The 144,179-nt window shown below is 34.9% G+C and overlaps 1 pseudogene; it reads right to left on the bottom strand.

Annotated features, from left to right (window-relative positions):
- Nucleotides 1-8,723: 8,723 nt before the first annotated feature.
- Nucleotides 8,724-71,212, bottom strand: LOC100403040 (heat shock protein HSP 90-alpha-like; annotated as a pseudogene).
- Nucleotides 71,213-144,179: the final 72,967 nt, after the last annotated feature.

Raw genomic sequence — 144,179 nt, forward strand, 5'->3', positions numbered from 1 at the left:
TCACTTGAGCCCAAGAGTTCCATACTATGGTGAGCTATGATCACACCACTACACTGCAGCCTGGGAGACAGAGGGAGACCCTGTCTCTTGAATGCTTTTTTTAAGAAAGGCTCAAGTAAAAAGCAAAAATGACTCCATGAAACCTTTGTTAATATTTTCATTCATGCATTATTTTTCTTTTCGTTGATTCTCTATTACAATTTGCATATCTGTTAACATGCTAAAGGCATGATGAACCCATGATATACATGATTCATGATTCACTTGATTCACTCGTGCGAGACCCTGTGAGGCACCACCTGGAGTCCCAGAAAAGATTAAAGTAGTCTTCATCTGTCCTTCATATTTTAGCCCTGCTTCATCAGAAAGCAAAGCCTTGCCTAAGGCATGCCCATTCCCTGTGTCAGTGGCTGATCAGAATGGGGATATGTACATCCAACCTCCTTACTCCAAATGCAGACAACTTTGAAGTGTCATCTGAGCACAAGAGCTCCTTGAGGAAAACTTCTGAGTACTTCATTGGAACTGTATCACATTTCAACTCTTCCCCACCACGTAATCTTGCCTCCCATTTTCTTCTGCAGGCGTGAATCCTAAACATTTCTCCAATAGGTGCTCTTCGTGTTACCTTTACCTCACAATGTGCTTCTTGGGAAATCCAAACTGTATTGCCATGCCTTTATTCAAATATAAAAGGAACTATTTGTAAGGCAAATCATTACCGTTTTGTGCACAAGATGTAGTTCTAAGTGTGGTTGAATAAACAAAGAAGAAACAAAAATCATCCTGCTCACAGGGACCTAGGATGAGAGATTAGTTAAATATGTACATAAAAGGCACCAAGTGATTTACACATATACAGATGAATGACACTGGAGGCTCTGATGCAGATATCTCTTTTATATGTTTCCTATCTCCAAGATAGAAAGCTCTGTTAAGGCATGAGTATGTGCTACATCCAGTGACCTGACAAAAACTGACACTCGATATGTAATTGTCAAATTGATCTCATGCTGGTTTGCTAAAAGAAAAAAAAAAAGAGGCTCCCTCTCACTATGACTGAGAATAACTACAAATTAATTTCAATGCCATTTTATCTGTGGGTTTATTTATAAAATAAATTATCTAGATTTATTCAAACAAGAATTATAGCTAAATAACTGTGAGGCAGAAATGTCAGTGCTAAAACCTGAAAAAGTGCTGAGGTTCACACCGAAAGGAACAACATTCATAATTTCAAAGACTCTCAGATTGATTGGTTCAGCTTCCAAGACAGACATGCACTGCCCTCCATTTATAATCATGCAGCAGCTATTATATTCTTTATTTTTTCAATTCTAACTTGCTTCAACTCTAACATAACCTCTCTGCAAGGCTAATGCACAAGACTATTATTTATCTATTTTTTACAGCAAGTTGTTTAAGAAATTTTGAGATGGTTACATGGGTCACTTAGCACTTAGTCTAAAGGAAAGAGAGTTATGTGTCAACGTCCTACAATATCATTTTATTTAAAGAAAAACATGCCTGTTTTTAGGAGAAGCAAATCGTAGTTTGGTTCAATAATCTATATACAAAAATAAAGAATTAAATTGTTAAATGTATTGCTAAACAACTATTATTTAAGTTTTGCCAGACAAATATAAGATAGCCAAAGTAATTCTACTAACACTAATTTATAAAGAACTCTATCTCACTGAATACTGGGATTTATTAAATACATTATTCTTCCTTTTAACACCATTCATCAATTTGACAAAGAGGTTGTAGAGATGTTTGTTTCAAGGAAGTAAAGGTACGCACTGAAAACTACAGAAAGAGTAATGGTGATTACTATTGATTTTCAGGAAACTGGATTCAGTGCTAGGATCAAAAGTGAGCAATTAAATGATTAAGATACGTTTTGAATCTCCCAACATGAAAGCATGATAATCATAAGTTCACATCTAGAGCTAACATGTCATAAATAAACATTTGAATTTTATTCCTACACTTACCACCCACTGCAAATGACCGAGGAAAGAATGTGAGGTTTTATTTCTATTCTCTGCTGTTTGTTCAATTCCTTTTTGAATTTCTTAATTAAAGACGGTTGATGAATGACTCATGAGCAATTCATATATCAAAAATGTCAAAGCGCATTATTACAAAGAGATGTTTTTATAAGCTTAGATATGGACACCTACATTTCTTTTTCATTCTGATAGATTTGGCATCTACTCCATTAAAATTGTTTCTCTTTCCTTATAAAATGCAAAAACTATCTGAAATGAAGACATCATTCCAAAGGCTCAGTGTTTCAAAATAATAATCACATGCACATTACATTAAGTACCTACTTATCCTTTTGTTCTTTTTTTTTTTTTTTTTTAGAAGGAGTTTCGCTCTTTTTACCCAGGCTGGAGTGCAACAGCAGAATCTCGGCTCACTGCAACCTCCGCCTCCTAGGTTTCAGCAATTCTCATGCCTCAGCCTCCCGAGTAGCTGGGACTACAGGCGCGTGCCACCATGCCCAGCTAATTTTTGTATTTTTAGTAGAGTTGGGGTTTCACCATGTTGACCAGGATAGTCTTGATCTCTTGACCTCGTGATCCACCCGCCTCAGCCTCCCAAAGCTCACCATTTTGTTCTAAGTGAATCTTGGTTCTGCTGAAAATGCTTCACTTTCAATCCCCTCAAATGCTAATTTTTTTATCCTATGTTCTTAATACTGTAGGACTCAGAGAGGAAGAAAAAAGTCACTGGTCTTTATTGTACATTCAGACCTTGCTCTTTTCCTCATGTTTTGAATCTCAGGTCACCTGACTATTCCAGCCAAAGTCTTTCCTTTTGCAGTCATCTTCCCAATACCTAATAATCCCCTTTTCCCGACTCAAAAACATATTCTAAGCCTTGAAGATTTTTGTACCTGAGTCACTACCGGCTACTCAATAACACTGCTGTTACAATTTCTGTCTTATATGTCCATAACAATAATCCTTCAGCTCAAATGGACTCTTGCTATCTTGATTTTCTTTTCTCCAGTGATCTTGATCTAAATTTTAGATCAGTCTTTCAGTCTATTCCCATTTCTTTTCTTTTTCTTTTCAAGACAGAGTCTTGCTCTGTCATGAGGCTGGAGTACAGTGACGCGATCTCGACTCAATGCAACCTCCAACTCCCAAGCTATTCTCCTGTCTCAGCCTCTGGAGTAGCTGGTATTACAGTCACACGCCACCATATCCAGCTAGTTTTTGTATTTTCAGTAGAGACGGGGTTTCACCATGTTGGCCAGGATGTTCTCAATTTCTTGACCTCGTGATCCACCTGCCTCAGCCTTCCAAAGTGCTGGGAGTACAGGCATGAGACACCGCGCACAGCCCTGTTCCCATTTCTTATACGGACTTAAGCCTTGCTGTCAGCAATAATGGCAACTCTTTCCCTACCTCAGGATCATTTATACGTTAACTCTCTAAGCAGCACCCTCTATCTTTCCAGAACATTTCCTAAAATACCCAGATTCTCCATAAAATCGAATGTTCAATTATCCTGGTACATTTTCATTGCGTTTGTTTCCTATGCTCTTCTCATAAAAGTCAAACCCCATGGTTCATCCTTAAACACCATAGCTGAATCATTTATACCTTTCTTTGAATCCCTTCTTTTATTTTGCTTCATGCACAGAAATATGACACTTTATTTCTATATAGTTGAATGTGGCTGGAGAAAAACCCTAAACAAGGCAGTCTGGCATCCCGTTACTTTCATGCCATTTACCTAAAGTGGACTACAGTGGCTCCCAGCCACAGTCCAGCATTTCCCTGGTCCAGTCGTTCTCCCAGTCTACCAGACGGCCACTTCATTTCCTTGTCCATTCTCTTCAAACCTCCAACCCTACTTGAAATTCTCACACCTGATGATTTTGCTTCCCTTTATACTAAGGGAAAAAATACAAAGAAGATTCAAAAATACAAAGCTTTCACCACTACTTGTACCCAGTCAACTGGATCAGTGTGTTATATTGTTTTACTGTCTTGTCTCCCTAGATAAAATATCGTAGCTCCTACAAAGTTAACACTTATTGAACTGATTCCATTTTCATCTTCTCAATGACATCATCCTGAAACTCTATACATCTCTCTCATTTTCATGATCACCGAAGTATGCCCAGTGAGACACACAAAATACTTTCAATATCTGCAACCTGGATCAGTCGAATCAGCCATAATAGAAATACCTTCACTCACAGGAAGAAAGTAACCACTTGATGCCCATTATTTCCATTGGTCTAATCAGTTCTCTGACTGTATTAGTTGAACAAGATAAGCTTAATATTACACTAGCGAGCAATTTACAGTATTTTGACATCTCCCTTTTAGGGGCTTTGGACATTTTAAATTGCTCGTATAGTGCATGACATGCTGAATGAAAGCAAAATTAGAGTAGATTTGAATATTAAGCAAAGAGACTGAAGCAGAGGCCCATATGTCACCACTAGCTGCATCAAAGGGATAAGACTGTACTTTGTCTCTTCCACAGGAGAGTGCCAGCTTTTGTGGCTGTAGGTAGATGCCTTTCTACTCTCTCCAAATAGCAATCCTTTCTGCTGTTACAAAATGAGACTGTTTCCTTTGGGAACTTTCAAGTCCTTTATAGTCAGTGTGTGTGTTGAGATTGCATTGACCACACAGGTGATCATAGGAAGGCCTACGACTTAGGACAGACCAAACAAATTCGGTCTTATGATTTTATCTGGCGTAATCAGAAGAGAGGAACACTTTTTTCACTGGAGATGGCAAGACAGTGGAGTACATGTATGGTGTTTCCAGTGACTATTTTTACTAAGTGACAAGACTTCTGTTTATGAAATCAGTAGATCTAAAACATAATGAAAGACATCGCTGAGGATATTATTTGCTTTCTAAGCCATTCTTCCCTGAATTTTCAGTTAGTTGTGATGAGAGTTCAAATTTGAGTTAGGTTTCCATCATTTAATCAAGAAAGAACCTTGATTAATACAGATATAAAGATAAAATAGAAGAGAAATGAATAGCACCCAAACAGGCTAAAGTGATGGAATAGTGGCGTCATGGCATCGTTTCTGTAAGTCACAGCTAACCACCAACAATTGTTATGGTTTTATATTATTTGTGATTATATACCAGATAGTTGAAGTTTGACATTTGGAAAAATTCTTCCCTTTTGCAATTTGAAAAAAGAAAGTATATATGTAAATACCAAATAGTAGATCTCATTAAACCATATAACCATGTCACTCATTAACTTCTTTAGACCTTATTAAACCATAAAACCATCTCACTCATTAACTTCTTTTCCTGACCCTTTAGATAATGTCGCCCTCCCTAATTTTCAGACGGCCCACCTTACTTAAATTGCTGTTGCATGAACTGATAATTGTGGAGGTTATTGATTACTGATTTAGGGAGAATAAACCTGAGCCAATTATTTTTTCCTTCTGGAAAGTACATCCCTCTGGTCATCCTATTGGCTCCCATCTGAGGTTGAAGATCCTTTCAAAGGAATTTAAAACTTAGAATTAGTGAGATAAAATTATTTGGAGGGTATAGTTGCACTGAAATATCTACATCTTTTGTATTTTTGCTGCCTTGTTCTGATGTGTAAAGAAGTAGGTTGAAAGGGATGGAACAAATTGCAGAGACACGCCAAAGGAAGACTAGAATGACCTCCTCGTTTCCCCAGGAGACCTAGGTTTCCAGTTGTATTCCTGAGGTCCTGAATGACATTTCCTAAAGCATTCCACTGCCCTTTTAATATATTTATTTTTCTGCTTTGGTTTTAGTGAAGTTTCTGTTATTTCAACCAAAAATAGTCCTAATCATAGGACAATTTATCATGTGCCAATAAAGCATAAGATGCAGTAAACTGACAGATATAAATAGTGGCATAAAAACTGTGTCTCAACAAAAGCTAGTACTCCCATTCTTATTTATTGCTTTTGTTTTCCCGTTGTTATCAATTTTGCTTATTTGTTTGGTTAATTTCTATTTTCTTATCACGAAATCACTTTCAGACTTTCTCATGGAAATCTAAAATGGCTAGCCTTTTTTATACTGTACATAATTTAGTGTACAAAATTTATATAGTACATACATCTATAAGGTACCATTGGCTCCGTTTTGTCTTCATTCCTTCATGGTTGTTTTTTCTTGAAGTTTCTTATCATTATGTTCCAGACTGAACTGGCTGTTCTCTAGGCTGGCCATACTGCTGTTCTTCTGGGACTTCTCTTTCCCATTTATTTTGAAGTTCTTTTGCGTTTCTTCTCTGTTGGATAACCATTTATTGACTATTACATATTTGTCTTTCTTCATTTTCTCTCTTATTTTGGTGAATCATAACCTTCAGAATTTTTCTGAGAAAGGGTGCTTAAGAAGTAAAGATTCTCCTGACTTATAATGCCTAAAAATGTCTGCACTTTGCCCTTTCCCTTGATGGAATTTTTGGATGTGTAAGCTGTTACAGATTGAAAATCATGTAAAACATTATTTCATTGCCAGCTTCTAGTATTGTTAAAAATAATCATTCTGATTACATATTCTTGCTTTTTCCCTTATAGAAGTCTTAGTTTTATTTTTTCTATTGATTCTGTGGTTAATTTGATAATTTTTTTCCATTAAAAATTTCCCTTGCTGTCTATCTTTTCTTAATGTATTCCATTTTCTTTCCTTCAGTATATGTATAGATATATCTATAGATTTCTCTTCTGTTTATTTTTTAGTTTTCTCCTCAATTTTCAATTTCTATTTTTGGTGAGAGATATTGTTTTATTTTCTTGAGCTCTGCCCCAGGTGAAAACATCACCCTGTAATTGTAAACATTTCCTTTCTCTCCATTCCTCAAACTTATTGCTTTTTGTTGCTTCTTTTCTAATTTCATGAAATCAGGGGCTTTGTCTTCTTTGTACGATGTCGGTTATATAATAAAATGTCAAGAGCCTTTTTAAAGTAACATTATGTCTTCAATGTATTAGTAAATTTTCTTGATTAAAAATTCCATTATTACATTTTTAATTTCTATTTGCACTTTTCCAGGCTTTCAATCAATAATATTTTTTTCAGCCTTATCAGCACGCATATCTGCAGAAATACCAGTTCTTTTAGTGCCTGAATTTCTTCTGGGTACAGAGGTGAGTCACTTGGCTTTTCAGATTTGCCTGCTCTGGTAAGTCAGTATTTTCTCATCTACCCAGTTTCCAGCTTCAGATTATTGTTGATGTCGCTGTTTCTTTATTATTATCATCCTATTTCCAAATTGCTCAAACTTCTTTAATGGCTTACTGGAGCTTTTGGGGGGTCAGTTCAAATGAAATCATGTGTTCTTTTTGACATTTGTTAAATTGGCAGTCTAAACATAGAATATGAAAATAGCGTTTAAGAAAAAACAGCTAAAATGGTTCAAAGTAGCTGTTTCTATAGATAGAGACTGTGGTTATAATATTATTCTTGATTTTATAGAAGTCTTTTAGTAAAGTGTGACATATATTTTCAAATAATATAAGCATAATATTTTGATAGAAAAATAAATCATTTAATTTAAGAAACTGGTACAAATTTTATTTTTGAACTTTACTTGTTATCTTTTCATTGCAATTTTCAGACATGGTTGGACCAAAAAGACCTTTTAAAAACAATTTACTGGTTACATAAAAATCATTCCCTAACATCAATTTTTGAGTAGGTAAAAAATGAAGTAGTTGCAAGGTGTTTCTAACAGAAGAAGAGATTTAAGCTTGTCCATTATTTTCGTCAGAATTATAAATAGAATGCAACAAAGAAAAATTTAATAGAATCAAGTGTTTTTATTATTGTGAAGTTTACACCCAGAAAACGTAGATAATAGGAGCTCAAATCAAGCCTTCCTTGAAGTGTTTACAATATATTGACACTGAATGCACATAGTCTAATTTGAGTGTTCCAAATAGTGAAGTAACTAACTAGACTCAGGTTTCTGCATTTGAAAATTAACAATTCACTGTAGGTTCAATATGTTTTGACAGATTGGCTTTTGTATTTTTCCCAAACATTAAAACATAGCTTGTAAAAATGTTGAGTGATTGATTCTACTTTTGAAAGCTCAGTTGGTATGAAATACCTCAGATGACTGAATGTTTAAAGACATGCAAATATAATAAGATAGTGTGTTTTGGCTGGGCGCTGTGGTTCACACCTGTAATCCCAACACTTTAGGAGGCAGGTAGATCACTTGAGGCCAAGAGTTCAAGATCAGCCTGGACAACATGGTGAAACTCTGTGTCAACTAAAAATACAAAAATTATCCGGGCATGGTGGCATGCCCCCATAATCGCAGCTACTCGGGAGGTGGAGGTGGCAGTTGCAGTGAGCCGAGATTGCGCCACCGCACTCTAGCCTGGGCAAAAGAAGGAGACTTCATCGCAAAAACAACAACAAAAAAAAAAAAAAAAAAAAAAAGAAAAAAGAATAAAAGATAATATGTTCCCAAAGGCATTTTCATCAGCAAACTAATAAACTAGACAACTAACCAACCAACCAAACAGACACTCAAAGGACATATGTGTGTTCTTTTTTATTTGTAGTTTTATTCCTATCTCAGGAAACTGCTCTCACAGTGGCCACATCTTGTTCAGTGCAATGTTATGTGACTTAGTCAATATTGCCTGGTTATTAGTGAGGTTTGTATTTTCTTTTCTTCATACTCATCCTACCCTTCCTTCCTTCCTCTTTCTATTCTACTTCCTGCTCTTTCCGAACATTGATTCCTTCACTGCTCATCTCTAATATCTAATGGCACAGCAGAAACAGTAGGGCTTTTATTTATATTCTTTTCAGTGAGGAGAGAAAAACAATTCCTGATTGAAAACTTAGTCAAAGAGGAGGCCATATAATCAGTCAAGTCTTCAACAAATCAGAGAGAACTTAACTAATAATCTGGACTCTCCCCTTGTCGGGACCACGCAATTTGAAAAATGGTGGCTTATTCATTCCCTCAGCAAGGGTGAATACTACACATATATATGGTGGTGATTATTTTATCATGCATGGAAAAGGAATATTTTAATTCCCAAAAAACGCATGACATCTAATTTCACATGAGTGAAATATAGGGAAGACTACTTTTTCTGAATGATACATGATTGACTTTTTATATTTAAAAGAGTGTGGAGAAGGAATTTTCTGAACATTTTGTAACATGGTTACTTTTTTAAATGATAAATTTATGGTAATTTTCAAAATTTTGGAGAAGTCTGGGAAAAAGGAGCTTTGGAATATAAAAAGATGCTCTACTAAAACTCTGCGAAGCATATCACATTGATTTAAAATTTAAAATGAATTATTTAAAGTATTTTTTCAGACTCACCGACCCTATCCTCTTGCTTAATTTTATTTTAGAATTTCCTGACTTAATTAGAAAAAAAGCTTTATTTTGGACTCTGTTTAAAGGTTAGGTTTTGAAGACTTGTGGGTCTTTAGATTGAATGTGATTATATATAATATCTATCATTATTAAACAGCACATTACATTTTAGAATTTGACTTCTTTTTAAAAATCTACACTATATGTGGATAGAGTTATATTGGTAAACAAAGAACCTAATTACACTCGCTTTTTCTCTCAAGTCTATGTTTTCTATATTTGTTTCATGTGAAAATGCATTTTTTAAGATTCATTCTTATGTTCACAGATGTATTTAAAACTATCTTGCTTGAAAATAGTGGGAGTGTCTCAAGGCATAAATACACTTTTAATCATCATATTTGGTCTCCAATTTAAAGACAGCACTGCATTGTATTTACTAAGAAAGCACTCTAAATGTTCAGATTTTATAAGAGACAATTTTAGTTACTCAAAGTAAATGTTCTTTAAGAAGGAAGAGCAAGGTAGGTAGATATTTTTAAAATCAATCTTTAAAAATTCTAAAATAAATTTATGATGTGCTTAGCATTAGTTTAAAAATTTCTAATTTTCTCAACGTATACACAAACTGAAAATTGTATTTATTAAGGAAAAATTTGTTTTAATTACTTAGAGCCACCAGAGAATACTAATAAACCATTTACAACCTTAGAACAATATATTTAGCATAATTGAGTCTTTTGTTTGTTTGTTGATTTGGTAGCTGTAACTTTAAGGTGCAGATGGCGAAATAGACTCTAGCAGTGGTTTATTGCTCACACTGTCTCTAGAGTTTTATGTTCCAATTGCACCTATAAAAAGGGGTAATTAGTCCTTTCTGTTTTATTGCTGTTAAGGAAAAAAAGCTGTTTCCGTTAACTGCCAACTGAATACTATTCTAGATTAAAATCCTGGTATCAGTATCTTCTCCTTTTCAAATTCTAAGTCAAGAGTTCAAAACATGTGAGAAATGTCACCTTCTTAAATATTATGGCCTATTAATTATGTCCTTGTAGTGAAGTTTATTGGTGCAATTAGTCGACAGATAGGAATGTCAGTCTTTATAAAATTATATGTGGTGGAGACAAGGTTAATACTAATTTCATATGCATTAAGGATTTATTTGATGCATTTAGAGATAAGAGAACCATGATATTAGTAAAAGGACATCATTTGATTTGTTTAAAAGTTTGAAAATAAGAACATACTCAAAGAATGTTTTTCTTCACAAATCCAGTAGTGTTGGTAGGTTGAAAAAGTGTAATTGTAATTATTTTCCATTTAGAGGTATTATTTTGATAGCAGTTTCTCAATAATATCAAATATAATTAACTAACTCTAGAAAGTAATTTCATTTCTCCCTACCCACACATGTGGCTATAATATAAAAACAATGATAACCATTTTATTGCAATCAAAAGCACAAAGTAGGTATTCTAGCTTCCAAAATAATTTTCAAGCATGAGAAAAAATTCATGTCAAGTATTAGCTTAATAATTTTTAACTTTAGTGTTTAGTAGCTTATAGGTAATGTGGCTTAATTCACAGAGGCTTTGAGAAATTTCTGCATAACTTTTACTATTTTGAGATGTGAAAACAAATAATCCCAAGGAAGATATATAAATTGAAAAGATCAACATGTCACATAACCAGTGATGGCATTAGTAGTTGTTTGTGAATTAATTACATTAATGGTTATAATTAGGATAATTTGAGCTTTTGCATTAGTATAATGAAAGTTTGCTTATAATGTTTTAGTCTATGTTTTAATTCTGCCAACTGTGAAATGGAAGAAAATGTCAATACAAAGAACAAAGCAGAATTTGCATAGGAATGGAAACAATTACATCATGACAAATAGATCTTGAATTAGCTCATGAGCTGAATAATGTCATGAGTTTTTGTACTTGTAAATTTATTTTTAAAAACCACATATAACATGAAAGATTGATTAAGACAGCTGCATTTTTAATTCAAATAAGATCAGCTGTTTGGCAGAGGAGGCAGAGGAAAGAAAAATTGCTACACGATTTAAGTGAAGTGAGAAAATCAAAGACAGAGTAAAGCACAATGAAATCATCATGTAAAATACACATTAAATATAACTTCATTCATTTTAGAAAAAAATGTTTGTCTAGTTTTCTTTTCAAAGTGTCTAGCAGAGGTTTGATGTATTAAAAAGTTTTCTTAGCTATCCTTCAATGTGAACATAAGAATATTAATTTGTTTAATTTCTTATTTAAGGAATCTTAGTCCTGTCATTGCGTTGGTCGGTATTATGCTATCAGCACAATATATTTTAGGCTATGTGCTATTTTGCCTTTTTTAAGAGCTAGAGTTTCACTCTGTCACCCAGGCCAGAGTGCAGTGGTGTGATTATAGCTTACATGCAGCCTGAAACTTCCAGGCTCAAGTCATGCTCTCACCTCTGCCTTCTTTCTGAGTAGCTAAGACTACAGGTGCATCAGGTGCATGTCATCACACCTGGCTATATTTTTTTTAGAGACTGAATTTTGCCATGTGGCCCAGGCAAGTCTCAATCATCTGGCCTCAAGTTTTTGTCCCACCTCATCCTTCCAAAATGCCGGGATTACAAACATGAGCCACCATGTCCAGAGTATTTTATCTTTTTTTTTTTTTTTTTTTTTGAGATGGAGTTTCGCTCTTGTTACCCAGGCTGGAGTGCAATGGCGCGATCTTGGCTCACCGCAACCTCCATCTCCTGGGTTCAGGCAATTCTCCTGCTTCAGCCTCCCGAGTAGCTGGGATGACAGGCACACAACACCATGCCCAGCTAATTTTTTATATTTTTAGAGAGACGGGGTTTCACCGTGTTGACCAGGATCGTCTCGATCTCTTGACCTCGTGAACCACCCGCCTCAGCCTCCCAAAGTGCTGGGATTACAGGCGTGAGCCACCACACCCGGCCGAGTATTTTATCTTTTATAACAAAAATCTCCAATTCCCCGTTGTGAGTGCTATACCTAACCTAGCAACCACAGCTCAAATGATTAGATATCTACACTAATTATTAATAGGTGCCATCTACTTACAAGTTGCTTGGATTTTACCTACTATCTATTGACAGATGCCTACAGCACCAGCTCATTCACTCACCAGTGTTTCTATTGGATTTTTTTTCCACTTAATCTGCTTGTTCTTGTCTTGTCTGAAAGGTCCACTACAGCTAAAATCTGCCTGTCAAACTGTTCCTTGTAGCTATTGCTGTTAGGCTCATAAATTGCCTTCTCTGTCATCTTGGGGTTTCCTACTCTATTGTTAAAAGCATACCCCACTCAGTTGCTTAATAGAATTCAATTTTATCAATAGTATTAATTGATTCAAAAATAGTTATTGATCTCTTTTCTAAGCAGTTATAGGTGCGAATTATATAATGATGAACAAACAGATGTAGTACCTGCTGCCTGAACCTTCTATTTTGGTGACCTATTGGCATATATACACATAACAGAAAAATACATATGTAATTAAGGTTTTAATGTCATAAAAAGATAGCGACCAGGGTGTTGTAATAAAGACTATGAGAAATAACCTAATTCAAGAGGACATTCTGTGTAATTTAGACTTTTTGAAGAATTAGCTATTATTGTAAACTACTAACAAAATTAGTAACAATCAATTATTATATTATTATTGTTATTATAATAGTTGTGGACATTTAATTGAGGTAAAACTCTAATAAGTAACCTTTATTTGGAGCTTAAAATATGACACATACTCTTCTGAATGTGTTATAAACATTAAGTCATTTAGTACGCACACAAATCTATGAGAAAGGTAATATTACCTCAGTATTTACAGGTGAAGAAAATGAGGTCACCTGCCTAAGGCCACGCTGCTAGTGAAAGGTTAAAAGAAATTAGAGTGAAGATTGTCCAGTGCCAGTGCCTGTACTTTTACCAGAATGTTCTACGCCTGTCAAGAGGCTGAGATTCAAGCCTCACGTGAGTTAAAATTTGCAAAATAATAAGAGTTCTGCCAGTGTACTGTAAGTAGAAGGAGAAGCACATGCAATAACAATCACATAGATTATATCTGGAACATAGTGACTATGGGCGTGGACAGAGTAGTTCAAAGTGAGCACTAAGACATGTTCACAGGTAGGTCTTGCAGGACTCAAAAAGCAAAGTGAAGTCAACAAAGTACTATTTGCAGGCCATTTACTTGATCCAGTTCATATTTTCTTGCTGGATTTGCTTGGCTTTATTTAGCTTTGCTTTATCATTCCGAATGTTTTGCTGAGAATTAATTGGAATGAAGCAATGAGAAAGAATGTCAGGTCAGGAACAATTGCCGTACTTTAAGGAAAAGACAGTGATGATCTCTCCACTAGGGTTGTAGCAGCAGAAATGCAGAAAGTTAGACAGAATAAAATTACATTTGAAAGAACAATACGTATGTGGGACTATGTGGGAGGCTCTTATTCTAATAGGTACAGATACATTAAAACTAAAATATAAATCCTTTAGGAACATTAAATATTCTGGATTTTAAGCAAATGAATCAATACTTTTGCTAACTGGATAAGTGTAATAGCTAACTAATACAATTATTAATAGAGGAAACTTCTGAACCTGCTGAGAAAGAAGTAATCAATAAAATAACAGAAGAGTAAAGAATTATAAACACAGGGATTATGGAAAACAATAGCATAAAACATATTTTTGTAAATTTCCCTGCATACTTATATTATAAAATAAATGTTATCAATATTAAGAACTTACAGGCATAATTAATAGCATGAGGTTTAAATAATCAATCATTCCAGATTCACTCGACAGATTTAAATATTATCACAGATTTAGTGGAGGAAAGAAATGGAGCAGCTGTCACATATTTGAACATTGAGAAAGCATTTTATACTACCTTTAAAGTTTTGCTTGCACAATTAATGCGATAGGCTGCATTGTGTCCCCCTGAACCCTCCATATTCATATGTTGAGCCCGATCTCCCAGTCTGATGGTATTTGGAGATGGGGACTTTGGGAGAATATTAGATTTAGATGAGGTCATGAAAATGGGGCCCTCACAGTAAGAGAAAAAAATAAGACAAAAAACCAATATGTCTGGCTGTCTTTGTGCCATTTGAGTACACAGTGAGAAGGATGTCATCTCCAAGCCAGAAAGAGAGCTCTAACCAAAACCCAACCGTGATGGCTTCCTGATATCAGACTTCCAGCTTTCAGAACTGTGAAAAAATAGATCTCTGCTGTTTAAACCACCCGGTCTACAGTATTTTGTTATGACAGCCCAAGCTGATTCAAACAATCAATTTTTTTAAAAAGATAAAAATACAGTCAATAAATTGTATAGAGTGGAATGGCCAAGTACCAATCCAATGAAGATTATTTTTGGTAGTCTTAGATGTAAGATTATTTGAATCTAAATTAAACTAATAATTGAAAAAATAAGTCAATTGAACTTGGAATACTCTAGGCTTTACACTTAAGGACTTCAAGAGTGACCCATACCAATGTATTTGGGGTGTGAAACATTTTGCTTGTATGATTAGGCTAGGTGTCTCTAAGGGAAGGTAAAGGTTGAAATTAATTTGAGAAAACTGCTCATTTCCAGAGAACAGAAACAATACTTTCAACATAAACATTAATGAGTAGCATAAGTATGGGAAAACAACCCTGCTGAGCATGAGAATTGATTGAGACTCTTTCTAAATAGTAAAACAATTAGAAGTAGTAGTCACTATTCATACTGTATACACACAGATGTCTGGTTTCCAAGGTATTAGATTGAAATTAACAAGATATCCATTCTTAATAACAGTTTACTCATTTGAAACATGGCATTTTAAGGAGTGTCATCCTATACTTGGAAGATGCAAATTTTTTAGCATCTTGGCAATGCTTGATATTCTTGAGGAAATTTTAAATTATATTATTTCCCAGTGTTGGCAATTAAAGGAAGATCCATGTGCTTTGGTAATTAATTTAGGAGAGGTTAGGACTTGCAATTTCTAATGAAATGTTAAATCTTCAATTAGGATAGAACCAAATAAAATGTGGTAACACAGAAATGTGTCTTAAAATGATCCACAGAGTAGGTCAAAATTTTTCTCAGAAAAAAATGTTCCATTGGACAGAAATGTGGTATGAAAACTTTAAAATGTCATGTTATTCCTTAGAGCAGAGCTTGTTATATTAGTCAAATTGGTTATAAGGGGGCTGCAATCAATTACAAACCATAGTAATTTTATTTTGAGGTCATTTCAATCCTGTTAGAGATGTGTATTTTCAGAGTATTTTTTATCTATACAGGGAGCTGGAATGAGAACTACTGAACCTCATTTATCTAGAAACATCAAGTCACACATATTAAAGACGGCAAAATAAATTCTTGATTTGTCTGACTTAAGATTTTTATAGATTCTGTCAACACAGTGCTTATTACTTTCTTATTTCTTGTATTTTATAACCATCAATCTTTTATTTATTTATTTGTTTGTTTGTTTGTTTGTTTTTGAGACGGAGTCTCACTCTGTCACCAGGCTGGAGTGCAGTGGCGAGATCTCGCCTCACTGCAACCTCCACCTCCCTGATTCAAGCGATTCTCCTGCCTCAACCTTTCCAGTAGCTGGGATTACAGGTGCCCGACACCATGCCCAGCTAATATTTGTGTTTTTAGTATAGACTGGATTTCACCATGTTGGCCAGGATAGTCTTGATCTCCTGACCTCGTGATCCACCTGCCTCAGCCTTCCAAAGTGCTGGGCTTACAGGTGTGAGCCACTGCTCCCAGCCAATCTTTTATTTATTTTTTTTAAATGTTAAGGTAAACTTACCCCTTTGCCCATAATAGAGGGTATCCATCTTACCATCCTAAATTAATGTATATTAATAGTTTATGTTATTTCTAACTCCTCTAAAGTTACTATACTTAAAATGAAATTAATTTTTTTAAGAAAATGCACTTAAGCTAGGCTGAAAATTGTTTTATGTACTGCATACAAATGGAACTGAAAGATCAGTTTTTTGAAGGGAGAGAGATAAAGAACTTCGAATAAATTTAAACTACTTTCAGCATTTTCCACTTTCATATTTAATCACAAGTAGGTTAATCACTTCCTTGGACTGTGAATGACTCACCCTCTACGTTCTCAGGTTCTTAAAATGTGAAATATTATGGTATTTGTTTCTTCCATGGTAGACAAGCATATATACGTAATGGTTTGTTTTGTTTATTTTAGATGTAACATTTAAAAGTTTATAATTGATATTAAAGAAAGTAAATTCTCCAGATTCATCCATGTCCCTACAAACGACACGAACTCATCATTTCTGATTGCTGCATAATATTCCATGGTGTATATGTGCCACATTTTTCCAATCCAGTCTATTATCAATGGGCATTTGGGTTGATTCCAGGTCTTTGCTATTGTAAACAGTGCTGCAATGAACATTCGTGTACATGTGTCCTTATAGTAGAACGATTTATAGTCTTTTGGATATATACCCAGTAATGGGATTGCTGGGTCAAATGGAATTTCTATTTCTAAGGCCTTGAGGAATCGCCACACTGTCTTCCACAATGGTTGAACTAATTTACACTCCCACCAACAGTGTAAAAGTGTTCCTTTTTCTCCACATCCTCTCCAGCATCTGTTATCTCCAGATTTTTTAATGATCGCCATTCTAACTGGCGTGAGATGGTATCTCAATGTGGTTTTGATTTGCATCTCTCTGATGACCAGTGACGATGAGCATTTTTTCATATGATTGTTGGCCTCATATATGTCTTCTGGAGAACATCATCCTCAGCAAACTGACACAAGAACAGAAAATGAAACACCGCATATTCTCACTCATAGGTGGCTGATGAAAAATGAGAACACATGGACACAGAAAGGGGAGTACTAAACACTGGGGTCTATTGGGGGGAAAAGGGGAGGGCCAGTGGGAGGGGTTGGTGGGGAGGGATAGCCTGGGGAGAAATGCCAAATGTGGGTGAAGGGGAGAAGCAAAGCAAAGCACACTGCCATGTGTGTACCTACGCAACTGTCTTGCATGATCTGCTCATGTACCCCAAAACCTATAATCCAATAAAAAATTAAAAAAAAAAAAAAAGAAATAAAAAGAACATCTTGAAAATAAAAAAAAAAGAAAGTAAATTCTACTTTTACTGAAAGTGTATTTCTCATTCTAATATTTTACCTATGTATATAATACATTGAAATTTAGTTTAAAATATCCCTATGAAGTACAGGCATTAAACTATAAATAGACACCTAATTAAATACCCTTATAAACTCAATGAATACCGTATTATCTGGAAAAGACATCGTGAAATGTTGCATTAATAACGAAGTATAGCAAAAGTGAAATCCATTTATTCTCATTATGGGTGGCCTTCGGTTTACTTAAATAAGCATATGCATCAAATACAATATCAATATACTTAGCCTTTGGCGACAATGGCAGGTTCAAAGTCTTTGAGGGCAATTCTTCCTTCTATTGTATTATTGGTCATGACGGTGCAGACATGTATCTGAGAAATAGTAAGGATTGATAGAGTAGCCAGGGAACTTACAACAAATGAAGAACTGAATACAGTTAACTGTGAAAATATGCTAACAGAATAAGCATCAATTAGTGTAGAAAAGTAAAACCTTGAGGGAGACGAATTATATTTTATGAACACTGATAATGGATTCTGAGTAAACTTGTTTACATTTCATTGGGGAAGGTTATTGTAAATTGAAAAGATGCAGCAGAAATGCAGTTATATAAGAAGCAGAGGGAAAAATCATTTACTCTGATGAGTATTTTTATGAGAAATTTTGACTCATAAAATAATTATTCAGTATAAGTGGTGAAATAGTATAATAGATATTTGGAATAAAATTTGAAAACTGGTAACGTGTATAAGGATAAAATTGAAAATTATAACACGTGACCTTTTCACATCTAAAATTTCAGTACCAATTGATTTAGTTTTGTTATTTAGTGCGTTAGAGAAGAAAATTATTTCCTAAGGTCTATTAACATATATACAAAACATTCTTCTTTTCATTGATATAAACAAATATGTATGCATAACCTGTCAAATTAAATTTAATTCCTGCTTTATGGTGGGCATTATAAAATGAGTTGTTAACTGGTTAGCAATTTCCTTTCTTTTAGAGCTGTCAGCAAGCATAAACCTGATACTACAATTGGCAAACTCACTAAATCCCACTCTTCCTTTTTCCTTAGAAGAGCAACGTCAGAGCAGGTGTTACATTATGATCATCAGAAAGCCATTCTGTTTAACATGAATAATGCCATTCATAGGCTTAGCCATCTGTTTGCTGAGTGTTTTTCAGACCTACACCCACAGCAGCACAAAAGCAATGCATGTGGGTGCCATAATCATGGATTTTCCAAAAAGCTTTTGTCTCTTGTAAAAACGAAGCAGATTATTTTAAGAACTAAGTTATATTAGAAATGCAGGCACTTAAATACTGTCTTTTTTGTTGCTTTGTGGATTCCAGATATGTAAATCAAATACTGTTTGGGTTTTTGCGTGTAATTTATGAGCTTAAAAGGGAGATCTGAGCAAATTAATTATAGTTCAAAAACGTGCATCACTGAAATATATGCAGTCTGTTGTGCTTATATTTCTTGGACTTTATATCCCATTTTAAAGTGTAATTTTTTTCCCGAATATTTATGTTGTATTTTTACTTTGTATTCCATGTAAGAAAACTAAGTAAAGAATTTCCTTTCCAAATACAGTAAACAAATGTTATTCATTGACTATTTTCCCAGAAAATAAAGCATAAGGGAAATTGAACAAATAGTTAAGTGAAATCAAGATTTTCTTTGATGTTTCTCACTATTGCTATTCAAATGATAATCATAGAATCATCTTTAATTCGAGTCCACTATTTTGTCACTAGAACACAGTGATGGCCCCTCCAGGATTAATTCAAGAAACTCCTGGAAGAATAATAAAAATAAAATAATATTTGAAAAAAATATACCTGTATAACTTCAGTAAGCACACCATTAAAAACCTTAAATGTCTGTGTCTGTGTTGTATATATATATACACATATGTGCATAATTTTTTATGTTACTCACTATTGCCACAACCATTATATATTCCTGAAAAAAGAAACCCACTCTTCCTCAAACATATGCTTGCTGTTGTATTTAGGAAATAAGTGATAATAATGTTCAATGTATTTTGATGAAATCCAAACATATCTGGCATTGAAATGTATGACAATTAATTTTGAATATATTTGAAAGTACAGAAAGTGTTTTGAGCAATTTGAATCTATCCATTGTATTTTTCTTTTATATTTTAAAGCAGTATGATACAATATCAATGAAATTTCCTTATAAATTAATAAAATATATGGATCAAATTCAGTAACTCTGGGACAGATAAGCACAGAAACTATAGAGAATCTCCTGATACTGACATCTACTAGACCCTCATTTTAATGCATAAATTTCAAAACCTATTTAAAATCATTTTATATCTACCTGCCTGGATCTAATAAGAGAGTAACTTCAGGAAGTTCAAGTGCTTGCTTAGGACATTTGGCTTAATGATGACAGAAAATCAGCATCTGTTAAGTGATGATGTACAAGGAAATTTTAAGTCCCAAGAAGGATATTGATGGGCTTTTATTCTATGCCATGAACTGAGCGAAAAGAAGAAAAAAAGGTAGATCAGAACTAGATATTTGAAGGTCATCATGAAGGCTTATATATATATTTAAAGACATGCATGAAAAAAATCAAAACAATATTTGTGTTTTCTGCTTTTGGAAAACGATTAGTTCAGATGGTGGGAGCTTAGGAGGTTACCACTTTTAGTTACCCAAGCCTGAGATGTTCTTTCTGAATGCAATGATCTGTTCACTTAGGGGACTAGTACAACGCTGATAAAGGGAGTCATTAACATTCTTTTAAAATTATGGAATATATGTAAAATAACAATTTAGGAAATTATGTCTCAAATTTTGAATAACAGCTTTCTTGATTACTCCATATAAAGTTATTCCTTCAACATTCTTCTATAGAACTTTATTATTTATAATAGTAACCATGGTGATTCACATTTATTTATATTTTACATTTCTGATTTCTCTTGCTTATTATGTTATTGGTTCTCTGAAATCAGAACATATTTTATTTCTTCTTCACATTCCCAGCACCAAGCACACAATCTGCTATATAATATACACAATGATATTTCTTAAACAGATGGCAACAATAAAACTATTATAAATTACATATATTGATACTGCATATTGATATTAATTTAAAAGTCATCTAAAAGTTATTTCCCTTACTGTGGAAAACAAACATTATTTCAAATAAAATAGTGTTGAATTGATTTTGAGAAGAACGTTCAGGACTAAATAAATAGATCTGGTAATTGCTTTCTTAAAACATATATTCTGTCAAAAAAATCAAAGTCAAGTGAATGAGAAACGTAAAGTTTACAATGTATGTGTGACTTATAAACAACTCAATAATTCAAATAACCCATTAGGGGATTGCTACGTTTGAACTGGTGGCACAAGGCTGTTATTCTCTTAATGATTCTATGCAGTTTCAGTAGAAAAATTAAATTTCCTAAATTATTTTTATGCTCTTTATCTTATATGTTAATTTTTTTTATTACTAATAGCAAACATTCCTTTCAATTTTTGCCAGTAAAATTTTAACCTGAATCAACTATGCCCCACTAGATTTCTGATTCTGAAGATAGAGAATGAGCTAGGTTGTATTACAGGGACTCAAAAGGAAATAATTTTATAACAGAATAATTATAGAAAAGAGAAAATGTGATGTACAGTTGGAGATATTGGTCGTAAGGATGAATTATCACAGTTGCCTATTTTCTAGAAATTTTAACATACATTACCACTTTATATAGACAATGTTTGTGTCACCCTAAAATTCATATGTTGAAATCCTAACCCCAAATCTGATTGTTTTATAAGATAGGACCTTTTGTAGGTGATTAGGTCATGGATGCAGAGCCCTCGTGAATGGAATTAGTACCCTTGTAAAAGGGATAATAAATTACCTAATTGGTGCAATGAACATTATTCAGGTGATGGTTATACTAAAATCCCAGGGTTCACCACTATGCAATATATCCATATAGCAAAACTGCACATGTATCCCTTAAATTTATACAAATAAAAAATAAAGATAAAACAGTAAAAGAGACAGTAAGGTAAGTAAAAAGGGACCCCAGAGATTGAGCCTAAGCACTTTTTCTAAGTTCTTTATATATGTTAAGTCATCCACTTCTTACAGCTACCCTAAGAGTACAGTTTACAATTTTATCTCCATTTTATGCATTAGAGATAGATGCAAAGATACACACCAAGTAACTGGTAAGAATGAAATTAGGATATATAATTTCTGGTTGTAAAATATTCCCTTTTATCATTCTTTTAAATTTTCCCTCAATAGCAAGGGCAAGCATCAAAGTTAGCATGTAAAATAAAATAAGAGGAACAAGTAGAGTCAGCTGAAAATCTACAGGTCTGTAGAGACAGAAACAAGGAGATTAGATTGCCAGACAAGTGCAATAGTTCAAAATCTTATAAACAGTGGGATTTCTTGAACAAAAAAAGCAGACACTGGCTTATGTAGTGCCCCATTCGTAGCCCTCAGCAGCAATGAGGTGTCTTCTGGAAGATGGACATTAGTTTGGACCTATGTCTTAGTCCATTTTGTGCTGCCATAACAGAATAGCACAGACTGGGTAATCCACAAAGAACAGGTTTATTTCTTATAGTTCTGGAGCCTGGGCAGTCCAAGATCAAATGGCTGGCATCTTGTGAAGGCCTTCATGTTGCATCATCCTATAATGGAAGGTGAAAGGGAAAATGTCCATGTAAGAGACAGCAAGATGGTCAAATTCACTTTCACAGCAAACCCACTCTCGTGATAAGAAACCTACTACCCTGTTAATGGGATTAATTCTTGAATGAGAGCAATTAAAACCGCTGAGACTTGGATTTGAGTCTGGTGCCACAACTTACTTGCACTTTGGGCTGTCTTTTCTGGAGAATGTGTGAGTATACTTGCATAGAAAATGGAGTGCATCAAGTATTTCTGACAAGCAGAGTTGGCTGCATAAGACTGTATTATCATTTGAAAATACCTGCCCCCTGTCCAGAAGAAGTATTATATTTTCTTTACTCTGCTTACATGGGACTTGGCCTGTAGCTTGCTTTGGCCAGTGAGTAGAGATCAAGAATATTACATGTCACCTCTGCACAAAAGCTTTATATGCAAGTAGATTGTTCGACATTAATTATTTTCTTCCACTGTAGTGAGCAGCAAGGTCCAAGTAAAGGCTGCTCCATCCAGCTGAGTTTAGGATAAATCACTATATGGGATGAAGCTACCCTAGAGTCATTATAAACATATAATTTTTGTAAGAAATATACACTGGTTTATTTAAGTCTCTGAGGTTTGGGAGAGGTTGTCACAGAATAGCATAGTCCATCCTATTGCAGTAACTTTATACTGTGTCAGCTTAGCTATGCTGGAAATACACACACACACACACACACACACACACACACACGACACACGTAGAGAGAGAAAGAGAGTCTCACTCTGTTACCTAGGCTGGAATGCAGTGGTGTGATCTCAGCTCAATGCAGTCTCCATCCCACCGTCTCAAGCGGTCCTCCCACCTCAACCTCCTGAGTAGCTGGAACTACAGGCATGTGGCACCATAGCTGGCTAGTATTCGTATTATTTATAGAGATGAGTTTTTCACCACGTTGTCCAGTCTGGTCTTAAAATCTCAAACTCAAGTGACCTGTTCATCTAGGCCTCCCACAGTGCTGGGATTATAGGGTTGCCCCACTGCACCCTGCTGAACTACATTTATTGGTACATTTTTCCATACATGGTTCTGGGTTAGAATTGGACACAAGTGAAACAGTTGCATGAGTTGCAGAGACAGAAAGAAAGCAGCAGCTGGTATTATATAATGGCAAGAGTGAGGCACTAGGCACTGTTGCTACCTGCATTAGAGAGCTTCAGTGTAAAGATAGAGTAGTTAAAAGTCTACCTTGACCTTGTGAATTCTAGTTTGTGCTCATGTGTTTCAGTTTTTCTTTTCTGTCTCTCACTAGACACCTAGTGTTCCAAACCTTAGGTTCATCACTGGAATTTCAAAGACTTTTTCAGTAGTTATCACAGTTGTTGAGTCTAAGCCATTATTCTATACTATTCTATGCAGGTGTATTTTGTCTTTCTGATTGAACCCTAATTTATAAACCTGTTAGAACCTCTTTAGTTGTAACTGCCATGTGTTATTTATAAAAGCCTTTGCATTCATTATTTATAATCCTTACAATAATTCTTCAGGAGAGGCATTACTATTTGTAAATTGGAGATAAAAAATCTGAAAAAGAAGCATTGCTTTCCAAAGGTAAAGAGCTAGGGAACTGTAGACCTTGCTTCTGAACCCATGTTTTGATAATGTTTTTTACCTGTGTCGCATTTCTCATTACAGTAACTTTATTCATTATATCTGTGATACTTTGCTGATGTACAGTATTTCCATTTGGGAGAAGTCATTTTGCACATTTTTACTGCCAACTTAAAACCATTTTTTGAAGTATGGAATGTAGAAATGAGCTTGCAGAGCAAAACTGTGCACCCATTTTAGAGGCCAAATAATGACAGGAGAGAATATGACCCACAGAATATTACTTTGCATGCTGCAGTGCACTTACACACGGTAATGAAGGCTTTAATATCAGCAGGAGAGAGGAAAGTGACAATGAACGTTAAAGCTGAACTCTTGAATTCTCTCTCAATGGAGCATGAAATAAGGCATGTCATCATGTCAGCATATGCTAGGAAGGATTTGCTTAGACCCCCGTCCTTTTAGTACAGTGAGTCGGCTTCATGGTGAGTCAGATTCCCCAACATTGTGACTCTTTTAGACCTTCTCATTTCTTCCCCTATTCAATCCTCTGCCTTTGCAGATTTACTGTGATACTAAATTGCTACCTTGTCAGAAATATGTACAAGCCGTTTAAGTTTCTCATATAGTGGTGAAGTTTCATGAAAGGCAGATTATTATAGTACTGCAAAAATATCATTTTGTAAGAGAGAAAGGATATTAAACCATATTAAAAATGCATCTTCATCTGCACTGCTCTTCTGATCTAACCATGCCACATAAATAATATTATTCTGTTAACATTCATCCTAAACTTGACCTCATGTTGTGGTAACAACACTAACTCAAAACTGCTAAAATAATCATTTCAAAAGTACCTGATGCATGTTTTATCTGTAGTAAAATTGTTACCAAGTCAGATTAAGATACTTGACCTTTCTAGGCCTCACTAGAAAGTGAGATTAACTAGATTATCTAGATCTGGATAATTTCAGATCTACATTCCAAGATTTACATTTTATGACCCTATTTTTTCAGGATTTCTCTTTGTCCTTGTATAATTATTTAGGTTCTAAAAGGTTTTATGTTACATTAATAATAGAGAAAGTATCATTTTATTTTCACTCTAAGATTTCACAAATGCTGTATCTGAACAGATTAGCATAAATTCTAAGAAAGCTTATTGCAGATGAAGGTCTATTAAAATGCAATCATTATCATAGAAATACAGTGTTTGAAGTTCAAATATTAAAGGATTCCAAGGCATTCTTTTATATTCATCTGGCTAAATTGTTATTTCCATTCCACAGGTCTTTAAAAAACATTTTAATGCACATTTTAATATTACGGCTTTATGACAATTTTGGCCAACTTGGAATATAGTTCAAATATAGGCAGAATAAGAAAAGACAGAAGAAGAATATAAATAGGGTCTTAGAGTCTGAAATGTATATGGTATGTCCAAGAGACAATGAAGAGATAGTTTCTCATATAGAGTAGATGTCAGAATCTAAAATTCTTCTTCACTAACATTGAAATCACATGATGTTAATAAGGTCTTGATGGGAAGAAAAATATTCTTATTTGCCCATCTCACAGGTTTATAACAAACTTCAATAAAAGTTCTGAGAGTGTCTGCTTTAAATAAACTTGCCTAGTTTGTTTAATTACTATAATTTACGTTTGGAAGCAGATTATATTGTTGACCATATAATGTCATTTTATGCCAAAACAATTAAATATACTTGGTGTCAATGGATTCATCACTAGGTACAAAGCTAACTGTGTAATAAGCCAAATAAGTAAAGAATTATTTGAACTGTGTTTATTTAACATTCTCATGTTAAGAAATGCATTTTGTTTCTTTGAAAGTTTTGTCCTTGAACTGCACTTTATTTTCTTATCTAATCTATATGTAATTTAGTTAAATAACCTAAATGGTTCTTCCATGTAAGCATTGCTGTTTGACAGATTTTCTCAAAAAAATCAAATATATATTACGTTTGAGGTATATAACCCCACAAGTGGTGGAAATACAAAGCCTTTACTAAAATTAAATACCAATGACAATTATTTTTAAACTTCCCTAAGGGCCAGCATAACAAAATCTAACAAAAAAATCTACAAATATTTAATTTTGAGCCTGAATTCAAGATATACAATGGCAGCAGTGAGATGAACATTGATTTAGGGTTTGCTATAGAGATGGTGCTTATATTACTGCTTACCAATTATAACAAATTCATTCTTCTCTTCTGATTTCTGAAAAAGTACATTGCTAGATATTGATTGCCTATTTATTTTTCCCTTTCAACCATACTGCAAAATAAAGTATCAAAGAACCAGAAAAGCCCATTTCTCTTGGTACAGCTTTTTAAAATTTTTATTTATTTATTTTAATATATATTTTATTGCACTTTATGTTCTGGGGTACATGTGCAAAACATGCAGGATTGTTGCATAGGTACATACATGGCAATGTGGGTTGCTGCCTCCATACCCCCATCACCTATATCTGGCAATTTTCTTCTGAGAATTTGGTGAGTACCTTTAATAAATAGAACATATCAGGAAAGCAATAAATAAGACTTTGTTGAGATTACATTTATAGTAGACTCAAGCATCCTGAAATAGAGCTATTCAAACAATCATGAATTTATGATTAGTGAGTACAAACAAATAATTGAAGCACAATATGTAATAAAGGATATATGGCATCTTTCCATACTTCTTTCCCACAGGTGAGTATCCAATGCTTAAGAAACACATATTTTCTGAAAGTGGCCTGAATGTTTCTGTTTAGACTTGATCATTCCTTGTTTTACTTTGACTTGTTTTTTGGAGTTCAAACATGCACTATTCTATATTTACATTAAGTAAGTCTTTCCTTTTGAATGAAATGGAAAATAATTCCCCTCCATATTATTAGTGGTATTTAGATATGGCCCAAACTCTTTGACATTTAAAAAAAATTACTTTTAAAATAAAAGAAAGAGACTTAAAAACGGTGTTTCAAGGTATCCAAACTTTGGATAGCAGCTTACTAAATTTTGTTTCACCATAAGAGTTATAATTGAATAGGTAATGTGTTTATTAGCAGATTGCAGATATACAGTATTGGAGTGATAAGGGCCAGATGCTATCTAAACAGCAGGTCTTGAATGAGAAAAATTAGCTCAGCTTCTGTGGTCTTCGTTTTTCAGTCAGAACACATTCTCATCACAGCTGGGATTCGTACTGGTCTGCTCATTTCTAGTAGTCTTCCTGTCCTTTCTACTTTAAAGAGAGAAACATATTGACCAGAAACCAACATGCTTACAGGAGTTTGATCTTTTAAAGAGAATGAATTCTTGTAAGTACTAGATAAGAGAGTTATATGATCCATTTTCTTTATTTCAAGTAAACAGCTGGGTTTAGAGAAATGTGTTTCTATATGCCAAGCAGCTCTTAGGACTCATTTTGGACTTTAGAAGTAAATCATAATGTTTCAATATGTTGAAGAACTTTGGACAATTATGTAAAACTTAAATCACTGCTTCTTCTATTAGGAAAAATACTTATCAGTCTTTGGGTTAGAGATAGATTTTTAAGACAATCTTTCTCCTCTAATTATCAATTTAAGAATATAAAAATTTGATTGCAATAATAAAGATAGGGAAATGTGAATACACATTATACCTCCAAATATGAAAACTCAGTGATATCAGTGAACAAAATAGTTTGGTCTATGGTTTTATTTCACACAGAATTATGAGTTCAGCAATGATGTTCAATGTTCTAACTTAAAGAAGAAATGTATTTTATTAATTTTAAAGATTCAGTAGTATAAAATAGATTTTTTTTTTCAAAAAAGTGAGAATTACTTATCTAGTTAGTGAAGCTGTTCTACATGATCATTGGATATATTTGCTATATAGACTCAAATTAAATTTATTTGGAAATATTTGAATATAGTCTCCCCATATAAGAACATAAAAATCCTAAATTCATTTTAATGACTGTGCATTATTATTTAAAGGGATTATTGTAAATCCTTTTTTTCACTTACAGTAAATGTATGGAAATATCTATCTTCTCTTCTGTTTTAGTGCCTTTTATTATCTCCAAATACCAGTAACTTTCACTGAATGACATCTATCCCCTCCAAATCTCATGGTGAAGCATGTGTCTCAATGTTGGGTGAAGTTCTTGGGATTTTAACACAAAACTGTATTTTAAACCCATACCAAATATTTAGTTATCATGTAAGTGGAATCTACTTTTGCCTCTGTCCTGTTGTGCTACAATTGGTTACTTCCAATTCTTTCCTCCAGAAGAGCTAGAATGACATTTTAATGAAGGTGATTTTGATCATATCACATTTTTGTTATCTTCTACTGATTTTTTTAAATATCCAAAATCTGTGAGTATACCATATCCTGAAGAAAACTATCTTTGCACACCACTTTCCTTTGCTCCCAGAATTACAGCCATACCAGAATGTCATTTTTTCTCTGAAAATTTTTCATAGTTCCATTTGCTTATGGCGTCCTCACATGTTATTTTTCCTCCCTGAAACTCTGTTAAAACAGCATTTAATTTGCTCAAGGGCCACTTGATTTTCCTCAGTTTAAATGCTGTTTCCTCTAAAAAAGAATCTTTGATTCACATTTCAGTGACTGTATGAGAGCATGAATATTTCTTCCAAAGCATTTCAGTTCATTTGCATTTGGAGCACATGATGAGATAATAGTGTACTCTCTGAAAGAGTATAGGCATCATCATGAAGCTTACTGAGATCTCAGACTTTTACTTCTCACATGGAATTATTATTTAATTTTATTAAGTTTCACAAGCAAAAAGAGTTAATCGCCACTAGATTCACCTCAATAATAAGTTTTACTATAATATAATGGCACAATAATTTTTACTCTGGCACAATAATTTTTACTTATTGGGTAATTGCTTCTGATATTTGTAGAATGCTGATGTCCAAAATCATCATAATATGTTTTGCAGAGTCCAATAAAATATGGTAGATTGGGTGTAAGAAGACACAAAATTCTACAGATTCTGAAAGTTAGATATTTCTCTAAAGAAATGGAACTACCCCCAGATAGAATCTAGCTTCCCAGTATACCAGCCTCTCTACCAACAACCAGTCAAGGTATAAAGATGGTAAGAGGCTTAAATTTGAATTACTCATCAGCATTAGAAAACCAATGATTGCCTATAATAATACATTAACCTTTAAAAGCATATCTAAAGAAAGTATAGTTAGTGAAGAGAGTAAGAGAAATAAATACCTATGTCTACTGAGATAGCTAATTATTATACTTAGGGGAGAAAGCAGTTGGCCTAGAATCTATTTCTTTCCTGACTATAGGGATTGGGGTTCACTCTGACAGAAAGAAAGAAGTTAAGTGACCCGGTCTAATTTCCTTACAAGCATGTAGATGACTAGACCTTGTGGTAGAAAGACCAGTGGTATTTCTTGGGAGGAGAATTATTGCCCATACTACTAGCAAAATGTCCCTCACTTATAAATTAAATCTCACTTATAAATGTTACCTATTATTCAGAGCCAAAAAAAAAGTGTCTGATGCCAAACAGAAAAACCTAAAAAGCAAGATTTTTTGTGTTGTCGATGCCTCTTGATAGCTGGCATCCTTGAAATTACTGGTAAAGGCATCTGTTTTGTGTGAGTTTGATTTAGTGATCTGATTCGTTGTGTCAGCTGAGTTCTTATGAAGGAATAGAAGGCTTGGAAAATGAGAAAATCATTTTAATACCAATTTAAAACATAGATTAAAATAATAAAAAATTTGGAGGATAAAATTTGTAAAATCTCTAATAAAACAGAAAAATGTAAAAATAAGAAATATCAAGTAAAATTAGAGGATTAATACAAAAAATATAAAACCTTCCTGTAGGTACTTTATGTACCTCTGTATCCAGTAGAAATAGATAAAGAGAAACAACAGATAGAAGAGATTATCAAAGAAATGCTTTATTAAAATTTCAGAACACATGTATTATCAAATTAAAGAGAGCCTTAATTTATTTTTACTTTTCATTGATTTTTTTATTGTTAGCACAAAATTTTATTTATTATTAGCACACATGTTTTAGGTCTGTATGCTATTTTTTTTTTTTTAAGTTTCTCGTTACAGAGAAAGACAGTATGCTACTGCTGAGATACACCAATAGTGACCCGAAACCGTCTCTCCAGGCACATAAAGTAAAAAATTAAAGGCACTTCTCTTTTTTTTTTTTTTTAATTTTTTATTGGATTTTAGGTTTTGGGGTACATGAGCAGAGCATGTAAGACAGTTGAGTAGGAACACACATGGCAGTGTGCTTTTCTTTCCTTCTCCCCTTCACCCACATTTGGCATTTCTCCCCAGGCTATCCCTCCCCACCTCCCCCTCCCACTGGCCCTCCCCTTTTCCCCCCAATAGACCCCAGTGTTTAGTACTCCCCTTTCTGTGTCCATGTGTTCTCATTTTTCATCACCCACCTATGAGTGAGAATATGCGGTGTTTCATTTTCTGTTCTTGTGTCAGTTTGCTGAGGATGACGTTCTCCAGATTCATCCATGTCCCTACAAACGACACAAACTCATCATTTCTGATTGCTGCATAATATTCCATGGTGTATATGTGCCACATTTTTCCAATCCAGTCTATTATCAATGGGCATTTTGGTTGAGTCCAGGTCTTTGCTATTGTAAACAGTGCTGCAATGAACATTCATGTACATGTGTCCTTATAGTAGAACGATTTATAGTCTTTTGGATATATACCCAGTAATGGGATTGCTGGGTCAAATGGAATTTCTATTTCTAAGGTAAAGGCACTTTTCAAACTTCTACTGTCTTGAAGCATCATGGATTTTTGTCTGTTGCTGCATATTCAATTTTGATTAGATAGGTATTAGCATATAACATGAATAGCATCAAAAATTCATAAAAATGAGTTGAAATATTAGCCATACAACTATCTAAATGTTAGAATTATAGCGTCTACCATGTCTTGGAATGTCAGCATGAATATTTTACTTAAAAATTACTCCAGAAAACTCTCACAATGTTAACATCAACATTTAATGCAAAATATTTCTGTGTGCAGCAATGCATTGGAGTCACCCTGTCAAAGGGGCTTTCTTTCAACCTTTTTGAAGGTGACAAAGTGAATGAGGCTCATTTTTGGCTCAGCTGGTGCTGTGCTCAGTTCTCTGTTATTTTGCTCTGTGGTCAAAGGGGAGAATCATGAGCCATGCCCAAGCCAGTGACCTGAAATGAAGTATGAACTGCTAAAACTTCTCTCTTCAGTTCTGTCTATTCACCCACCACTTGGACGTCTAGGCTACCAGAGACTTTTCCAGGGCTGCCTGTTTTGTTTTGTTTTAAACGTTTTGTAGTTCCTGATAGATATGGTAGTTTCTGTTAAGCACACTTGCTTTGTTGAGTCCTGGAGAGGAGACAAGTAGTCTCGTTTGTCCCGATACATTATTTTTAGTGATTCAGACACGTTTAGAGATGTCTCAGGTAGTTGTCAGAGTTCTGCTTTATGCAGCAGTATAATCCTAAAGACAGAGAGCCATCGATCGAACAGGTGGCAAGGCTATCTGAAGTTTTAGATTTCAGTTTGTCTTCAAAATGATTTAGAAAATTAGTTCTTGGCTCATTCTACTACTCTGCATCCTGACCTTCGGCTAGATTAGAAATGATAAACTTGTTGGAAATTATTAAAAAGAAAAAATTGACAAAATAATTTGCCTCTTCAGTAGGAAGCATGAAACCTTCATATATTTCATATCCTTTTAATTTTTCCCAAATTACCTCAGCCATTGTGATATTTATATCTAATAGAAAATCCCAATACCAATGCCAATATGAGATAATACGTAGAATTATAATGTCCTATCAGACTTATGCAAATCAGAGATCTGTTCCAGTGTGAATTAAGCTTCACTAAATAATATCAAAGAAGTAGGCAATTAAGAAGTTAAGGGAAAGCAACAAGATGTCTGGATATTGGAAAAAAAAAATTCTACATCTTGCTTCTCATGTTGGACATATCCCTCTGGTGCAAAATAGTTAAGGTCTCCAATGAAGTCTGCAGAATTCCATGCACAGCAAGGTATGTTTAAACTATAAAACCTTTCTATGTGTCAGCCAAGAGAATTGTATAGTTTAGGAGGCATTTTCCAGGGGGCCACAGATCATAAATCCTTGGTTCAATTTATTACATGTGTTCTAAACCAGGACCATCCTTCCAAGGGGTTTTGTGGAAAAGTCATGAATGCAAACAGAGCTCCAAACACAGAAGGAACTAAGAAACCAAAAGCAAAGCAGAAAAATCTTCTTTGTTGGTAAAAAGAAACTTATTGGGCCGGGCGCGGTGGCTCACGCCTGTAAACCCAGCACTTTGGGAGGCCGAGGCGGGTTGATCATGAAGTCAAGAGATCGAGACCATCCTGGTCAACATGATGAAACCCCGTCTCTACAAAAAATAGAAAAAATTAGCTGGGCTCGGTGGTGCGTGCCTGTAATCCCAGCTACTCATGAGGCTGAGGCAGGAGAATTGCCTGAACCCAGGAGTGGGAGGTTGTGGTGAGCCGAGATCGCCCCATTGTACTCCAGCCTGGGTAACAAGAAAGAAACTCTGTCTCAAAAAAAAAAAAAAAAGCAACTTATTTGGGAAACTATGGGCAGAAGTGTGATCCTAGATGGCAAGGCCAGTAGATATCTGCACCATTAATTCTCAGACCCAGAGCTTGTTTTCCATAGGAAAAGGGTATATGTGCTCTGTAGAGACAATTGAAGGCAACTTCCTAAACATGCAAGAATGCTATGTACATCATGGTCTATAATTTGTGCAAGAACTTCAAGATTGTTCTGATCTGAGGATAGGATTTTGTTAATATATGTTTAGACTAAGGACAGTAAACAAAGTTGGAAGCAGAGGGCATTCCCAGGAGTGATGTTTTTCAGAAGTCAACATGGTGGATTAGCATCTAAGATGGAGTCACTTTCGCCTCCACGTAAGGTCTTTGCAGATATAAGTTTAAAATATTTTCTGAAGTGATACTGTTTTCCCATACTACTAGCAAGAATTTTCTGTACCCATATGGTAATAATTCCAAAATACGTGGACTAAATGTAAGTACAAAGAGAATTACTAATGAAATATTGAAAGAAATATACTGGCTGGTTTTGGTCTAGGGAGCAATCTATATAAATATATATTTTCACTTGCCCTCTAAGTCCATATACTTCTGAAAAATATGGTATAATACAAAAAAGTTGCAATCCTTCCTTTGAAATGTCTCAACTTTATTCAATCAAACTATGCTAAATGCAGATAAATTTGTGATGAACATCAGGTATTCACTTGTTTGCCTCTTAGATTCTTCTTCACTATCTTGTTTTTATGTTCTATGTCTTACATAAGAAAAAGAGGAATGATAAGTCATACTAGGAAGCAATGGCTTCCTAGTGTTCATACAAATTACTCAAGATTCTGATTTCAGATGCTCTATCAATTTCACAATGTGGAGCCTGATAAGATGGTTATGTCAATGAGAGCGGCTTTCGGCCTCTTCTAATGCGATTCATTCCATCTCCCAGGGAAAATTGATATGAATATTTTCAAATGCTTATATTTCCTTTTGCAGAATTGCCTACAGGAGCTGGTACTTATAGCTACAAAAATTTTTTTTAAGTGATTTAATTTTTCATTGGAAGTTATCTGTTCCCATTACCAGTAAGAGACAGAACCATCCCTTATGTCTCTGAGAAAACAGCAAAATAAAGCAGTAATTTAAAAAAACAAGTCATACAACTCTTCTTATAACTCTCAAGATATGAAGGCAATGTTTAAAGGAATTTAAAGCAGATAAGAAAATCACAACATATAAATTTCTCTGAATCCTTATTTTTCACCTTAATGGCTACAAGAACCACAGGGAAATAAAACAGAAGACATAGAGCATGTTTACATATTTAATGAAACAAATTACTTGCTTCTGCATCATGGCCTTAAGCAACATAAAGTTAGAGGAAATAAAAATAAATAATCTAACCAGTATTGTCCTCGAGTTATATTCTCTCTGTTATTGAAAAATCAAATTGGCCTTCTTTAGACAGTTCTTATAAGGCAATCCCCAAATCTACCTCATGTCTGGATTCTGGAAAGCAACACCAGAGCAGCAAATTCCTTCACCAGCAACAATCAAGAAAATAAAACTCTTCTTTAATCGTCAAAAAGATGTAATATCTCAGCCACCGAAGAGTGCATGCAAAACCCTTACATAATACCACAAGTTGAGGATTCACAAAAAATGAGCATCTTTACATAAAAACTACCTCTGTCTTGGCTTGTGTTCTACACAAACAGTCTCTAAGACAAGAATTTAAGAGCAATTAAATTATTTGGGAGGTAATCTCAGGAAACATTGCTACAGAAAGACCAATTGAGAAAGGAAAGAAAGGAAGACAATAAATAATACATTATCAAGGAAGTTACCCACTGTGGGCAACTGAAGATTAATTTCACTCGGAAAACTTGAGAGATATTATAGAACACAGGAGTCAGAGTTTTTTGTTTTTGTTTTTTGCCTTGGAAACACATTTGCTATTTATTTATCACCTTCATGGGCCTTCCTCGAGGGCCGCTGTTGAGGGGGTAATTCTGTAACATTTTCAGCTTGCCCCATACACAGGCATGGCAGGCTCTGGTGCCTGAAGTAGTAACTCAGTGAGAATTTAAAGTAGGGCTGAGATGATCTGAAATAGTAAGAACTAAGGAGTATCAGGTTGGCACAAGAGCATTTTCTAAATCACCTCTTGGGAATCTAAGATTTAAAGCATGTATGTAAAATGGCCTAGTGTAAGATTTACAATGTTGATATATGTTTGTTTTCTTAGAACCAAACTGGCACATGAAGATAGAGAATGTATTTACAAGTGAATAAAACCTGACACCCACCCTGCCACCACCAAAAAAGGAGGAAGATGTGCAGGTCAAAAATATTCTGTGTATGAGACAGACAGGAGATGGCCAAGTTGATTTGCTGATAGAAATTTTAATACCCCAGGTTATATTTAATTGTATTACAGTATGCTAGCTTACATCATTATATTTCCCCTTTCCGGAATCTATTTCATCTGCCATAAAAACTCGCTCAATGGCTTTAACCAAGAGGAATTTAGATGACTGTAATCAGCCCTAATTTTCAAATACAATATGAGGCCACTTGTTGGCCAAGAATGAATTTGTCCAAAATAAATATAGCTGTAAACATCGTAAGTCCAGTTTTAGTAGTACTGTCAAACAGTTTACCACTGTGGAGGTACAGCATGCACTATTCCCAATATTGCATGCAAAGTTTTAGGGCTCTACTTCACCAGCAGTATGTAGCATTTTAAGTCTTAAGTTTTAGATATTCTGTAGATAAGTTGCAGCATCTTACTTTGGTTTAATTTATATTTCTTAGCTTAATAAGGAGTTTGAACACATTTTCTATGTCTTGGTGTTTCTATTAATTTTTTAATAAAGTGGCTATCTATATTTCGTGTTCATATTTTTATTGGGTTTCTACTATTATTGATTGACAGTAATTTATACAAATTTATTTCAATGTATTAGAAGTGATTACTTCTATTTCTTAGATTATAGTTTCTCTCAATTATGCCATTTTTAAATTATGAATCTTTATTTCTTTATTTTAATACTGTTTACTTTTATCATTTACTTTTTGATTAGTACCTCTGTATCCTATTTAAGAAATAGTTCCCAACCAATAACAGAAAATCAATGTCCTACAAAATTATGTAGAAACGTTGATGTTTTGACTTTACATTATTTGTCTGGGATTGATTTTGTGTGTTGTGTAAGGTGGGAAGGGCTCACAGGTGCTTGTTTCCAGACTTGCTGCATTATTGTCATCCTAGGACTGACATTGATGGCTGATGTTCATTCTTTCATCAATCTTAGGTTTTTCTTTCCCATCTCAAGCCCTAGTAGATAGCTTTAAGCATCCTCCCAAGAAATAATTCATGGGAAACAAATTTAGTGAACTGTTGCCTGAATTAAATATCTAGATTTATTTAAAAAACCTATTTCTTTAGAGTATTAAAGTTATTAATCTATGTCTTCTAGAAAGTGATTTAGATATTGGAAAATATAATCCTACTAAATTTTGTTCCTGTTTGGTTGACACAATTTTAACCCTTTCTAGAAGTATACAAGATGTTTTTCCATTCCTTATATTCTGAAATTTTACTATTATAAGCTTTGTATTTGTTTTTAATTTTCCAGGAAGCTTAAAATTCTGCCCTTTAGCACCAAAGATTTTTCTTATTTATTTATATAGTTAATAATTTATTGTTGTTTATTTTCTCTTTCAATGATCTATAATTGAATAACAAATTTCCATTATTTCTGAATTTGGGAAATCAAGAATTCCTTCTTCTGATAAAGAAAAATAAATTACAATATGTTCATTTTTGTTTTAAGATTTAGACAATGGAAATAAAATTTCAGATGAAATTTGCAGCATAAGAAAATAGAGAAAATTAACATGTTTACTGTTCTTCGACTGTTCAGATTTTTAAAGTTTATACTATATATTATTTTTTATCAACATACCAAAATACAATGTAATTCAAGAACATTTCATATATAATCACGTTGATAAAAAAGAGAGTGACAAGAGCACAAAAATATTTTAAATAGTAGACTAATGAATTCAAAGTTACATAAAGCTCTTATAATAACATTAGCAACTATTTTGAGAAATGTGCAGAAACTCCTTTAACTGCAGGGTCATATAGCCAATATGTTATAACTAATATAAAACCAATATATTGCTAATAGACAATACTTTCACACTAAGTTATCTAATGGCATAACTTGCAGAATTCATAATTTAACAGCAGATTGAAAAAGAAAATTTTTTATATTCTGAAGCAAACATTTTGGATTTCTCAACACTTTCTCCCCAAATTGCTGTGAGATACATTATTCATTAATACCTAGATCCAGAAATATTCACTGAGGGCCTGTTGTGGTAGGTAGTGAATTAAATGAGAGAACCCATGCAAAGTGCACCTAGAGAGCCTGTGATGTGAGGGGATTTAAATATAAGTTGCCTTCACCCCACTTTTCAAAAATATGTTAATATGGTTCATAACATTCTTATTTTATATGATTCTTGAATTAGTTAGATGTATATTCCTCAATCTCCAAGTATTTTGAAAATTTTCTACTATCATTTTGCTATTTTTAAAGTCCTTATGTTTGAGAACATATTTTTAAATGATTACTGTTATTTTAATTTTATACATGTATGTTCAATGGCCAAGAATGTTCTCTATCTTGGAGACTATTCCCTGTGAGGTTGAGAAAAATGTACATTTGGAATGAGTATTCTATTAATATCAGTTGGATCAAGTTGATTGATAATGCTGTTTAGAGGTTAACTATATTTTTGCTTATTGTCTTCTTGATCTATCAATTACTGAAATAGGGGTTGAAATCTATATCTGTAATAAGAGATGTATATTTCTCCTTATGGTTATCAGTTTTTGTCACATATTTTGATACTCAATTTTTAAGTGAATACTTCAAGATTTGTTAATGTCTTTTTGGAAAATTAAACATTTTATCATTATAATTATGTAATGTCCCTCTATCTGTGATGATTTTCCTTGTTCTGCTCTGTTTTGTCTGAAATGAATAAAGCTGCTCCCATACTCTTTTGATTAGTGATAGCATCGTATCTTTCTTCATCTCCTTTACTTTTAGCCTATGTCTTTACATTTAAAATTGGTTTCTTGTAGGGAATGCTAGATGAGTTTTTACTTCTGTACTCAAAATTTCTGTATGTTAACTGATATATTTAAATCGTTCACATTTAAAGTGATTATTAACATATTTCAATCAATATCTATTATGTTTGTAGCTTTTTAAAATTTCTTGAACATTATTTGTTTCTTTTTTTATCTCTTCTTCTCTTTTTATGTCTTCCCTGGTTTTCACTGAAATTTGAATTGTTTTATTTTACTTGCTTTCTTAGCCTATTAATTATACTTTTAAAAAAGGTTATTTTAAAGTTTGCCACACACAACTAATTCAAGTGCATTTTAAAATACCCCTATACTCCTTACTCGTTGTTCAGGTAACTTACAGAGTATTTCCACTTCCCTTCCCCTATCCCTTAAAAAATTGTTGTCATTTATTTCTCTTATCCATATGGAATAAATAATAAATTGTTAATATTTGTTCAAAAATCCATGCCTATTAGATTCATTTGGAATATGAAAAATTTTATTTAACTTTCACTTATTTCTTTCCCACTGATTTTTAAATTTTTATGTAGATATGATTTTCTGACATATCATATTTCTTCTTCCTGAAGAAATATTTTAACATTTTCTGCATGGGTGGTCTCTGGTAATAAATTCCTTTAGCTTTTGTTTGAGCAAGTATTTATTTGCTGATGACTTTTCAAGGATAGTTTCGTGGGATACAGAATTCTAGATTGGTGTTTTCTTTTTCTCTTTCTACTCGATATAATTCACTCCACACTCTTCTTGCTGACATAACTTCTGTCAAGAACTCTGCTGTTATGTTTCTCCTTCTTTTTTTCTTCCTGGGTAAGGTGTTCCTTTTTTTTTAGTTTCCTTTTTCGTCTTTTTCTTTCTGCAGCTTGACTTTGCTATGCATGGGTGTCATTTTTTGTTATTTATCTTATGTCCTGTCTTCAATTTTTTTGTAAATATAAAAAGGAGTTGGCTTATGAGCTTCCTGGATCTATGGTTTCTTAATTGTCACCAGTTTTGTAATGTTCTCTACCACTCTTTCTTCAAATATTTTTTCTGTTCTTTTATTTTTCTCTTCTTGGCATTCCAATTGTGCATATGTTACAACTTTTGGATTTGTCCAGAAGTTCTTGAAAACTGTGTTTTTGTCATTTTTAAAAATAGAAATAAAAGAGAAAACTTGAAAAGTTTCTACTGATGTATATTTAAGATCACCAATTCTTTCCTCAGCCAATTTATTGATGTGTATGTCCAAATCATTCTTTTTTTTTTTTTTGAGACGGAGTTTCGCTCTTGTTACCCAGGCTGGAGTGCAATGGCGCGATCTCAGCTCACCGCAACGTCTGCCTCCTGGGTTCAGGCAATTCTCCTGCCTCAGCCTCCTGAGTAGCTGGGGTTATAGGCACGCGTCACCAGGCCCAGCTGATTTTTCGTGTCTTTAGTAGAGACGGGGTTTCACCATGTTGACCAGGATGGTCTCGATCTCTTGACCTCGTGATCCACCCGCCTCGACCTCCCAAAGTGCTGGGATTACAGGCTTGAGCCACCGCGGCCGGCCCATTCTTAATTTTTGTTACAGTGTTTAAAATTTTAAGAATTTCTATTGATAATTTTATAGTTTTTTTTTTTTGCTTATATTACACATATGGAATTGTATGTTGTCTACCCTTTTCATTAGAACTTTTAGCATATCAATCATAGTTATTTTAAAGCCACTGTAAAAATTCTGATATCTGCTTTGAAACTTGCCTTTTCTTTTCAGACTGTTTTCCTGCCTTTTCATATGACTTATCATTTTTGTTGTTGTTGAAAGCATAGCATGATATATTAAGTTATAGAAAATGAGGTGGCTAGGCCTTTAGTGGGTTTAATCAAGTTTAACCTAAAAGTATCTCCTTACATATTTTATGTTCTGCCTAAAGTTTTCTTTATACATTGTGAATTTTAACAAGTGGAGGTGTAAACAGACCATAGCCTATACTTGTACCAATCACCAAGTTTTGGCCAATCAAATGTCACCAACATCAAACAAGTCAAATGCTGAGCTGTAACCAATCCAGCTGTTTCTGTACCTCACTTACTTTTTCTGTCCGTAAATCACGTGGCTGCGCTGGCGTCTCAGAGCCTATTCTCGCTCAGAATTTTGCCTGATTCATAAATGTTTCATAGCTCAGTTAAATTCTTTTAAATTTAATTTGGCTGAAGTTTTTCTTTTATCAAGTGTGGGGTTTTATGTTCATCTTTCTAGGATTTGAACTGTATTTAATATTTGCTGTAGCCATGAGTGACAAGGCCTTCAAATTTCTCTAGTATTCTTACTGTCTCTCTTCTTTGTTTTTTGTTTCTTTAAGATTTCCCTTTTTAATGGCACCTGAAGCTCTGTCATTGTGAGAATAAGGAACAGGGTAGAAGGGGTGTTTTATAATCTTAACATAAAATCTCAGTCTTTTGTAGTTCTGCATCCCAGAGCTATGTCCTTTACAGGCATCTCTTACCTCTCTCCCCTCCTCTGAACTTAGGCGAGATAAGAAAGCGGAGAGTGCTGGAACTGGATAATTGCTTTTCTGCCTATGTGAGATAAGTCACTGGCAAGTTCATTTTCAGTAGAAAATAATCTATTTTTCTGGAGTATGCCTAGGTCTAATTCAAAGTGGTCACTTTTTTCCTCTAGCCTGCCAAAGACATGAGTTTTCTTAGTTTTCCACCATGAGAACCTGGTACCTTTCCTGGAGATCAAACCCGTAAAGTTGTGGGGGTCCCTCTAAGATTACAGTCCCCAGCAGTTTTTTATTCTCCAGCTAGTCCACAGTGAGCCTCCAACACTTTATTACTACTATTGAAATGTCCCCATTTATAATTCTATCAGGGCCCTTTCCAAGTAACCTGAGCTGAGGTTTGTTTCTTTGTGTTTACCTGTTTTTTCAGATGCAAAGCATCACAATTATCTTATGCATGCAAGAAAACCCACTGATTTTTCAATTGCACGCTCTCTCTCTCTCTCTCTACACACACACACACACACACACACATATATGCACATGTGTGTGTGTGTGTGTATATATATATATATATATATATATATATATATGAATGATGACTTCCAAGTCCCTTTCTTGTTAGAGGTGAAACACTATACCCTGCTTTTTCACACATTCAGATTATTGGTCTTGGAGCAAAAAACAAACAAACGACAACAAATCAGAACCTCATGGAGGATGATATAGAATGCACATAGGAACCTCCTTAATACATATTTACAACCTCCTAAGATGCAGAGGTTATGAAATTAATTTTCTTCAATTTCTGTACAGAACTTCATATTTCTTTAAAGCATTAATAGATTTTCTCATAAATCTTGCAAATTCACTCCAAACACATATACAGTTAGAAGAAGCATAACAATGAAATGGTCTTGGATATAGAACCAATATTCTAAAATACCTAACAAATATATGAGGAATTACAGGCATTCAATACACACAAGGATTTCATTACAGCCCTGGGATCTGCAACTTTCTTTTGCTGAAAATAACCTTAAATAGTTAAGCAATGATAGCCTTTCTTCGTATTACCTGGTATCCTCACCTTAACTGACAGATACCACAGTTCATCTGGGCTCTGCCTTCTTTCCACTATCATTAATAATTTTCAGTGAGTCAGTTTTCATGGATTACCCACATTTGCATTTTGATATTGATGACTAATTCTCTAGTAGTTTTCTATACTTAGTTGAAATGGAGAAATTTTTCCTTTTTCACATATGAAAAACCAAAGTACTAATATGAAGGTACCAAACCAGGCTTCTTTAAACCATGCTGATTTTTCTATCTTCTTGCTATTGTGCTATTGTGTCATTTAGTGGCCATGTTTGATCTCATACTCAATGAATCATGCTGTAAACCAGAATAACTATTTTAATAAACTGAGCCACAACTAAACAAACAATCAGGCTATTTCATACTGAAATGTTGATTTAAGAATTCTTTTAAACTTGGAAAATTGGCAACCTTAGCTATGTATCTCTACATGGAAAAGAAAACTAGATTGGGATATATGTAATTATCCTTGGACGTTTATTCCCATTTTTACCATTTCCTTTATTGCTTCTGTAGACTGTGTGTGCACATATATGTATATATCTAGCCTATTGAAAAAGAAAGCAGTAGGTTCCTTCATTAAATATGACACATTTGATTGCATGCTATTTTTTCAAATATGTAAGTAATATTTGGAAAACATTATAAATGATCAAAAATACATAATTTTGGTATATATTTAAGTAACTTTTTAGTGCTCATCACAAAAATAAATGACTTTAGTTTGGTGAAAAAGTTATTGTGTAGATAAAATGTCTAGACCATACCATACAAACTAAACTTGCAAATCCTTCCCTCACTGTTTCAGGCATATTTTCCTTTTATTTTGTTTTCACTCTGTGACTCTAGTCAATGGCATTTTTTCTGTTTCAGAAAACACATTATATTAACATATATTTATCTAGCTTAAAAGATCAGATATTTGAATTTTATATCTCTGGGATAAGAGAAGTCATTCCTTGAATGAAGATAACTAAGGAAAAATAAATGTTTTCCATTTAAAGGGTAATTTCATTCTCCCTCATATTCAGTTTTTAAATTTTCAATATTATTTCCAAATTGTCCTTTTCAAACAATTTAAATTTGTGACCTCTTCACTGAGAGCTGGTTGGTATCATGAACTCATATAAATAGTCATTGGCAAAGAGTAATTATCATACTGTCATGCTATTAAAATTGTATTGACTCATCTGAAAATAGCTGGCGTTGAGTGACAGAATCTCATGGCTGATTTTCAAATATAATTATAGTAATTCATTCATTTTCTGTTTACTTCTTTTAGTAACTGTTGTCACATATCAGAATATTCCAACACTAAGTGGCTTAAAACAACCTTCATTTAATCATCAGTTTTGAGGTCCATAATCAGTACAATGAAAATGACTTGTCTCTGCTCCACAGTGGCTGGGGATTTAGTTTTGGGGACATAAAGCCTGAGTAAGCTTGGCTGCTTGGACCTAGAATTATCTGAAAGAATATTTGCTCACTTGTGTTGTGGATATTGCTTTCCCTTAGCCTCATTCTCAGCCACACTTGAGGTGTGAACCCTGACATATGATCTCTCCCTGTGACCTGAACTTTCTCTCACCACCGTGGCCCTAGGGCCATTAGATTCCTAAGTGGCAATTCAGGACTCCAGTATTAGTGTTTTAGTGAACCAGGAGGAAACTGATCACCTTTATGATCCAGGTTTGAAAGTCACTTATTGCTACTTCTGCCATTCATTCTTTTGATCAAGAGCAAGCCACAAATACAATGTAATGGAAATGGAAGTAGCTATATCTGTTAATAGAGTTGTGGCAATGTTTGAAAATGTTTTAAGTCGTCTTATTGAATGGGAAGTATTGCAAGGTTCTTTAGAAAATATGATCTGCCAACGACTGCTTAAAGTGAGACTGAATTAGACTCCTCTCAAATGTGTGTGAGTGTGTGTGTGTGTGTAATCCCTTGTTATCTTTGTTACACGGAGGAGATTTTAATGTTTGAAAATCCTTTGCATTTTAGCTATTTCATATCTTTAATGTTTTCTATATAATCCTGTTGCCTTTGGTTCTAAAATCCTATGGTGCTTATTTCTCTAAGGTTATTTAGCGGCAGGATTTCTGAATGAGAGTAATTGATCTGTGAATACACTGCTATTTCAAACACAAAAGAACTTGAACTAAAGTGTTGAGATTTAGAAATATGAGGATTAAAGTGGCAATTGATATTTCTTATCAGAAGTAATAGAAATGTATACTTTATTCCTCTGAACATATATTTTACAATGTAAACCTATGTTTAAAATAAATACTTAAAAGCTAGGTCAATAATTTCAAAGACTTTATGAAGAAGATACTATATATTATTAATTATTGAAATATATTTAATAATTGCTGGTATCTGCTATCAAATATTTATTTAGTTTTATATGAAAGACTACATTGGGTTTAAGTTTTAATAATTATGATAAATGAGAACAATTTAAGGATTCAAAATTAGATAACAGGCAAGAGTGTATACTTTGATTAAAATTTGCTTTTCATTTTTAGAGTAATCATTAACATAACCCTTAAATATAATAAAAAGTAGGGCATAGTTTTGCTATATGCTAAATATTATGGTGGAGGATGGTACAGAAATGTGAAAAAAATAAGCATTATATTTGCTCTGTGAAGTTAGATCTTTACATTTTTATCCTTTGCAAGGTTTCTAATACTATTTAATTTATAATTGCTTTCTCAGCTGTTTTGCTTTCTGCCTCCAAAATATCTGTCCACATTAGACTTAATATTCATATTTTTGTCTGCATAACTATAATTCTTTCTCATAACTTTCATATTTTATTCTGCTTATTTAGACAAATAATCTTAAAATGGACTTTAGCACAGCAAAATTGATTTTATTTAATAATTATATATTCATAGCACTACATAAATACATACTACTCAAAAATTAAGAAAAAGTAAAATATACAAGTTATTTCAGAATATTATCCATGCAAATTTCCCCAACCTTGTCATGAAGGCCAACAGTCATATTGAAGAAATGCATAGAACTCCTGCAAGAGTCTATACAAGAAGACATTCCTGAAGACCTGTAATAATCAGATTTTTCAAGATAAAAATTTTAAAAAAAGGAATGTTAAAGACAGCTAGAGAAAAACAGCAGATCACCTACAATGGGAACCCCACTAGTCTAACAGCGGACCTCTAAGCTGAAACCCCACATCTCAGAAGAGATTGAAGGCTTATATTGAATATTCTTAAAGAAAAATATCTTCAACCAAGAATTTCATATCCAGCCAAATTAAACTTTTTAAGCCAGGAGAAATAAGATCCTTTTCAGATAAGCAAGTGATCAGGCAGTTTGTACCACCAGAACGGTTTTATAAGAGTTCTTGACAGGAGATCTATAGAAAGGAAAGACTGCTAGTGGCTAATAAAAAAACAGACTTCAATACACAGACCAGAGACACTATAAAGCAACCACACAAACAAGCCAGCATAATTACCAGCTAAAAACACAATGACAGGATCAAATCAACACAATCAATACTAACCTTGAATGTAAATAGGCTAAATGCCCCCACTAAAAGGCACATTTAGCTTCCGAAATTTTTTTCCTATCAACTTGGCTGTTTTTATTTTATTTTGTAGATAAATGCTGAGGTCAGTGATTTTCAGCTCTTCTTCTTTTCTAATACATGAATTTAGAGTTGCGACATTCCTAGCAAATTTTAATTAAACCGCATGGTACAAGTTGTTCTTTGTATTATTTTCTCATCATTTAAATAAAAACATCTTATAGTTTCCATTAGGATATTTTCTTTGACCTTAGAGAAATTTAGAAATGTGCTATTTAACTTGAAAATAATTTTGATTTTCTAGTTATTTGGTTATTTATTTTGTCTTAATTCTGTCATAGGCACCACACATTGTATTACTTGAGTCATATAAAATGTTTTTACTTGCCTTATTAACCTCATTCATTTTTTTTATGTAACAGTTCCTTTGGAATTAAATAAGTGTGCATTTTGCCACAGTTGTTTGCACTGTTATATTCATGTCAATTAGTAGCATTCTGTCAGGCTTACCGTTCCAAGTATTCTGTAACATTACCAATTGTTGTCTGATTTTTCTTTCAGTTACAGAGGTACTTTTTTCAGTCCTTAAGATCATAGATCTGTCTATTTCTTATTTTAATTCTGTCAACTTTTGATTATCTATTTTTATAGCTTTATTGAGGTAGTATTCACATACATACAATTAACTGCCCATATTTAAAGTGTAAATTTGGGTTACATCTGAAAAAGATACATGCCCATGAATTCATCCCCACAGTCATGATAAAGAACATATCTATCACCTCTAAAGATTCCCAGTGTTTCTTTGTAATCCATTTTCCCACCCCATTTTATCAGCCCAGCCCTTATATCATTCTCAGACACATGGTGATATATTTTCTGTCACAATAAATCAATTTCAATTTCCTATATAGATGACTCCACACATATAATAAGGTTACATCTCAATCAACCCATGGTAAGTTGAAAATATCCTAAGTCAAAAATGCATTTAAGACATCTAACCTACTGAACATCACAGCTTAGTCTAACCTACAGTAAACATATTCCAAACACTTACATTAGCCTACAGCTGGGAAAAATTATCTGGCAACACAGTACACTGTAGAGTATCAGTTGTTTACCCTCATGAACATAACTGGGAGCTGCAGCTTGCTGTCACTGTCACTGCTAACCATCAGAGAAGTGTCATAGAGCCAATTGCTAGCCCAGGAAGAAATTCAAATTCAAAATTTGAAGTATAGTCTCTACTGAATGCATATTACTTTCACACCATTGTGAAGTCAAAAAATTGGAAGTCAAAATCATATTGTAAGTTGGCCTGTAATTTTATATAAATGGAAATATACACCATGTAACTTTTTTCTGACTTCGTTGACTTAGTATGTTTATTAAAATGTATCCATGTTGACATGTGAATTGATAGATAACTCCTTTTTATTGTTGAGTAGCATTCCATTGAATGAATATCCCATAATTCATTTACCCATTCACCTGCTGATGGACATCTGATATGTTCCCAGTTTTAGGTCATTACAAATAGATCCACTGTAAATCTTTGTGCTGAAGTTTTAGTCTTCTCATATGCTCTTATTTCTCTTAGATAAATACTATGGAGATGAATGGATTGATCATATTGTAGGTATAGGTTTAATTTTTTAAGAAATTGTTGAGTGTTTGACAAAGTGGTTGTAGTATTTTACAGTCCCCATCAATAGTGTATAAGAGTTCTAGTATGTCCACATTCTCACCTTATGGCAAATGTGCAAATAATGTTAGATTGTGCTTGCTTAGAAGAAAAATTTGCTTGTGTTCAAATTTATCTTTCCTATTTCTTATCTGGCTTTGGAATTCTCTGCACATTAACTATCTACCCTTGCTTTGTCGGTCTAGTAATTCCTACTTACCTCTCAAGATCAATGTCTAATCTACCCCAAAATTGTATTCTCTACCTTGTACAACACGTTTGTCCTTCGAGTTCTGAAGTTCCTATGCCATAGAAGCATTCTTACAGTTCAGGAAATCTTACTTGATTAAGGGCTTCTTGCAGGAAGACTCACATATTATTTATCCTTTCACTTGCATCAGAGCTTGACACATATTAAGAGCTCAATATATTTTGTGTTGTTAAATGAAACAGTAAACATCATTTTATAATTCTCTGTCTTATTGATTATCTGTAAATCTTGGAAATGAACATTTCTTACTAAATGGAAAGACACATGGAATTGCATTGATTACTTCTAAGACTTGAACCATTCAGATGCAATTAACGAATAAAACGAGATATAAAGATACTTCTGAGAACATGATTTGATTTAAAATTTAATCATTGCTCACTCATGACTGAGATTGGAGTTTAACTTATTAGATACCATCTGTTGCCTAAACATCTAGGGAATATTATTAAGGAATATCTTTATAGAGGAAATGATAATCTTGTGCCATCTTGTTTATCACTTATCTGGTTCCTGGCATTTAAACCTTGTAACAACAGAAATTATAGTTGAGTGCATAAGGCGATAAATGAAAACTAAATATGATAAGAGCACAATGAAAATGTAAATGACTTTTTCCACCAGATTCATTACTTCTGGTATCATAATGAGCTATGTAAATGTGAGACTAGGTTACATGGCAACAGTGGAATGATTCAGAAGGCAAGCTTTGTTCAGACAAGTGCTAGTTTGAGTATCGCCTATACCTTTAAATACCATTGTAACCTTGGATAATTAAGAAACCATTGTAACTAACCTTAGGTTTTTCCATCATAACTAGTGAATAATAATAACAGTCTTATGAATTGTGGAAGCAAATGTGTGCATGTTTATATACTTGCTTATTTCATTCATGGTTCAAATAATCTAGGCAAGATGATCATTTAGGACTGAGGAAGTCCAGAATATGCCACTTCACAATAATGCACTTTGGCATAAGGATGATTTTGAGCCAAAAGAAGTTCAAACTCAGCAGAGGAAGAAAGAGGTATCTGGCCTCCCATATTCTGCCTAAAAGGAGGGCAAAATTTTCTTTTGTGAGGTTGTTCACAATTTTCCTTGTTAAGACATCCCTCTTTCCCATACCAGGAAAAGGAGAGCAACTCTTGTCACCAGAGATGGAGAGTGGACACCAAGATTAGGCTGCATAAACAAACCTTACTAAAGTGGTCCTTATCTTGCATTAACTCATTCCTTCCCAACAATCTATTGTCCCATAAAGCCAAAACAACAACATTTCCTTTGTTGAAATGATACATAAACCCAAATCTAATAACTTCTTAGAGTTTCACTTCTTTTCTGTAAAAATTTGTGCATGTAAATATTAATAAAATTGTTTACCTTTCCTCCTGTTAATGTATTTGTTACTTTAATTTTAAGCCTCCCAGTCATAAAATCAAAAGGGTGGAGGAAAAGTTTTTCCTCTTATAGTACTCTTAAATTAGACATTTTTACTTTAATGGGTATGTATTTTAAAAATGAATACATTGTAAAAATTGAAAAAAATGATAAACTGAAAAAATGAATTCTTCAATAGTTACTTGGTTCACAAGCATTTCTAATTCCTAGGAGTTTTTATCTTTGCATGTCATATAAATTCTATCAGTTTTGATGTAAGACAGTCACACTATGCTCAGTAAATGTATATTTGCAGTGTTCCTCTGTTATCATGTAACATTAATTCTTTTTAAAGCAATTGGTATTAGTTTCCTGAATCTGCTATATAAAGTACCACAAACTTGGTGTCTGAAAACAACAGAAATTTATTATCTCACAGTTCTGGAAACCAGAGTCCGAATCAAGGTGTTGATAAGCATGCACTCCCACTGGAGGCTCTCAGAATTTCTTTCCTAGAGCTTTGTGCTTCAAATCACTCCAGACTTTGGTCTCCATCAATTTAGAAAAGTAATTTTGCCAAAGTTAAGGGCACACCTGTGACACAGCCTCACGAGGTACTGGTGACATGTGCCCAAGGTGGTCGGGGTACAGCTTAGCTTTATACATTCTAGGAAGACATGAGAAACCAGTTAATAGGTGTAAGATGTACATTGGTTTGGTCTGGAAATGCGGGACCACTCAAAGCAGGGAGCTTTCATGTCATAGGTACATAAGGCATGAAAGATTGCATTTTTGGGGGTCTTTGATCAATCTTTCCCTGGATACACAATTTACATGTGAGAGAGGGGTAGAGAAACAATAATTTATGCTTTAGTCTGGCTCAGTGAATCTGTATTTTAACATAAACAATAGGGCAGCTGAATCAGTCAAAAATGCACTTTTCTCAGGTGAACAGAGGGATGACTTTGAGTTCTGTCCTTTGTCCTGCACCTATGAAAATAAGCTATCAATTTATATTGCTGGGTGGAATTCAACAGAACTGTTTTAGGGTAAAGATCTTGAGGCTCACAAGGAATTTCCTTGTGGACAAATTGTGAGAACTTTTCATCTTTGTAGATATTTATTTTTCCCCATTTTTCATCTTTGTACCTTTCTTTTTTTTTGAGACGGAGTTTCGCTCTTGTTACCCAGGCTGGAGTTCAATGGCGTGATCTCGGCTCACTGCAACCTCCGCCTCCTGGGTTCAGGCAATTCTCCTGCCTCAGCCTCCTGAGTAGCTGGGATTACAGGCACAGGCCACCGTGCCCAGCTAAGTTTTTGTACTTTTAGTAGAGACGGGGTTTCACCATGTTGACCAGGATGGTCTCAATCTCTTGTGTACCTATCTTATTTAGGAATAAAATGGGGGGCAGGTTTGCCTAACAGTTTCCAGCTTGACTTTTCCCTTTGGCTTAGTGACTTTGGGGTCCCAACATTTATTTTCCTTTCACAAGATGGTCTTTGGCTTCTAGCTGCAAAACTCCACTCTCTACCTCTGTCTTCACATGGTCTTTTTCTTTTATTTATTTATTTATTTTGAGACGGAGTTTCGCTCTTGTTACCCAGACTGGAGTGCAATGGCGCGATCTCGGCTCAAGGCAACCTCCGCCTCCTGGGTTCAGGCAATTCTCCTGCCTCAGCCTCCTGAGTAGCTAGGATTACAGGCACGGGCCACCATGCCAAGCTAAGTTTTTGTATTTTTAGTAGAGGCGGGGTTTCACCATGTTGACCAGGATGGTCTCGATCTCTTGACCTCGTGATCCACCCGCCTTGGACTTCCAAAGTGTTGGGATTACAGGCGTGAGCCACCACGCCCGGCGGTCTTGTTCTTATCTCTCAGTGTGTCTCTGTGTCTCTTTCTGTGTATTTTATAGGGATACTTGGATTTAGTGGATGATCAGGCTGATCATCCAGAGATCCTTAACTTAACTGCATTTACAAAACCCCCATTATTCTTGAATTAGGTCACATTCACAGGTTCTGGAGATCAGGAAATGAATGTATCTTTCAGGGTATTTTATCACTCAGTCTTATGGATGGACTCATGCAATCTCTATGATTTTTACTTGAGATCTGGTGTTCACATGAACACATGCATTTACTAAACTGCCATGTGTGACTTTGTTCCATTTAACCACCTTTGTTACTCTAAAACAGTAGCTGCATTGGCTAATCTGATCTCATAACAGCACTGATCTCAGCCTGACTGTATTATTTTCTCTCATTTGAATATCAGAACCTTTTTGATTTTTGTCTATGCTCTTCCATACAGGAGCTTTTACATCTGTATCTGCCCTCTCTACTACTGGGAACACGAAGCAATTTTCAGAATAGAGTTACAAAAATATTCTCTACTTCCCAAACCTATAACAAAAAAAAGCTGCTCTTAAGTTCTTTTTTTCAAAGGTTACAGAATAAGAGTTGAAACTAGTGTTTAACATGAAGCTACAGAAGCTCATTATCACTCAGCAGCTGACAGAAAAATGTTTTTTAGCCAGATTATGTAACATTTCTAGGTCCCTTGGCACACAACAATCACATCCTGTTGCCTCTTCGTGGGCAACTCATGTGAACTCACACCAAATATAAGTTTCTGTTTTAACTAATTCCCTATGGAAGTTTTGCTTGAATCTCTGCTTTAGTTGAAAGCGTTTCTAACTTGTTCCTTAACATTGATTTGGTAAAAAATATGAGCCTCTGAAAATTGTTTAGGGCTTATCCTAATACTGAAATTAAGTAAGCACAGACAATTAAAGGTGGAGACAAGTCATTTTTCAGTAGCTATTGATCTTACCAAATCCTCTCATCCATATTAAATGCAGGGATCATTAGCTCTCTTTCCATATTAATATTTGTAATGATTGTGGTGGAGCTGGAAATGATTATCTCAATAATTTTGATGGCAGTATTTTTGGAACCTATGCAAATAAGATGCCTCTCTGTGAACCATTTCCAGATTATCCATTTATACACCTTTCAACATGATAATTTCTTTAAAGGATGGACAAGATCTTTGAAACAAGTGCATTGTTAATTAGTGTATGGTAAATTTTCATGCATTTAAAAATTTGTTACTGTAAAAATCTCTCTTCTTTCTTACTGTTGGTTTATAGTACCCAGGGGCCCAACTGTGGATATAATTTCTTCTTCCAATTCTCCCATGCTCTGGCCTCTCTAAAATATTTCACAATGTGATGCAGACATTTTGATAATTTCTTTTTTTTTTTTTTTTTGAGACAGAGTCTTACTGTGCTGCCCATGCTGGAGGGCAGTGTCACAATCTTGGTTCACTGAAACCTCTGCCCCACCGGTTCAAGTGATTCTCCTTTGTCAGCCTTCCAAGTAGCTGGGATTATAGGCACATGCCACCATGCCCAGCTAATTTTCGTATTTTTAGGAAAGAAAGGATTTCACCCTCTTGGCCCAGCTGGTTTTGAACTCCTGACCTCGTGATCCATCCACCATGGCTTCCCAAAGTGCTTAGACCACATAACACATTTATCAGCTGAAAGCAAAATATTTTTAAAAATAAGTTTACATGTGTGCAGTCATGAGATCTGGGCTTTAGTCCTAACTCTGACATTCACCAGCTACCAAAGGAAAGATATGCTGATTTATTATTCAGTATCTCTTTTTCTTTATTGGTGAAATAATGGTTTTGACTGTTTAATAGCCATCGGGTTCCTTTTATCTTTGTTCATCTATGTTGAAGTAAGTAAGTCCTAGGTCATATACCTTTCTTCAGAAAGAGATATATATCTATTATTACAGATGATTTTAAAAGTGAGTAACTGCACATATCTGGCCAGAAGAGTGTTTTATAAAATAGATACAAACCTATCAAACTGTCCCTTTATATTTTATGCTACATGAATTGATCTGCCTATACAATTATTCATAGAAATTTGATTTATTTATACAGAATCAACTACAGACTTGAGTATATTTTTTTCCTACTTCTTGAATTTAAGATTACTGTATCCGACACTTCTTGTTTGTATATTTTGGAATCACATGAATAAACATCATTTATGCTTATTTCTTGAGTAGTTTAGATCAAAATTTGTATATGCCAAGTTTCTTAACAGTATTCCTAACATTTTGTCATTCAATGGTAGATACATAGTCAGTGACATAACTCAGTATCACATTAACCACAACATAATTCCTGTAACTGCTTTGTTTCCCTTTTACTTATAACAGATTTAAATATTTTTATAAAGAGTCATCTTTTTCCAGATATAAGATTTCAAGAAATACAGAATGCACATTAACATTGTCAGTCACAAGGTTAACTTTGCCAACTACTTACATCTAACATCACAAGTATGGTATCTTTAAAAAAAACTGTCTATCTTTCATCTGTCTATCTATCTATCTGTCTATCTATCTAGCTGTCTCGTTACCTCTCTACCATCTATCACCTTGTAAGACAAAGAACTCGAGGCAGCTCCTTTCTTAGCTTAATTAATCAAAATGACTTAAAAGAGGTTTTAAAACATTAAATTACTTTGGACTCTACAATAAGTGTCAATGAGAAATAAATATTTAATAATGCATTCTTTGGAAGCATTGTTATGGTCTTATTTAATTGAATATTAAACATTCAAATTCTTTCCTTTTTTATTTTTCCAACCAGAGAAAATATATTTCTACCTTTTCCTGCCTGAAATGAATTTACTAAATATAGGACTTTTGTGTACAATGAGAAGCATATCTCAACATAAACCAAGGCAAGACAAACTGTATTTTTCTACAGTACATTTAAGTCAAAGAGATTTTATATCTTATCAAAACTAAATATTTCATGAAGAACTAAACTCAAAAATTCATTCTCATTGAGAAATGAAGAGAAATACGCCTGTTATTGTTTTTTAACATTAGTCCTGTCACCTAAATAGGTGATGAGACATTTAATTCTAAACAACTTTGGTGAAATCTTCTGGAAAAAAATGTACCAGTAGCAAGTGTTCAAAAATCTGATACTGTTTTTTTTTTTTAAATTTTATTTCGTGCCAGGCACTATTCTAACCAAAGTAATGTATTACTGATATACTGAGTGCCCACAAAACCCTAGGAAATATAGTTGTTATGACATAGTTGAGGATATTGAGACTTGAGGTATTACATAGACCCAGGTCATCACGAATAGCAAAACTTATGATGAATCCTTCAAGGCTCATGCATGTGAACATGTATGCTACACTGCCTCATAAAACAAAGACTGAAAATTCTTGAAGCCACTTTCTAGCTTTAAAATTTCAGATAAAAAGAAGAGCTCTAACATATGTAAGAATGCATTGCTTAGCTGACTTTAATCCTTGTATGTTAATAATTTTGATCTATAGCAAGAATCATTGAACTATGGCCCACAGGTGGAATGTCACCTGCCACACTTTTTGAATTACCTGCCACTTTATTTATATATACCGAGAATGTCTTACACATTTTCTATGGTTGGAAAAATCAAAATAAGAATAAATTTCTTTTTAACTTATCTGTATTTGTTAAATCTTTTAAAGCCAAACATGATTCAGGCTCTATATTTCAATTTACAAGCTCTCTGAGTTATTTTTGAAGAGCTTTACAATATGCCTAGGTAAGCTCATAAATTTGTTCTTCCAAGTATACTTTTCTTTGGAAACCAAGCCCAGTGGAGAGTTTAATGTTCCAGTTTAAGGTATTTCTAGAGTCCTAGCAGGCACAGGGTTGGCAACTACAGCAGATGCAAAGTTGAAAAAGTAGATCTTAGAAGCCATAAAAATAATTTTCTTCTAAACACCAAGGTATATCTCAGAACACTTCAGTGGCAAACGATCTGGTCTACTAAGGAGTCCCACTTGATAGCTAAACCGTTTAGACCACAAAGTTAATGTTGGGTTACATACATCTTACAACACACATTACCTAAATCTGTTAAAATAAGCCAACGTGAAACTAGGAAAGCATTCCAGCTCTGCTTTAGTGCCTAAAGGATCACAACATCACTTAGAAGTAAATCTTATCTTCCTCTTGTAATAGTTATTGTCATGCCATTCAGAATCTTTAGATGTTAATAAAAACCAAGGAAAAATTCCTTGAAGATATATTATCAAAAGGAATAAAGATAGAGCATTGAATACATGTACAAGTCGTTCCTCATCTAGTGCTTGGTCTACTTCCATGCACGATGCATCATCTTCTCCTTTGAGAGGCAGCATTTCCTCAGTGATAGCAGCAGTGGTATCATCAGCAGTACGATCATATTCATCAGTACCCAGGTTGAGTTTGATTATCCTGTAGATCTTGTTAATATGTGTCTGGGAGATCTTCCAGACTGGATCCAGAACATAGGAGTGCAGCGTCATCAAAGCAAGGTGGGCCGGATGCGGTGGCTCACGCCTGTAATCCCAGCACTTTGGGAAGCCAAGGCAGGCAAGTCACGAGGTCAGGAGTTCGAGACCATCGAGGTGGAGGTTGCAGTGAGCCGAGACTGAGCCATTGCACTCCAGCCTCGGTGACAGACCAAGACTCCATCTCAAAAAACAAACAAACAAAAAACCAAGATGATCAGATCCTTCATAGACTAGTTTCTTGTCAGCCTCTGCTGTTTCCTTCAAGGTCTCTGTAGCGCAGTGGTCAGTATTTAGCTCCAGATGTTTCTTTGCTGCCATATAACCCATCATTGAATTATCTCTTAGGGCTTGAGACTTGGTGATTCCTTCCATGTTTGCTGTCCAGTCACACATGCTTGTGACAATACAGCATGGGGACGTCACCAATTGCTTTGCACAACTACCTTTTTGTTTTTTTTCTCCAATATATATCTTTCATGATTTTGCAGATATTCCCAAACTTCATTATTTTCTCTGTTTGTTTTCCTCTCTTCATATTCTGGAAGTTTCAAGCCTTCTTTGGTGACTGACACTAAAGTCTTCCCTTCAGAGTCCTTCAGCTGTTGGACATGGTACTCATCAGTTGGCTCAATCATACAGATTAGTTCTAGGCCAAACTTCCAAAGATGTTCCACAAAGGCTGCACGAGTGAGCTACCAGTCCTTGGTCTCACCTGTGACATAATGTAATTCTAGCTTTCCCTCATTCTGGTGCAACAGTCCTTGTAAGAAACCATTTCATCACCAGGAGCAGATGTGTTGCATTGATACGGCTAGTGAGCATGGAAGTGCTGGGTGGAGAGCGTTGTGTGTGATCCCTGACTGGGGCTCCGCCCCCAGGCCTGTGCCCACAAACCTAGGTAAGGACAGGCATTTCTGTTTTCATGCCCAAATATTGCAGTTTCCAAGACCACCTTGGCTGGCTATGTCCCCATCCTGTGCCTATAAAAACCCCAAGACTTTGGCAGCCACAGACACAAGCAGCTGGAGGTTGAGAGAAAAAAACTGTCAGAAGAGCATACAAGTGGCCGGATGTGGAAAGGAGTGGAAGAACACACCAACAGGCATCAGCAGAAGGCAGCAGGCTATCCACTGGCAGAACGACACGGATGCCCAGGGGAATCTGGCAACTGAACGATCGGACTCCAGGGGAAAACCATTTTCCCACTCCATACTCCTCCTGGCTCCCCATCCATCTGCTGAGAGCTACTTCCACCATTAAGTAAAACCTTGTATTTATTCTCCAAGCCCACGTGTAATCTAATTTTTCTGATACACCGAGGCAAGAATCCTGGGATACAGAAAGCCCTCTGTCCTTGCGATAAGGCAGAGGGTCCGACTGAGCTGATCAACACAAGCTACCTACAGACAGCAAAATTAAAACACACGCCCAAACTAAAACACACGCCCAGAGGTGCTTCAGGAGCTGTGAACATTCACCCTTAGATGCTGCAGGGGTCGGAGCCCACACGCCCCCACCTGCCCATCTGCCTGCTCCCCCTAGTGGTTTTGGGCAGTGGGGCACCGAAGAAGCAAACCACACCCTTATCACATGCCCTGCGAGGGGGATAAGGAAACTTTGCCCATCTCTGAAAGCTGCTTCCGATTTTGAGAGTCTTTGTGTATTTAAGCTTTATGTTTCTAGAGAACTGTTCATATAACTTTTTGTAGTTCTGTTTATCTTCTGCCAGTTCAGTGAAGAGTTCTAAGCAATTTTTGACTACTTTTTTCCTAGTAACTTTCAAAATGTTGTTTTGCTGCAACATCTCATGGAAAATCTTTAGAGGAAGATCCTCTGAGTCCACCACTTCTTTAATGAAGTTAAATATTCAGGTATTAGCTCCTCATAGTTTTCCATGATGAAAACTCTCTGTACATAGAACTTAATGTCATTTTTCTTTTTGATTTTAAATAAGTATAAAGGAGCATGTCTTGGGACAAAAACAAGATCTTTGAACAATATTTCTTGACATATAAAAATTACCTGAAATGCAAGTTTCTGTGTTCATAAATAATGTTTTTTTGAAACACAGTCATGCTTCTTCATTTATTTTAAATTATTATTATTTTTTTTTTGAGAGAGAGTTTTGCTCTTGTTGCCCAAGCTGGAGTACAATGGCACAAACTCAGCTCACTGCATCCTGTGCTTCCCAGGTTCAAGCAATTCTCCTGCCTCAGCCTCCAGAGTAGCTGGGATTACAGGCACTAACCACCATGCCAGGCTAATTATTTGTATTTTTAGTAGACATGGGGTTTCACCGTGTTAGCCAGGCTGGTCTCGAGCTCCACCTCAGCCTCCCAATATGCTGGGATGACAGGCATGAGTCACCGCACCTGGCCATGCATCTCTATTGCTCTATTTTCTGTGGTTCTATGGTTCCTTCTGCACTACAACATTGATTCCAGCAGTTGCAATGGAGAAATTTGGCCTGAAAAGTTGAAAACATTTACTATTTTGTCATATAAGAAAAAGTTCATGGATCCCTTGCCTACAACACTCACCAGGAAAACATTGTTTATGTTTAGTTGAGCATATAAAATCAATACATGATTATTTTGCACATATATGACAATTGCTGTCAAAGAACCCTGAGGGATAAAAAACAGGACAAAATTTGGACCTTGAATTATGCCTCAAAAGTAGCAATTATTAAAAAATGAGAACAGCTAACAACTAAAATATGAGTATTGATTTAATATGCAATCACATTTCAAATAAAGAATCAGATCAATGTTGAAATATATGAGGAAAATTTCATGCAGAGGAAATAGCTGTGCTTTTAAGGCTGGGATCTTTTGGTTAGATATAGGAAGGGAGAGGTGTGACTTCATTTTACAGCAGGAAACTAGAGGAAAGACAAAGAGCTGGTCAGTCCTGTAGTTCCAGCCTTTTGGGAGGCTGAGGCTGGAGGAATGTTTGAGGCCAGAAGTTTCAGGTTACAGTGAGCTACGATTACACCACTGCACTACAGTGCAGGTGATAGGACAAGACCTAGTCTCAAAAAAAAAAAAAAAAAAAAAAAAAAAAAAAAAAAAGAAAAAAAGAAAAAAAGAAAAAGAAAAAAACAAAGAAAAAGAAGGAAGAAAAAGGCAAAATGGTGATGGTTAGTGTTTGAGAAGACATAAATGTAGACGCAGACTCTGGTGAAGAGAAGACCATGATTTACATGCCCAAATACAACTGTCTTGCCAATGTAGTATGTAGTTCTGGTCCCCCTGTCTCAAAAAAAAAATTCTTTTAAACTTTAAGACTAGGTCCCCAGGTGCCTCAAGGGCTTACCAATTTGGTTTCATTTTTGTGGTTCAAGAAACATTTTCTTAAATGCACACTCCACCCCACCCCCCGCCACCCAGCGACATGGTGTTTTCTTTAACCTCACAACCAAATACCTAAATGTTATTTGAGACAGCTCTGTCATCTTGGATATATGATATATGAGAATTTTGACCTTCCTTAAATCTTCAACATTTCTGGATCATCCTGTTACATGTTTCTGGAAAGTTTCCTATCCCTTTAGCCTCACCAACTAATTCACAACTATTTCCTATCCCTTTAGCCTCACCAACTAATTCACAACTATTTCCTATCCCTTTAGCCTCACCAATTATTTCACAACTTCTGTGTTCCTAAAGCTTATAATTTCAATTATTTTTTCACATTTACTAGATTATTCTACTTTTCTATTTATAGGAAAATCAAAACTATAAGGCAAAAAATTAGTTGAATTCCTTTTCCTTCATTGATACATTTAACTGTACCAACACCTTAGCATGTCTCCCTTCTGCAAATGTTAAAAAAAAGAAAAAAAATCCTGTTTTCCAAATGCAATCTACTTACCTGACTTGGAGTTTTGCCCTTGCCCTCTCTCTGGAAATTTGGCTCAATTTCATGTCTTTCAATCTACCTATCGGCATCTTCCCCTCTACATGCAAACACATGCAACAAAGCATCCCAGGATTACTGACATCTCACAAGGCTCAGACTTAGGTCTTTCCTCATTCTGCATATCCTGTCTGGGCAATTTTATTAATACTTGTGTCTGAGACTCCCATTTATTGGAAGTTTTCTAAAACTCTCTCTCATCTCTTATTAATTTAAAATATATCAATCTTTCTAATCTGTTTAAATTTTAAACAATTTAAAATCTATTAATCTGAATCTAACAATTGCCAACTTCTTTTGATTTTTATGTACCTTCTGCTTTGGTCTGAATATGCTTCCCAAAATTCACGTTTTTTTTCCCCCAAGTTTATAAAGTTATTTTGCTTCTATTTTTACAGAAAAATCAAATATATAAGGAAAAAATTTAGTTACTTTTCCCCCTCCATTTATCTATACCAACACCTGAGCATGCCTCCTTCCATGCCTCCAGCATGCCTCCATTCATGTGTTGGATTAATCACCAGTGCAGTAGTATTGGGAGGCAGGGCCTAATGGGAGGCATTTAAGGTCTTGAGGGGTCTGCTTTCATGAATGAATCAGCCTTGCCATTAAAAAGGTTCATTAGAGTGAGCTCTCTATCTGCCTTCCACCATATGAAGACATAGCAAGAAGGCCCTTATAAGATGCTAATACCCTGATCTTGAACTTCCCAGCCTCCAGAATTGTGAGAAAGAAAGATGTACTTTATTTTTTTATATATCACCCCATCTGCGGTATTCTGCTATAATAGCACAAAATAGACTAAGACAACCTTTTACATTGCCTATTCCAGAAAATTGAACCAAAATGTATTGTTTTTCAAAAACCAAGAAACCTCCATTTTTGCACTAAATCCCTGGTTCTAAGATTCCATGTTAACATTCAGAAAATATTTTGTTTCTTAATAACCCCCTAACTATCTGTTCTTTACATGCTATTTTCTACTTTTCTGCATGATACTCTTATTTTTTTTCCAATTGAATTGTTCCTCTTATTTCTTATTGTTTTCCCTCCCCTCAGGTACATGCTTGCCCAATCAATCACCCCTGTTCTATTCCTGTCCTACTAGCCTCTCAAACCTAAGAATATAATCATGCCATTAACATGGTTTTGAAATTGCCCTGTTCATTCCAATAATTTCCTTTTGGATGTAGGATAGACATTTAAAACATGTAAACGGCTTGAAGCCCTTCATGGAATCTCTATTGAGTCTGCTCTCCTCCCCTCCTTCCCTCACAGTTTATGCTTCACTCTTCCTCACTCTGGCAATACCACACTTTCTCATAGTCTTGTACAATTATAGTTGTCTTCCCAGGACAATAAAGATCCCAGGTCCTTTGATTTTCTGATTTGCCTGAAAGAAAATTCATCTTCTGGCTTGACTTCAAACCCTGTATTTTCTGTTGAGCCCACTCTGATTTCTCCAGATGAACTCAAATAAAACAGCAATAATGTTTCATGCTTATTAAAAATATGCATTGTATAGAGCTTTCATGTTAATTTCTAATCTGCTTATTGTGTCTATTTTTCACCAGATGTAAGCTCTTGAAACTTCTTCAAAAGGCATATTCTTCCCTCTCTTATGACAATTTACATTGTAGTGCTGTAATTCAGCTTTTAATGTAGGAAAAATAACTTTAGATGATGAGCATGAGATCCTTAGATCCACCAAACTTCATCATTGCCATTATCTTTATCAGGAGTGACATCTATTTCAGTGCTTACTGTGCCAGTCATTATGTGAAAAACATTCATAAAATTATATCTTTTAATACTTGAACCATTTTTCAAATTATATAATAACATATTCCCTTTATAGATGATAAAGCTGAATCAAGAGATTCTTCAGGTTGCCTCGAGTCTATATTCTTAACATTAAACTATATTTTCTGAATCCAAGGATTAATTCACAAATTAATTTTAAGTGCATATCTTCTCCAGTTTTGTTACTGACTAATCTCCATAAATAACAAAACTATTTGCTGCTTTACTTGAATTTTTAATGTCAATCACACAGTTTCATGATGCAAGAATATGGGCATCTGTCATCATACGTGAAAGACACATAAGGATTTTATTAGACAGCCTAGTTGGTCCAATTGAACTATGTTGAACTGACAAATTACAATGTGCAATTCTAATTGCCGTTCAGCACATGACATAGGCTAAATGTGATCTTACTCTGTGATAACAGAGGAAGCATGACATTCACATTATGAGAGGTGATCATCTACCTCTAATTGCCGTGGGTTAGACTCCACAGAGAGAACTACTCTCAGTGATGGATGTAGTAGGTTCAAAGACAGCTAAAGTAAATGGGTGAGAATTTCAAATACAGCAAATTTACAATAAAAACAAAAGATACTGGAGTATTTTACTAGAATGGACAAAGAGTTGCTTTCCAAGTATTTGAAGAACATTTCTGTGGAAGAGAAACTGTATTTTGATTTGATTTTTTTATGTCCCTATAAATTAGAACTAGACTTAGTGGTTGAAGCAAGCATGTCCTGAGATGAAATGACAGCATGAAGACTCATGGAAATCACCAGAGCTGGAATAACCAGGCATATCTCAGATGGAGGTTTAGTGGGGATGGTACAGAGTTTAGTTATTAGAAGAAAATTTGGACTACAAATTTAAGATCTAACCAGTCCTGTTTTTCTGTGATGTGAAATCATATTGCTATTGACTTATTAAATTTTCAAATTTGTTAAGCATTATGTGTATACTTCATTCGTAATTACATACTTTAAAAAAGGAATCAGGGGAGTTCACCACTTAAAAAAAAGTGAAGTGTTTCTTCCATTGTAGAGACTTTGATAAGTGCAATGCATTGCCATGACATGCAAGATCACTTCCACATTTTAATGTCAAAACTTGATCTATTGCAAAGCCAAGTGAATTGTTATTCAGAGAAATGGAAAATGTATCTAAAAGTGTCCCCATAAATCTGTTGCCAGATTGCGGTTTACACCAGACTTTAAACATTTAGAATGATGGAAAGTAAACATCATAAAATGATCTAAAATTATATCGAATCTATCAGAAGAATCCTTCATAGTATAACGTGAAATGGACATGCTTTTACAGCACTATCAATTTTGTGCTGAGTTTAAACATAAAAAATACTTTTTGGCAATATTTTCATATTAATAAATTATTTTCAGGGGAAACATTTTAAAATGAAAAGAAAATGGCAAAATAATTTTTAATATCAGAAGATAATTTGATAAATAAAAGAAAGCCATAAAATGAAATACATATGGTTATATAATATGAAAGTTGCCAGAGAAAATAGTTTACTTTTCAAAGTTCTCCTAAGATTAAAATTTCAATCAGGACTAATTTTATTAAAATTGAACCCGATTAAAATTATTTTGAACACTTGGATGGGTCAATTACTATCAGTAAGACTGTGTGGAATTCTATACTTCAAATTCTTTTTTTTTTTGAGACAGAGTTTCACTCTTGTTACCCAGGCTGGAGTGCAATGGTGAGATCTTGGCTCACCGCAACCTCCTCCTCCTGGGTTCAGGCAATTCTCCTGCCTCAGCCTCTGAGTAGCTGGGATTACAGGCACGCGCCACCATGCCCAGCTAATTTTTTGTATTTCTAGCAGAGACAGGGTTTCACCATGTTGACCTATCTCTCGACCTCGTGATCCACCCGCCTTGGACTCCCAAAGTGCTGGGATTACAGGCGTGAGCCACTACGCCCGTCCCTCTATACTTCAAATTCTAACCTGACTCAGTGTAATAGAATTTCAAATACAAATTATATTATTTATAACAGGAGAGGATTTTATGCTTTAAAATGCTACTATATGGGTACTAGAGAACATTTTTATATTAACCAAGTAAAATATTTAATTTACACCCAATAGTAAAGTTTAAAAAATTTAAAACATTTGCTTCATTCAAATTTACTAAATTGCAACTTCCAAGTAGACATCATTGCCTCCTCTGCGTCCCGAAAATTTTACTTCATTTTCAAAAATGTGAATATGGGTTGATAAATGTTCTCTACTATCTTGGAAAGAGTTGCAGCTACCCTTGAGAATTAGTTATTCTTTTTTAGTGACTGAATCCCCATGAGGTCTTCGACTTTCTAGTCATCTGTACTCACACAGTACCTTCTATTGTTTCACACTGAATACTAAACTCATAATATTTCAGAGACTGGGATACATTTCTAGATGATAGAATTGTGATATACAATTCTTAGGTTATAAAAATAAAGAAATTGAAAGATCATTAACCAGCGCATGTTCATCCCTTGCATACAGAGTATAAACCAAGTGTAGGCTTGTCAGTAGCTCTTACATAGAGAATTTAGTATCACATAATCACCTCCCCTCCACAGACATAAAAGTCACTGTGGCCACAGTATCTGTCTTAAGATGCTGTACTGGTAATCTCTACTCATCTATTGTAATTACTTGAAAAAAAAATCTATTACCTATTCCAACTCTAGAACTTGAGGGTCCAGTGTAGGCTAAAGAATAGACAACACAACTTGTAAATACATTAAGAATTCTTAGGAAATAGAAAGTGCTATTGCTAAACTTTTATATTGCTTTAATATTGATTAGCCTCTTTTCTGTCAATTACAGTAAACATCAGTTAAGGGAAAACATTGGGAAGGAAAAATCAGAAATTCTCTTGCTTTTCAGTGAAGACAATTTGCTGCTTATAAAATATGTAGTCATGAACATAGGACTGCATGTATCTTTTTGGCATCATGATCTATATTCTTTTAGGTATATACCCTGTAATGGAATTGCTGGGTTGAATGGTAACTGTTGTATGTTCTTTGAGAAATCTCCAAACTGCTTTTCACAGTGCTGCACTATTCACAATAGCAAAGACATGGAATCAACCTAGGTACCCATCAATAGATTGGATAAAGAAAATGTGGTAGGATACACTGTGGAATACTATGCAGCCATTAAAAAAGATGAAATCATATCTTTTGCAGCAACATGGATAGAGCTGGAGGCTGTAATCCTAAATGAATTCACACAGAAACGAAAAACCAAATATTACATGTTCTCACTGTAGGTGCTAAACATTAAGCACACAAGAACACAAAGATGGAAACAATCGATACTATGCACTACTAGGTGGGGAAGGATAGAGGGGGATTGGGTTGAAAATACCTGTCAGCCACTATGCTCACTATCTGGGTACAATATACTCATGTAACAAACCTGCACATATATTCCCTGTCTCTAAAATGAAAGTTTAAATAAAAAAACTTCCTAAGTAGTAATGTTATGCAATTGTAATTGTTAACAGTTATTTAGTGTTTTCATGAGTGTGGAGTAAAGGAACTGGAAGGTTACAATTACCAAATAATTGACAAAAAAGAGAAAATAATTTTTATGAACACAATGAACAGCTCACTCATAACTCAATGGGTGGGGTAACAGAGCATCATGGAGAGTCCCCACATAATATTAACAACATCATAATAACATATAGGAAAATGTTAGACTTAGAAGAAGACGTACATTAGGCAACAAAAAGCCCTCAGAATAGTGGATATTTATTTAATGTAAATAAAATACTCAATTAGAGAAACAATTTTTTAAAACTAGAGCTTAGATCCACTTTAGGAAATAGTTGTAAAACAATATTTCTTTCTTCCTTCAAAAATAGTTTTGAGTGTAATAAAATTTATTAAGAATTAGAGTAAACTTTACATATATATAATCTACTAAAATACTTTTATGTTATAAATTAAAGCAAAAATGTAATTATGTCTCTATGCTAGAAATTTTAAGGGGACTCAAATATTCTACTTTGTGATTACTTTTTTTTGCTCTCCTCCTCAGAGCGGTGAACATCTAAATATATGCAGTCTGTGTTCTACCCCAAAGTTTCTGCTACTTTATAACTGAGAAGATGACATTTTTTGTGATAATAATTGTCAACACAACTTTGTAAAAATCAGACCTTGGAAATGCAATACTTTAGAGAAATCTCTTTGATCTTTAAGTAATGTTATTGAGCTGTAAGTTATTTTACATTATACATAGGTACTTATATTTCATTATATGAAATAAACTATGCACTTGTGTGTTTTTTGATATTGGGAATTAAAAGAATCTATTCAAATATTTTTATTAGAATGTCAGAAATACTTTCTAAAATGATATAGTTAGTTAATTCTCTCTGTGAACTCAAAAAACCCCATGAATTTTCAAGTTACGTCCAGTTGTATGGAAATGGTCAATTCCCAATGTCTCCTCGGCATAATAAATTAAATTCATTAGATGGAAACTCTAAACTAAAATAATTCTAAAGGGCCCTATAGACTCTCTAAAGGTGTCCCTTACTCACCACTAAAATATAACTGACATTAAAATAAAGCACTTTAATATACTTTGCTGCCATTACCATTCACTAGAGAATTACAGCCATTGAAATGAGGGCCTGTTTTAAGTGCTTCTTACTCATAGCTCACTGACAATTTAAAAAATTTGTGTAATACCATAAAACAGTCAATGGAAAATCAAAACATCATATGCACAAAGCTTATTTTCCTACAGCAAAAAAATTGTGCTTTTACTACAGACAACAAATACTTTTACAGCCAGCATTTCATTCAAAATTATATGGAAGCATCTTGCTTACTAGGTGAGACATCTAGCTATCTTTCAGTATTATATCTTTTATTGGCTTGATTGGGGTGCCACTGACATACAGCAAACTGCATATGTGTAAAGTGTTAACGAAGATATTTGACAGATATCAGCACTATGATAATAAATCTATGATATACATCACCTGCAAAAGTTTCTTTGTGCCACTAAGTAATCCCATTTTCCTATTTCCATTCCACTCAACCCTTAATCCCAAGAAATTTGATCAGTTTTCTATCACAATAGATTGTTCACATTTTCTAGACATTTACATAATTAAAATAAAATGGCATGTACACTTTGTCTATCTTCCTTCACTCATAGTAATTACTTGAGATCCATATAGAGTAATATAGTGATGTATTATAATAGTTCATTATTTTCTGTTTATAGGCACATCATTGCTTCTACTTTGGGTTATTACAAATGATATTGCTATAAATATCTATGTACATGTCTTTGCAGAGTATGTGTTTTTATCTATGTTGGGTAAATGCTGAAGAGCCGGATCATATGGTAGATACATATATAGCTTTTAAAGAACATGCCAAAATGTTTTCCAAAATGGTTTTGCTATTTTGCATTCCATTAGCAGTGTAATAAAGTTACAGTTTCTCTACATCCTCAATACTTGGTAGGGTCAGCTATTTTAATTTTAACCATTCTAATTTGTGTGCCTTTGTGTCTCATTGTAGTATAAATTGGAATCTCCCTTAAAAAATGTTGTCTAATATATTTGTCCATATGTGTGGTTGTTTCAGTCAGGAAGATAAATCTTGTCCAGTTCCCTCATCTTGGTCAGAAATATTCAACCTTGACTGCATTTTCTTCTCTACTATCTCAATGATATCCTTCTTTGAATCATTACAAATACCGTGTAATCAGATGTTGTGCTTGGAAGCAATGAAAATTAACCCTTAAGTTCCAAGAAAGCAGACACTGTTCTGTTCATTGTCATAGTCTTACTCAGGACATTTTCTGTGAGATAACCACAAACACTACATTAATGATTAAAATATAGGGAAAAATACATTAAATAGATGCTCTAATAATATTTATAAACTTAATTATAATTAATGCATCTTATAATTAGTAGCATTAAAAAATTATAAGGTGTATTACTATACTGAACATACGCACTAGCTATGTTCAATGAGGAATGTCTGCATTATTAATGATGTTTTATCATATAAAGGATTTGATTGTTGTAATAATATGCTAATACTATGATATACAATGCTTTGTGTAGTCACAATGACTCCAACTTTCTTTTTAAATAATTGTACAGTCCACTCTAATAACAGGCTTTGGGAGCACAGAGCTTGCATTGATGACTCATCATTTAACACTTTTTTTTTTTTGTTTTTTACTTCTTTCATAAATACAATTAATAGTAAAATTTCCTTTGGAGTTAAATAGCCTTTATCCAATTTTAAGCACCCCAATGCATTTTAAATATGGAAAGCATTTTGTGTTATCATTATAATATAGAGTTGGAATACATGCAAGGCAATGCCTATTCCATGGGAAGTAGTAGATACATCAAATTAACCATACCCAATCATTCTCTAAAGAAGAAAAGAGAACACCACTCTGATCTACAATTATTTTCAAATATAAATTGGTGATTTTCAGCCACGAGGAGTGAGGTAGTTTCTGCTTTTCTTATTAGTTAATTTTTTTAAAGTACTTAGTATAATTTATAAATGGAGCATGATGTTAGAAACTCCATCAAAACATTGTATATTTTTCACTTAAACATTTTTTTGCTTCTAAAAATTATTTAAACATAGTACATCAATGAAGAAAAAATATACTAGACCTCATTGTTAATTATGATCAGCAGTAATTTTCAGAAAATATTCTAGAAACAAAAAATATTAAACATTATTGAGCTCAAAATTATCACAGTGGAATCTTTATTTCATACACACACATACTGGAGTTGTTTTCTGTTTTCTGTAAAGATAAAGAAAAACAAAAGTCTTTTTCCTGAATTCTTTACTGTGTACCCTCAACAATGCCAATCAATGCACAGAAAAGAATGGAGGCCAGGAACAATGGAGCAATACAGGAGAGTATAGGAACTCAGCACGTCTCCTGAATGTGTAAAGTAAAAAGAGATATGCAAAAGTCAATGGAAAGATATTTCTATTTGTGTGTGTTTGTGTGTGTGTGTGCACTCACACATACCCACACAATAGTGAAGACAGCCCAAACAGGAAAAAATATCGATCAGTTTCAGTTTTTTGCCGCCTAAAATGCTGTTTAACCTTAGGGAATAAAAATTTATGTCCTAATGGGGAATCTGTTTTTACTTAGATTCCTAAGTGCAACAGAGAAAACTGAGCAGAACACACACAGCCATAAACAGTAGAAATTTTGGTTTCTGAAATAAACAGCTCTGTGGGCCTTTATACATAGAAAACAATTCCTGAAATTATTGGTAAAGGTATTACACACAAGGCATATTATTTCAGCAACCTTTTTCAGTGGTTGTCAAGCCTACGAAGTCTCTGAATGAACATTATCAATAAAGACTATATATATGTGAATCAAAAATAAAATTCCACAGCCCCCTCAACCATATGAATAGACTTCCTCCTCAGCCAGGTCACTATTACAATTTAACTGGAGAGACTGTTTCAGGTCATGATGGGAAGTGAGTGTTGGACATGCCTCATTACGTGTCTCCGGCCTTAACATTAACATAGACTTTAAGTCTAATAAGAAACATTTGACAGCCTGTTCTTTCTGAAGCCTGCTATCTGATAGCTTCCACTGCAAATAAGAACATTTTTCTCCACAACCTCTTATCTTAACCCAGACATTCCTTGCTATTGATCCCAGGCCTTTAGAGAAACTCAACTAATTTTCAACCAGAACATTTTAAGTCTACCTATAAGCTGGAAGCCCCCTGCTTTGAGAAGTACTGCCTTTCTGGATCAAGCTATTGTATTTCTTAAATGTATACGATTGAAGTCTCATGTCTCCTTAAAATGTATCAAACCAGGCTGCACCCAGACCAACTTGGGCACATGTTTTCAGGATCTCCTGAGGTCTGTGTCATGGGCCGTGGTCACTCATATTTGGCTTAGAATAAACCTCTTCAAATATTCTACAGAGTTTGACTATTTTTGTCAACATATAAAAGGACCTTTGTTTAACTAATAAACTGATGGTGAAATAAGAAGACTAAATACATGAAAACAGTATATTGGCACGGACTGAAATGATGCAGTCAGTGTGGGGTTTGCAACAAGGCTATGGTGATACAAAAATACGAATCAGAACAGACTTTTAGGCTTATATTGCAAAGGACTCATTTTCTTTGGGGGAAAAATAGGGAAATTATTAAGTTGTCTTTAATGGGTAATAATTTTATATTTTTATTGTATAAAGCAGTATAATAATCCCCCTCCAAGATTTCCATGTTCTAATCTTTAAACCTGTCTTAGCATAGGAGACTTGTAGATCTGATTAAAGATGCAGACTTTGAGATGGGGAGATTATTCCGAATTATCTGGGTGATCTCTATGTAATTACATGAGTCCCAACTCTGATCAGAGGGAAACGTGACTATAAAAGAATGATCATAGGGATATTATGTTTCTGGTTTTGAAGATGGTAGAAGTGATGAACAAAGCAAATTTGGTAACCTTTAGAAGCTGAAAAAGGCAAGGAGGTGGGTTATCCTCTAGAACCCCTGGAAAAGAACATGAGTCTGCTAACACCTGAATTTCAAACACTGAGACTATGTCAGATCTCTGACCCATATAAATGTACAATGATAACTTTGCATTGTTTTAAGTCAATAAATTTATGGTAACTTGGTATGGCAGCAATAGTATATTAATAAAGCTTATCCATAAACTTAATTTAACCTAATTATATAATAAAGTATATTAAACTCTTACTACATATAAATTCAGACTTCTTCAACTAAAATCAATGATGCCTTTTTTTTTTTTTTTTTTTTTAGACACAGTCTCGTTGTCACCTAGGCTGGAGTGCAGTGGGGTGATCTCAGCTCACTGCAACCTCTGCATGCAGGGGTCAAGCAAATCTCTGCCTCACTCTCCTGACTAGGTGGGATTATAGGTGCCCATCACCATGCCCGGTTAATTGTTTTTGTTTTTGGTATTTTTAGTAGAGACAGGGTTTCACCATCTTGGCCAGGCTGGTTTTGAACTCCTGATCTCATGATCTAAAGTGCTGGGATTACTGGCATGAGCCACCGTGACCAGCTAATGTTGCATTTTCAAATGTAAGAACTTAATACACATTAGAGATAGCTAAAGCTAGACATCTGCACAATTAAGTCCAAGCTCATCACTAACTTTAAAGGGTAAAAGTTGGTATGTCATACTTTGTAGTGCCACTATAACAAATTACCACAAATTTAATGAATTAAAACAAAACCTATTTTTAATGTATAATCTCCATGGGCAGGAAGTCGAGAATAACAATGGCTCCATGGGTCTCTGCTTAGAGTCTCACAAAGCTGAAGTCAAGATTTCTGCAGGGCTGTGCTCAGGTGTCAGTCTCCCTGTTGGTTATTCATCTCAGCTTCTAGAGATCATTCTCATTATAAGCCTCTTGGCTACTTTGTTCACTTTGTGCTGCTATAACAGACTCACAGACCGGGTAATTTATAATTGACAGTTCTGGAGGCTAGGAATTTCAAGATCAAGGGGCTGACATCTGGTGAGAACTTTCATGTTGTATTACCTCATGTCAAAAAGGCACAAAGAGGGCATAAGAAAGAGAAGAGAAAGTAAATCTCATTCTTTTATAGGGTACTCACTTCCAAGATAATAAACACAGTTTCATGATAAGAGTATTAATCTATTCATGAGGGCATAGCCCTCAAGGCTTTATCACTTCAAAAAGGTCCACCTTCCAACACTTGACTAGAATTAAATGTCTAACACATGCTGTTTGGGAGACACGTTCAAACCACAGCATTCTGCTCCTGGACCTCCAAATTCATATTTGTCTCACATGCTGAATATATTTATTCAAAAGTCCAAACTCCAGATTCTCATCTAAATCAGCTACAGATAAGACCCAAGGCATGGTTCATTATGCGGGAACCCAGCCCCTCCAGCTGTGAGCCTGTGAAATGAAAGCAAGTTATCTGCTTCCGAAATACAGTGGTGGGACATGCTCAGGATAGACATATTTATTCCAAAGGGAGGAACATGTGCAAAGAAAGAAGTAACAGGTTTCAATTATGTCCAGAACCCAACGCAACATATAACATTCAATCTTAAGACTCCAGAATAGACTTCCGTTCTGTATGCTGCCTCCTGAACACACTGAGGCAGAGCTAGGGAACCTAAGGCTGTAGGTGGCCCTGTACCCATGGTATTGCTGGGCTTAGACCATGCAGTAGTTTTCATGAATTAGTCTCCTGCCTGTAGCTCCCTCAGGCTGATGTTTCATGCTGGTAGCTTTACAGTGCTAGGGATTCTATGGTGGTCTTGCTTCCATGGCTCCACTAGGCATTTCCCTAGTGGGAACTTTATAACATGGCTCCAGCCTCATGGTTCTGTTCAGCATTGTCCTAGAGTGGGCACTCTTTGGTGGTTCTGCCCCTGAGACAAGTTCCTGCCTGTTTCAGATAGTCCCCAACATTCTTTGAAATCCAGGTGGAGGAAGTCAGGCACTCAGAACTTTTGCATTTTATGCACCTGCAAAAGTAGCTCCACAAAGACTCCAACAAGGTTTCCACCTTGTACCATCCAGAGCAGAAGGTTGAGCTGCACCTGGTCCTGCTTGGGCCCCTGCTGAGGCAGCTGAGGAGCACTGCATAGAAATGCATGAAGCAGACACTTGATGCAATGCAAGACAGCAAATGCTGAAATTCCCTGGGTGAACCTCTGCCTCTCTTTTGACACATTTTCTTCCCCCAGGCCTAGGTACTCTGTGCCTGTAATTGGAGGGGCAGTACGAGTACTCTTCCAAGTGCCTTTGGGATCATTCTTTTATTATCCTGATGAATACCCTCTGGCTTCATTTGATTCATCCCAATCTCCTTATCAAATGGACACTTGGCCACACGCTTGATTTTTCCTCTTGAAAATCCTTCTTCAATCTCTACCATATAACCAGACTGAAAATGTTTCACAAGCCTGAATTCTGTTTTCCTTTTAGTTATAAATTCTGTCTTTAAATTATTTTTTTCACACACTACTATATGCAATTAAAAACCACACAGCATCCTGAACACTTTTCTGCTTAGCTATTTCTTCTGCCAAATATCTTAGTTGGTTCTAAAATGCTGTCTTTCATAAAGCCCCAGTACACTGATACAATTCAGCTAAGCTCTTTGCCAACATATAACAAGAATGGCATTTTCTCCAGTTTCTAATACCTTCTCCCTCATTTTCATCTGAGCCCTCATCAAAATGGCCTTTACTGTCTATATTTTTACCAATATTTTGGTCATGACCACTTAAATCATGTCTTAGGGGGTCCAGACGTTCCCTACAGTTCTTCTCTTCTGAGCTGCCACCAGAATTGCCGTTAGTGCTTCTATGACAATCTGGGCTTTTTGTAGCATGTCCTTCCAAATTCTTTCAGTCTCAACCCATCACCCAGATCCAAAGCTGCTTCCACATTTTCAGGGATTTGTTACAGCAACACTCACTCTCCAGTCCTGATTTTCAGTCTCAGTCCATTTTGTGTTGCTTTTATAGAATACTACAGACTGGGTAATTTAACAGAGATTCATTTTAACAGAAATTAATTGGCTCACAGTTCTGGAGCCTGGAAAGTCCAAGATCAAGGGACCAGCATCTGGTGAGGGCCTTTTTGTTGCGTTGTCTGATGGCAGGAGGGCAAGTAAAGGGCAACAAAGGGAGAGAAAGAAGGACCACACTCCTGCTTCTATAAGAAACCCATTGCCATGCTGCTGCAATGAAACATCAATGTTTCTATAAAGGTGAGAATCCTCAACCTACACTTCTCTTAAACACCTCCCCTTTCAACACTTGCATTGGGTATTAAGTTTTGAATACGCATCTTTTGGGGGAACACATTCAAACCATCGCAGCCACCTTTTCCCATCGTCAAAGTCAGCAATGGCAGATCAGGCCACTCTCATGCTTTGACTCACTCCTGCTTTCTTTATCATCATATTTCTTTGACTGACTTTCTGTCTAAAACGCAGCCAAGTGACTTAAACAGTGCCTCCTCAGACTGTTAGAGCTAGAAAAGCTAAAGATGCAAACTTTTGCCTTGCTAAATATTTTATTATTGCTGACTAAAACCCCATATATTGCTCAATGATGCTTTATGACTGTGAGCAAAGTGATAGGATATAAGTCTATTCATTGCTATGTTTGAAGTGGAAGTAGAAAGATAGATAATGAATAGCGTGGCAGATATTTGTGAGGATAGCAACACACAGTTTTCATCAAAGGTCAGAGATTATATAACACTAGAAAAGGAAAATCCATAATAACAATAGATTTTGAAAAATAGTTGTCACCATTCATTTAGAAGAATTCTGACAAGTACACAAATTTACAATTGAGTATATTTGTTTGCAAGCTGGCATAAAATTAAATGTTATGTTCATGTTCAAAATAAGGACAGGAAAATACAGTGATACGTGTTCATAAAAGCAACTTAAATAAAAATCATTTTGCCTGTTAGTCTGGCAATTTTCTGTCTCTGGTTCCTATAAACTGTAGAAAAAATCATTTTGAATATTGCTGGTTTTTAAAATTATTCTGAGAATGCAGTAATGAATAATTTATTTTTCCGAGAGGCAGCATTTCCAAAATGACAGGGCACCTATTTGTATAAATGTGTGATGTCTATTTATTCATATTGTACACAATAGAATTCCTGGATCACAATAAATTACAAATAATCTTCCACTTCATACCTCTTAGAGAGATCTTAACATGCTTTCCAGAGCAATATGTACTCAATGTAATCCTTTAATCGGAGCACTTGTCTTTATGTTCTCATTCAATTCTAGTGTTTGTGGCTGGTATAAGGATATCCTCATAACAGTCCAGCTGTGAAGGAGGCATAACTCTGGGTTGGCTGGCGACCTATATAGGGTTTCTATGCAGTGCAAAACAACTGTATATATTTTGAATAACCATTTTTTTTCTCAAGGATGCAGTGAAAGTTGCATTTAGAGAACACACATTCGGGCTAGACAGAAATGTAATAAATCATTAAGACAGTCATCACCATTTAAACCCTGAATAGTTGTGGCAGGTGGTGATGTGCTGTTGCAAAAATGCATCACTTGTGCATCTAAATAGGAAAATGGCGAGATTGAGCCTGTGTGATATAGATTTTTTTTTTTTCCAAAATGACCCGTACATTTTGTAAAAATTCTGCAATGGCAGACATATGGTCATTGGGTCCATGACTTTGAGACAGTTTATGAAACCTGAGTCCATGACTCAAGGAACAGACATTTCAGAAGTTAAGTTAAATGGGAATTAAAAAAGAAAATTCAAGTGCTGCACTAGTTACTGATTGGCCTATGGAAATAGTTTCATAGTTGGATGGGTGGGCCCTTTAATTATTAAACATCCTAACCAAAACATTTTCTAGCATTATTAAATAAGATTCTATTGTGAATGTTTTCTTCATATAGAAGGTCTGCCATAATATATGGACAGCTGTGGGGACATTCATTGATTACTTTTTCAATGAAAGTAAGTTGAAATCAGAAACTGTGTGTTATAGCTTCCTACAATACCAATTGAACAAATGGCCATGAAGACTGTAAAACAATGCTGTTCATCATGATATAAAAGTCTATATCTGTAGAAAAGAGGGTCACTTCAGAGTAGGGGGAGAGTTTGCTTGTTCACGAAGTTGATATCAGGGTATATAGTCTCAGAGATTTCCAGAGTTCATCAAAATTTGTAAGAGTATTAGCATGAGAAAATGAAGCCGGAAATAAGGAGATTATGTTCATAATTTCGGCCAGCACCACCAGTGACTACAAAATCATTTGCTTAATCTTTATCAAATGATAATTGGCAGACATGTCAAAGAACTATAAAATCATATTTTTAATGATCAATATCTCTTAATGAGTATTAATTTAATAGATTAATAATGTCTATCAAATCATATTAATGATTAATATCTCTTCTTTTTCTCATTACTTAAAATTTACCTTCCTCCTTCAAGGGAATTGTTCCATTGTCTATTTTTATAATAAGAGGTTTTGATATTTGATCCATGGGTTAAATCATACCTTTACTGGGGATGAAACTGGATAATCCATGGTACTACTTGAGGTTTGTTTTGTTCTTTTGTTTCAGGCAAGGCAACAATCTGGAACAACAATGCTAGACTCATTGAGATTTTCATGTAAAAAGGACAAGTATTTAAAAGCAGGGCTAGTGTGGATGTATGACCCAGAGAGCTAGGACTTCAGGCTATGGTGAACTAATCTCATCTTCAAATGTGGCGCCGTTCATGTTGGATTGCTTCCTCTAGTCACAGGATTGCTTCCTCTAGTCACATTTCCCATCCATAGATCACTCAGTACTGTAAACTAATTCAAGCTCTTTCATTTAGCAGCCTGGAAACAAGTATGGTTTGACATAACTGAACAAAACAGAAATAAAATCCTGGAGTCTATTTTAAATGAAAAGAGTCTAAGATCAGGTGTCGAGCTTTGACTAAAATTCTGGAAAGCGCATCACAAACAGACAATGCATTTGGTAATTCGATTTCCCTCCAGAGAAACTGAAAATACTTTGAGCAGCACAGAAAATAATGTCCCAGAACAAAGCCAAACTGCAAAACCAGAAGGTAACCAGGGTCACAGACACAAGCAGAGAATTAAGCACAGAAAAGATTTAAAAAATCTACCAATAGTTCTGCTTACTACTCAGTTCAACTTTTGATAGAGCAAACTTTTTGCACTTGGACATCTTAAGGGCACAGTGCATCCTCTAATGCTCTCCCATTTTTGGTTTCTAAATATATATACAGCTATATCTTTTTTAAAGACTGATAATTGCCTAATTTAATACAGGATATTTCTTTCTCATTTTAAGTCATGCAAAGGTCTTTCAACTGCAACTAATTTTATTCATGATGTTACTCCCAGGTGTATAGTATTCCACGTGAGTTTTTCTTCTTATTGATAAATGTCCTGGCTTTTAGTTTTGCCATTGAAACCGTGGGGAAGGCAGTCAATCAAAATGTACTTCTGTGCATTCAAATGAACCTTTTAGAATCATGAACAAGACTGAAATCTTTAAAAGGTCCTAGTATGTTCAATAAGTGCAAAAGTGATTAATCTTTTTACCTTTATGTTGGCAGCAGTTATAAAATACATGCAATTAAAGTCTTTAATGGCTTGTATTTCTATGGCATGTAATATGAAATTATCTAGGAAATGATAGGATTGAAAAAACAGAATATACATACCATGCTCTGCAAATAAGATCTCCTAATAAATGAGTTTAGCACAATGCAATTTGGAAACATTCAATCATCAAATATTTGTTTGTAATAACTGTTTTTCTGCCTTGGGACTGCGTTAACTTCTAGAATAATGGAGGCAATGTTTCTTTTAAATGATCTTACTGATTTCTAATTTAAGTGAATAAACCTCTTTAGCAGAATTTTAAATTTGAAGAAGGGTGATGATTAAGACCCTATCAGTAAGTGACAGATTTTTGTTATTCTATGCAAAAGAAATGGCTACTATACAACATTTTAAATTATAAATATTTTCATATTTCACAACATTTTGAAAATTATGCCCAACACAAAGGTTCTTATTTGAGTAGGTTATGGAAATTTTAATCAATGTATTCATTTAATTGTTTACTGAGACAACCAGTCATTTCACACATCCATTCTATTTCAATAAACATCTGTAATGTCTATGAAAGTGCTTATCTCAATAGACTGTACTTCTTCATTTCCTTTATATATGGCTGTTGGCCTGTAATTTCTGGCCAATAGGTCACAAACAAATGTTGTACAAGCAAATTCTATGAAGGAGTCAGCTTTTTTCATTTTCTAATTTCTTCCTTCCTGAGAGCTGGAATGCTATTGTAATGACTAGCATTAGAACAGTCACCTGAAACCACAAAGTGGAATCTAGGGACAAAGGATGAACTTCTACATTAAAAACTAAAATACTGTTGAGAAAACTGGGCAGCAAAAATAAATAGAGATATGTGTCATAGTCTCAGAAGACTACATATTATGAAAATGTCAATATTTCCTAATTGATCTTTAGAATCAATGAAATCCCAGATCAAAACACTGCAGGTTTTTTTTTTTGTGTGTGTGTGTGGGGGAAGGTGTGGTGGAAAGGTAAAAATGGAAAACTTAGTTTTAAAATTGTACGGAGATGTAAAGAAACTACAGTAGAAAACCAGTCTTGAAACACAGTAAGAGTAATCAAGATGGAGTAGTATGGGCAAGAAGATAGACAAATTATTGAAACAGTATAGAGTTATATTTTGTCTTCTTCTCTTTTACATCATAAGAATGGAATGTCAAAATGCCTGGTAGAGAGGAGCTAAGAAAATCTGGCCTGTTGGTCAGGCTCAGTGGCTCATGCCTGTAATCCCAGCACTTTGGGAGGCAGAGGAAAGTGGATCACCTGAGATCAGGAGTTTGAGGTCAGCCTGACCAACATGGTGAAACCCTGTCTCTACTAAAAATGGTGGGTACCTGTAATCTCAGCTATTTGGGAGGTTGAAGCAAGAATCGCTTGACCCCGGGAAACGGAGTTTGCAGTGAGCCAAGATCGCTCCATTGCACTCAAGCCTGGGCAACAAGGGCAAAACTCTGAATAAATAAATAAATAAATAATAAATCTGGCCATTAATCCATTTTCTTCCTTTTTGTAGAGAGGAAGAAGTAGTTGACACCACAAGAAAAGAGGAAAATATCAAGCGACCCATATAATCTCTACTAACATGATATCTGGGTTACTAGGCTAATGATATTTGCAAGGGCAATGTATCTACACTGTCTTTAGCATGCTATTTCTGTCCAAAAGAGTATTAATAGTAAGTAAACTCTGAATCTGTGGACCTATGAGATATGCCTTTTTAGAGAATGATTTGTAAGCTCTACAACTCTTAAGGTATAAAATAGAGCTGGTTCATTACTTAAACACAATTGACTCCTTTGTGTAGAGACACATAAACCTTGCTCAGAGACTCCAAATAATACTCAGTTCTAGGAAGTCTATACCACTGCAGGAAGAAAGAATTGAGAAAACTGAAACTAGAGGTTGATCTGATTAGGTCCACCAAACAACCTGCCCTGCTTTCTTTGGTCACTAGTCTTTTGTTATTGTTATTATTTCCTATATAGCTAAAAGCCACACCACAAAATGTTATAATTTAAACTTCACTGGCTTCCTTATAGATAATATTTCTGACATATGTGTCACCATGGTAACAGTAGCTTAAGATGCTTTTTCAGAAGCTTGGGGGCAGCTCCTGTTCAGTTTAAACCATTTGAGGCAATTCAACTGGGCCTGCATAAATGCCCAAGAGATGGTCTTTTGATTGCAGAGGGCCAAAAACTCCACCTCAGCTTATGCTAATGCTGCCATTTTCTGAATATGTATCCCAGTAAGAGTCACAAGCCCTTATTGCACTTATGTAGATCACCAATTACTTCATTTTTTCTCACTGCCAATCACCTTTCCCCATGCATTAGGCCACCCCACTTCTCTAACCCATAAATATCCCTAAGCCCTATCTTCAAAAACGTGGATTTGAGAGCTGTTCTCCATCTGCTCATTGAGATGCGGTATGAATAAACCTTTTCTCTTTTGCAAAACCTGTCATAATAATGACTGATTTACTGTGTACAGGAAGAACAAACCCGATCAGTTTCATGCAGAAATTCAAATGATCATAGAGAATATTGTGAGCAACTATATGTCAAAAAAATAAGAAAATGTAGAAGAAATGGATAAATTCCTAGACGCATAAAACCTACCAGGATTGAACCATGAAGAAGTAAAAAAACAAAACAAAAACCTCAACTGTAACAATATCAAAGCCATCAGAAAAAGTTTCCCAGCAAAGAGAAGTTCAAGACCTAATTTTATCACTGCTGAGTTTTATCAAACATTTAAAGAACTAGTATCAATTCTACTCAAACTGCTCCAGAAAATGAAGGAGGAGGGAACACTTTCAAACAAATTCCACAAGGCCAATATTACCCTGAGATTAAAACCAGACAAAGACACATTTTAAAAAAATGAATATTGATGCAAAAATTCTCAAGAAAATACTACTAAACTGAATTCAAAACAGGTTATAAATAATTTATTATGACCAAGTGAGATTTATCCCAGGGATGTAAGGGTGGTTCATCTCATGCAAATCAATCAGTATAATACATAATTTTAACAGAATGGAGGACAAAAACCACATGATTATTTCAATTGATGCTGAAAAAGCATTTCATAAAATTCAACATCACTTCATGATATAAACCCTCAAAATATAGGTATAGAAGAAGAATACTTCAAAATAATAAAAGCCATATATGGCAGAGCCACGGTTAGTATCAGACTGAACAGGAAACAACTGAAAGCCTTTTCTCTAAGTTCTAAAACGTGACAAGAATGCCCAAATTCACCACTACTACCAAGCATAGCATTGAAAGTCCTAGCTAGAGCAATCACACAAAAGTAAGAAATAAGCAGCATCCAAATTGGAAAGGAAGAAGTCAAATTATCCTCATTTGCAGATGATATAATCTTACATTTAGAAAAACCTAAGCATTTCACTAAAAAACTATTAGAACTGACAAACACATTAGGTAAATTTGAAGGATACAAAGTTAACATATAGAAATCGTAGCATTATCTTTAAGTAAACAGTGAACAATCTGAACAACAAATCAAGAAAGTAATCCCACTTACAATAGATACAAATAAAATTAAATAAAGAACTTAACTAAAGAAGTAAAAGGGCTCAACAATGAAAACTATATAACATTAATTCCAGAGATTGAAGAGGACACCAAAAATCAAAAGATATTCCATGTTGCGAATTGGAAGAATCAATATTGTTAAAATGTCCACACTACTCAAAGCAATCTGCAGATTCAATGCAATTCCTATAGAAATGTGCATGGGATTCTTCAAAGAAATTAAAAAAATTCTAAAGTAGTATGGAATCACAAAAGACCCTGAATAACCAAAGCCATCCTAAGCAAAAAGAAAAAAACTAGGAGAATCACATACTTGACTTTAAATTCTACTACAGGACTATAGTAATAAAAACAGCATGATACTGACATAGAAACAGACAGAGAGACCCGTGGAACAGAACAGAGAACCCAGAAATAAATTTATACATATACAGTGACCTTCTTTTTAACAAAGGTGCCAAGAACATGCACTGGAGAAAGGACAACCTCTTCAAAAAATAGTGCTGGGAAAACCATACACCCATATTAAAAAGAATAAAACTAGGTACCTATCTCCCAGCGTACACAAAAAATCAAATCTAAATGTATTAAATACTTAAATGTAAGACTTCAAACTATAAAACAGCTACAAGGAAATATTGGATAAACTCTCCAGAGTGTTGGTCTGGGCAAAGATTTGTTGAGTAATATCCTGCAAGTACAGGCAACCACAGAAAACCTCGACAAATGAGGTCACATCAAGTGAAAACCTTCAGCACAGTGAAAAGAAACAATCAACAAAGTGAAGAGGCAACAACAGAATGGGAGAAAATATTTGTAAACTACCAACCTGACAAGGTATTAGTAACCAGAATCTATAAGATGCTCAAACAACTCAATAGGAAAAAGCTAATAATCTGATTTTAAAGTAAGCAAAAGCTCTGAATAGACATTTCTGAAAAGCAAATATGCAAATGAAAAACAGGCATATGAAAAGGTGCTCGACATCATTGATCATGAGAGAAATGCTAATCAAAACTACAATGAGATACCATGTCACCCAGCTCAAATGGTCTTTATCCAGAAGACAGGCAATAACAAATACTGGCGTGGATGTGGAGAAAAGGAAATACTGAGTTGGGAATCAGTACAGTGACCATGAAGAACAGTTTGGAGGTTCCTTAAAAAACTAAAAATAGAACTATCATGTGATCCAGCAATCTCACTGCTAGGTATACACCGCAAATAAAGATAATCTATGTATCGACAAGGTGCCAAGCACTTGCCTGCAAACCTGAACTCCCATGTTTATTGCAAGACAATTCACAACAGGCAAGAACTGAAAGCAACCTAAGTGCCCATATGCAGATGAATGGCAAAGAAAATGTGGTGTATGTACAGAATAGTATATTATTTAGCCATAAAAATGAATGAGATCCTGTCATTTGCAACAACATGGATAGAACTGGAGGTCATTATGTTAAGTGAAATAAGCTGGGCACAGAAAGACAAACTTCAAATATTCTCATTCACTTGTTAGAGCTAAAAATTAAAGCAATTGGATCCATGGAGATAGAGAGTAGAATGATGGTTATCAAAGGCTGGGAATCGTTGTTGGAGAGAGGACAGTGGGAATGGTTACATACAAAAATATAGTTAGATGAAAAGAGTAAGATCTAGTATTTCATAGCAGAACAGGATGACTACAGTCAACAACAATTTGTTGTACATTTTTTGAATAATTAAAATAATGTAATCAGAATGTTTGTAACAAAATGATAAATACTTATGGTGAGGGATACCCCATTTATCCTAATATGATTATTACACATTTCTTGCATGCATCAGAATATCTCATGTACCCCATAAATATATATACCTATGATATCTATGATGACCCATGATTGTCTTTTAAAAAAACCCTAGTTTTTTTTCCTCTCTTTTTTTAAAAACCCTAGTATTAAAGCAACTGTCCAAGTCCTGTTCTAGTTCATGACTCTCTCCTGTTCATTTGAGTAAGACGATTGTCTATAACCTTAAGACTGTTGGGAAAACTTGATGCTTACAAAGATCACTCAGTTTTTTATGAGTCTGATTTGACAATGGCTCACTTTGTTCTAGCTCCCAGGAGCTGCTTCTATGGCTTTTGTCCCAGAATAAGAAGTTAAATGAAAGAGACCCACAGTTAACAGGCTGAAGGATAGAAAAAAGCCAGAATTTCTTAGGTAACATAATAAATAAATATTTATCACCGGATACTAAAATTTAGGATTTTGTACAAATTTAGGATTTTGTACAAAACAGTAGGATATGTTTGAACAGGGGCCTCTTTCTAAGCAATTTATACCCAGGTTTGCATTTGTAATTTAAAAGGTCAAAGCCATAATTTTGTCTGAAAAAGTAGACCCTGAGAAGTATAATGACAGAATATGAAGAATCACAAAGAGCATGTGACAAAAATTTATGTTAAGGGCTGGCATGGTTGTCATTCCTTTCATAAAATTTTTCCTGAATTATTTAATAGTTTTTTAATTTACATTTTAATTTTTTAAATTTTCGTGGGTACATAATACTTGAATATATTTATGGAGTATGAAATGTTTTGAGATAGTCATGCAATGTAACAATTTAATAACTTCTTGATAACTATTGATTCTGTGGTTCAGAAAACTAATCTTTTCTACATAGTTTATTGTTCTTTCTTTTACCGTTAAGTTTCAGTTAGCCATAATATATCCTATAGCTATAATATAGATTTATAGATGTTACAAAGGTATGGTAAAGAATAGCAAAACATCAGTACTCCCACAACACACACAGTAAAGCTTTAAGCAATTATCACTATTTAGGGGTGGGACTTAGGCTTATTTTCAAAATAAATATTCTGTCACTTTCCTTTAAAGACATATAAATACATTCAGCAAATGAATAATGATTCTGCTTTGCTTTTATGCAAAATTTATTTTTTTTCTGATGAACTGGTTTTGATGGATAAGTTGTAGTATTAAAGAATGGGGTTGATACGTGAAAAAAAAGTATTGCACAATTCATAAGAATAGTAAATTTCTAGTCTTTCTGTATCAATTCAGATATAACTATCAGAAGTCATATTCTTAACCTAGACTATCTCTTAGGAAGCTATAAAGTCTGAGATTATGATAAATAACACTAGACCACTTTACTGAAAAATGATTTCTAAGTAGTGCAATCAATGTCCACTTACAGGCTACAAAATTGTAGCCCATAGGGTTCAAAAATGTACTGTAAGCAATTTAAAATACAGCAATTTCATTACTGGAAGACAGCAGAAAGATTCTCAGGGGAAATTCTAAGATTTTGTTTGTTTATTTAAATTTTAGTTTTTAGTAAAACCACTAATATATCACAATCTCCTGCCCATTTTGTTTTTAAAGACACAAATCAGGTAATTCACAGATACTCAATGAGACACAAACCCAGAGGCGTTAAAATGGAAAGCGTCTATTTATGCCAATCTTTTCCTCCAATATTCACCAAAAATTCAGACTGTTGTATATTATTAAGGATATATAATAAGACTTTTTCTACATCTAAATGACACTTCTCTGGGAAAGATTATATACATATAATTTTATATATATCTATATAAGTTGTATAGAAAGTTATTTAAGTGACAATAGTTCAGAGATACTTGTCAGACATAGTTGATTAATCAGATAAATTCTACATAAATAGGCAGGGAATTGAATGGGAATTTAAATGTACATATCCCTTTTTGCCAACATCAAATTTATCTCCTCTATTGGCTTTCTTAAACTGATTTCCATATCTGTGGCTTTTCTATTAGTAGTTTTTGGGTATTTATCATTGCAGGGCTATTAAATCACTTGCAATGGCCTCTGATTGAAAGTGGGTATGAATCCTACAGGCTATTTTTGCAACTTAATTTATTGCTCTCTTTTCTTCGTCTGGTTTTTTTCTAAATAGCCTTCAAAATCTTACTAAAGCATCACAGTTTTCAGGTAGCCTTTCCAGAAGATTAGTGTGACCCAAAAACATGCTCCTTCGTATTCTAATGATAACCTATTTTTATATAACACAGCTAACTAGTGGTAATCAATAGTCTACTTGTGATCTTTCCTCACTAATGTTTAATTTATTCAGAAAAAACTATGATATTTAAATTGTTTTTTCAGGGAAAAGTAATTATGATATTTGAAAATAGTCACAAAATTAAATATTACAGTAATAAAGCTAATCTCTCTAAAGAGATAATGGCATTCTGCTTCTATCCAAGATAGAGTAACAGGAAATGGATTTATTCTCCAGCCCTAAATCAATATACAAAATATATCATAAAAGAGTTTTCAAGAGACTGGGCACTAGCAAACTTAGCACAGTGATCTTGAGAGATGGGAAATAAATGAATGGAAGCTTATGATTAGTCTGCGTTTCTGCCTTTATAGAGTTTCCAGACCATTGCGAAGGGTAAACATCTAAGATAAAACTTAGAGGATGTTTTGAGTTTGGGTCTCAGAACTAAGATACCAGAGAGACTATAACCACTATAGTTTGTAGTGCTGAGTACAGCAGAGAAGAGAGAGAAAAGAAGATGGAGAATGAATACTGGAGATCTGCAGAGAGTCACCCTGTGTTACTCAGGAAAGTACCAATCATGAGAAAACTACTCAACTCAAGGCTGGGATCAAGGAGGAAGGGAAAATACCTGACAGGTTACAGGGAATAGTATTCAGAACTCATGCACAACAAGGACTAGTATGTTTCCATCAACCATACAGAATGTATAATTGATGGTTTACTGGATAGACCATTCAGTATTCATTACTGGAAGAACAGGTGCCATTTGAGTAAAGTCTGGTTTTGTTAACATCATTGTATCAGAGGTAATTTTTAAAATGTTAATAAATATACCATGATTATATAAGATGATAGTATTAGTGAAAGTTGAGGGAAAGGTACATGGAGAGTCTCTGTTCTGTATAGTCTTTGAATTTCGTTAAAGTTAAAATTATTTTAAAATAACTTGAAAAAGCTTAATAGTCACATCACTAAATACAATATTCAAATGGCCAATAAACATGCTTATGTACTTAGTTTTATTAGTAATTATGGAAATGCAATTTAGTACTACTATATCTTCAGTGGAATAGCTAAAATAAAAATAAATAATAATAATGGCAATAGAAAGGAAATCGACAATACCAGTTGGAGGCTAGAATGTAGAACAGCTAGAATTCTTGTAACACTACTATTTGGAATATAAACTGGCACATGTTTTTGGAAAACTTGCCTGTAATTATCCAAATTATCCACCAAATTTGAACAAATTTGCACACTATAAATTATTAAAGTTCTCGATGTGCATACAACTTAATATATAGCACACATATTGTTTACAATGTTCATTGTGTACCAAAATTATAAGAAAGTACACACATGTTGCACTCATACCCAAACAAATACATAATTTTATATTGAATTTTGATAAACAGGCAAATCAACTGTATTAGGATAGAGCTGACAAATCAACACAAGTCAGGATAGTGGCTGCTGCAGGCAACAGAGTAGGGGTAAATCAAATGGAGAAGGAAGGGGGCATCTAGCAGATAGTAATGCTCCATCTGCAAGCAGTACAGTAGTTACACGGATGTGTTAACTTCATGACAAGTTAACAGGCTATACACACTTCTGTACTTCTCTCTGTAGAGTATAATTTAAAAAATTAAAAAGTACTTAATAAAAAACAAATCTCATCTGCAGTACGTCCTTTCTTGTTTTTTATTTTCACCCAAGAACATCAATGTACTACTACAAAGGAATAAATATATTTGACTTATTGTAAGAGGAAATATTAGTAACTGCTAAAAAATCATTTTTAAAACTTATTGGTCAGAAAAATTCTATCTGGTTTCATGTAGATATCTTATCTTGCTCATTCCCTTCTGTACCTTAAAAAAATGATAACTTATACTTTAAATACACTTGCCCCTCAAATTATATCCAGAAAAATTAATCTTAATGAATTAAGTAAAAGTGGAAGCAGAGGGTATCCATTCAGGATTCATCAGAATTACACTTTTATTTACACATCTAATGCTTGATTTCCCTAAGACCATATTTCTGACTTGTTATTGACAAAGATTTTAGCACTAACCATTTTTTTTTTGCCTGCAGCAAAAAGCAATTTGTCCTGTAGGCAAATGATACCTCTATTTTGCTTTTATTCAATTTTTTCCATGGAAACATCTTGTCTTTTATTTATAAGGTTTAGCAAAGACTGCCTCCTTGGGAATTAAAAAGCAAGCAAAAAACAAGCTGTCTGAGAAATTTGACTCCATTCTGCTGATGACTGTGTTTGGAATGTAATTATCACACAGACAGTGGTGGGTCCAGATTCTGTGAAGACTGAAGCTTACATAATTTCCAGGATGTCTTCAAGAAAAAAAGGGAGAATGCAAAAACATCTTATGGTTGAAAATTTTACTGAAACTGAGGATGATGTGAATACATTGTTAGTACCCCTTCTTTGGAAAGTGAAAGGAAAATTATGTTTCTTTTTCTTCATGGTAAATCCAGTCCTTAAGAGTATCTCTGCTTCTGTGCATAGAACCAGGAGATAATCACCTAAATCACGTGTCAGAAATAAGAGAAACCTCTAGGGGAGGAACAAGCAATGTAAATATATGAAATGGACTGTGTTTAAGGAAATTATTGTGCAAGGGTTATTACAAATGGCAACTTGGAGCCTCATTCTCATAGGAGAAATAATAGAGGATGATGCAACTATGCTACTCTGCCTTGCATGATGGAAAACAGACAAATTTCAAATCCACTCAACTTCTTACACATAGTTGACTGTTGCTTAATTTTCTTTTATTGAACGAATGAAAAGACATCTGTATTTTTATTATGAAATTTCCCATTAAAAATTTACAATGAATTTATTGCCCTGTGGAAAGTATCTCCCTTTGAATATAAAACATGGGATTTTCACCAAGTCTTATACACACAAAGGTAAATAGAACTAGTGAAACTTGGCCCCAAAACTAACCCCAGGTGTAGGTTGAGGCTAAAGATAAGTAGTGAGCTGGTCCTGAAAGTTTTACCTTGTTTGTAATAATTTAAATTAGAAGATACTCCTCTCCCCACCAAAACTGGGGACTTATTGAGACTTGGCATATCTTAGATTTTGGAAATTCTGATGAGATGGAAAAAATTCAGTGGATTAACAAAATATTTATGGCTGTAGTATGTTTGACCTAAGCTCTCTTCAGCTTTGCTAGTTTTCCCAGAAATGGATTCAAAGATACAAAGTGGGTTATACATGCCACTGTCTTAGTCATTTCTTGAATGACTAGGAATCCATGGAGAGACCATCCAAAGATCCTAGTGCCATGCCTCACGTTAAATATGCCAAGCTGTGTCTGTACCATCATTTTAAATGGATATATATAAAATTAAGAAAGAAAAGCAGCAACAGTGTTTACAACATATTTCACAGGTGATGTTTATTCAGGGGTAAAAAATAGGGTAAGTGTAGGCAGATGGATTCCAAAGAAATCAAAAGCTTGTTTAAATGCAAATGTTCCCAGGAAGAAGAAACATTTAGAGAAGAAATGATATATAAATAAAGTTCCTCTCAGCAGAATGTTTTCTTGCTCAGGTTTACAAGAGGCAACCTCAGGTGTCTAATGGAGATATACCGAGGAACTAAAAGTGGATACCTTTGTGAAAGGAGTTTTAGTGCCTCTAAAAGCCTGCTGTCTGAGATACTTTATTTAGCTATGGAACTGAATGTGCAACCAAATTACAATCTTTCTTCTCTCTAAATTTTGTACACTGATCGTGACTTCAAGATTAGTTGACACTTCAAGAAATAAAAGTGCAATTTAGCCTTTCTTTTAATCCCCACTTAACTTCTGCGATAATAAGCAACTGCTTAGCAAGGTAATTAATGGGAAATTATACTTTTTTATTGGCAACTTGGGATACTTTCAAAGAGCAAGACAGGAAGCACTGAATCATAATGTGGTACTAATTATTTTCTATCTCAGCTATTTGGTCATAGCAACAATATGAGTCAGTAATCTGAAAGATGGGAAGAGAATATCTCTTGGCCCACCAAGAGGACTTATTTGAGGGGAGAGAAGAATAAGTTAAATGTCTCCTATGTTTGAAGATACATAATATAAAACAAATCTCTTATTTTTTGCATGTAGCATCATTATTAACATGACCTAAATTTGTTAGATCATTTAATGCATAGAATACAGTGTGACAATTGACAAAGAAAAAAAAAAGATGAAATATTTATACCTCACTCAGACTTTTCTGCAATGGATTAAATGAATATTTAAAAAGGAAGTTAGCAGTTTGCAAATGTGCAATTAAAATCCTGGCTCTTCTCTAATTATGTAACACTTAAGTTAAATGGTCTTAATAGACATATAATGATAGCTTTATAAACCTACAGTTACTTATAATCAAATGTAATTTCTATTTTGGTTTTAAAGTACCCATTAAATGTCTATTATAATTTTTAAGTAATTTGGCAGACATTTAATGAATACTTTACAAATCTAAATAGTAATTATTTTAAGAGACAACTGTTAACATATAGGAGTAACAGCTACTCATTTGAATACACAGTTTAAAACTAATTAGTGAGCTATTTATGCAATACCCAGTGGATTTACAACAAAAAGAAAATCATAATTTTATTGTAATTTTATCTCTTAAAATAGAAATGATTTTTTTTTTCTAATTTTGTCTTCTCTTCTGTGACATAACCTGTCATCTTCCAAAAATGTAACACTGGTAAGTCAAATCTTTTCAGAATACCATGAATGCTCTAGAAAATTAATTTTGTTCTAGGCAGAGTAAAAACATATTTTATGCATTAATTTACTGTTATATTTTGGGTATGTTGCTAGGAAACTTAAATGAATAAAATTAAATGTAGACAGGTTCTTTCTTATTGGAAGATGGAGGTAATGAACCTGTTTTCAATCTCTCAGCATAATGCTGTAAATATTATCAAAAGACCACTATTTCTCACTATTTATAAAACAGGTATAGGCTGGCAACATCTTTTCACTCCTAAAGTGCTTAAAATTCTTTAACATGACAGAAACAGCTTTGTGTTACAGTAAAGTCACTAAGCTTTTCTCATGAAACAGAAATTTTTTTTTGGCCCATACAGCACTTTAGAGAATCATATGAGAAGTTTACAGCCTATTTCAAGGGTGACTCACTTTAATTTATAAAATTAAAACGCTTTATTGTTTCTATGTGATATAGACATTTTAACAGTCAGAATTTTCAACTCTAGTTGATATAATTACACAAATTAGACAATTATTTAAAGATGAGACAGAAGTTTTCATATCAACATGTATTAATATGCATTATTTTAAAATAATCATTATAGCATTATGAGAGTTAATTTCATATTTTTATATACATTCTGTCTCAACTTTGTAGTCATTTTTGACTTTTCATATCCTAATCCATCTTTTATATTTTAACAAGAAAAATAATGCATTTTCTCTCTCTCTACAAGCTTTACTTATTTAACACATGAGTATATGTAGCATCCGTAAAATAATACATATGTGAGTCTACTACATATAAACAAAATAATAAAGACATAATTCTCATTACATAAATATGTGTTTGATTTACTAACACCATTAGTAATAGAACAGGCAACCTATTTTCCTGAGTCTTTTCTTGAGACTTGACTGTTGGTGTTTTTTGCATGTTCATGCACTAACATGGCCAAGCTCAGTTCTCTACTCAGTCAGAATGACTTCAGGACAGATAACTCTGTTTCTCTCTAAGATCCATTCTAGAGATAGCCATATTTAAGGAGAGTGCTTACTCCTGATTTCTTCTAGTTAGTCTTGGACAACAATTCAGTCTTAGAGAAGATGGAAAAAATGTATTTCTATGTCAAGAACATGTGTATCTTCTTATTCTTATGAAGTCTGCTAGATAGTAAAAAAAGAGAAACACAAAATAAAAATAGGAGTCCTAAAATTTGGATAGCCCAACCCCTATTCACAAGTTCAATGACATCTAAAAAATTCATGCTGGGTTACATATAAGATATAGTTAAATGAGTTATAACTTTATTTAAATCAATATACAAATAATATTATAAACTAGAACATTTAAATCTTCTTATTCTTATTAAATCTACTAGATAATAAAAAAGATAAATTAGAAATAAAATAGAAGCCCTAAAATTTGGATAGCACAACCCCAACTCACAAACTCAATGACATCTATAAAATTCATGCTGGGTTGCATATAAAACATAGATAAATGAGTTATAACTTTGTGTACATCCATATACAAATAATATTATAAACTAGTACAGTGTGACATTTAGAAAAAGCTGCTATTTATAATGCCTACCTCTTATGATGTTATACATTAATACAATTTGGATACACGTTAGAATCTCAGCAGGAAGATCTGTACTACACACACTGTGTCAGTCTGCCAAGGATTGGCATATAGATAGTAACTAAAGCCATGTAGTGATGTGAGATCAAAAGGATAGATAAAGGAAAGAATATCAGAGATGGAATTCTGTAGTATCCAACACCAAAAAGTCAGGTAATTAGGATAAACAAGTATATGAGACTGGAAAGATGTCAGAGGGGTAGGGAAAAACTAGGCAAAAATAGATGACTGGAATTCAAACAAAGCCATTCTTCCAAAAAGCAGGGGATATTTAAATGTTATATGCTATTGGTTCATCAGCTTAAAGTTTAAGTATTAATTGTTAGATTTAGCAATGAGAAATTAATTGGTAAATAGAAAAAAGGAATACCGAAGTGTTACAATGAAAGATTGATGAGGTGGGCTGAAGAGGCAAAAAAAAAAAAAAAAAAAAAAAAAAAAAAAGTAAAAAAATTAGTATAAACTACTTTTAGTATTCCAAAGCATGCTCTTGTAAAGGGAAGTTAACAAAAACCAATCAATCAAACAAGCAAACAAAAATAGGGGAGTAGATGAAGGCAGAATTGGAGGTAAGAGAGTTTTTCTCATAGGATACAGATCCAATGACATATTTATGTACTGATGTCACCATCCAGGAGAGAGGAGATCCAGGTGAGAGGAAAAACTTGAATATGTGTTAGAAAGAGGATCAAAATATCAAAGCCAAATTTTGCATAGGTAAAGCGAAGGGATGGAGTGCACATAAATGAAAATGAATTGTTAGCTCGGAGTCTCATAGCTCATCCGCATGAACAAGCAAGGAAGGAGTTACTATGGTTTCAGGCAGCTGGGTTGATGGTAGTGGATCCTGAAGTTCTCTTTTGATTGAATCAATTTTCTCAGCAAAATAGGAAGTGATATTATTAGATGTAAAGATAACTGTGGTATTTCTGAATATTTGTGGACAAAGAAGGAAGTTTAAAATAGCTTTATAGGCAAATGGAACCAAAAATTTATTGAAACATGTAGTTTAACTTCTAAGTAATAATAAAGACCAACTGCTCTGAGATCAGCAATCACACGTTTAAATTGAGAGCAATCAGCATGGGATGTTTTTATACAATAACGTCTAGCTGCACATTCACATGAGAAAACTAGTCAAAGAGTTGAATATTAAAGTGGGATACTTCTGACATTTATAAGGTAACGCCAAAGTTTTCATTGTGTGTTCACATGTACACATTCATGAATGTGTGTGGGCTGGACTACATCCACTCTAAAGCTTTATGTTGTGAAAATTTTCATATATTTTGTAGTAGTATGTTTAGGAAGAAAAATGATGGTAGTTTAGTTTTGAATTTTCCAGCTTCTCTTCTAAAATATATAGGGGGATGTATTAATGTGCTAAGACTGTCATAACACAGTATCAGAGCCTGAATAGTTTAAGAAACGGAAATTCATTGCCTCACTGTTCTGGATGCTAGATATCTAAGATCAGGTCTCAGCAGTGTTGATTTCTTCTGAGGGCTGTGAGGAAGCATCTGTTTCAGCCTTATTTCTTGGCTTTTAGATGGCCATCTGCACCCTGTACTTCTTCATATGGAGATACGTGTGTGTCGGTGTGTGTGTCTGTGTATGTGTTTCTCCAAGTTTCCCCCTTTTTATAAAGACACCAGTCAGATTAAATCAGGGCACACTTTATGATCTGATTTTAACTTGATTATCTCTGTAAAACCCTGTATCCAAATAAGGTCACATTCTGAGGTACTGGTGATTGTGACTCCAACATATGAATTTCGCTGATGGTAAACAGTTGAATCCATAACAGGCAAAGTGTTCCATTGCTATGATACAAAGAGACAAGGAGGAAAGGAAACTTAGAAATCACCTAATAAAATGTGCTCCCAGAGAAAGATAGCATCATATAGAGTAGGAACAGATATGTTCAAGCTGAGCTGGAACAATGCTTTGGTGAAAGAGTAGACAAACAGTAGTACAGGGTGCAAAAGAGGAAGGGGGAGAAGCCAAAAATTAAAAAAAAAAACCCTTAACTCTAAAATGCCACAATAGTAAGTGTACTAAAGTAAAAATCTAAAGTCTCTAACTAAGGTAGAATAACTGGATGTGAACTTGTCTGCTTGCCTTACAAAATTAGGAAACATGATAAAATGTAGAATGAATATATTGTCCAATATTTTACTCTAAGCAGCACAGAACTATGATCTCTAAAAGAAGAGAGAGAATTGTTGTGAGTTCTGTGATTACTCTGACTTTTTGTCTGAAGGGATCTTCTTGAAATTGATGCAGAGAGAGCTATCCAAAGCAATGCACGACAATCTCCTTGATATGAGGAGGTAGAGATAGAAGTTCAGAAAGGTGAGCTTGGCTGGAAAATTGCAGAGCATGTATCAGAAAGAAGTATAATGCACAGACAATGGTTTTTATCTGCTTTAATCTGTTGCACAATTTAAACCACACATGCCATGGATGAATATATAGTAACAATGTACAGAAAATCAAATGTAACTATGATTTCTCATTAGAAAGTATGCCAGGACTGGGTGTGGTGGCTCATGCCTGTAATTGCACCACTTTGGGAGGCCCAGACAGGAGAATAGCTTGACTCCAGGTCTTTGAGACCACCCTGGGAAACATAGTGATTCCCCATCTCTACAAAAAAATAAAAATGTTAGCCAGGCATCATGATGTGTGCCTGTAGTCCTGGTTGCTCAGGAAGTTGAGGCTGAGGTGGGCGGGTGGCTTGAGTCTGACAGGTCAAGAAGTGAACTGTGTTCATTACACTGCCCTTCAGCCTGATTGAGATTGAGACCCTTTCTCTAAAACAAAGTAACAAACAAACAAAAACATAAAAGAAAAGACAAAGAATATAAGAAGGAAACTATGCCAGTCAGTAGACAACAGAGTATCTTTAAAGTAGGAAGGAAAAATAACCGTCAATCTAGAATTTTATGTAAAGCAAACAAAACAGACTGCCATGTGTGTACCTATGCAACTGTATTGCATGCTCTGCACATGTACCCCAAAACCTGAAATGCAATTAAAAAAAAAAGTAAAATATCTGCAACAAATCATAGTAAAGCAGAAACTTTTCCAAACAAAAAAAGTTAGAGGAATTTATCACTAAATAAATTTAACTTGATGAAATGTTACAGTTTTTAAGCAAGGAAGCTGATATCAGATGGAAACTAGGATATACACAATCAAATAATGATTACCAATGTAGAAGTTACCTTTTATTTTCTGAAACAGTTTTTAGGACATAACACACTCCTTATATTGTGTGTTTATATGCTACAGTATTATGTTAAAATTAATAACACAAGAATACATACTGTGAACACTAAAACAATCACAAAAATAGTTATAGTTGATTAACATTATAAATAAAATGAAACACAAGAATAATAAATCAAAAGATTGACAAAGTAAAAAACAACAACAAAAATAGTTAGAAGAAGTAATAAAGAAGAACAAAAGGAAAATGAACTATTGGTCCTTCTTCCTTTTCCTTTTTTTTCTGTGACACTTTCAGAATAGGTAGTCATTAATACAGTAAAGTAACAGAGAAAATAAATTATATAATAGGGTTCCTTAGTTGTTTGTGTTTATTGGAAAGTCACAGCCTGTTTGCAATTGAATTAAGTTTTGGCTTTGAATGGAAAGTGTGGCCTCTTGGAGTTGTCTACTCTGCTCACTCATTTACATACGTAAAATGCTTACCTTGTCTGGCTGAAGTCCCATGCATTGTGGGTCCACCAGAATTCTGTGCTCACGAGGCATCACAAATGCTGTATGTGAATAGAACACTAAGAAGCTGAACATGTATATCATAAACATCTCTGTTCACACTTGTACTCAAGTGTCCCATCATACTGCACTTATAAAACACAGAGGTAAAATTATTAAAAAATTTAAAGAGAGCATTAAATCAAGGATCGGACACTTCTGAGCATGAAATCTTGTGTGGTTGTACAAGATACAGTGCATGAAGCTGGCCCTAGATGAGAAAAAGAGGTATTTCCTTCTAAGTTCTAGAACAAAGCAGCGATGTCCAGTCTAACCACTGAAATTCAATATTGCCTGAACACCCTTGCCAATGCAATATGAGAAGGATAAAAATTTATATAACACATACAATTAGTGATAATATTAAAAACATGAACACAAGAATAAACAGCATAATGTATGCCATACTTGTTTACTGAAATCTTCAAAACTTTTCTGAGAAAAATAAAAGAAGATCTAAATATTAAGGTGGGTGTGAAAGTAATTACATTTTTCCCATTAAAAGTAATGTAAAAACTGCAATTACTTTTGCACTACCCTAATATATTGCTACATATAAAGTGATTATAGATTGGAAGATTTAATTTCATTATAATGTTAACTCTCCAAATTGATCTATACATTCAATGCAATATAGCAGATTTCTTGGTAGAAATTGTTAAGCTAATTCTAAATGTTATATAGAAATCCAAAAGACATATTATATATAAATGATTATTAGGAAGAAGAACAAAATCAGATGAGCAGCACCTTTCTTTTCAAGACTCACTCTATAGTCCCTTTAGGCACCAGCACAGAGGCAGTGTGGCTGAGGTTTACAACTGGATGCACAGATAATGAAACAGAATAAAAAATCCAGAAACAGGTCATTTTGTTTACTGGAATCTTCAAAACTTTTCTGAGAAAAATAAAAGGAGATGTAAATATTAAGATTGGTGTGAAAGTATTTTTTACGGTATTTCCATGGTTATTCAATGAGAAAAAAATTACAGTCTTTTAAGCAATTTTGCCCTGGAGCAAATGTAAATATATTTAAAGACAAAAAGCAACCCTTAGCTTATAACATGCCTGCACATGCTTGTGTACAAGAGGTATACAAGAATAGATGAAAGAGGAGTAATATTAAAAATATCAACTAAGGCCTTTGGACTAACCAGTGATAGGGTATTTTTTCCTGTCACTAACACTTTTCTTACAATTTTTCCCCTTAGAAATTGTAACTAGCCACAATTTGAAGATTAGAGATTGAGAGTAAGTGTATTAGTCGGTTTTCATGCTGAAACCGGGTACTATATAAAAAAGAAGAGGTTTAAGCCACACTTCCAGGTGGCTGGGGAGGCCTCACAACTATGGGGAAGGCTAAAAGCATGTCTTATATGGTGGCAGACAAGAGAGAATGAGAGCCAAGCGAAAGGGAAAATCCCTTATAAAGTCAGCAGATTTTGTGAGATTTATTCACTACCAGGAGAACAAGATAGGGGAAACCGTCCCCAGGATTCAGTTATCTACCACTGACTCCCTCCTACAACACATGAGAGTTATGGGAGCTACAATTCAAGATGAGATTTGGGTGGGGACATGGTCAAAGCATATTAGTAAGTCTGCCCTACATTGTAGTATGCTGTTAGTGTGTCAATCGTATCCTATCAGATTCCTTAAACACTTGGTTTCATAAAGTCCCCATGTGATTCTATTCCCTACAGTAAGCACCGGCATCTCTAGCATTATGTACTATGTACTATGCACAAGTAGCCAGAACCAGAGTTGTCTATACAATTGGAGAACTATTGTCTCAGAACTTTTATTCTCCTGTTAACAGCTCTTGAACATTGAAAGATGTATGTAGAAGCTTAAATACTCCAAACTCCTTTTCTCTATTCAGGGAAATTCTAGTTTTGACCACACTTTCTATTATAGATTATATTTGAAGGATTTAGTAAAAGCTATTCTCTGTAGGACTTTTAAATTATTTTATTCACTTTTGAACTTCTCTCATGTCCTGTCTCATTTCCCCATGTAGTTATCAACTTTTCTAGGGACAATGTAAAATAATGAATATCATGCTGGTCTCAGGACAAAACTCCAGTTATCACAGTTGGTGCAAGACAGTCAGATTTTATGCCCATAATCCTGCTATATTTATTATACCACAATATTGACCCGTTTTACTCCCAAACCCCTTCTAGTTTGTGTAATAACTTATATAGTTATCACTTTATAATGTAAAATAGTCACAGCCACAACCAAATTCTACCCAGAAAATAGTGTGTAGAAAAAAAATTATCATTTCCTGTGATAATTTAGGAAAAAAAGAGTCAGACAAGGCAGGTACTCTTGAAATTTAAAAACAAAACACATTATGAACATATGAGAAACTTCATGAATATTGTTTGTGGAAGCCTCCTTGATAATATTATGAGAGTATAAACTCCAGGTGGAAAGGAGTAATTGCTATCTAACGAATAAATAAAAGAAAGGGTAAAGTTGACAGAATAGATTATAAATTGTATATGCTCTGACAATGTGGAAATAATTCATCTAACACAAAATGGGAACAGATGGCTTTGATAAGAAGATAAAAAATAAAAATAGTTTTCTGATTACCTCATTGTAACTGCTAGATGTCAAAGGGTATTATTTAAAGCTAACAAATCAAATAGTAAAAGATCAAGTCCATTTAAGGAAACAATGAAAAACATTTGAAAGTTATTGATATCTATTAAATGTGGGTGATAGTATCTTGGAAAGGGGAAAGGAAAACTATACAACTTCATAATCATGGAGTTTAAAATAAGAATAGAAGAAAAAGGATATTTTACAAACAAAATCATTCATGCAATTTCTGGGCAAAATTATAAACTTTCCTAAATATTAAAAATATACCAAAACAAAAAATAAAAACAGACACCCATTCTGAATATTTCATACATTATGATGGTTCATATAGTATGTCAACTTGCCTAGGCTGTGGTATCCACTTCTGTTAAACACCAGTCTAGATACACCAGTCTGAATGTTGCTCTCTGATGAGATTAACATTGACGATCAGTAGGCTTTAAGTGAAGCATGTATCCTCCATAAGGTGGATGAGTCTCACCCAATATGGTGAAGATCTTAAGAGAAAAGATTAAGGAAGAAATGGGATCCTCAAATTTTCAATGGGTCATCTGGAAATATTATAATGAAAAAAAGAGAATTGTACTCTTAAATTTTACTGAATTTTAGAAGTGTTCCTTTCACCATCATTTGAGATTAAACCTCTACTGACTGAAGAAGCTGTAATGTTCCCTCCCCAGGTAGTTTCCTTACAAGATGCTGCTAATTCTCCTCAGTGCCCGCCTCTCACCACTCTTTTATTTTAGACTTGTACCTAGACTCAGTTTCCAGCAGAAAGCTGCAGTTGAAGTGTACTCCGTAAGTAGATATGCTACACTCCAAAAGAACTACATGATTTTTTTTCAATTTATACACACAGAAGCCCTGGGAAGATGTGAGAAATCAATATTAAGGGTGTGGGATAGTGGTAAAAGGAACATAAAGTTGGATCTGGCTAAATTTATTGATACAGGCCTGCTAAGAAGAGATCCTTCATTTAAAATTGCAGTATGAGGAATTAGAAAATGATCTAACAGGTTAGTTTATTGGTTGAAACAAAAGGTGGTCTGCACTGCAATTGAAATGGAAAATTTAAATGACTTTGATGTACTGTCAAGGGATCCAAAGGCTTAGTAAGTCTGGAATATCAGAGTAGATTTATCATGCAAAATCTGCTCACCTATGCCAGAGATTCCAGAAGACACACATTTCTCCATGACTATAAGAAATAAATTTGTTAGGGGAGTCCCATTATCCTGGAAGAGCTCTGTGGTCACTCCTTTTTTGTAGGTCAGAAAATAAGAGTGAGGACTGTTGTTACTTAATTGGAAAACCTAAATGCAATGGGGATAATTGTATTCCAGACAGGTAGGTGCCAAATTGCCAAAGTCAAGGTATATACACATATATACCTGATGTGTATAAATTAAAGAAAGAGTTCTAGGTCAAGAAATAGAAGTCTAAATTGAATCATAAAAACAGAGTGCACCTCTATCAGTTCCAAGAATGGAATCAATTTACTGATGCAGAACTCCTTGAATGAAAGGGAGGCCAGGTCCCCTTGTGGAAGGACTTCACTATACTGCCAAAATTTTTTATCTTTAATCTTTCCCCATCCTTTCCAAAAGGGACATACAGCCTTGTGATTTTGCATTGGGAGAAAAACAAGTAATGAGTACTCAACATTGGAACTGAACTAAATCCAGGAGACCTGAAATATTTATGTGATATATCAGAATAGGGGCTTATACAACAGTTTAATAATGGAGGTATAGCCGAGGTGCATTTTATAATTGGTCCAGTGGATCCTAACCCCATCCTATGGTTATTCTCCCAATTCAGGAATACATAACTGAATTATACACACTCAGCAACTAGCATAATTCCTACATTGGTTCTCTGACCTGTAGAGCGAGAATTATTCTGTTGGGAAAGGCCAAATGGAAACCACTAAAACTGCTTACACTTAGGGAAATAGTAAACCAAAATTAATATTGTGTGCATGGGAGGAGTACAGAGAGTATAGCCATCATGAAATACCTGAAGAATGCAGGGGTTCTGATACCCACCATGTGCCCATTTGACTGCCTATTTGACTTGTGCAGAAAACATACTGATCTTGGAGAATGACAATGAATTTTCATAAGCTTTAATCATGGTGAGGCCAATTACAGCTATTAAACCATATATGGTTTCACTGCTTGAGTAATTAACATGTGCCCTGGTATATGGTATGCAGCTATTGATATAATACATGGTTTTTCTTTCTTTTTTTTTTCTCATTTACAATAATGCAGTCATTTATTTGTTGAGTATGTGCACATTATGGTATTACTATACTGATTATATTTCTCATGTGACTTTTAATTAGAAAATGTATCCAAAATCAAAACAGCAGATATATACAAACCTAAAGAGACAGAAGATAGAGATGAACAGATAAGGCAAATTATACATTGAGAATCCAAATCCAATACCTTTAAACATTTGGGAAATTAGGGGGGGGCGAACCTCTATACCTGTTAGTACAGTCTACTACAAGCTGTTTACATTCAGTTTGCAAAATCATAATACACTTTTATTTTCATACCTCAGGAGAAAAAGCAAATGGAAATTGAAGCCAGTGAAGCAAATTTTAATTTTTAGCTTAGTTTTTAGAATCTGCTGGGAGATACTTCCAGAACCTCATAAGAAGAGAGTTAGGCGAATAAGCTAGTGGTAAACAATTATAAAGATGTTTTAGTATTTCTAAAATTTTTATGCTTCCTTTTCATTGGCAATATTCCTATAATTATATAAGCTTTTCTTATTAAATAACAAAAACCATGGATGTTTACTTCAAATTTTACAAGGAGGAAAAATATTGGGGTGAATATGCTTTATACCCCCAGATCAATTTGGTTAAGACTCTTCAACAACAACCAGATGAAAATAAATACTATGAAAACTAAGGCACACTGAAACCTTGGGATACAGAAAGAAAAAGAAAAAAAGAGGGAGGCAGCCAGGAATTGAGAAACCAGCTTAATAAGATGGCAACTTAGATTTTCAGACATAAAGACACAGATAAAAACACATGTATGTTTCAGAAACAAGAATGTTTTCTATTAATATACAAGGTTATTGGATGCAACACTTATAAGCAACATTTTATTCTATAGATTATGTTGTATATTTTGATGTTTTTATTCAGCATCTCAATTTCTCAAAAGAATCTTCTCAGTTTTTCCATCTTGTAGCAAGTGTTTGTCTTTAATTGACTTTATTTCTTGGTCTTATAAAGAAACTGGACAGTCACTGAATAGAAATCCTCAAAAAGCTTATGCTTCTGCACATATATAGCTGATTAGTTTCATGTAGCAAAGAAAATGGAAGACTTTTATTCTTTACTTTTCTCAGTTGATCAGGATTAATAACTAGAAAATGAGTATTCTGCTCCCTTTTCCCATGATATGCATTTAATGCATCACTCTTACTTTCTCCAGTCACTTTGGCTGTATTTGGGAAGAGAAAATGTGCCAGTATAAAACCATACTGCAGTATATAAATACAATTGTTTTATTTATATGCTAGTTACATAACTATGGAACATATTCACTGTCAACTAAATGCTAATGATTATGACAGTTTTTTTCTGACACAATATTTTCTAAGATACATACAATCATTTATTATCATTTTCAACATTATCTTATAACAATTGTTCATTGTAGCCTCTATTAGTTAGTCTTCACACAGCTGAAAAACATATACCTGAGGCCAGGTGTGGTGGCTCACTCTTGTAATCCCAGAACTTTGGGAAGCTAAAGCATGCAGATCACCTGGGGTCAGGAGTTCAAGACCAGCCTGGCTAACATGGTGAAACCCCATGTCTACTGAAAATACAAAAATTAGTCAGGTATTGTGGAGGGCACCTGTAATTCCAGCTACTCCGGAGGCTGAGGCAGGAGAATTGCTTGAACCTGAGAGGTGGAAAAGTCCCTTCTGTCTATGAACCTATACAATCCAAAGCTAGTTAGTCACTTCCTAGGTACAATGTGGGTATAGGCAATTGGTGAATTCAGCCATTCCAAATGGGAGAAATTGGCCAAAACAAAGAGGGTACAGGCTGTAAGCAAGTTCAAAATCTGGTGAGGCACTGAGTGTCTGCAAATTTTCCAGGAGCATGCATAGTGCAAGCTGTTGGTAAATCTACCATTCTGGAGTTTGTAGGAGAGTGGCCCTCTTTTCAAAGGTCCACTAGGTGGTGCCCCAGTAGGGACTCTGTGTGGGGAATCCAAGCCTACATTTTCTTTCTGCACTGCCCTAACAGAGGTTCTCCATAAGAGTCCTGCCCCTGCAGTGAACTTCTGCCTGGACATCTAGGCATTTCTATACATCCTCTGAAATCTAGGAAAATGTTCCCAAACCTCAATTCTTGACTTTTGTGTATCCACAGGCTCAACACCATGTGGAAGCTACCAAGGCTTAAGACCTGCACCTTCTGAAACCACAGCTCAAGCTGTTCTTTGGCTCCTTTTAGTAATGGCTGAAGCAGCTGGGATATAGGGCACCAAGACCCTAGACTTCACACAACATGGAGACCCTGACCCTGGCCCACAGAACTATTTTTTTTCCTAAGTCTCTGGGCCTATGACGGGAAGGGCTGCCATGAAGACCTCTGACATACCCTGGAGACATTTTCCCCATTGTCTTGGTGGTTAACATTTGGCTCCTCATTACTTACCTAAATTTCTGCAGCCAGCTTGAATTTTTACACAGAAAATGGGATTTTCTTTTCTATTGCATTATCAGGCTGTAAATGTTCTAACTTTTGTGCTCTATTCCCCTTTTAAAACTGAATGTCTTCAGTCACATATTGAATGCTTTGCTGCTTAGAAATTTCCAGATACCCTAAATTATCTCCCTGAGGTTCAAAGTTCCAGAAATCTCTAGAGAAAGGGCAAAATACTGCCAGCCTCTTTGCTAAAACATAAGAATCACCTTTTCTCTAGTTCCCAGACAAGTTCCTCATCTCCACCTGAAACCACCTCAGCCTGGATTCTTTGTCTATATCATTATCAGCATTTTGGTCAAAACCATTCAACAAGTCTCTTGGAAGTTTCAAACTTTCCCAAACTTTCCTGTCTTCTTCAGAATCCTCCAGAGTACCAACCTCTGCCTGTTAACTAGTTTTATAGTCATTTTCACATTTTTGGGTATCTTTTCAGCAATGCCTGACTCTACTAGTACCAATATACCATATTAGTCCATTTTCATGTTGCTGATAAAGACATATATGAGACTGGGAAGAAAAATAGGTTTAATTGACTTACAGTTCCACATGGCTGGGGGGACTCACAATCATGGTGGAAGGCAAGGAGGAGCAAGTCACATCTTACAGAGATGATGGCAGGCAAAGAAAGAGAGCTTGTGCAGGGAATCTCCCTTTTCTAAAACCATCAGATCTTGTGAGATTTATTCACTATTACGAGAACAGCACAGAAAAGACCCTCCTCATGATTCAGTTATCTCCCACTGGGTCCCTTCTACTGCATGTGGGAATTATGGAACCTACAATATGAAATTTGGGTGGGGATACAGAACCAAATCATATCATAGCCTTTCTATAAAGTATATGCTTTTTGCTGATGTAATTTATTTTAAAATTACATTTAATATGTATTGTTCAAATTGTTGTTTCTAAAATATTTATATATATATGAAAATATATTTATATATTAACAGGGGTTTTATTATATATCCACTCTACTTTAAAATAAATGAAATACCAATAATACAGCTGAAACTTTCTGATTACTTATTTCTAGTTGAAGAATTGCATAATTTCAATTTCATGAATACTTACATGTTTTAAAATGATATAATATGGTTTTATTTTTTAAGTTTTGCAAATGTAAGACTATGGAAATTCTTTGGCAACTTTATTTTTCTCAAAACCATAATTGTAATTTTCATACTTGGAGACTACATTAGTTTTCACAGCAGTTTGATATTATATTATGTGAAAATATCATAATTTATGTGGATTCTCAGTTCATAAAATTCTACATTATATCTAGCACTGAGCTATCACAAAAATAATGCTGGTTTAGAGAGTATTATATATGTATCTTAGAGGATTAAACTAGAATTATTCTACAATTAATCTGTAATTGCCAGGACTTAGGGCTAGTACATCTCTTCCATTGCCATATTTTGTGGGCTATTCTTTTCTTAGTACAAGGACCAATTTTTATTATATCAGCATAATAGGGAGCATTATTAGTAATGCTACTCTAAATTCTTGACATCAGAATATCAGTGGTTATTTAATGTATTTTATTTTAAATAATTTGTTATTGATGGTAGTATATTTAAAGCCAAATAAAGAAATTGCAAGTGTTTAATATTTCTATATTTATGTATGTGTGATACACAAGATATTATAACTCAAGGTCTTGCATCTCAAAGATCAGGATACTGAATATTTTGAAAGTCACAGAAAGACTTGCTCACTCACCCACCTCTCAGCCCTTAACTACTACACTGTTGATGGGAATGTAAATTGGTACAACCATTATGGAAAACAGTAGGCAGGTTCTTAAAGATGTTAAAAATATAACTATTATATAATCCTACTTCTAGATATATACCCAAAGGAAACGAAGTCATTATCTTGACAAGATATTTTCAATCTCATGTTCACTACTGCATTATTCACAATAGCGAAGATATAAAAACAGGTGTTGATGGATGAATGAAGAAAGAAAATGTCACACACACACACAAACACACACACACAGAGAGAGAGAGAGAGAGAGAAATATATTTCAGACTTAAAAAAGAAAAGCCTGCCATTTGCAACTCTCTGCATGGACCTGTATGAACCTGTAGCATGTTAGGCTAAGTGAAGTCTGATGCAGAAACACAAATACTGCATGATCTCACTAATACGTGGAATCTAGAAAATGCTGAACTCACAGAAACAGAGAGTAGAGTGGTGGTTACCAGAGGCTATAGGGTGGGGAAAACAGGGAGAAAGGGTACAAAATTTCAGTTACTTAGGATGAATAAGTTGTGGAGAGCTAATGTATAGCATGGCTACCATAGTTAATAATACAGGATTACATACCTCAAATTAGATAAGGAAAAAGATATTAAGCATTCTCACTACATGAATACACACACAAAAAATTGACTTTGTGAGGTGATAAATATGTTAATTAGCTTGTGGTAATAATCTCACAGTGTATATGTACCTCAAAACATCATGTTTAATACCTTAAATATATGCAGTTTCTATTTGTTAATTATACTGCAGTAAATCTGGGGTTGGGGAGAGATACTAGGGGTATAGAAGGCTGTGAAGGTCGTGAAGTTGAAGTTAGAAATAAGTAGATTGACTTGAAATGTGTGGGTTTTTTTTTTTTACTTTTAATTTAATTTAATTTTATTTTTGAGACAAGGTCTCACTTTAACACCCAGGCTGGAGTGCAGTTGTGCAATCATGACTCACTGCAGCTGTAACCTCCTGGGCTCAGATGATCCTCCCACTTCAGCTTCCCAAGTAGCTGGGATGACTGGCTCATATTTTGCCCAGCTAATTTTTTTGTACTGTTTTTGTAGAGATGGCTTTCCCCATATTGCCCAGGCTGGTTGAAACATGTTGAGAAGGTGAAGCAATAGAACTTTATAACTGACAGATGATGGGAAAAGAATTACTAGATAAAATTGACATAAATAAAACAAAAGTAGGACTAATAAGTGAATTTAAAGAGGTCCAGACAAAAAGCAAATATTTCTAAAAAATCAAATATTTACTATATGCTGGCAGTAAAAAACTTTTAAAAAAGAGAAGAACCAGAAAGATGAAATACATTCTTAAAAAAACCTTAACAAGAAGATGCAATAAATTTGTACACTTAAATTTATAAAACATTCTTGGAGAAACTAAATTAAAATATTTAAATAGGCAATGCATAAATAAAAAATAAAAGTATAAAAGGGGTATAGAAATAAAACCTAACTTATGATAAAGTCATTCTTCAGTACATTTTTAAAAATTTTTTATTGCATTTTAGGTTTTGGGGTACATGTGCAGAACATGCAAGACAGTTGCATAGGTACACACATGGCAGTGTGTTTTGCTTCCATTCTCCCCTTTACCCACATTTGGCATTTCTCCCCAGGCTCTCCCTCCCCAGCTCCCCCCTGCCACTGGCCCTCCACTTTTCTCCCCAATAGACCCCAGTGTTTAGTACTCCCCTCCCTGTGTCCACGTGTTCTCATTTTTTATCACCCACATATGAGTGAGAATATGTGGTATTTCATTTTCTGTTCTTGTGTCAGTTTGCTGAGAATGATGTTCTCCAGATTCATCCATGTCCCTACAAATGACACAAACTCATCATTTCTGATTGCTGCATAATATTCCATGGTGTATATGTGCCACATTTTCCCAATCCAGTCTATCATCAATGGGCATTTGGGTTGGTTCCAGGTCTTTGCTATTGTAAACAGTGCTGCAATGAATATTCGTGTGCATGTGTCCTTATAGTAGAATGATTTATAGTCCTTTGGATATATACCCAGTAATGGGATTGCTGGGTCAAATGGAATTTCTATTTCTAAGGCCTTGAGGAATCGCCACACTGTCTTCCACAATGGTTGAACTAATTTACATTCCCACCAACAGTGTAAAAGTGTTCCTTTTTCTCCACATCCTCTCCAGCATCTGTTGTCTCCAGATATTTTAATGATTGCCATTCTAACTGGCGTGAGATGGTATCTCAATGTGGTTTTGGTTTGCATCTCTCCAATGACCAGTGATGATGAGCAGTTTTTTATATGTTTGTTGGGCTCATATATGTCTTCTTTTGTAAAGTGTCTGTTCATAGCCTTTGCCCACTTTTGAATGGGCTTGTTTGTTTTTTTCCTGTAAATCTGTTTGAGTTCTTTGTAAATTCTGGATATCAGCCCTTTGTCAGATGGGTAAACTGCAAACATTTTTTCCCATTCTGTTGGTTGCCAATTCACTCTAGTGACTGTTTCTTTTGCTGTGCAGAAACTGTGGAGTTTGATTAGGTCCCATTTGTCTGTTTTGGCTTTTGTTGCCAATGCTTTTTGTGTTTTGTTCATGAACTCCTTGCCTACGTCTATGTCCTGGATGGTTTTGCCTAGATTTTCTTCTAGGCTTTTTATGGTGCCAGGTCTTATGTTTAAGTCTTTAATCCATCTGGAGTTAATTTTAGTGTAAGGTGTCAGGAAGGGGTCCAGTTTTTGCTTTCTTCACAGGCTAGCCAGTTTTCCCAACAGCATTTATTAAACAGGAAATCCTTTCCCCATTGCTTGCTTTTGTCAGGTTTATCAAAGATTGTATGGTTGTAGATATGTTGTGTTGCCTCAGATGCCTCTGTTTTGTTCCATTGGTCTATATCTCTGTTTTGGTACCAGTACCATGCTGTTTGGATTACTGTAGCCTTGTAGTATAGCTTGAAATCCGGTAGTGTGATGTGCCCCTCTGTGTTCTTTTTGCTTAGAATTGACTTGGCTATGCGGGCTCTCTTTTGGTTCCATATGAAGTTCAAGGTGGTTTTTTCCAGTTCTGTGAAGAAAGTCAATGGTAGCTTGATGGGGATAGTGTTGATTCTGTAAATTACTTTGGGCAATATCGCCATTTTCATGATATTAATTCTTCCTAACCATGAACATGGAATGTTTCTCCATCTGTTTGTGTCCTCTCTTATGTCATTGAGCAGTGGTTTGTAGTTTTTCTTGAAGAGGTCCCTTGCGTTCCTTGTGAGTTGTATTCCTAGGTATTTTATTCATTTTGTAGCAATTGTGAATGGCAGTTCATTCTTGATTTGGCTCTCTTTAAGTCTGTTATTGATTTATAGGAATGCTTGTGATATTTGCACATTGATTTTATATCCTGAGACTTTGCTGAAGTTGCTTATCAGTTTCAGGAGTTTTTGGGCTGAGGCGATGGGGTCTTCTAGGTTTACTATCATGTCGTCTGCAAATAGAGACAATTTGGCTTCCACCTTTCCTATTTCAATGCCCTTTATTTCTTTTTCTTGCCTGATTGCTCTGGCTAGTACTTCCAGTACTATATTGAATAGGAGTGGTGAAAGAGGGCATCCTGGTCTAGTGCCAGATTTCAAAGGGAATGCTTCCAGTTTTTGCCCATTCAGTATGATATTGGCTGTTGGTTTGTCGTAAATAGCTTTAATTACTTTGAAATACGTTCCACCAATACCGAGTTTATTGAGGGTTTTTAGCATAAAGGGCTGTTGTATTTTGTCAAATGCCTTCTCTGCATCAATTGAGAAAATCATGTGGTTTATGTTTTTGATTCTGTTTATGTGGTGAATTACCTTTACAGACTTACATATGTTGAACCAGCCTTGCATCCCCAGGATGAATCCTACTTGGTTATGATGGATAAGTTTTTGATTTGCTGTTGCAATCGGCATGCCAATATTTTATTGAAGATTTTTGCATCTATGTGCATCATGGATATTGACCAGAAGTTTTCTTTTCTCGTTGGGTCTCTGCCGGGTTTTGGTAACAGGATGATGTTCGTCTCATAAAATGATTTGGGAAGGATTCCCTCTTTCTGGATTATTTGGAATAGTTTCAGAAGTAATGGTACCAGATCCTCTTTGTGTGTCTGGTAGAATTCGGCTGTGAACCCATCTGGACCTGGGCTTTTTTTGTGTGGTAGGTTCTTAATTGCTGCCTCAACTTCTGACCTTATTATTGGTCTATTCATAGTTTCAGCTTCCTCCTGGTTTAGGCTTGGGAGGACATAGGAGTACAGGAATTTATCCATTTCTTCCAGGTTTGCTAGTTTATGTGCATAGAGTTGTTTGTAATATTCTCTGATGATGGTTTGAATTTCTGTGGAATCTGTGGTGATTTTCCCTTTATCATTTTTTATTGCATGTATTTGGTTGTTCTCTCTTTTCTTTTTAATCAATCTGGCTAGTGGTCTGTCTACTTTGTTGATCTTTTCAAAAAACCAGCTCTTGGATTTATTGATTTTTTGAAGGGTTTTTCGTGTCCCTATCTCCTTCAGTTCAGCTCTGATGTTAGTTATTTCTTGTCTTCTGCTAGGTTTTGAGTTTTTTTGATATTGCTCCCTTAGCTCTTTCAATTTTGATGATAGGGTGTCAATTTTGGATCTCTCCATTCTCCTGATATGGGCACTTATTGCTATATATTTTCCTCTAGAGACTGCTTTAAATGTTTCCCAGAGATTCTGTCACATTGCGCCTTTGTTCTCATTGGTTTCAAAGAACTTCTTTATTTCTGACTTCATTTCATTGTTTATCCAGTCAACATTCAAGAGCCAGTTGTTCAGTTTCCATGAAGCTGTGTGGTCCTGGGTTGGTTACCAAATTCTAAGTTCTAACTTGATTGCACTATGGTCTGAGAGACTGTTATGATTTCAGTTGTTTTGCATTTGCTGAGGAGTGCTTTACTTTCAATTATGGGGTCAATTTTAGAGTAGGTGTGATGTGGTGCTGAGAAGAATGTATATTCTGTGGATTTGGGGTAGAGAGTTCTGTAAATGTCTATCAGGTTTGCTTGTTCCAGGTGTGAGTTCAAGTCCTGGATATCCTTGTTGATTTTCTGTCTGGTTGATCTGTCTGTTATGGACAGTTGAGTGTTAAAGTCTCCCACTATGATTGTATGGGAGTCTAAGTCTCTTTGTAAGTCATTAAGAACTTGCCTTATGTATCTGGGTGCTCCTGTATTGGGTCCATATATGTTTAGGATTGTTAGCTCTTCTTGTTGCATCGATCCTTTTACCATTATGTAATGGCCTTCTTTGTCTCTTTTGATCTTTGTTGCTTTAAAGTCTATGTTATCAGAGACGAGAATTGCAACTCCTGCTTTCTTTTGCTGTTCATTTGCTTGGTAAATCTTCCTCCATCCCTTTATTTTGAGCCTTTGTGTATCCTTGCATGTGAGATGGGTTTCCTGGATACAGCACACTGATGGGTTTTGGTTTTTTTATCCAATTTGCCAGTCTGTGTCTTTTGATTGGTGCATTTAGCCCATTTACATTTAGGGTTAATGTTGTTATGTGTGAATTTGATACTGCCATTTTCATGCTAGCTGGCTGTTTTGCCCATTAGTTGATGTAGATTCTTCATTATGTTGATGCTCTTTAGCATTTAGTGTGATTTTGGAATGGCTGGTACTGGTTGTTCCTTTCTATGTGTAGTGCCTCTTTCAGGAGCTCTTGTAAAGCTGGCCTGGTGGTGACAAAATCTCTGAGTACTTGCTTGTTCGCAAAGGATTTTATTTTTCCTTCAATTATGAAGCTCAGTTTGGTTGGATATGAAATTCTGGGTTGAAATTTCTTTTCTTTAAGGATGTTGAATATTGACCCCCACTCTCTTCTGGCTTGTAGAGTTTTTGCCGAGAGATCTGCTGTGAGTCTGATGGGCTTCCCTGTGTGGGTGACCTGACCTTTCTCTCTGGCTGCCCTTAGTATTTTCTCCTTTATTTCAACCTTGTTCAGTCTGACAATTATGTGCCTTGGGGTTGCTCTTCTTGCGGAATATCTTTGTGGTATTCTCTGTATTTCCTGCATTTGAGTGTTGGCCTGCCTTGCTAGGTGGGGGAAATTTTCCTGGATAATATCCTGAAGAGTATTTTCCAGCTTGGATTCATTCTCTTCGTCACATTCTGGTACACCTATCAAATGTAGGTTAGGTCTCTTCACATAGTCCCACATTTCTTGGAGACTTTGTTCATTCCTTTTTGCGTTTTTTTCTCTAATCTTGGTTTCTCGTTTTATTTCATTGAGTTGATCCTTGACTTCTGATATTCTTTCTTCTGCCTGGTCGTTTCAGCTGTTGAAACTTATGTATGCTTCGCGAAGTTCTTGTATTGTGTTTTTCAGCTCCTTCAATTCATTCATATTCCTCTCTAAGTTATTCATTCTTGTTATCATTTCCTCGAATCTTTTTTCAATGTTCTTAGTTTCTTTGCATTGATTTAAAACATGTTCTTTTAGCTCACAAAAGTTTCTCTTTATCCACCTTCTGAAGTTTAATTCCGTCGTTACATCACAGTCATTCGCCGTCCAGCTTTGTTCCCTTGCTGGTGAGGAGTTTTCGTTTTTTGTAGGAGGTGAGGTGTTTTGGTTTCAGGTGTTTTCCTCCTTTTTGTGCTGGTTTCTTCCCATCTTTGTGGATTTATCCACCTGTTGTCTAAGTAGTTGCTGACTTTTCTATTGGGTCTCTGAGTGGATGCCCAGATTGTTGATGATGAAGTATTTCTGTTACTTGGTTTTCCTTCCACCAGTCTAGCCCCTCCACTGTATGACTGCTGAGGTCCACTCCAAGCCCTGCTTGTCTGGAGTGCACCTATAGAGGCTGCGGAACAGTGAGGGATGCTACCAGTTTCTTTTTCTGCTATCTTTGTCCTAGAATGATGCCCACCAAATGTCAGTCTTCTGGATATAGAGGGGTCAGGGAGCTGCTTGAGCAGACAGTCTGTACTTTATAGGAGCTCAAGTGCTGGTCTGTGAGCTCTGTTGTTCACTCAGGGTTGTTAGGCTGCTACATTTAATTCTGCTGCAGTAGAACTTATAAAAAAACCTTTTTTTTTCTCAGATGCTCTGTCTTGGGCGGTTGGGGTTTTTTCTGTCCGTTGTGCTGTCATGCCCAGCTAGGAGGCAGTCTAGTCACTATTTGCCTGCCGAGGCTCCGCCCTGGTGGTGTGAGGTCCGCCCTGTTGCTGCAGGCTCTGCCCTGCTGCTGCGGTCTCCACCCTGCTGCCATGGGCTATGCCCTGCAGTGGAGTCTCTCTGTTGTGGCGGGTTGCCTTGGCAATGGCAGGCTGTGTCTGCAATGGGAGTGTACCTCAGTAGGAGCGGGTTGCCTCGGTAATGGAAAACACCCCTCCCTCACTGAGCTGCACCGTTCTCGGTTCAGCCATGCCCACAGTGAAACTCTCTACCCGGAGCGTTTGGAATCGCCGTTTTGTTTGTCCCACTGCCCTGGCCCAAACGCCATTTCCCTGGAATCTCCTGGCCTGGCTAACTGTCCAAGTCCCATTCAATCAGATGGATATGCCAATCTGCCCTCTCAAGTCTCAGATCGCTGGTTCAACAAGGCACCCGGAGCAGTGTGCTTTGTGTGGAGCATGGAGGAGTGCCGCTGTGCTGCAGTGCCGGCTGCTGGCTGCACCGGCCACCGGCTGCACCAGCCAAAATTGCTTCGCTGGTGTCCCAGGTCTCTTTTATACCTGGGAATTTCCCCGTTCTGTGGGCAACAAAGAGCCGTCTGGAAATGCGGCCCTGACTCACCCTCTGCACGTTCACCGAGAGCTTCAATCCTGGGTTGTTATCACCGCGCCATCTTGAGTCGGTCTCCTCTTCAGTAAATTTTATTTAATGAGGTGAAAAATCTTCTAAGCATATACTAATGTAACAATTACAAATATTTGCAATAATTCTACATATGCATGTGTATATATATGTATCTATGTATTAGTGTGTATATGTATTAAATATAATAAAAATTTTACATATGTATATGCACAGTTTCTGACTTACAATGGTTCAACTTACAGTTTTTTACCTTACAATGTCTTTATCAAGATGTAACCTCCATTGCATGTCAAGATACATCTATATATACATATACATATAATGATGAAATTAAGTTACATTGTAGAACTAAATGAAAAAGTAAAATATGTCACCATTTTAGAATAAACTTCAGCAGGATACCTTCAACATCCTGATGCATATATGTCACATTTTTCTGCCCAAATGTCACATTTTTCTTCATAAATTATCTTTAGAGAGCAAACTGAATGCAACAAGCAACAAAGGAAAATTGCTACACTTATTTTGCTAGACTTAGAATTTCTCCTTATTGAAAACCCAAATTGGTAAGTCACAGACTAGAAGATATTTGCAAGATGTACATCCTAAAAAAAACATATCCAAAACCCATGAAGAATTCAACTCAATAACAAATATATATAAAAACCAAGTAAAAAGTGGATAAAATAATCTAATAAACATTTGCAAAGGAGACAAATCAATGGCATGGAATAACAACAAAAGCAAAACAAATTAAAATACAGCATCATTAGTTATCACAAAACTGCACATTTAAACCATTATTAAATACTATTACACACCTAGTAGAATGATGAAAATTTAGGAGTCTAACAATATTAGCTGTTAGCACAGATGTTAAGCAACGAGTCTCTTAAGTATTTCTTGTTGAAATGTTAAATAGTCTGGCCATTGTGAAAAAGAGATTTTCAATTTCTTTAAAAGTAAAACTTACTTCTACCTTATGACCCAGTAATTTTACTCCAAAACAATTAAATCCTATGTTTATAAATGATTGAATATTAATAACATGTTTATTTTTTATAGACAATAGTGGAAAAATTCAATAGTTCATCAGCAGATTTGTTCAACAAATTTTGGTTTAATTGTACAATTGTAAACAACTCAGTAAAAACAAAATAAATGATTGCTTCATCAACAGTATGGCTATCAAAAGCATTATGTTGAAGGAAATTAACCAGGTACAAAAGAGTACATTCTGTATGATCCCATTTGATGAGATTCAAAGATTGACTAAATCAGTCTATGATAGAAATCATAAAAAAGGTGGCCTAAGCCAGGATTAGAAGCAAAACTAGAAAATGCCATGTGGGGAATTTCTACAGTGTAGAAATTTATACCATTAATTTGCTCTTGCTTACTATAGTATATACATTTGACAAGAGTTAATATATTTTGCAGTTAAGTTCTAGGTATTTTTCTACATTCAAATTTTATTTAATAAAAATTAACATCAACAAATCTTTTTAGAAGAGAAAATTAGATTTCACAGAAATAGAGTAAAATGTGTGTAATTCTTTCTAGAGCATGAGTGTCTTTTCTACAAATTAAGGTCAATTTCCCTTAATTTGAAAAAATGTGAAATAAGGCTAATAATGTTCTTACTTTAAAGCTTAGGGAAGGGTCAAAAATTTTTAAGTAAATGGAAATAAAAAGTTGATCTTGAAAGCTGAACTCTACTGAAGCACTATGAATTTGGTAGGAATCTCATTTTGAATACTCATATAACCATTTTGTGTTTCTCTTTCAATATAGCATTCAAAGATTAAATTAGATATTCAACATTTCATTATAAATAGGCTTTTTGTTAGATGATTTTGCCCAACTGGAGGCTAATGTAAAGCTGAATTTTGAATTAATGTAAATTCTGTTTGCTACAAAGCTATACCGTTAGTATAAACAAGATTAAGTTCATGATAGTTGTACAATAATTCATTTAAAATTTAAATGCATTTGTTATGTTTCCTGCTTTTATCTACACATCTTCCTGCTTGTATCTATATTTTGGTAGTGTTTGGAGAAAAGCATAAACTTTATCAATTAAAAAAACTTGAGGCATTCTAAATCTAAAAAATCTTTGCTTGAATTATTTGCACCTAATATGTTTATAGAGGAACAGTAACCTTACTTCGTATCATTTTCTTTTTGTGCCTCAATATTTAAAATACTTTTTTGAAATATTTTAATCAAATGTCTGGCTTTTCAAGAAAATATGTCACAAACTCGTTGTGGGACAAATTTTAAAATAATACTTTTCAAATGAATGCATAGTTTGCAATATATATTATCCTAAAATTAAAATTTAGGTACACTTTAACATATAATTTAATTAATTGATTTTACCTTATGCTGTATGAAAGCTAAAAATGCAGAAATGTGTTCAGGATTCTGAAAATAATTCTGCATCAGAAGGAAGCTAATGTTTATCTTCTTCTAGACATTTATGTTTATTCAATAAATCATTTAATCTACTTTAAATTGTTTTGGACAACAATGCCTAACTAATGTGGCTATAAGGTTAATCTTTCTATTGCTAGTAGTAAGTTTTGTCATTAAACTTAATCCATTACACTATGTATGTCACTCCCTCAAGCTCTACTTCTAATCAATATCCTCTACTCTCTTTTCCATCAGATGAGATACAGTCAGCCCATAGACTAGTATTGACTCCATCCCTATTAGGAGATAATATCAGACACATTGAACTTTTTCCAGTCCCTTTTAACACAAACAGATGTCTGCATAATACAATTATTTTGTAATCTCAAATTTCCAAGTTTTTAAAATATGAGGGGGTTCTTTTTGATCTCTTTAATATACCAATTCCTTTCTTGGAGGATACCAGAGCATCCTCTCTCTATATGTATGCACACAGAGACAGGGCAAGCTAGTCTCCAAATTTTGATGACTCAACTTATAATTTTTCAACTCTATCATGGTGCAAAAACAATAGGCATTCAGTAGAAACGGTATTTTAATTTCCCATGTAACAATTTTGTGTTTCACTTTCAATGCAGTATTCAGTAAGTTGCATGAGATATTCAACGTTTTATTATAAAATAGGCTTTAGGTGAGATGAATTTGCCCAACTTACTTATATTAATGTAAGTTTTCTGAGAATGTTTAAGGTAGGGCACACTAAACTATGATGTTCAGTAGGTTACATATATTAAACACAGTTTTTTACTTATGATAATTTCAGTTTATAATGGATTACATAGAAGAGTAGATCCAGCAACAGCTTGCACCATGTACTTGGAAAAGACACAGGCATTAATGTCCCCTGGTGAAAACAGCCTATGGGGCTGCACCCTGTGGAGCCACAGGGGTGGAGTTGCCCAAGGATGTGGGAGCCCGCCCATCGCATCAGTGTTGCTTGTATGAGAGACATGTAGTCAAAGGAGATTATTTTGGAGCTTTAAGATTTAATGACAGCCCTGCTGGGTTTGGACTTGCATGGGGTTTGTTTGGCTGAATTCTCCCTCTTAGAATGGGAGTATTTGGCCAATACTTGTACTCTCATTGTAACTAACTTGTTTTTTATGTTTTGTTTGCTGCTTGTATCTTTTTCTATGTGACTGTAGTTTTTCCTAGTGTGCATGTGATATATATTTCCCACTCTTAAAATTTGAGTCCTCAATTGTCATAGTCAATTTTGTGCTGCTATAACAGAATACCTGAGACATGGTAATATATAATGAGTACTGATTTATTTCTTGCAGTGCTGGAGGCTGTCACATTTAAGACAGAAGGGCAGGCATCTTCTGATGGCCTTTTTGTGCTGTCATCTCATGGGTCAAGGTGGAAAGGCAAGAGGGAACCCTCTCCCAAAAGCCCTTTTTAAAAGATACTGAACACATCCATGAGGACAGAATCTTTGTTGCTTAATCACCTCTAAATAGGCCCACCTGCTAATACTATTACAGCGGCAATTTATTTTAAACATAGGTTCCAGAAGGAATAAATATTCAAACCATAATATCAACTTTGACCTATTTGAGCCAACAAAGGAATTCCAAAAAGACAATGTGCCAGTTTCAATTTATGTTATTAAGATGACTTTTATGCTTTCCCTTTTGGTTTTTTATGCCCTTGATGTAAGAAGCTTCTGCCCCAGTGGCTCCAGAATAAGGATAATATATATATGTATAAGAGTCACCCCAACTAAGTCACTATAGCAAAATCAACTTACATCAGCCAACTTGTAAAAGTTTTACTGATGCCATCACGATCAATAAAACTGTCCCAGGAAAGGAAATCAGTTTCGGTCTTCCTTCTCATCCCCTAAGAAAATCTATACTGTTAGTTTCCAATTTAAATAAAGTTTAAGGAAAGACAAAATAATTTTATGATGCTACATATATGAACAATGATTATAGATGATGGGGATTGATTGAAAGAGGGCAAAAGGAAACTCTTTGGGGTGATTGAAGTTTTTTCTATATCTTGACAAGAGTTTTGGTTACATGGTGGTTTTTTTAAATCAAAATTTTTAAATTTTAATCTCAAGACTTATTTTATCTCAATAATGTCTCTTTAATATAATAATAAAAATAGTATATAAAATGTTCCAAACACACAAATTTGGGAAAACGTGATTATGATAATATTAAGGAGGAAATAGAGGTTAAACATAGCCCTGAAAAATCATAGTAAGTTAAACAATATTAAAAATTAATATCTATTAATCTTTCCCTGACTTTTAAATATATTTATTTAATGTGTTATAGCTTTGTTATAAACACACATCCAATATATTGAAATGAATTGAAACCATGAAAAGGTGTTGTTAAACATGTCAACATTTGTTTTGATAAAAAATTCACCTGTGGTTTTCAGGAACTATTATATAATGCCCAGCATTGGAAGAGTTTAGTTTCTGCATTTTTTTTTTTTTGAGACGGAATTTCGCTCTTGTTACCCAGGCTGGGGTACAACTGCGCGATCTCGGCTCACCGCAACCTCCGCCTCCTGGGTTCAGGCAATTCTCCTGCCTCAGCCTCCTGAGTAGCTGGGATTACAGGCACGCGCCACCATGCCCAGCTAATTTTTTGTATTTTTAGTAGAGATGGGGTTTCACCGTGTTGACCAGGATGGTCTCAATCTCTTGACCTCGTGATCCACCCGCCTCGGCCTCCCAAAGTACTGGGATTACAGGCTTGAGCCACCACGCCCGGCCTCTGCATTTGCTTTTAAAGAAAATTGGTGTTCTATTTTATCATATGACTTTTAGCATCTGTCAAGATTATGAAGATTATGGGAAACAATGAATTTAAAGATGGTGATGAGAAATCAACTATGTATTAAAGATGGTGATAAAAAATCAACTATGTATTAAACAGTTTTCTATAGTGTTTCTATAATTTCTATCATTTGAAACAGGAAAGGAGGGGTTGCAATTGTGTACTAAGACTGTCAAAGTATTTTATTAGTTTGTAAAAATTTATTTGCATAGAGGTAGTAACTCTTAATTGTGTTAAAAGATGACTTAAAACCTTGAAGTGGAAAACATTATATCTATTGATTATTTCTGAGAACTATAAAAATATTATCCTTAGATTAGGCTATTTTTGTGAGAAAATACTCTCCTCAGCTCATTCTACTCTCATATCATCTGGAAACAGTAGTTGAAAATTGCTGCGTAAACTATACACACACACACACACACAATCTTTATGACAATCTGTGGACATCAGTATTCAGTATTATTTCTTCAGGTTCCTACTATAATAGAATGTGGTCCAAAAGAAATGGCTTATCACAGATTGTCTTCCCCCTAACAGCAAAGCAATCACTCAGACTTGGGAGGATGCTCCTATGATCAATCTACTATTATTTACTATTTCTCAGCATAAATTACACTTTAGGCTTCTTTTTTTTTTTCATCCTTCCTTTTTTTTTCCTTCTTTTGTTTCTCTTTTCTTTCCTTTATTTTCAAAATTTCTTAAGTTTGGGTAACTCCCCTTTTAAGGAAGTTGAATAACTTACTAATACAAATAGAGCACAAATAGTAGATTACTAAGCTGACATTAATTAAAATAAAGCTTTACTTCCCTGAGAATCAGCTATGTATTAATGAGTACAAAGTAGATTTGTTCAATAGAACATTGAAAAGGGACCACACTTTAGTTCCTCCACAGTCAATATATATTGTTTTATATATATATATATATATATATATATATATATATATAACACAAAATATTATCTGCCAGTAATAATGGCCTTAGTCTATTTACATTGTTTAATAAGCACCCTGTCAGCATTGTACAGACAAAGCTGTACCTGTCTTCTTGATTTCTGCTCTTCAAAATAGAGCATGTTTTAATTTTTAAGGAGAAAATGCCTGTTCAGATGAAAACTAATCACTACACATCATTTTCAAGGGAGAAAGGAATAGCAGATGCTTAAAAGACTGAATAATGTTTCTTTCTGAATAAATATGTCTGATTATTCTTTTCTGTGGTTGACGAACTGTATAAAACATGATTAGATCTAATGCTCTATTGATGTATCACAGTCTTAGGCAGAGTTAATAGTATACTTAGTTTGGACTTGCCTTTCTTTCATTTCTCATTTTCCAAGCTGCAGTGTGGCATAGCCCTTAGTCGATACAGCAACTCCCTTCTGAGCAAGCATTAAATTGAACAGATGAATGGCAGCATTTTAAAGGAGATCTGATAACCCAGACATGCTTGCGGCTTTTAAAGAGGCCACATCAGATAAAAAGAACTACTGGACACTTGAGAGCTGACATATTCTTCTAAAAAAGAAAAGATCTTGAGAAATCAATTGGGCCACAGAGAATATTCTCCAAAAGATCAAATCGGGCAAAAGAGTGTTTCTATTTCTCTAGAGTAGCATACAATATTTAAAGAAAATGCTCTTTCAAATAGTCAAATGAATTTATACATACAGCGATTTTTATATAAAAAGAGTTGAGCCTAATACGTCTGAAAATCACTTTAAAATCTCCCACATTTTGTCAACAATCTTAGACTTTAATCTAAAAAAATCATCTTGAAAATGTTTTCCCTCATCATAGATGCCCAAAGGAAAAATACAGTTTTCAAAATGTGAGTTCATAAATCATTTAGTTTTTCAGTACTTAAAGAATGAAACAGAATTTCCTGAAGGGTTTCTCTGTATGTATGGGTGTGTATTGTTGTGTTTGTCTGGGTGTGCATGCATGTGTTTGTGAGACAGACACAGAGAGAGAGAAAGAGAAAGAGAGAAATTTAGCAGAGTACTATATAGCTGAAGTTCTGGATAACATTAATGATAATCTAATTTCAGAAGAAAAAATTTTAAAAAATCTTTCTAATGATGCTGATCTTTGAAATCTAGCACTTTATGTAAAAAAAAAACCACTCCAAATTGGAAACATATTTGTCATTTTCTAAAGGAATGATATCTTCCAATCAATGAACTACATTTGCTTATTAACTTAAGTCATTTCTGTGACTCCTTTTATCACTGCAGAGCTACATTGATTTTACTAACCCACTGAATGGAATAAGACTTTAAAAATAAAAACGAGAACAGAAGAAAAAGAAGGAAAGAAGGAAAGAAGGAAGGATGGAAGGAAGGAAGGGGGGAAGGAAGGAGGGAGGGAGGGAGGGAGGGAGGGAAGGAAGGAAAGAATAACCTAACCTGAGAAATAGGCAACATACCCTCACATGTTTGGCTCATTGCCAAGCTAAACAAATTTTCACAATTTGCAAAAAGTAAACTTAAATATGGTTGCTGTCAACTTAAAATCAATGAGTGGGTGAAAACAATCAAGAACCAAAGTCAGAAGTGTACAAGGACTGTCGTTAGTGCCCTGAGACACGGCCTCATTTGATGCAACTGTGTATTTTTTAAAGCAGCTGTAGGCAAGCAAATACTTCATGACATTAAATCAACCACATAAGGAAACTGAAATAAGTAATTACACAAGGGGAGTGAGCAATTAACAACTGAGCACACATAGAGATTTCTTTGAATGTAAGTCAATAAGACTATATGTTCCTAGAGAAGAACTACCTCCCAATTATTTTTTGTCCTAAGGGTGAGAAGAGTAAGGTGTTACGAGTCAATAATATATGCTCAATAAACATGATTTGAATGAATAAATTGGTATTTGTTAAAGAACTATGTAAAAACTATAGTATTAATAAAGACAATTTTCTCATACTCCCTTAAATATTTAAATTATTTTTTCTTCCCCTTATGCACTTGCTAATAATTTCCCTCATGTCTTAGTCCAGTCAGGCTGCTATAACAAGTTACCACAGATTGGGTGGCATATAAACACTGATCATTTATTTCTCATAGTCTGGAAGTTGGAAGTCTCAGATGAGAGTGCCCTTACGGTTCAGTTCTAAGGAAATCTCTCTTCTGAGTTGCGGAGGGCAATTTCTTGCTGAATCTTCTAATGGTGACTGGGGCAAGGCAACTCTATGGCATGTCTTTCATAAGGGTACTAAAATCCCATTCAAAAAAGCTCTGCCCTTATGACCTAATTACTCGCCAAAGGACCCACCTCCTAATAGCATCACCTTCAGAGTTAAGACTTTAATGCAGGCATTTTGGAGGAACATAAACATTCAGTCTATTGTACTCTGCATCCAGCCCTCCTAGGACTCTGTGAACCTCTTTCTTCTTTGCTTTCTTCATCCTTGTATCTCTGATCTGTTGTTAGTAAAAGACTGTCTATACCACTTAAGTTTCCTTAACCACCTATTCAGTATGTCACATTATATCAATTGCTCCCTATAAAACCATGTAATACAGAGAATTCTGAAACCCATTACCAACTCAAAGATATGCTATGGAATGCTGCCAATCTTTCTTCTTGTTGATTTTCTGGTGGATTACTTATCTGGAATTTGTTTTTCATCTAGATAAATAACTCATGTTTGTCTTTGTAACTCTTCGACTAAATTATTGCCTGTTTAATATGCTGCATGTTGGGTTTAACTTCTGGACAATATTTCTTAGTTTGAGACACCGGAATTGCGCAGTGGCTCACGCCTGTAATCCCAGCACTTTGGGAGGCCAAGGCAGATGGATAACAAGGTCAAGAGATCGAGACCATCCTGGTCAATATGGTGAAACCCCGTCTCTACTAAAAATACACAAATTAGCTAGGCATGGTGGCGTGCACCTGTAGTCCCAGCTACTTGGCAGGCTGAGGCAGGAGAATTGCTTGAACCCGGGAGGCGAAGGTTGAGGTGAGCCGAGATCGCGTCATTCATTGCACTCCAGCTTGGGTAACAAGAGCGAAATTCCGTCTCAAAAAAAAAAAAAAAAAAGAGAGACCAGGATTTATCCTGCAGCCATTAGGAAGAGGAGTCAATTGTCACTTTCTCTGCAGTCACTTATGCTGACCTATCGTCTCCCAGCCAGAAGGAGACCTGTAATCCATATTTCAGTTGTTATAAATTAACTGGTATCATAATTTCGTTCAGAAGTAAAAGATCATCATTTGTCTTCCATAGAAAGTTGAGCAATACTAAGAAAATATTGATTGAAAGTATTAACTGTTAAGTATATGAAAAGCAAGGGTTAAGACATACTTGATATGGTCAATATTTTATTTGTACTTTGCTTAAAAGGCAAAGATCAGAATAGAAAAAAAGATTGTGCATAATGACTGTAGTTTAAATATGATGCTAATTTATGATGTTATTACTTTTTCATTCCTTTTTGATGAAGATTATTCTGAAATTACTTTAACAATCAGCAAATATGGAGAGTTATTTATTTGAATGACTGTCACAAAAAGGAAACCAAGAGAGAAGGAAAAGCTTAGAGGAAAATATTGATGAAAACATTAGGTACATCAAAAATCACTCTGGGTGTATTGATCTAATTCATTCTTCTATGCTTGACAGAGAACATTCAATACTCAGAATTATCCATCTATCATTCTAACATTGCCCTTTGGAGAGTAATTATCAGTACTAATTTATGTAATTTTTTTAGTCCATCAGGAGGTTTCAGAACTCACATATCTGTTGAATGTGCGTTTTAACTTTATACCTTGAATCCATGTATTAACATTTTAGGCAATATAATATGACCAGTGTAGTATTACATGAAATTATATTTTCAAAATGGAAATGAATGTTTTTCAAGGTTTTAGTTTAAAAGAAGTTTTCAAAAAGGATTTTCTGTTTTAGAGAAAATCAATGTTTTTCCTTTTTTCTAAGATAGTATGTGTATAGCTATTACTTGCAAGGAATAAAACCACAGAAATTAACAGGACATGTGCCTGAAAAAATAATCTTTGGAAGATCTAGGGCAGTGCCATCAAATACACATAAAATGTAACACACATATGGAATTTTAAGTTATCTAGCAGTCACATTAAAAATTTTAAAAAGCAGGTAAAATTAATTTTTATAATTGTGGTGTCATAAAAACATATTGGGTCTTTACTTCTGGTTTCTGGCATGGCACTCATCTAGCAGCTAAGTTTCCAAAAAGACCAAGCCTTTGTTAGAAGTTTGGAACTTTCAGCTGCACTCACTCGACCTGAGAGAAAGGAAAAAGGCTGGATTGAGTTCAACCACCAGTGACCAATGATTTAATCAATCATGTTTACATAGTGGAAGCTCATAAAAATTCCTAAATGATGAGGATTGGAGAGTTTCCAGGTGGGTGAACACACTGAGATCCTGGGAAGGCAGCGTGCTCAAAGAGGTCATCGAAGCTGGCACCTCTTCACTTCCCCACTACCTCACCCTAGGCATTAATTCCATTTGGCTCTTCCTGAGTTGTATCTCTTATAATAAATCATTATTAGTAAGTAAAATCATTTCCTGAGTTCTGTAAGTCATTCTAGCAAATTATCAAACATGAAGTGTTGAGGGGAGGTTGTGGGAACCCCTGATTTGTAGTAAAGTTAGAGGGAAGTGTGTGTAACCTGGAGACCAATATTTGCAACTGGAGTCTTGACATTGACTCTTGATAGGCCTCCAGGTAGTCCACACTTCTAACTTTGACTAACTGGTCTGTGAAATTGAGCCCTAACCTCATGGAGCCTGCTTTCATTCTGGGTAGGTAATGTCAGAGTTAAATTGAATTGTAGGATGCCCAGTTGGGGTACCACCATTTTTCTTCTGAATGCTGAGTCTTTCCTTTGCTGCTCTGTGGAGGTCAATAGACTCTGGCACAGCATGAAAGGCATATTAAATCTCTACGTAAACTAAAGTGCAGGGCAGGTCTAGGTTTTGAAAAGGGATGCAAACCTTTCTGAATTATTTAATACTTATGTCCAAAACCACTAAATAAAACAAAATACATGGCATGTGTAACACAAATCAAGTGTGTAATACCCACGTTTCCAGATATTTACTCTTGCATTTTCAGGATGTCAGCAGGACTCTGCCCATGCCTGACCATCGTCATTTATTATGTAGCTCTACTTAGTGCATCAGCATTAGTGATTTAAGAGGGAAGTGACACACTGGAAAAGGGACAAAATAAGGGAGAGATTCAATATCAGTTACGTACGTCTAAGAAGTGTTATATCAAAATCAACATTGAGAAGCCCAGTCTTAATTTGGTATTGCTCACAATTGTATAATTACGTAATTCACTTGTTAAATATCCATGAAGTCCTGTGAGTTGCTTTAAAGACAGGTACCCTGTGAAACTTGATACATTAAACTTTAGATGTCAATCATTTAGCAATCATTTTACCTCAGGGAATTATTTAATTTGTCTGGTTTTTAGATAATAATAGAATAATGCCTCTCTTACATGATTGCTTCCAATTAATCTCTCATGCACACAGACATACACATACACACTATATGAAAATACTTTGAACACTGCATGACACCTGCTAATGATATCTTACATGACAACAGCACATTTCTGACCTAATAAATATGAAGGGAGTTTATAAGATCTATTATCAAACCAAAGTGTCTCTTTGTTAAATGTGATTTTAAGAAATATATTTATAGGAAAAATTTAGCTACCAATAAATATTCTCAACAATTCTTCTGATGGTTTGTGATAAAGTAATTATGAACTTGATTAAATCAAACTTATTCTTCATTTAATATGAAAATTTTTTTCTTAAATAATTACTCAAACACTCTGTTTTGTATTTGGGATATTTTATGTTTCTTCATGTTGCCAAACAAGATAAACAGAGGAAAATAGGATAAATTAATATTGCTAGAAATAATTTGAAAGACTGTTTAACTTTATCTCAACATCACTATGGCATAGATACACATTTGAATTAGTTTGACAGTTCATATAAATAAATACTGTAATATGTAATTTCTGGATCATGGTGCAATCCATTTCTCAATTTAATTTTAACCTAATGCTATGCTAGAATGTATTAAAATGGGCATTTTCATAACTTTTCATTTAGAAAGAAAAGGTTAAGTTATATTGGTAATATTCACATAGCATAGAGAAAGAGAGCTAGCATATGTGTTTTACATAAAATTACAGCTCCTTTCAGTTGTAAATTACTTTTTGGTTTTCAATGAAATCATGTATTTACCAACATTAATAGATTTTAAAATGTACTATTTTCAGTTAGTTACTCCTTGTGAATGCAAGCAAAAATTAAAATCTTTATTATCACTAGACTGGGATCTTTATGCCAGCAGTTTTCTTTAAATTAGTAAAGGTGGAGTAATGTGGGTGAAATTTACATTTCACATACATTTCACATTTGGAGCATACCTTTGAGCCAGGTATGTTCCAAAGCAAAGTCCTTGTTTAACTCTTTCACTTAATACATAAGTGAGAAAGGTAACTTTTAAACTGACAGTTCAAGAGATCTGGCCTAACCAACTCCATCTTTTCTTTAATCTTCAAACTGCCCTTAGTCGTTCCTGGGCATGGGCCAAGTTAAGTTTGAGGGAAATTTAGTTTATAGTTTAAGTGATAAAATCTCATTCAAAAACTAACCCACCTTTGTAAAACCAATGAAAAGACACCAGGTTGGGAGAGTGAGAGGGGCCTAAATTCCGCCAAGATGTAAACATAGTTAAGTAATTACCTCCTGGCCGGGTGCGGTGGCTCAAGCCTGTAATCCCAGCACTTTGGGAGGCCGAGGCTGGCAGATCATGAGGTCAAGAGATTGAGACCATCCTGGCCAATATGGTGAAACCCCATTTCTACTAAAAGCACAAAAAATTAGCTGGGCGTGGTGGTGCGTGCCTGTTGTCCCATCTACTCAAGAGGCTGGGGCAGGAAAACGGAATTTGCAGTGAGCTGGGATAGCACCACTGCACTCCAGCCTGGTGATAGAGAGAGATTCTGTCTCAAAAAAACAAAAGTAATTACCAGCCATTATTCCAGAGGTCACAAGATTTGCAACTTCCCCAATTACTCCCCGTAACTAACATTTCTATGGTATAACCTAAAATCGGCCTTTTGAGATGTCTTCTTGGGCTTTTGCTTTTCTGAAGACCAGTAGCCCCACAGAGAACAATGACTGCTTTGCAGCTCCCGTTCAGAAGTGGATTCGGCACACTAGGACTATTTTCCACACCCCTAATATTGCATCCCCAACCAATCAGCACCCATTTCCTAGGCTCCTGCCGACCAAACTATCCTTGGAAAGCCCTAGCCTCCATATTTTAGGAGGTGAATTTAAGTAGTAATAAAACTCTGGTCTCTAATTTAGCTGGTTCTACTTATATCATACTCTTTGTTGCGATTCCCCGTCTTGATAAATTGGCTCTGTCTGGACAGTGGGCAAAGAGAACCCATTAAGTGGTTACACTTTTATCTCATTAAGAGTAGAAATCGACTCTGAATCTGTACTGAGTTAGATGTCCTGCATCAAGTAGCTTGCTCCTCCTGATGGAAGGACTCCAGTGTCTCCTGCTCAGTGTAGTAATGCTTTTGTTTAAATGCATATAGAAATGTTCATATTTTACCGATGTGGGCAGCAGACAGTTAAACACATTGCCATCTTGTTTTAACAATGCATATTTCAATTTGTTATTAGAGACACATTTCCTTATAATTCTGGGTTTATATTATGAAGTTTTCTTAATACCTCTGTTTTCTTGTGGGTATAACAATAATACTTCACAAGGCTAGTGCAAATATTAAATGAACAATTAGATGACTAATAAATGGAATTCTGACAGGCACATTGTAAATGTTCTATAGTCTATTTTATTATCAATATTATTATTAATTTATACATGAAAATTATCCAGATTATTTATTATTATTATTATCAGAAAGGAAATGTTGAAAGACAAAGTTAAATGCGAACTGCATAAAGTGACTTTATAATATTAAGAAATACAAACTTGTATTTGAGAATAGTAGCTGAAACAATGGAATTATAAATTGTGCTTTCCATTTTTCTAGCAAATAATTATTTATTTATATGAAAAATGTATAGTTAAAAAAACAGCGTGGTTCATAATTGTTGATATGCAAATTCTTTTACTTAAAGCAAAATTCCACTTAAAATGGCAGCATACATTACCATATTCTTATTTGAAAAATGCTATTTCAATTCCTTCAAAGATAGATAGAGTGACAGAAAATGTTATTTTAATTTATTTGCCATATGTAATCTTATTTCCTCTCCTTAATTAAGAAAAATGCATAGAGTCTGTCTCATTAAGTAGCTCCTTTTTGGATGAAAACTTAAAACTCAATGCAAGAGCTCTCTGTTTTCAGTAACTAATGTTAAAATACAACCACAGGTTCCGGCCAGGTGGAAGTGAAAATTTTGGCTTCTTTTCTGGATACAAATGTGGAATTACAAATATGTCACCTCTGAACTAGGTATATATCCAGCTAATCACTAGCAAGCTAGATCATCACGACTCTACTGGAGTACTGTATAGATTTTGCAGTGTGGGGAAGAAAGTCTATACTTGATGATAGGAAGATGACCAGAAGAGTGAAGAGAGAAGGGGCTGATTTACTCTGACTGAATTTCTTCCTAGTAATGGTGGAAGTCATACCTCCTCCCATAGGGAAGAATGACAAGCAACTGAAAAAGCAAAGCCAAAAATGGCTCTTTGGAGGGTTCTGGGCAGAAAACTTGAGGCAGAGAAAATTTATATATTCAAATAGAAAAACAAATTCATTAAACAATCAAATGGCTTATTAAAATAGGTACTATTTTTGTTTAGGTCTCTTGATTTATGTTTTATGAAATGATACATAATTTATTCCTTTTTTCAATAGGTATTTTAATTTATAGAATAAAATAGTTAACACTGCTAATTATTAATTTTTACCCTAAAACACAATCTTGCTTCGAATTTTTAGAATGTTATTTTTTATTTAGTATATCACTTCATAAATAGCCACAACCCTCAAAGATGTAAATTAAGAACAGCAAGATTTAAAATCAATAATTCCTTTAAGCCTTTATAATATTTTTTAAAGCAATGCCAGGAAATAAGACATACTGGCTCTCACTTTCAGTAACCTGAAATTAATAGCATAAATTATGTAAGTAATCTCCTTTTAGCAGAGTTGTATCATATTTTTTACTCTAAGTTCCTTGATTCATATGACAAAGCTCTACTTTCTAGATCAGTGGTTCTCAAAGAGAATGATTTTCTCCCAGGAAAATTTCTTAGGAGACATTTGGCAATGTCTGGAGAGAACCTGGGTTATGATAAAACAGAAAGACACTACTACTGGCATCTAGTGAGCAGAGATCACAGGTGCTGCTGAACATCCTAAAATTCAAGTGGCAGCTTTTACAACATAGAAGTGGCCAAAAATGTCAGTTGCCCTGAGGTTCATACTCTCTGTTTCAGATTCAGCTTATTTGACTTAAAGTTTGTATTAATATCAAAGGGATGACTTTGGGCTTGACCATGGCTGGCTAGAGGAACCTGACACTTGCCTTTTCCATAATGAAGGACCAAAAGAACAAATAAATAATCACATGTTGAACAGAGTGTCTGAGAGAGAACAGTGGAATTCAGCATAGAAATCACAGGAAACCTCTGAAATACACACAGAAGCAAAGAGAAGCCAAGAAGTTCACTGATCAAGATGGGCTGGCAGCCAGGGGAAACTTCCCAGTGTAAGGAAAAGGTAAATGAGAGATCACCTGTGGTCCTCATTTCCACCACAAACAACTGCTATCTGCAAGGGGAGAAGCCCTTGGCACTTTCAGGGCCTGATACCAGTATAGGGAGCCGCATGGAGTCTACGTGATGGCAAAGTGGGAGTTCATACTGGATCCCAAACAATCCCCTCGCCACTCCAAGTGAGATCCAAGCAGCTGCAGCAGGGTATCATTTTGAGAGCCTATCAGCTACCAGACTATAACCTTCCCTCCACTGGGACCCAATAGCTGCTGTTTTTTCACTTCCTTTAAGACCCCTGCTGACATCTCCCTAGATCCACCCAGAGGTCTGCAGCATCAGGACACAGACTGAACCAGTCAATGTGGCCAGGTCCCTAGCACTCTAGCCTGTGCAGTGTCCTAAAGCCTGGGGAAAGTGCATGCATCATACTAAGGTGTCTGCCCCTGGTACAAGACAAAGGGAGCCAAAGCATGTGATCCACAGAGACTGAGAGACCTTGCCCAGGGCCACCGTCATAGTTAACACTAACCTCCTACTCCATAAGGCAGGGCCACAGCTCATCTGCATGTGTCTTCAGGGGGCCCAGGGGTCAGCCTGTCCAGAAACCATCGTGGGATTTGAGGATACTCCAATCCTGCCTGATAGCACTAGCACAGTGCACACCATTTGGGGTCCTGCGGGCAACACTCAACCTACCACCACGGATACCCTTGCATGTTGTCTGGGGCCTCAAAATTCAACTACCCCTGCCTGCTGCTGCCAGAACCAGCTCACACAATCAGGAGGCCTGAGGACTGGCCAGTCCCACCCTCACCCTCCTGCAGCAGTGCACAAGAATACCACCCAGGGTCTAGAAAACAGTTCTGCCCTTCCCATTGCCATCTCCATTAGCATGCAAGCATGCGGTCTATGGGCCAAATAGCAAATCTCCACAAATTTAAATAAATCGTCATCATATCAAACATCTTCTTGGATCATAATAGAATGAAATTAGAAATCAATACCAATTGAAACTTTGGAAACTGTACAAACACATGGAAATTAAACAACATGCTCCTGAGTAACCATTGGCTCAATAAAAAAAATTAAAAAGAAATTTAAAATTCTTTTGAACAAATGTAAATAGAAGCACAAATACCCAAACCTAAGGAGAAGAGGGAAGGCAGTGCTAAGAATGAAGTTTGTAGCAATAAAAACATACATCAAAAAGAAGAGAAATATTTCAAATAACCTGATAATGAGCCACCTCAGGAAGCTATTAAAGCAAACCAAAAAGTAAATAATTGAATTCAAAATTATTAATTTTTTAAATTTAAATTTTGATTTAAATTAGTTATTTTTTATTGACTGGGTCTCCCTCTGTGGTCCAGGCTGGCCCTCAGGTGATCCATTGCCTTTGGCCTCCCAAAGCACTATGAATATAGGTGACAGCCACTGAACTCAACCCAAACTACAAATTAGTAGAAGAAATAATAAAAATTGGAGTGAAACTAAATAAAACAAAACTAAAAAAACTGTAAAGCATCCCTGAAACAAAAAGTGTTTTTTTAAAGATAAATAAGATAAATAAAATACTAGCTTGACTAACCAAGAAAAAGAGAGAAGACCTAAAGAAGCAGAATTATAAATGAAAAAGGAGATATTAAACTGATATCACAAAAATGCTCCCATGCAATACATGTTGGGAGGAGATATAAATGTAATCCTAAAGATAAACTTGGAAGTACAGGATGTCATAGGAAGTTCACTGGATTTATACTCAGAGAGGTACTGTAAACCAAGTTCCAACATTTAGGATGGCCAAGTCTAAATTGTCATCTTCAGTATTACTAATGATCAAGGAAATGTGGATCAAAACTACAATAAGCTAACACCTCATCCCAGCTAGAATGGCTACTGTCAAAAACAAAAAATAGGCTGGGCACGGTGGCTCACGCCTGTAATTCCAGCACTTTGGGAGGCTGAGGCGGGTGGATCACAAGGTCAAGAGATCGAGACCATCCTGGTCAACATGGTGAAACCCCGTCTCTACTAAAAATACAAAAACTTAGCTGGGCATGGTGGCACGTGCCTGTAATCCCAGCTACTCAGGAGGCTGAGGCAGGAGAATTGCCTGAACCCAGCAGGAGGAGGTTGCAATGAGCCAAGATCATGCCATTGCACTCCAGCCTGGGTAACAAGAGCGAAACTCCATCCCCCCCGCAAAATAAATAAATAAATAAAATAAAATAAAATAAAAAAATAAACAAAAACAAAAAATAGCAAATGCTGGCAAGGATGCGGAGAACAAGGAACCCTTATAGGCTATTGGTGGAAGGTAAATTAGTGCAGCCTTTATGAAATACAGTTTGTGGGGTTCTCAAAAAACTGAAAATAGAATTACAATATAATCCAGCAATTACACTACTATGTATTTACCCAAAGGAAAATAAATCAGTGTATCAAAGTAATACAAGTAATACCCATATTTTACGAAGCTTTATTCACAATAATCAAGATAAGAAACAACCTAAGTATCTACCAATGAACTGGTAAATAAAAAAGTCATACTATAACTTTTATAGTGTAACATAAAACATAGTATATATAACATTTATAGACCTCTCTCTCTCTGTGTGTGTGTGTGTGTGTGTGTGTGTGTGTGTGTGTGTGTGTATACAGTTGACTAGTATTTAGCCATAAAAAAGAATGGAATCCTGTCATTTGCAGTAACATGAATAGAACTGAAGGTCATTATGGATAAAGTAAAATAAGCCAAGCACAGAGAGACGTCACACATTCTGACTCAGACATGGGACCTAAAGAAGTCCATCTCGTAGAGGTAGAGAGTAGAATGATATTCACAAGATTGTAGAAGGGTGGGGAAGTGGAATAAGCAAGGTTGGTTAATCGGTACAAACATACAAATCAATAGCACAGAAGGCTAATTATCTATAATTGTTATCTATAATAACACAGTAATTTTGGAATATGCTAATTTTCCTCGCTATTTAAAACATAAAATATGTCTGTGGATCTAAAAAAAGTTGTTTAAGATTCATATGATCTAATAGCATCCAGATACTGAACTAGGTACACCTAAGAATTTATGTTGAATTGTACAACGTTTTCAGAAAAAAGAAATCATTTGACAGATAGTGTGAGAGTAACTTTCTAGACTATCATATCAACAAGTGCAAAGATTTCTATTTTGGTCAATGCTATGTCTTCGGGGCCTAGCATATATAGACAATAAATAATTGTTAAATCAATAAGTAAATCCTAAAATTCCAAACCAATTCAATTTAGTGATATAAGTTTTCAGGCTTTTATTGCAACCAGCATTTGCCCCTTGCAAATATCTGAGATAAATCCTATAATGAGTAAATACTTACAAGTTTAAAATGTTTTTGTATACATAGGGAATTAAGACTTTTTGCTTAAATAATTTTCATATTCTTTTAATGAGTCAGAAATTTCTATCCCTTGCTTACAGTAGATTATGCGTAAGGCAGACCCTGAATGCTGCTCACATATAGTCATCATTCTCCTCTTCCTTAGAGCAACCTTATTTGGACGGAGCAGCAAAGTGCCAACCGAAAGACATGGAATCTCAGCCTTTCTTCAGTGTGTGGTGGCCCCTAACAAGAAGGTTCTTGCCTGTCAGATGTGGGTAGATACATTGGGGTTTTTGTCTTTTCAAAGAAATAATGTTTATTCTTGTCTTGATCTTACCCTTTTACCAGCTCTTCTTCCCCACTGGAACCCAGCCACAGGGCATGAAATGCACTCCAATAAAAATTTTAAGAAAAGCAATCCTTCATTTTGTTTAAACCATTTTACTGTTTTGATGATATATTTGTAATATGAAGCTGAATGTATGCCTAGTAGAGGCACTGTGGCTTAGAAAGTTTAAGTGATATATCTAGGATGGCCAAGTTTAAATTGACAAGTCCCTGTTTAAAAACTCAATATATCTGGCTCCAAAATTCATGTACTTTCACGATGCTGCACTTCTTTTTGAAGGTCCTAGATGCTTAATCTAGTGCTTTCCATTAGTGTATCTATTAATTACCCTCCGTATTTTATATTCCTTCAAGTAAAATTCCAGGGAAAATAATATCCAAACATGATTTCAAATAGAAGAATGACTAAAAACAAACAGATCTTAGTGCCCATTTATGATAAGTTCATTCTTTAAGCTGTCTCGATTGAGCTACAAAACACCTGGGGCTATTTTCAATGAAAAGATTTTTTTTTTTTAACATTTTTGTTATCATTTAGACCAAGATACTCTATGGTAATTTTACAATGGGGTAAAAAATTACCATAGAGTATCTTGGTCTAAATAGAAACCTGTTTATGTTATAAAATATGGTCTTACTTTAAAAAGAAAAATCATTAAAATAAAAATATATGGGCAGAATCCTATCAAAAATGGTTTCTATTAATGACTGATATGTTAAAAATCATTGTAAGCTTTACTTTCAAATTCTATAAATTATTTGGTTTCTGAAATAAATCATAACTTTATTAAAAATGGATGATAGAATAAAATTCATTTTCTACATCCAGGCAATACATGTTGGGAGGAGATCTAACATGTAATCATAAAGATAAACTTGGAAGTACAGAATGTCATAGGAAGTTCACTGGATTTATACTCAGAGATGTACTGTAAACCAAGTTCCAACATTAATTGACTGAATGACCAAGAAAAAAATATTTTAACTTCCTTAACTTTGTTCTGTTATTTAGAAAATTAGATCTTGTTATATTTGCCACATATTTTAATTTTTAAAAGGTTAAGAAATTATACAATTTCTTTAAAAACTGATATACATATAAAGCATATCAGTTATATTTGAATACAAAAAATCTAGAAAAATAATTTAGATTTATATTTATTATGAAATTGAGAAGATCAAGTAATGATATTAAATACTTAACTAATATGAAAACCTAATAATTACAAGATATCTCTAAAAGTTTAATGTTGCATCAAGTATAATGTATTAATTTGGCTCTATCTGTTCATACTCTTTAAAATGTATATTTTTTCTTTTTCGATTTTTAATTTTTGAGAATACGTAGTAGGTGTATATATTTATGGGGTATGTGAGATGTTTTAATACAGGTATGCAATGTATAATAATCACGTCATAAAAGCTGAGGTTTCCATCCCTTCAAGCATTTATCCTTTGTATTAGAAACATTCCAATTATACTCTTTCAGCTATTTTAATATGTATAATTAAATTATTTACTAGAGTTACCCTGTCGTACAATCCAAAAATAGCTTTTTTTCATTCTTTTAACTATTTTTTGGGTATACCCGTTAACCATTCCTATCTCCCCTCCACCTGCCCCACTACCCTTCCCAGCATCTGATAACCATCCTTCTACTCTCCCATGAGTTCAACTGTTTTGACTTTTAGATCCCACAAATAAGTGAGAACATGCAATGTTTGTATTTCTGTGTCTGGCTTATTTAACATAACATAATGACCTCCAGTTCCATTCACGGTTTTGCAAATGGCAGAATTTCATTCTTTTTATGATGAAATAGTATTTCTTTGTGTATAAGTATCACATTTTCTTTATCCATTCATCTGTTTCTGATGTGGTTTGGCTCTGTTCCCACCCAAATTTCATCTTGAATTGTAGCCCCCATAATTCCCACATGTTGTGGGAGGGACCTGAGGGGAGATAATTGAAGCATGGGGACAGTTCCCCCATACTGTTCTCAAGGTAGTGAATAAGTCTCACAAGATATGTTAGTTTTTATAAGAAGAAACCCCTTTCACTTGGCTCTCTCCTGCCACTGCCATATAAGAAGAGCCTTTCACTTTCTACCATGATTGTGAGGCCTCTCCAGTCACATGGAACTGTGAATCCTTAAACCTCTTTTTCTTTATAAATTACCTAATCTTAGGTTTGCCCTTATCAGCAAGATGAAAATGGACTAACATTGTAAATTGGTACTGGTAGAATGGGACATGGCTGTAAAGATACTGGAAAATGTGGAAGTGGTTTTTCCTAAGTAACAGGCAAAAAAAAAAAAAAAAAAAAAAACCAAAAAACCTAAAATTTATATGAAACCAAAAAAGACCCAGAATAGCTATTCTAAGTGGAAAAAAAAGAAGAAATTGCATTTGCATTACCTGACTTCGAATCATACTGCAGTTACAGTAACTGAAGAAGCACAGTACTGGCATAAAAACAGGCAGACCAATGAGACATAATAGAGAAACCAGAAACAAATCCATACATATACAGTTAACTCATTTTCGAGAAAGTGGCAAAATCAAATCAACTGATGATTTATTGATTGATTGATTGCCTAGATGAAGGAATTTGATGACTCACTGGATATCAGATAATGAAGACAGGAGTTACATGAACCTCCTTTTGGGACTTAGGTAGAGTGTGGTACCAGCTGTTTTTCTCTCACCATCGATAGTTTCTCCTAGTAAATCCAAACGGATTTACACCTTATAAAAGAAGGTTAGGTTTTACACTGAAGGGAGGAAGCATTTGTAAACTGGTGAGATTATTATAACACGTCATCTTTAATCAGATGTCTATAAGTCTGAAGATGATAGCAAAATACCATAATGTCTATGAAATGGCTAAATTATTTTAGGAGAGATATAGAGTGTGGTAAAAGGTTGGTCAAAAGTAGATTTTTAGAAATATCAAAGTTTTATGAAAATATATATTAAAAGAAACTCTTGGGGAAATAAAAGATAAATGGAGAATTTGAACTTATTATTTTCTATTTGATTCTTTATATCCTCTTTCCACCCAACTCCACACTGCCCATGCATCAGAATCAAAGTCTGGAGACAAGTTTATGCCTGCTGACCCAGTGGAATTAGGAATAATACACTTTCTTATTATAAAAATAGTCCTTATTTTAACTGTACATTATATGGCTATCCAAACCAGGACTGTCTGGTTTCTCCTTGGCTTCAGGCACTGAAGATTAGATGGAGGGAAGAGAATGAGGTCAGAAAATTTGTTTATGTGGCATCCTTTTTGACTTGTTACATTTGATTGGTAGCTGCTTTTATTCCCCCCAGCTGATGCCAGCCACTGATAGGAAATAGGGAGTGAGGAAGGTTCCATATGATTCCACTGGAAGAGACTATATGCTTCTTCCAACATCCTGATTGGTGAAGGGATATGGGCAGATCCAAGACAGTGTAGTGTCCAGAAAGTCGAGAAAGAATTTTCCAAGACTTGTGTAATACATGAGGGTGCAGGGAAAAGAGAAGGCAACAGGTAGTCCAGTAAGACAAGAAAAAGATAGTCAAAATTATGAACGGTCATAAAAAGTATGGGAATAATACTTTTGTTTCAGTAAAGACAACAGATAAACATGTATTAGGGATTAAATATTAAAAAGGAAAATAGGCAAAAAACAGAGAGCTGTTATTTGTTTAGCTTAACAATTATTAATGACCTCCTATTCTGATTTTAGAGGCTATTGTCTGAAGTACATGTAGGGAAGAAATTATAAATAGGAGAAACTAGGGAAGTCACTATATATTGATAACGTAAGTTATTTTAGTTTGAACCTATTTATACTTAATCGTGTTTGGAAAAATACAAGCATATAGAGAATTTTTGTGGACAAATTATTCTGAACAAACATACTTTTTCCGAGCTTAAAAAGACTTACTTTCATCAAAGTTATAGAAATACTTTGGCATTAATAGACTATCATCAGATATGGAAGATAGTAAGTTGCTTAGCTATGTTTTAATCCTGTTCTTGATGTGTTCACTGACTCTTATAAGCTGAAAATGATTGTCCAAAATAAAATAGACTTTATATGATTATTAGAAACAATACTAATAACTCCTAGAAAGCAAAGACATACACAAACATCTAAAAACATGGCAAACTGCTGCAGGAAGATGATTGTGGAGAAAAGTTAAATTAGCGGAATGTAAGAAGCTTGGCAGTTTCTGGAATTTAGAAGCCAGAGTAATTAGCCAGTCAAAGAAAGAGGTCCAGCCCCCTCTTCCGAAGTTCTCATCATGTTTTAAGGATTTGGTACATCTGGGGATTCTGATAGCTAAGCCCTGTATCCAATTTAGAAAGAGCATCCCTAATGTTAGCTGAAGGCAGTGGAGTAGAAATTTATCACTAAGGAATGAAATGCATTCCTTTTGGCGAAAAGCTGCTTAGAGGAATGCAATTTGTGTGGTATAAAAGTGCATGGAAATTTTAGTTGTATTTTTCTTTAAATCTATGAAAAACTTTATGTCTTTGAGGGACAAACCATACGAAGCTACTGGGAAAACAGGAAACAGCTTAAAGAAGAATAAACTTATCTACCATTGCGCACTATTCTGTTTTCTATTTCATAGGCTGGGCCACCTGGAGTTTTATAACCCAACCAAACTTTAGGTTCTTTGTATTTTCATACAGGTCTCCAGAATTGAGAATGACACGCTTGCTAAAATATCTGCTGGGCAGAGTCTATTCTGCTTAGAAAATGAGCAGAATCAAGGACTATAAATAAATATCACGCTATCTTCTAGTATGCTTTTGAAAAGATCTATATACCATCCAGTCCTCTGGGTTTGAATTAGTAAATGGTCAATGATAAAGAGAGAAAGAATAGAGACAGAACAATATCTGTCACCTAAAAACCCATGGGAAGCACAAGAACATGTTTCCTTTTTTAATAAAATGAGTTATTCTATTTTTGTTTCTTCAAATTAGTAAAAAAGTTTGAAAGGAACAATTTCAACGTGCCAAAGTGAAAAATTTCTTCCCTGACTAACAAATACTGTTACTGGCTTTGAGGCAGAGAGTAGTACGTAAGTAATGATTAAATATATAGTGGGGTAATAGTGAAACTCTGGTAAACCCTCACACATTTTAGAGAATCATAGAGCCTTCTACTTGCCTATAAAGTTACAGATGTGAACAGCAAATCTTTTCTTCTCTTGGAGGAGTTGAGCATGCCATTGTCACCTACTCTCCAGGAGGGAAAGGTACTAGAAGAATGTTCCTATCCTCTGTTCACAAGCCACTCACTGGGTCAGCCACTCTTTCCTTAAAAACTTTTGGAAAATTGCACAATTATGGATTGTGATTTAAACACTGTTTCTTTTATTGCAATGTGGGGATACTTAAGGAGTCCAGATTATCTTGTTACTCAGAGAATGAACAAAATTTAGGTTGAGGGGCAGGGAAGTTCATTTGGAAGCTCAATATGCCTTATCTTTAAGTCATGTTCTATATTATTTCACTAATAAAGAAGCTAGTATTTAATCTCCATCTGTCTGATTCTCAAATTTTATCTGTCAGTAGGTTTTGAATATGCAATAGACTTGACGGTCAGAACAATATTCACTCCTAAAAGTTCAAACACTTCCCACTTAGTATCAGTTGTACATTTTCCTATAATTTTTATTAAAAATTCATTTTGTCTAATTTAATTCATAATTGCAAGGATAGAACAAGTTCATAAAATTGTAGAAATGGGGATGTTTTGTGGAGTTGATTATTTAGTGTACTTTTCTCATGTTTCATAGTACTTTCTTAACCATGTAGAATGTTCTGCCACAAACAGAAGCTCAATAAGTTCTGCTGATTTGTTTTAACAAGTATAAGGTTTGTTTTCTTTTGCCATGCAAAGCTGGCTTACTAGAAATAATATTGACACAGGAAGGACATCAACAGTTACGGTCTGAGCATTTCCAGTGTTAATATGCTTGAGAGCTTACAAAATGCAAACCACTAGGCTATAAAATGACTTTGTCTTTCTTTAATCAGGAAAAAGTACCAAAAATGTAATGTTAAAAAAATATATAAACCGAGTAAGCATCTGCCCTATTGTCACTTTACTTCTTCTTTTCTGTGAGAGTTAAAATCTAGCTTACACAGGAACTAGCTAAGAATATATTATGGGAAGGATTATGTATGATAGTTACAGGAGAAAATCTGATCATGCTGCAAGGAATGCTTTTCTGTATATAAACAACTCTAAGTTACAAGGCTCTTTGAAAAATGGCACATGCTATTCAATGTAGGTTCAATGAAAGAATCTAGGATTAACAAAATCATTTTAATGAAAAGCAGTAGCACTGTGTTCCCACAATTTCGTATCTTCAAAAACATACATGCCTGTTCTAAATCACAAACAAATAAAATATTTGCATTCTATTTCAAACCATACCCGTACCTTAATATAGTCCTTGCACAATGTACTAATATTACCCCCATATTTTTTTAACAGCAATCCACTTTTCAGTCTGTCACTGAAATGGGCTGTCAGAAGGCTAGCCCGTCTTCTTAGCCTGGTTTTTATACAATATACAAATATCATTTTTTACCTGAATGTACATTTCAGTCAGCTGAGTCTATTTCATTAATATAAATAATTGGGTAGCTGAAACATCTTTTTGAGGTGTTTATATATCCACATAAGTCTCCATTATTCTTTATTTATTCCCTAAGGAGATGAAAATATGAATAGAAAATTCTTAGGAGGCCCAGTACAAAACAGCTGACTCTTGCTCCTTGCAAACTGTATGCTTTCCAGATGACCATTAGGACATAGTGGCTCTACCTCTAGGTATCTGTCTCTATTTCTCTCTCTTCTCTCTATCTCTTCAAGCTTGCTTACTCTTGTAGCCATTCTTTCTTAAAATTCCTTGTTATATGCTAGATTTTGATTCATCTCTTGCCATTTTCTACTTCATTCTTGCCTCCCAATAGATGTTACATTCAGAAAGAACATATTTCAGTTACAGAAACATGCAATGATTTCTTATGTAAACTTTTTTTCACTTCAACCACCACTATTCTTTTCATTTTTTCTTTAAATATAACTTCTTTGAGAAACCATCTTTTTAACTCTCTCATTTTGGGTTAGGTAGAGGATTGCCAGATAAAATTCAAGACACATAGTAAAATTTGAATTTCAGATAAACAATAAATTTTTAGTACATCACATATAGTGCATGGGTATGTTCTTTTTGGATATTTGGAGGGAGGTAGTGGAGATAGGCAAAATCCCCACAATGAATTTAAACTTGTGAGCAGGATTGACCCTAAGAAGTATTAAATTAGTTCAATGTGAATTATGGTATTTCCAGTTAAAACTTCTGTCTACAAGGTGATTTGATATTTTCTGATCTTGAAAGAATGGGTACTTAAGCCATAATTTTGAGAAAAATGTACCTATGCCCTTTCCATTATGTGAAGTCTGCTTTGAATCATATTTGTGAATGATCTGACCAAGTCATACCATTTTCCAGTACAGAAGACTGGATTCTTATAGGTTTATTGATAACTAAAAACAGAGCATTTTACTGTTACTGTTAAATAATTAGAGCAAAATTTCACTCTTGCTGTGTATTCAGAATGAGTAGAGAATCATGTAGTCAAAGAGTAAAGTAATATCCAATGAGGGATTGATGAAACCTTCACAATGTTTGAGGGAAAATTTTATTCACTCAAATTGACATCTGTAACTGACAGTCACAGGGCATGATAAAACATTAAAAAAGCTAACCCTGGTGTTTGCCATTTACTAATATAACAGCATCTAGTTCCTATCAGTATCATTAAGTTCAAATAAAATACAAACTAATATTCATTTCAACATATTTTACTATAGTGAAAATGCAAAATATTTTCTTTAAAGCTAAAAGTAACAAATCAGATTACAATATTGTAAATCATTTTATGATAGCTTTAAAAAACTTGCATATGTCTCATAGACATATATTTACTACACATATACACACCTAAGAAAAATGTTTTAATGGAGGAAAAAGTTTAAATAATTTGATGTCACTCTAATAAAATATCATTCATTGTAAGGAAATTTACCTCTAGCTGGGGGCATAAGGCTCCAGATGATTTTAATTTTCTTCCTTGCTGAGCAACATTTTCTAGATAATCTGCAATAAATATATTTTTATCCAGTAATAAGAAACATATTTCTTAAAATAGTCATACCTTGAAAAACATTTTACCTTTTATTACTCTATCATTTGCCAGAGGCCAAAATACATATAGATCCTATTGAGCTGTCTGTGCTTAGGAAACCAGCTGGATGATTAAATATCAGGGAAAGCAATAATTTGTTCCCTAATAAGCTACATATATAAGTCACTTCTTGAGTGAAGAATAGGTCAATTGTACTTTATTTGGAATTGTTATTTGTATGTTCAAGTGAATATATTTAACATTTCCCCCCGAGTCCCTTTCTGTAGTTCTTGATGATTTCAGCTATTTATTGGCATATGCGCCCAGGCTAAACTAAAATATTCCAGGGGATGAATTTCTCAGTTTTATTAAAAAAAAAACAACAACATGGATTCGTGTAAGAAAACACTGCCCTCAAGCCTCTGTGCTGAGAAATTAATCTCTTCTAACATAGAAATCCCCATTGTTCAAACAAGTTTGTAGGGCACTAAACATGGAAAATAACCTGAACTTCATCATCACTATGCAAATATTTTTCCATTCTTATCATCGAAACTCACATAGCATGTCTAATAGGACACTTTCTAAATCTGTGAAATACTATGCAACTTTAAATGAAGCCACTTTTCTCTGATGAACGACCACACAGCAAAGAAACAACATAAAACTCCATTTGAATAGGTGTTATAAAACAGATTTATTAAAGAATGTATTATGAAAAAATATATTACCAAGGGACAAACAGGCATACATAGAGATTGAAATATAATTAAAATTATTACTGTATAGTCCTATTAAATATATGACAATTGCAAAATACTCAACAAATATGATATTCAAATACACAAACATTTTTATAACTATTATATACACTCACATTTTACTACTCTTGCATATTTTTCTGTGATTATAAATAGAACTACTGAAATATATTTGCTTGTTCCAAACCAGTTGTTAAGGCTAAAATGAGACACAAAATAAATGACTGGAATAAAAATATCGAAGTCCATTTTATATTCATTAGAATTTGTTTTCCTTGCTGTCACCCAAAGTTTCACACATATCTCAGGAGTGAAAAAATGGATTTGCTAGAATTCTGTCCTCTAAATAAGAGTCCTCTACCTTTACTTACATAGAATGAAAAGTAGGTCAAAAGCATCTCTTCTTTAGAACACAATTATTTTGTACAAAATTTTTACATACTCTATCACTATTTACTATTTGCTTATCTTTCACTTACATTCAGTTTATTTTAACCACTCACATCCCACGATTCCATGGAGACACTTCTTTTATGATCATGGATTAATTTCTCGTTAAAAAGATTTGTGGAACTCTTTGAGCCTTTCTTAATTGCTGGAAACATCTGAAAATTCCTCCCCTTTGATCTATTTGATATTCTTAATTACTAACAGAACTGTTTAGCTAAGCCTTTCTCATTCCTCAGTCCAGGTTTCTCTTACTGCCCTTTAAGTGCTGGACTTCTCAGGGGTCTGACTTCATGCTGTGTTCTTCCCACTCTGCACAGCCATCCTTGGGAATTACACTAATGTCTTCACTATTTATAGTCTTTGGAGGTTGGTCCATATTTAGTTCACTACTTTGAATTATTCTCTCCATTTCAGAAGGCTTATCTTCTGAGTAGTTCCACAAAGAGGCAACTTATATTCATATATTGAAAGTGGTCTATCTCCTCCTCTTCAATTTACAATCTGACACAGTCAGTAACTCTATTTCAGCTGGTTGCAGAAACCAGTATTCTGGAAGGAATTTTTGACTCTTCAATCTCTCCAGATACAGTGAACTACCAAGTCCTCTCAAGCTAACTTTCTGAATGTTTCTTGAGTTTGCACTGTTCTCTAGTCCATTGTCGCCATCTCAGACAAAGAAAACATTCTTTCTCGTCTGGACAATGGCTAACAAAACTCCCTCCAACTTACACTTCACATAGCATTGAAACATAGCTGATCATGAGATGCCAGGGCTTCAAACTTTTTAAAAAATTTCTCATTGTGATTTAAAAAAATCTACTTGACATTATGTAAGAACTAACTATGATGTAGTTAATTGCTCATGCCTTTACCTAAAGGATCTCCTAAATTACTTGCAGAAATTATATATATATATATATATATATATATACACACACACACACACACAGACACAGAGAAAGATTGAAATATAATTAATATGTTTAATATATATAAATTATATTTTGAAATATGAATGAATATATAGTTCCCTCAGACAAAGAGGGGTATTGCATAATGGTAAAGGGATCAATGCAACAAGACAAGCTAACTATTCTAAATGTATATGTACCCAATACAGGAGCACCCGCATTCATAAAGCAAGTTCTTAGAGACCTACAAGGAGACTTGGACTCCCACACAATAATAGCAGGACACTTTAAAACCCCACTGTCAATATTAGACAGATCAATGAGACAGAAAATTAACAAGGATATCCAGGACTTGAACTCAGCTCTGGACCAAGCAGACCTAACAGACATCTGCAGAACTCTCTACCCGAAATCAATAGAATATACATTCTTCTTGGTACCACATCACACTTATTCTAAAATTTACCACATAATTGGAAGCAAAACAATCCTCAACAAATGCAAAAGAATGGAAATCATAATTAATGATTAATGATTAACCAAAGAAAAGAGTCACTCAGACCACAGTCCAATCAAATTAGAACTCAGGATTAAGAAACTTACTCAGAGCTGCACAACTACATGGAAACTGAGCAACTTGCTCCTAAATGACTACTAGATAAATAATGAAATTAAGGCAAGAAATAAAGATCGAAATGAATGAGAATGAAAACAGATGCTGGAGAGGATGTGAAGAAATAGGACTACTTTTACACTGTTGGTAGGAGGGTAAATTAGTTCAACCATTGTGGAATATTGTGCAGTGATTCCTCAAGGACCCAGAACTAGAAATAATATTTGACCCAGCAATCCCATTACTGGATATATAACTAAAGGATTCTATTATCATTCTATTATAAAGACACATGCAAAGTATGTTTATTGTGGCACTGTTCACAGTAGCAGAGACTTGAAACCAACCCAAATGCCCATCAATGATAGACTGGATAAAGAAAGAGTGGCACATATACACCATGGAATACTATGCAGCCATAAAGAAGGATGAGTTCACATCCTTTGCAGGGACATGGATTAAGCTGGAAACCATCATTCTTAGCTAAATAGCACAATAACAGAAAACCAAACACCACATGTTCTCACTCATACATGGGAGTTGGACAAATGAGAACACATGGACACAGGGACTGGAACATCACACACAAGGGCCTGTTTGGGGGTCAGGGCAAGGAGAGGGATAGCATTAGGAGAGGTATCTAATGTAGATGATGGGGTGATGGATGCAGCAAACCATTACAGCACATATATAGCTATGTAACAAACCTGCATGTTTTGCATATGTACCCCAGAACTTAAAGTATAATAATTAAAAAAAAAAAAGACTCAGAAACTCTCACAGATCAGATTAGATTAAGAGAGCATTCTGTTAAAATGAAATGTGGCATCCTGAGATAGCAAAAGAATGCCACATTTCATTTTATTTTCACATTACATTTCATTTTCTGGGCTAGAAAAAGAACATTACTGGAAAAACTTGGGAAATCCAAGAAAGAAACTTGTGATATCAAAGAAAAGAGTCTAATTAATGGTAATGTACTAATGATGGTGTCAACCTAAAAGTGCCTGAGACAGGTGTCAATCAACTTATAGGTTTAGTTTTCCAAGATTGAGGATATGCCCAGGGAAAAAGAGACAAAAGTTTCAGTAGGATCCCTGGGATGCACTTTTTCCAAAAAGGGTTTTAAGGAATTCAGTATTAAAACAGGAAACAGCAGCAGGAGGAGAAAGAGGGAGGAAAATAGGAGAGTAGGGTAGGTAGTGAGGAAAGCAAATACATTCTTGAGAGGCTTTGGTTAATGCTCACTGAATCCACAATTTATAAGCTTCTCAATTTAAATTTCTCTGATGTTTTTCTTAAAATTGATCTGAGGAATTATTATTTTCTAAAATTTAGTCCTGGGACTAATTCTAATAATTATTATTTTAAGAAAGAATAACATGTAATTTCACATGTTAAATGAAAAAATGGGGGAAAAATTCAATTATGCATTCATCTAGCTCTCAGTAGATTTACACTTTACATAAGATAAAATAAGTATGTGTAATTGCAGCTCTCTGTTGAACAAAGGAACTCAGTTTTCTTCCAATGAATCAGTCTCATAGCTTAACTTCTACCTTTGATGTGGTGACTTTGGGGTCTTCAGATTTTATTTTTCTTTCACAATGATTTCTTAGTTGTGACAACTTTTATATATTCATTATTTAGAAACATGGAAAACTCCTGTCACTGGGGGCTGACAAGCACAGGAGGGAGGCTGGGTAGGGGCTGAGGGCAGCTCAGTGATCTTCTGCAGTCACCTCTAAGCATGACCAGCCTGGGTGCCATGAACTGCAGCAGGAGGCACACAAGCTCCTGAGTGGAAATGGGTGGGTCCTGGGTGAAGACCCATCTTCAAGCTGAGAAAAGGCATGAAGCCTAGGGATTGGGCTGCCAGCCCTGTGGACCAGAGTGAGAACTTATAGTACTTTTTCTGAGCCCACCTATGGCCACTCCTGAACCCATCAGCACATACTTCCTCTCCTCAGAAGCCTATAAAAACACCCAGACTCAGCCAGACTCAAAAAGAGAGAGGATGACCAACTGCTGAGAGAAGCTGCCCACTCGTGTCTCCTTTCTAATGAGAGTTGAACACTCATCAGGACACTCCAGCTACAGAGAAAAGCTATCTAGTGTGGGTCTCCTCTGAGCTGTTCTATCACTCAATAAATCTCCTTTTCACCTTGCTCACCCTCCTTTTGTCCATGTGCCTCATTCTTCCTCAGCACAGGACAAGAACGCAGAACCTGCCGAATGGCAGGGCTAAAAGAGCTGTAACACAAATAGGGCTGAAATATGCCCATCGGTCACCATTTTGCAGGTGACAAGAAGGAAAGAAGAGCTGTGGCCCTTTTAGGAGCCCAGACTTAGCAGCTCCCTGAGCCAGGGCTGTGATACACTCTTTGGGGCTCCAAGGCATCTCCAAGCTTCCAGGCATCTCCAAATTTCCGGAAGCCCCTGCATTCCCCAGTGCCAACCGTGGAAGCTCCTTGCCCTATGCTTAGTCCAGCCAAAGCCTTGCAGGGAGCTGATGCCCATGCCACTGCAGCCAGCATGCTTGGCTGTGTGCGGTGTCCAGACCTCATGCTCTCTTGCTCCCACACACTCACCGCTGTGCTCATCCTTGGAGGTACAGGATCCAGGCCAGTAATGTGAGCTGAGTGCAGCCTGCCAGGCCAAGTGAGCCCAGTGGGCCCAAGCAAAACCTGGACAAAAGTGCCACTGGCCACAGAGGTTTCTGACTGTCAAAGTGACACCCCAAGGATCCTGTAACACTTCTTATTACATCGTATTAGTAGATATATGGTATTAGACATATTAAGTCAATGTGGTGGTGGGCATCTTGCCTGAAAATATTTACTATCTTAATGGCATGCTACCAACATATCACAATTCACTAATTAATTGAAATGTGAACCCCAAATATCTGAAACAGGTCTAAGTCAATTTGGGAAGTTTACTTTGCCAAAGTTAATGGTGTGTGCCAGTGACACGGCCTCAGGACTTCTGATAACAGGTGCTCAAGGTGATTGGGACACACCTGGTTTATACATTTTAGGGAGACATAAGACATCAATCAATATATGCAAGATGTACATTGGTTCAGTCTGGCAATGTCAGACAACTTGAAGTGGGGAGGAGTCTTCCAGGTCATAGGAAGATAAGAGACAAATAATTGCATCCTTTTGAGTTTTTGATTAGCCTTTCCAAAATAAGCAATCAGATATATATTTAT

The sequence above is a fragment of the Callithrix jacchus genome, chromosome 21 (assembly GCF_049354715.1).
Source record: "Callithrix jacchus isolate 240 chromosome 21, calJac240_pri, whole genome shotgun sequence".
Classification (NCBI taxonomy): Eukaryota; Metazoa; Chordata; class Mammalia; order Primates; family Cebidae; genus Callithrix; species Callithrix jacchus.